Raw genomic sequence first — 122263 nt, forward strand, 5'->3', positions numbered from 1 at the left:
TCCCAGTTGTTTTGAGGCATCTCGCACAAATTGGCAATATCATTCAGTTGTCAGTGCAAGTCGATGCAATTTTTAGAGTGTAAAAAAAGTTCACTGTTTACATAAAAGCAATCTCGAATCGGTCCCACTTTTTTGCTTGAAGTTACTATCCCCTGCATGCAGTCAATGCTTCCACCAGCACCGTCACGTAAAATGCCAAACGAATGATTTATTTAGTTTTATTCATGGTGTCGCCACCTACAACAATTTTAAATTGCAATGCCCTCTTTCAAATTAGCATGCCTAGAATCAGTTCTAAATTTTGAAAAAATCAGTGAGAATCATTGAATTCAATTATTTAAATGCTTAAACCCCGTAGTCCGACCCTTATTCAACAATAATAATAAATAGAACAATTCTCTCAACTAGTCGCGAATGATTTTCACTCCGAAATTTGGAGCGAAAAGATATGTTGGCATAAAAAGTACAGTAAGTTACTTATAATGCGATATGCTGAGGCACCACTCATTATCGCATTGGAGTCGATTTTGACCAATAATTGGACATTCGCGACTGGTGGCGACTTTCAATGTAGGGCCATAATTTGGGCCTCGAACTCAAAGTTTACAAAAATGTCCAACTAGAGGTAAAAATGTCTAATTAAACGTGTTGCATCACAGATATGTTCAATTAGCTTAATGTCGATGTAGATGTAAATTACTGTACAACCAAATCAAAACAAAAGCCGAGACACAAAGCCCAGACGAAAACCAAACGAGCCGCCCGTCTCCGTCAATTAGGGCGATTAAGGCCCATTTATACGTTGCTAGTAGCTGACTTGACAATGAGCAGCTACTGACCCGGTGGACTCGCTTGACAATTGGTTGACTCGCCTTGTCCGTTCACATAGTGTGAGCTGCTGGCGAGAAACTAGATACTACGGCACGGGTTTACCTGGGATGCCAGGCGATTTTTCAAATGTCCATCAAATAGTCAGAAACAGCAATCAGGTCCGAATTTGTCAAATGATTGGTCCGAAATCGACTTCTTTATTGGTAGTTTTCATCTTAGGTTTTCAGTTGAATGTATCATTACACAATTTTATAGAGATTACAGAGCAGTGTTGAGAATAACACCTGAACAAGTGGAAAAACTGTTGAATTTAATTGCTCCACAAATACAACGCCAAGATACACTCATGAAGGATGCTGTACCTGCAAGAGTGATAATATAAATGACATTGATATGCCTTTCTTCTGGAATATTGTTCAGATTGTTGTCGATATTTTTTAGAATCTCGAAAGCATCCATAGCTAAGATAATTCCGGAAGTATGTGATGCTTTAAATGATAGTCTAGAAGACTTTTTAAAATTTTATTCACACGCGTCAAAAATTAAAATAATGAATGAAAATGTACTTTTTTAAATCGAATATGTATTCTGTTTCTTAGAACCTTACTTTTTTTCGCAAGTTGTGAGTGAATTTTGAATGAAAATTGTGCCTGATAATGATTCTATATTAGACATTCTCCAGAAAACTATCTCAAAAAGAAAGCGTGCCCCGCCAGCGTGCAAAACAGAATAACAATGATTTCGTTAAGAAACTATGAGGGTTTTATTTGTTTTTCCAATAATTTTCAAGTCTATAAATATCTTCGCATATTTTCAAATATCTTAAAAATAGAGACATTTCTTTACATTTGGCATCCCTGATTCGAACGCTAAATTCTGTTTTTGACGTTTTGAAGCATGCGAGTGCGAGTAAATTCAAAAAACTTTGAAGTAGCTCGCACGCCGGATCACACATGACAATAACTGGCATGATGTGTTCACACGGTGTGAGTAGCTGCACTGCAGTAACTGACTAGACCGACTCGTATGCTTGCTCGCACCGTCTGAACCCGGCTTTAAGCCGGCGTGCGAGCTACTTCAAAGTTTTTTGAATTTACTCGCACTTGCATGCTTCACAACGTCAAAAACAGAATTTAGCGTTCGAATCAGTGATGCCAAATGTAATGAAATGTCTCTATTTTTAAGATATTTGAAAATATGTGAAGATATTTATAGACTTGAAAATTATTGGAAAAACAAATAAAACCCTCATAGTTTCTAAACGAAATAATTGTTATTTCGTTTTGCACGCTGGCGGGGCACGCTTTCTTTTTGAGATAGTTTTCTTGAGAATCTCTAATATAGAATCATTATCAGATCACAACTTACAAAAAAAAGTATTGTTCTAAGAAACAGAATACATATTCGATTTAAAAAAGTACATTTTCATTCATTATTAAAATTTTTGAAGCGTATTTATTGCACCTGCAAATCGACTATCATTTTCATTTCACAAAATAAATAAAATTAAAAAAAAAAATCTTTTAGACTACCATTTATAACATCACATCCTTTCGGAATTATCTGAGCTATGGATGTTTTCGAGATTCTAAAAAATATCGACAACAATCCCAACGATATTCCAAAACAAAGGCACATCAATGTCATTTCTAATTTAACTCTTGCAGGTACAGCATCCCTCATGACTGTATCTTGGCGTTGTATTCGTGGAGCAATTAAATCCAACAGTTTTTTCACTTGTTCAGGTGTTATTATCAACACTGCTCTGTAATCTCGGGGATCCTCATCGTAGAGTTCCTTCAATATTGTATTTGTTGCTCCTTTTCTTTGCATCTAATTCCTGGCCCGAATCCTTTTCTCTTTCTGCTTTTTCGGATAGTACCTTCAGTTCAAAGAAATTCAGCACAAAGTATGTATTTTTAAACACGATCAGCGTTTGTTTTGCTATAAAATTGTGTGATGATACATTCAACTGAAAACCTAAGATGAAAACTGCCAATAAAGAAGTCGATTTTGGACCAATCATTTGACAAATTCGGACCTGATTGCTGTTTCTGACTATTTGATGGACATTTGAAAAGTCGCCTGGCATCCCTGGTAAACCCGTGCCGTAGTATCTAGTTTCTCGCCAGCAGCTCACACTGTGTGAACGGACAAGGCGAGTCAACCAATTGTCAAGCGAGTCCACCGGGTCAGTAGCTGCTCATTGTCAAGTCAGCTACTAGCAACGTATAAATGGGCCTTTACACATTATTCGGTTTCTGCCGGACCGGTTTGAAACCCAAATGGCAAATTTCGACCGTACCAACCTATTTACGGCGCCGTGATGCAGCCGTCTACTGCGACTACAATGTCCGGTGACCGGACAAGCATTAAATGCGATGACAGTAGTATTGTGTCGACGTCTTGTGGAGATACCAGTTTGGGAAAGCAAATGATTCTCTATAAAGGCCCATTTATACGTTGCTAGTAGCTGACTTCACAATGAGCAGCTACTGACCCGGTGAACTCGCTTGACAAATGGTTGACTCGCCTTGTCCGTTCACACAATGTGAGCTGCTGGCAAGAAACTAGATACTATGACACAGGTTTACCAGAGATGCCAGGCGATTCTTCAAATGTCCATCAAATAGTCAGAAACAGCAAACAGATCCGAATTTGTCAGATGATTGATGCGAAATCGACTTCTTTATTGGCAGTTTTCGTCTTAGGTTTTCAGTTGAATTTATCATTACACAATTTTATCGCGAAACACACGCTGGCCGTGTTTAAAAATACTTTGTGCTGATTTTTTTTTAACTGAAGGTACTATCCGGAAAAAGACGAAAGAAAAAAGGATTCGGGCCAGGAATTGGATGCAAAGAAAAGAAGCAACAAATACAATATTGAAGTAACTCTACGATGATGATCCCCGAGAGTACAGAGCCGTGTTGAGAATAACACCGGAAAAAGTGAAAAAACTGTTGGATTTAATTGCTCCACAAATACAACGCAATATACACTCATGAGGAATGCTATACCTACATGAGTGAAACTAGAAATGGTGTGCCTTTCTTCTGGAATATCGTTCAGATTATTGTCGATATTTTTTTAGAATCACGAAAACATCCATAGCTAAAATAGTTCCGAAAGTATGTGGTGCTACAAATGGCAGTCTAAAAGATTTTTCAAAATTTGATTTATTTCGCCTTGACAACAGCTTCGTGTACCAATTTGTGAAATGAAAATGATAGTAAATTTGCAGGAGGAATAAATACGCCTCAAAAACTAAAATCGAATATGTAAAAAAAATCGAATATGTATTCTGTTTCTTAGAACAATACTTTTTTTGCAAGTTGTGAGTGAATTTTGAATGAAAATTGTGCCCGATAATGATTTTATATTTAGAATCCCAAGAAAACTATCTCAAAAAGAAAACGTGTCCCACCAGCGCGCAAAACAAAATAAAATGAGTAAAAAAACTTTTTAAGTTAAACGGTTTATTTGTGATTAAACATAATAATGTACTAAAAGCTAGAAAATAATTAGGCAAGTAGCAGTTAGAAGTTATCACACCTCTCCTTCATTAGTTTAGGGCATTGATAAGACTAAAATAAAATCGTGGGACATATGATGAAGTCACTAATTGTGGATAATGGAAATCCAACGTGCCCCACGATTTCATTTTAGTCTTATCAATGCCCTAGACTAATGAAGGAGAGGTGTGATAACTTCTAACTGCTACTTTCCTAATTATTTTCTAGCTTTTAGTACATTATTATGTTTAATCACGAATAAACAGTTCAACTTAAAAAGTTTTTTTACTCATTTTATTTTCTAGTTTTTAGTACATTATCTGTTTCATTAGAATATTTCTCTACAATAAAGCCATTGTACTGTATTCTATCAGTCAAAAAATTTCATTTGATACCGATATTGAGTGGATTGCAGAAAATACATAGTGTGTTCTCCAAGTCAAGTTCGTTGGTTTGATACACATATCTCAATCAACCTCTTGTTTTGAGATGATATGGAATCAGCTATTTTGTAGCCAAATTGGATTTTTCAAGATAAGCAGTTTTAAAATGACAGCAGAGAAAAAGGTATTTTAGAAATTCGGTCAGTTTCTATTGGTCAAATTTCTATTAATGTGGGACAATCCTACAGACATACGAACAGTTCAAGCTAAATAAAACCGTTTAATAAAGTAATTTGCTATTTTGTGATTACGGCCATCTTGGATTTTAATTTTTCATGATCTACTGTGAACTACTATTCAAGCCCTTTCATTTGAGAGCCATATTAATGGTGTTTTGACATAATATGTAGTCCGCCATTTGGTAGAATTTTGATGGATTTGCATTTTTCATAAATAACCGTGTTCTACTACTTCATTTGATACCCATAATAATAGGGTTTTTAGAAAATATGTAGTCCGCCATTTTGTAGTGGCAGCCATCTTGGATTTACATTTATCATAAATAACTGTATTCTGCTAGTCAGTCCCTTCCATTTGATACCCATATTAATGAAGTTATGAGGAAATATGTAGTCCGCCATTTTGTAGTGGCAGCCATCTTGGATTTGCATTTTTCTTAAATAACCGTATTCTGCTAGTCAAGCCCTTTCATTTGATACCCATATTGATGGGGTTTTGGAAAACCCACATTGATGAGGTTTTGAAGAAGAAAGGGATCCGCCATTTTGTAGCAGCCGCCATCTTGGATTTTCAAGATCATGAAATACGCAGTTTTGTAATGACTACAGATGTGTGTTTAATGTGAGTATTGGTTGATCTTCCTGTCTAACAACCATTTGGAGATATGCTTGTGCTAAATCCAGTTTAGAAAATTTCTCGCCACCGGCCATGTTGGCGAATAATTCATCTATGGTCGGTAAAGGATGTTCGTCCACTAACAGATTCTTGTTAACGGTCAGCTTGAAATCCCCACACAGACGCACCTTGTTGGCGGACTTCATCACAGGCACTATCGGAGTCGCCCATTCACTGTGGTTAACTTTCAACAAGATCCCCTTTTCCACCATCCGATTGATTTCGTTTTCCACAACATCTTGAATAGAAAAAGGTATTGAACGAGATTTCAAAAATACAGGTTTGCTATTCGGTTTCAGGGTTAGCGAAGCTTGAACTTTGGTGATCTCTCCAATAGAATCATCGAAAACTGAAGGGAACTCTTCGAGTACATTTCTCACCGTTCCGGATAACGGTGTACGCAGCGTTATTTTGTTGACACTAGAAAGATAGTTTTTCATGACATCGTTCCAATTGAACTGCAACGCACGCATCCACTCCCGCCCCAGCAACGGTTGCCTTTTCGAATCGACCACGAACAATCGCAAGACTTGTATTTTCCCGTTACACGCCACATCTACATCAATGGTACCGAAAACCTTTATTTTACTGCCGCAGTAACTACGCAATTCAACTTTTGTCTCATTAAGCGTAATGTCGTTAAACCATTTTACTCTGTCAGCAAGCCCAATCAAGGAAACTGGTGAACCACTGTCTACCTCAAATTTCATCAATACGTCGTTCACTTTAAGTTTCAAAAATATTTTCGAAAGAGGTTCTGCTCTAGAATCATCAAGTTTACCAACATCAACTACACATATTTCATCAATCTCTTCTTCTGAGTCTGACTCATTACCCTCCTCAACCAAATTTGTCTTATATTTGTATTGCTTACTCGAATTAATATTGTTTTTAATGTTGTGGCCCGGAAAGCTGAGACACACCCTTTGCAAATGACCGATTTTCTTACAGTGATTACAAACTGAGTTCTTATGTGAACATGCATTAGCCAGATGCGCTTCACTACCACACCTGTAACACTTAGGGTTAGTAGTATTAGTTACTTTAAAAAAAATACAAAAAAAATAAAAGAAAATACACAGTGTGTTCTCCAAGTCAAGTTCGTTGGTTTGATACACATATCTCAATCAACCTCTTGTTTTGAGATGATATGGAATCAGCTATTTTGTAGCCAAATTGGATTTTTCAAGATAAGCAGTTTTAAAATGACAGCAGAGAAAAAGGTATTTTAGAAATTCGGTCAGTTTCTATTGGTCAAATTTCTATTAATGTGGGACAATCCTACAGACATACGAACAGCTCAAGCTAAATAAAACCGTTTAATAAAGTAATTTGCTATTTTGTGATTACGGCCATCTTGGATTTTAATTTTTCATGATCTACTGTGAACTACTATTCAAGCCCTTTCATTTGAGAGCCATATTAATGGTGTTTTGACATAATATGTAGTCCGCCATTTGGTAGAATTTAGATGGATTTGCATTTCTCATAAATAACCGTGTTCTACTACTTCATTTGATACCCATAATAATAGGGTTTTTAGAAAATATGTAGTCCGCCATTTTGTAGTGGCAGCCATCTTGGATTTACATTTATCATAAATAACTTTATTCTGCTAGTCAGTCCCTTCCATTTGATACCCATATTAATGAAGTTATGAGGAAATATGTAGTCCGCCATTTTGTAGTGGCAGCCATCTTGGATTTGCATTTTTCTTAAATAACCGTATTCTGCTAGTCAAGCCCTTTCATTTGATACCCATATTGATGGGGTTTTGGAAAACCCACATTGATGAGGTTTTGAAGAAGAAAGGAGTCCGCCATTTTGTAGCAGCCGCCATCTTGGATTTTCAAGATCATGAAATACGCAGTTTTGTAATGACTACAGAGATAAAGGTGTGTTCCAAATTTCTGATCAATCGGTCAACAGGAAGGGGGTCAAATTTCTATTAATGTGGGTCAGCGCTACAGACAAACATGTCACAAACATACAAACAGATTACTGGGCAAGCTAAATAAAACCGTTTAATAACAACGATTCCGCTTAGAAACTATGAGGGTTTTATTTGTTTTACAATAATTTTCAAGTCTATAAATATCTTCGCTTATTTTCAAATATCTTAAAAATGTCTCTATGTAAAGAAAATGTAAAGATTTGGCATCTCTGATTCGAGCGCTAAATTCTGTTTTTGACGTTTTGAGGGATGCGAGTGTGAGTAAATTCAAAAAACTTTGAAGTAGCTCGCACGCCGGATTACACATGACACTAATTGGCATGATGTGTTCACACGGTGTGAGTAGCTGTACTGCAGTAACTGACTAGACCTACTCGTACGCTTACTCGCACCGTCTGAACCCGACTTTAGCTCCAAATTTCGGAGTGAAAATCATTCGCGACTAGTTGAGAGAATTATTCTATTTATTATTATTGTTGAATATGGGTCCGACTACGGGGTTTAAGCATTTAAATAATTGAATTCAATAATTCTCATTGAATTTTCCAAAATTCGAAACTGATTTTAGGCATGCTGATTTGAAAGAGTGCATTGCAATTCAAAATTGTTGTAGGTGGCGACACCATGAATAAAATTAATTGAATCATTCGTTTGGCATTTGACGTGACGGTGCTGGTGGAAGCATTGACTGCATGTGTGAACTGGTGGAGACGTTGAACAAACGTAGACGTTCTTCTCCGTAAAGGCCCATTTATACGTTGCTAGTAGCTGACTTGACAATGAGCAGCTACTGACCCGGTGGACTCGCTTGACAATTGGTTGACTCGCCTTGTCCGTTCACACAGTGTGAGCTGCTGGCGAGAAACTAGATACTACGGCACGGGTTTACCAGGGATGCCAGGCGACTTTTCAAATGTCCATCAAATAGTCAGAAACAGCAATCAGGTCCGAATTTGTCAAATGATTGGTCCAAAATCGACTTCTTTATTGGCAGTTTTCATCTTAGGTTTTCAGTTGAATGTATCATCACACAATTTTATAGCAAAACAAACGCTGATCGTGTTTAAAAATACATACTTTGTGCTGAATTTCTTTGAACTGAAGGTACTATCCGAAAAAGCAGAAAGAGAAAAGGATTCGGGCCAGGAATTAGATGCAAAGAAAAGGAGCAACAAATACAATATTGAAGGAACTCTACGATGAGGATCCCCGAGATTACAGAGCAGTGTTGGTAATAACACCTGAACAAGTGAAAAAACTGTTGGATTTAATTGCTCCACGAATACAACGCCAAGATACAGTCATGAGGGATGCTGTACCTGCAAGAGTTAAATTAGAAATGACATTGATGTGCCTTTGTTTTGGAATATCGTTGGGATTGTTGTCGATATTTTTTAGAATCTCGAAAACATCCATAGCTCAGATAATTCCGAAAGGATGTGATGTTATAAATGGTAGTCTAAAAGATTTTTTTTTTTAATTTTATTTATTTTGTGAAATGAAAATGATAGTCGATTTGCAGGTGCAATAGATACGCTTCAAAAATTTTAATAATGAATGAAAATGTACTTTTTTAAATCGAATATGTATTCTGTTTCTTAGAACAATACTTTTTTTTGTAAGTTGTGATCTGATAATGATTCTATATTAGAGATTCTCAAGAAAACTATCTCAAAAAGAAAGCGTGCCCCGCCAGCGTGCAAAACGAAATAACAATTATTTCGTTTAGAAACTATGAGGGTTTTATTTGTTTTTCCAATAATTTTCAAGTCTATAAATATCTTCACATATTTTCAAATATCTTAAAAATAGAGACATTTCATTACATTTGGCATCACTGATTCGAACGCTAAATTCTGTTTTTGACGTTGTGAAGCATGCAAGTGCGAGTAAATTCAAAAAACTTTGAAGTAGCTCGCACGCCGGATCACACATGACAATAACTGGCATGATGTGTTCACACGGTGTGAGTAGCTGCACTGCAGTAACTGACTAGACCGACTCGTATGCTTACTCGCACCGTCTGAACCCGGCTTAAGATTATCAGACCTTAACACAGTTTCGAATTGTTCAAACTTTGAATGAAAATTTTTACTTCATATTATGTGATTGTTCAAAACACGTAATACTGACTCTTAATTAATCATTTTTGTATAATTTTGCTGATATTTTCACCAAGACTCATCATTATTATATGAAATTATTATCAAACACAATTCTTGCTTAAGAACTTTTCACAACTTGCAAAAGAATGCGTTACTCTATTACACAAAAGACATATTTCTTAAGAAAAATTTAATTTTCATTAATAATTTTTATTTTATGTGTTAATTGCACCTGAAAATTTATTTTTACTATCACTTCCCAAAAGCGTAGCACGAAGCCCAATGCCATCAACGCGCATTGACAGATGTTTGTCATGTCTGTTAGTATTGGTGCGATTCATGCAATTTTTCGTCCCATGTATTAGCATGTGTGTGCTATTGACGTTTGTTTGTTGATTTTGAAATCATTCCATAAGCTGCAAATGATATGGATGCCGAAAATTTTATTTCGCTACTGTGGAACAAGTGAAGTGATGTAAATTTCTGCTCAAAGCGAACCAATGGTCACATGCGCACGAGGTTTCATGAAGTGTTTTGCCATGGATTGTGTTCAACGGTGGGTAGTGTTATTATTCATAATTCATTAATTAACTTTTGTTTTTGTTTTACTTACAGAAAATTTCCCTCATTTGAAATCGATACTGAACAAGTTTTAGGATGTCAACCAAATTTTCAACTGTTTCATCAAGGGGCAGATTTCAAGAAACTTCATCCAGCTGAATGTGAAGGTGAGTTTTTGTTAATTTGAACACACCAAAATCTTCTAATATTCTTATTCGGTATTTCATACAGTTCAACCTGACCCGGAACGTGATCGACGAAGAGGTGGTTAAGGCTCGGCTCGAGGAATTCAAGACCAAACTGTCCGATTAGTGCTTGGTGATCGAGATGTTTCCCTGCCCGACTCTGTCAGAACGCAATCACCCAGCTATCGGTCATTCTTCGCCCAGGATCCGCTGTGCGTTGATGCAAAACGCGCTCAAGAAGCTGCTTCTGCCCCAGGAGTACGTCCTCGAGAAATTACGGCTGAGTGCGTTTCTGGACGAGGATCTGCAGAAGCAGCAATTAGATAGTGTTTGAAAGAAAAGTATGATGTAATTTTAATCACAAAGCATTATTACTGCAATGCTGAAATTAAAAAAAAACACTCTAGAATGAATGAATAGGCACACATTATCTTGTAGGCAGATTTCAAGATGATCACAGGAAGTGAACAGACAATACACATAAATAAGTAGTGCCCCTAGCTTGTTAGAAATTGTTATTATTATTGCTTCATAAAATTTTACACTTTTATCTAACCGTGTTTCTGGGACTGTTAAAAAATATGTGGCAACGGAGCGTGTGAAATAAATCATGCTGTTTGTGTGTTTAGAAATAAAATAAATTAGTGAGTGGATGAGTACACAGCAACTGGACAAAAGTTAGTTTTTGTAATACTGTTGATGACAGCCATGTTTTTTGTCCAGTAAGTTTTTCATGTTAATTTATCATTGCAAATTTACGTTGCCGTCGTTGTGGGAACTTTTGTAGAACCATATGCGCCTAACATAAACGTGTGCGCTCTGAGAATTACCGAAAAGGTTTGCGAACGTATTTTGAAATGGGGCGGAAAGGTTTATACCTCTGACCGCTCTGATCGCACTTATCGGTAAGTTGAACTTATCGGTAAGAACACCGTCCTGATGTGCGCGTAATGTCTGCGAGGCCTGCACTCACTTTGGCCGTGCTCATGGCGTGCCACACTTTAACATTCGTCCGTATGTACTCTCAAAGGAACGCAAATTTGAGCAGGTTCGTCGTTGCAACCCCAAAAGGCATATCATGAGAGGGTGAATGCCCTAAGCTGCTCAAAAACAATAGTGGAAATTCAAAAAACACGGGCTCGATCAGCTAGGTGCAGCTATACCAAGAACAAGGTACAGATGCTTGATCTTCGCTCACTCATATGCGATCGGAAAAGATGCGCAAGGGAATTGGGGAATTCACCGCTGCCGATAGCGATCGGGAACATCGCACAGAGATGCGATCAACAAAGCGTAAGCGGAAATTCTGCGGAGCAGATACGTCCGACATCGTCCACCATGGAATCAACAATAAATTAAATATTTTATCGGATGTTTTGCTAAATAAATACAGATTGTAATTTTGTGAAACTGTACATTGTGAATATATGTTTTATATAACTAGTGTTTTCATATGAATATAAGTAGTTCTACCAGAACTGTATTTTGTTTGTTGATGTGATGCCGGGTGTTTCTCCGTTTTGTATTTACTGTCGGCATTGCGTGGATAGCAGTTCGAACTTTTGTTCGCCGACAGCAATTTGCGGAAAAGGATTTCCCCATACAATGTTGGGTGCTGGAAATTGTGGGCTGTCGAATTGAGCCAGCCACCCAACAGCAATCAGTTGTATGTAGCAGAAATATTTGCAGCAATATTTACCTGTCAAACCACTGTATAAACAAATGCATGTATGTGTATGTGAAAGATGTACGGTTTTGTGTAGCGCGAGGTCTCTTTCACATTGTTATCCGGTTATCCGTCCAAACCCAGCGGCGCTTTTTGAAACCGGTCCGGCTGAAACCGGATAATGTGTAATCGCCCTTACGGAGAAGAACGTCTACGTTCCGTCAACGTCTCCACCAATTCACACATGCAGTCAATGCTTCCACCAGCACCGTCACGTCAAATGCCAAACGAATGATTTATTTTATTTTATTCATGGTGTCGCCACCTACAACAATTTTAAATTGCAATGCCCTCTTTCGAATCAGCATGCCTAGAATCAGTTCTAAATTTTGAAAAATTCAATGAGAATCATTGAATTCAATTATTTAAATGCTTAAACTCCGTAGTCCGACCCTTATGCAATAATAATAATAATAAATAGAATAATTCTTTCAGCTAGTCGCGAATGATTTTCACTCCGAAATTTGGAACTAATACCATGGACAGACATACAACTGTACTAGCGCTGTACGTGTACAGCGTTGTACAGGTACCACGATAGCATGACACACATACTTTGGTTGTACATTGTACCGCATGTCAGACTGACAATCAGAAGTTTGAATTTATTGCATTGTATTATCACCAATATTTCAATGAAAAAGGTTTTTATTTAGCGTCTAAGCTATCGAACACAACAAATATGTTTCCAATCTGAGTTATTAACTCAAGAGAAAGTCAATGAAAAGATTGTATACCAAATGTTTTGATTCGTTTTGTTCATGCTACCCACCACTAATCGTCTATGGCGCTGCGCACAGTACAACTGTAGCCATGTACAGCGGTAAAATAGGTCGGTACAGGTACAGCGATTGTACCGAGTTGCTTGCATGGTTCTAGCGCTGTATATGGTGACAGACATACAATTTTCGAAGTACAACGGTAGTACAGCTGTATGTCTGTCATAAGTATAAGAGATATGTTGGCATAAAAAATACAGTAAGTTACTTATAAAGCGATATGCTGAGGCACCACTCATTGTCGCATTGGAGTCGGTTTTGAGCAGTAATTGGACATTTGCGACTGGTGGCGACTTTCATTGTGGGGCCATAATTTGGGCCCCGAACTCAATGTTTACAAAAATGTCCAACTAGAGGTAAAAATGTCTAATTAAACGTGTTGCATCACAGATCCGTTCAATTAGCTTAATGTCGATGTAGATGTAAATTACTGTATAACCAAATCAAAACAAAAGCCGAGACACAAAGCCCAGACGAAAACCAAACGAGCCGTCCGTCTCCGTCAATTATTCTTTTCTACAAACCGTGCCGGTCGTTTTCGTTGAACGTATGCTGACGGGTCGTTACGTTGCTGGTGTATGTGAATGTTTTCATGAGAATTTCATGGTAGAATCATTGACGTATCGTGACGTGACGGGACGTGAACGTGACGTGTATGTTGTATGTGAATCGCACTTTATTCAGTATTCTCTATGTGGATACAGTGCTGATTTAAGACCATTTTTAGTGCTTACTGGTTACCTGGGATGCTCTCTAAAGGTTACCTGGGATGCTCTCTAAAGGTTACCTGGGATGCTCTCTGTCTCTCTCCACATGACAAATTTGATTATGTTTGCTTGATTAGTTCTCGAGTTATATAGATATTTGTGTTTCATTTGTGTGACAGCCTCCCCTTAAAAAGAGGGGAGGAGTGTCGTACCACAATAAAAACATTTCTAGCCCCCTAAAACCTTCATATGCCAAATTTGGCTCCGTTTGCTAACTTAGTTCTCGAGTTATGTAGAAATTTGTGTTTCACTTGTATGGCAGCCTTTTTTCGTTTATGAGATATGATTTTTCAAGTTTTCGTTCAATATTTCTATGCGACTGTATTAAATATAAGCGGCTAGAATCCAATTTATATTTTTTCAACTCATTGGTTCAAACTGATATATCAGTCATCTGAATCGGCCCAGTACTTCAAAAGTTATAAATTTTTGAAAAAAGGCATTTTTGGAGAAAAGAGGAAAAAGTTTATTTTTCTAAAATTAAAATAGGCACCCTAACAAAAACAAATAAAAAAATACAAGCAAAACTACCACTTTTCACGAAAATCTAAGAACCCCTATATTGGCATGGAATGGCTGTATATATATAGATTTTCATGAGGAAAATCGATTTGCATTTACTAGTTGTGTGAAAACTCTCTAAATCGGATAAACCAACATCATTTACCCTATGCAATCGTGTACCTCTTCTAATAGCGGGTTTACATTAGGGAGATCTATAGCTATAGATGGATTTATTCACGTGAAAATAGGTGTAAACGAGTGAGATTAAATATGATACACTTATTCTTATTTTATTGTCGTCAATCTAAATTGTAGACCGATACATTCTTAATACTACTTAAAACTACTTACTTAAAACTAAAAATCTAAAGAGAACTGGCTGGATAATTTATCCGTTTAATTTAAAAGACGATTTTAACATGTTACAGAATCAATTTTTTTTATTTATTTATTTATTTCGTCAAACCAGCGTAGACTAAATATGCTGCCCAAATATTACAGTGAAATTTAACGATATCTTATTCTATTCAGATAGTCTTTGAGCATTGACCTTGACATGGTCACATCAATTGTTTCACTGTGTTCGTTACAGAGGCTCATCATACGATTAATAGGACTATATTTGGCATAATTCGTTCTTCGATAATCTATGTAAAAAATGTTAGGGTTTCTCAGGTTCCTAATCGGTGCGTAAAAATTTAGGTTTCCTAATATTTCTTCTGAGTCCACTCGTTGTGATATGATATCAATGATAAATATAATCATGGCAGAGTTCCGACGTTCTTTTAGGCTTTTAATATTGATTAACATACTTCTTCATATGGAGGTAGATGATATGAAAACCAGCCTAGTTTACGAAGTACAAATAACAAAAATTGTTTTTGTACAGATTCAATTCTGTCTTCGTGTGAAGTTATGTAGGGGGACCATACAATACTACAGTATTCGAGAATTGATCTGACGTATGTAATATACAATGTTTTTATTGTGTACGGATCGTGGAAATGGTAACTAAAGCGTTTAATGAAGCTCAACATATTATTTGCTCTATGGATGATTGTATTATAATGATCCACGAAGGTTAGTTTCGAATCTAAGATCACACCTAAATCTCTTACTCGTTGACATCTACTGATGGGTTGATTATCCAGTATAACACCATTGTTCAATGGTGTTCTTCTTCTTGTAAAAGTAATCAAAGTGCATTTCCTAACATTGAGCTGTAATAAACTCTTAGTGCACCAACTATAAACTATGTCAACTTCATTTTTGAATGTTTGAGAGTCTTCTTCATTCTTTATTTCCATATACAGTTTCATATCATCTGCGTAGATAAGTGGCTTAACACTGTTAGGAAAAACGCAAACGTCATTAACAAATAAAATGAACAAAAGTGGCCCCAAATGAGAGCCTTGAGGAACTCCGGATGTAACAAATATTGGTTTTGAAATTTCCCCATTAAATCTTACCATTTGGGTGCGGTCAGTCAAATATGTTTCTTATTCGAGGTATATATAACTTGAATATATTATTCGAGGTATATATAACTTGAATAAATTCAGCATATGTAAACGCTTGTGAATTTCTCACCAGTGAGAAAGATTAAGATCTGTTAGATTAAGTTAGATCTGATAAAATGTTCTTTACTGACGGTTCATGCATAAACGGGTCCACTGGCTTCGGCATCTTCAATGAAAATTCCAGTGCCTCTTTCAAACTCAAAGATCCTTGTTCCGTGTATGTCGCTGAACTGGGTGCGATATACTACGCACTAGGGATCATTGAAACATTGCCCATCGACCATTATTTTATTTTTTCAGACAGTCTCAGCTCAATAGAGGCAATCCGCTCAATGAAAGTTGATAAACGCTCATCTTATTCCCTAACAAGAATAAGACAAGTGTTTTGGTCGAAAAATTATTCAAGATTACCTTAGCATGGGTTCCCTCTCATTGCTCGATTCCGGGGAATGAGAAAGCGGACTCGCTAGCTAAGGTGGGCGCTTCAGAAGGTACACTTTTTGAAAGGCAAATTGCTTATAATTAATTTTTCCACATTCCTCGTCAGTACACACTCGTTAGTTGGCAGCGCATGTGGAGTGAAGATGAGTTCGGTCGCTGGTTACACACGATTATCCCTAAGGTTTCGACGAAAGCTTGGTTTAAGGGATTGAATGTAGGTCGTGATTTAATTCGCGTGATATCTCGGCTTATGTCCAATCACTACAACCTAAACGCGTATCTCTATCGCACTGGGCTCGCAGCAAACAATCTTTGTGATTGTGGCGATGGCTACCACGACATCGAGCATGTTGTCTGGTCGTGTATCCGGTTCCATGCTGCTCGCTCTCAGCTCTCTAGAGCACTGAGAGCGAAAGGCAGACAATCGGATATCCCCGTCCGGGATATCTTAGGTAGCCGTGATCCTGATCTTCTGCTTCATCTATACCTGTTCCTCAGAAATTCCGATGTCAACGTTTAATGATGTTTCCTTCGTTGTGTCCCTGTTTCATATCCCTGATATCCGATCTATAAACTTTTACTTAGTCGCGGCAATACATACACACACTACTCGTCAGGCTGACGCCATATAAGCCTTAATAAAAATATATATTTAGGATAAAAAAAAGTGTATCGTATTTATTCTCACCCGCTTAGACCTATTTTTACGTGAATAAATCCATCTATAGCTATAGATCTCCCTAATGTAAACCCGCCATAATAGTATTCGTAGAGTGGATGACGTATAAGATCTCCGGCGACGAATTTCAAATTATTCGCTTTTAGGAGGAATGCTAGACTTTCTCCAACCTTCTCGTATATTTTATATCCGATAACAGTTACGGCATTTGACCTTGTTCACGGAAAATTACAAGGAAAATAATATATTGAAACAATCAATAAGCTTGGTATCTTAATCACAATCGTCATGTATTTGCTCTCTCTTTTTGCTGAAATGGGTCTTCACGAAAGTTTCACCTACTAAAATTGGAAATACTAGGCTTGCCTCGGCGTATACTTTTACAGGAGTAGCGTCTTTCTTGATTTTGCCCCAAGAAACCGCCTCATCTGGTCTCGCTCCGCTATCGCTTCCATCAAACTCCGACGCCGTATTTATGAACACTGAGTAATCGGCCCCATTTCTCATCAGATTGGCATTGCATATGTGGTGCTTGATTACACCACCGCCTACGATAATGACCCCTGAGTTAACGGCTTTCACGGCCATGGTATTCAGCCGTCTCAAATCTGAGATTATATCCAACACCAATCCAGGATTTCTGAACGAATGAAAGTACATCATATCTCCGAGGCTTCCATCGGTCAGCGCCGGACTGAATACTGGAATGTTATTCCTTGCCGCCCAATAACAGATCGAACTTTCATCATTGATCTTTTCACCTAACCTTTGAATAACTTTCGACGGTGTCCACAGCGTACCTTTTGTCTTCTGTTCTTCAAGCATTTCATCAAGTATCGGTATAACCCAATTCTCAAATTTGCAATAGTTATCGTTAGGCACTAGTAAATTTCCTATCCGGTTAATGCCTTGTTCTCGGAGCTTTTTACCGTCCAATTCGAACGATCCCACGTATGTTGGAGCCAGACATTTGATCAGATCCTCTTCCACTCCACCGGCTGTGGTAACGATGCAGTCGACTTGTTTGTGCTCCACCAGGAAGCGTAGCGTCTCGCGAACACCTGCCGAAACCATGTTGGATGTGTATCCAAGGAAAATCGTGCAGTTGCTTTTACGTCTGATGAATTCGTCCTCCTCATATTCGTCGCTCTGGTCTTCCGGCAAAGGAATTGCTCGACATTCGATCTATGTGAAACAATATGACAGTAGTTAATAATTTCTAATGATTTTAAAAATGAAATGAATTTCCACACCGGACTTGATGTGGCACAGACGAAGAGAAAAACCAGAGTTGAAATGAGTCTACAATCAGCTTACCATTTTGCGGACTTCTTCAATCGCTTTTCCCAAATTTGTTGCTTGAAATCCGGAAAACAGATAGGATTCAAACAGAGCTTCATAATTTAAACCCCGATTCCAGTCGTAGCCCTGCACAGTTGGGGTGTCTTCAGGTAGTTCGATACTTCCCAGAAGCACTGCTTCTTTCGCTACCGAGGGTTCACTCGGTTTTTCCATAATTATTGACGGAATTTTTGAATAATATTTCATACACTCGAAGAATCGCACTACTCACACGCGCGGTTGTTTACATCTTCAGCAATCTGTCAAAATGTCTCAGGTCAAAATGCTACCCGCTAACTCGCTCTATGTTTGAAAAAACGAACCACGTGAAGTGAAGAGAAATTGGCGATCTAACTAACAAATCTACACCTAGGCGGCGCTGCGGTGAAAGTGATGATGGTTTAAAATTTTGCCATGTGAGCTTATGGAAGCTTTGTAGTTCTTTCCATAAATTACAATGTTATAATCATAAAAGATTATTTGATTGCGATGAGTTTGTAAGAAATTTAATTCTGCGCAATTTTATATACAGTGAAAGCTCTCTATAGCGACTTCGCAAGGGACCGTCGTTATAGAGAATTGTCGCTATAAAAGATTGTCGTTATAGAGAGCTTAGATGTCGCTATAAGGAGAAAAACGCCCAAGCTCTCGCAAAACAATCAAATTATATTAGAAACAAAAGCAATTGGTGGCTAACCATCTTGAAACAAGAAAACATTAAACAATGAATTCAACTCATTCGTCCGATACAAATTTTTATCAAAAGCTGTATCCATATAACAATTGCGCAAACAATACATTCATTTTTGCAAATTTATTCTTTCGCTCTAGAACGGGATTCTTATACAACAATTCTTCGATGAATTTATTTCAATAAGCATTCCCAAATTATTTAAGGTTTTAATTTCTGTTTTTGTAAGTATCCGAAAATTTAAATCAGTTGGGCGTGAACAGATGTTCACCGTTGATGGAACCTTATAATACACAACGTAGACTATTTAGGTATCTACGTAGTCATTGACGTTGACACACACTATGACTGCCGTTCTACGCATAGTTGTCCCATGTTCCAAAATCAACAACTGAGAAAAACGCAATCAAAGTTTTCTCGCATAATTGTCTACCAAAAGCTTTAAGCATTTCAATTTAGCAATACACCGGGGTTTTTATAAGCACTATACTATTGTTCAATGAAATGTGATGAGATCTCCTCACTGAATCAATCAAGCTTGATTACGGGTTTAAAAATTCATGGTGGGAATGTTATGCCTAGAATATCAACATGGGACAATTGAGCTTGATGTTGGTTTTTGATATACTGGGAACAAACAATGATTTTTTTGTGTTTTTTCGAAAGATTATGTTTTTCGTACGTAATAAATTGATAGAAACATCGTTTTATGAAGAAATGAGTGATTTGCAACAATAATATAAATCTCATTGTTATTAGGCATTCGCTAACAAGGTGTACACGTGTTCTATAAAACTTTTTCTTATTTGTTTGAGAATTAGTTCGTTCTTCCCAACCAGAAAAGAGTGCATTAGGCCTGCTGAAAGTGTGACATGAAATTCTTGTACTTGAACCGACTTATTCGATATGGATCTACAAAAAATACATGGTGGGACAGTTATGAATAGAATATCAACATGGGACAATTGAACTTGATGTGGTTTTTTTTTTGAAAAGTTGGAAATAAACTATATGTTTTTTTATGTTTTCCGTAAGATTATGCATAAAAACAACGTTTTATAAACAAAAGTGAAAATCTTCAAAAAGTAACATGGGACAACTATGCGTAGAACGGCAGATGTATGGAGTGAAATTGAAAATAGTCGTAATAGAGAATGTTATGTTTTAGTAAATATAAGCGATAATGTGTCGTTATAGGGAAAGGTCGTTATGGAGATATGTCGCAATAAAGAAACGAGTTTCCATGCGATTCTGAAGGGACCTGTGGACATGTCGTTATAGGGAGATTTGTCGCTATAAAGATTGTCGTTATAAAGAGCTTTGACTGTATAACATGTTATTTATTTACCTCTTTCAGTAGTGAATACTATAAAAATGTTGACAATGGTTGAATTAAAGAAGGAAATTCAAGAGCACAATCAAACACAAGTAGAAAAATGCACGATTCCTGCATGTGAGAACTACCTTGGAAAGCCCGGAAGTAAAATACACGTGATTTGTTTTTGAGTTTTAGATTACATTAGCATCATTTTCTTAGTTCAAAAAACAAAATCCAGATGTCTCACCGATCGTTTACGTTTTGCGTTCTAAGGGTGCTCATACACTGTTTGACCGAAGCCAAATATTTGACTCTTTTTGACAGATAAATTTTGTCCAACGTGTACTGATCAAATATATTCTACACAAAACACGACAAGCAAATATTTAATTATTGGATGCCTAAAATATTTTTTCAGTCTGTTCTTCGAACCTGTCGGTATATGGTTAGGTTACCTTGAATATTTCAGTTGATTTTTTCCATGTTCGGTGTTTGATATTGTTTACTACTGTTGAAAATTGAAGAGTGGCAAACAAAATAGTGTTTGTACAAATATCAAATCAAACCTTATCTGTCAAAAAATATCGAATATTTGACCTCCGGGCAAACAGTGTACGGCCACCTTAACTCAAAAAACAAATCACGTATATTTAACTTCCGGGCTTTCCAAGGTAGTTCTCACATGCAGGAATCGTGCATTTTTCTACTTGTGTTTGATTGTGCTCTCGAATTTCCTTCTTTCCTTCTTTCTCATCAAGCATCCAATCATATAACTTGGCATATTCTAAGTCGAATATATAGTGAGATCCAATCACGGTCATATATAATGTTGATCAAAGTATGCATTGTGTATATTTAAATCGCATAAACAGCGAAAACATCGATTTAATTTATCACCACAAATTAAGCAGCAATTCGATTTAACAATCATCAGATAATACCAGGGACAGACATACAGCTGTACTTGCGTTGTACGTGTACAGCGTTGTACAGGTACCATCGTACCATGACAGACATACTTTGGTCGTACATTGTACCGTATGTCAAACTGACAATCAGATATTTTTCCAATTTCCACCACATATTTCAATGAAAAAGGTTTTTATTTAGTGTCTAAACTATCAAACACAACAAAAAAGTTTCCAATCTGAGTTATTAACTTAAAAGAAAGTCAATGAAAAGAACGTTTATCAAGTGATTTGATTCTGCTTGTTCATGATACCCACCACTAACCGTCTATGGCGCTGCGCACAGTACAACTGTAGCCATGTACAGCGGTAAAACAGGTCGGTACAGGTACAGCGATTGTACCGAGTTGCTTGCATGGTTCTAGCGCTGTACATGGTGACAGACATACAATTTTCGAAGCACAACGCAAGTACAGCTGTATGTCTGTCATAAGTATAACATAACATAAGCATAAGGCGTCGTGCAAAAATTACGTAACGTTAAATTTAAGACAAACCCCGTTCTCCCTGAGAGGAGCATGGACTGATATAAATTGATGTTGATTTACACTACTCCTTGGCTCAATGCGGCAGTTTCTGTTGTTACATGTCAGACCTTTCAAAAGGCCCTGGGATGTTCTTACGTGACGAGCAAACCACTCGGCCTTATATCGTACTATTTCCGTTTCATCGATTTTGGAGTTTGCGAACTTAAGATGTTCCGCTTTGGGGGAATATCCGTCGATCACTAGATTATTCCACAGCAACGAACTGCAACGTACATTGGACCACTGTATGAAACTGCTTCAGCATAACCAATTCTACGATGTTGATGGTATTCACGTAATGCCAGGAAACATATACACTGTAGTAAAAATACATGGCTTTATTGAACTGCAATGGAAATGTATTCAGTTACCAGGGGATGCTTGATCACAATGGGCAACGTAAATACCTTCATTATAATATATTTACAGGTACACACAATAATGGTTGTAATGAATTTAAAGGTAGCATCATAAGGCTAAACTGAAGAACTGTCAACGCTTTAGAAGGGCACATAAAGTTACTATATAGCTAATGCTTAGGATATGGTCAGGACAGGAATTTTTCATTCTAAACAAATTAATTGGGTATGCTTCTATTTAAATTTTAATTTTTTATTCAAACTTTAGTCGTCCAACCATTTGATGGTTCAGCAGATGGTCCTAAACGCTATTGTTTTGTTCTCCCCCAGTGGCTTCTATATCTACATCTTCAACACCTGCATAGATATCTTCAGGTGTTTTTTTCCAAATCTCCAAAGTTTGGTTCCTGGAACATTAGATTTGATGTATTGTTCTTGGCATATATTATTCAAGAAAGTAAGATAAAGTTTTCCGGTGTCCGAATTAATCTGAGTAAATTCAGGTGTTTCAGTTTTTTTTGTTCAATTAAACAATCAATAGCAGAACGTAGTTCGAAAAACAGTAAAATAGGATTTCGGTCGGTTGTGTTGAGGTTGCTTTACTTCCACTAAATTTACTTTAAGGGAGAGGGGGTGGCCGTAATCGCTATGTAATAAACTTCCAATTTTATTACTAACTAAATCAACGCGCTCCTATATGACTAAGCGGCTGACTCCGATTCTGCGACGAAATGCGATATGTTTACTGAGGCAAAATGATAAAGCGCGTATTGTAATGGGCTGAACCGATTAATGTATCTTAAATATCGCGTTAGTCTTCCAGATCATGATTTTGTCGTGGCTGCTAATCATAAGCATATGTCATTGATTTTCGCAGATGCAGAGAAAAAATAGGGAATTTTGGTCATGCTGAAGCAGTTGGATACAGAGGTCCCAAGTACGTTGCAGTTTGTTCAGAAAGGTATTGTTCTTCGAACACATCGGCTCGATTTGAAAAAAAAAAGTTAGCGTGCTCCCTGTATTCGACATTATTCGGTATCAAGGACTATTTAGGCCAGTGCATGTAGGACCAAACGAGGGTTTTAAAAGGTCATAGATAAGACGATTCATCATTTTAATCATTTGAATCTTGATGCTTTTTTGACGTAGGACTACGTCTAACCGGAAGATATAGGGGGTGAAATGGAAATCTAGGCACTGAACAAGTAGGAAAAAATGCAAGATTTGGAACGCTTATAACTCGAGCATTTCTCAATAGATCGCAAAGGTTTTTGCATCAATTGATAGGAAATATATCTACGCATCTATCATAACGAATAACATTTCATTTTTCTTGAGATAAATAATTGAATAATTGTGAAATATCAAGCATTGTCCAAATGCACTATGTGCCCATTTTTGATTGGTCCGTTTTGTGCTCCTCCAATCGAACCGACCAAAACGGGCAACCAGAGCAGCAGCGAAATAGAATGAACCACGATTGGAAAGGAAAAAGAAAAAAATGAACGAAACATTGGTCGCAGTCTCACACATGCGTAATTCTCGAGCCAGCCAGTCAGCTTAAAAATCCCCGCTCCGCTGCCGTAACGATCATCATTCTCGTCCAAACCGTCATTCTATGTGTGGACACCGACTGGACAACATCGTTGCTGGACGGGCTGGACGGCGAGGGATCGAGTGCCTTTCTCAAGGCAAGAGGGCGGAGGTGGTAGCGCTGGAGTAGAATAGAGTAGAGTTTTCAAAGGGGCTTTCTCAAGGCTAGAGACGAATGAACTGCAAAAGTTTAAAGTCTCTATAATACAATACCTTCCTTCCTTCCTTCCGTAACGATCATTCTCATTCAAACCGTACACCACATCGGTTCGCATCACAACACATCAACAAACCAACCCAAGCAGCCATGTCTGGACATGGTAAAGGACGAAAAGTGAAGGGAAAGGCAAAATCCCGCTCGAACCGTGTTGATCTGGAGTTCCCCGCAAGGGTAGCTAGGCCGAGCGCGTTAGTACCAGTGCACCAGTCCACCTAGCCGGCGTTATATAGTTTCGGCCGCCGAAGTGATCGAGTTGGCTGGCAAAGATGCTCGCGACGATAAGAAAACCCGCATTCAGAACAGAACACATTCGGTTCGGTGGACATCAAGACAACAGGCAGTTGCAGCGAGTGGCGAGTGGCAAACGCAATCGCAAAACGGCATCAGGTAGCAGAAGAAAAAAGTTTGTTCTTTATACAAACTGCTTTGGTGGCAAATCCAGAACAAGGCGGCATCGAGGGCATTCGAAATGGTTTTTTTCAAAACCACGAGTACTAAGTTTTCTAAATTGAAACCATTTCATAAAACAAGGCGCTTTTCAGGGCCATTAAACCTTCCAAAAAAGAGTTTAGGAAATACAGTTCAATGCTTTCTAAAACATTATCCAAAATAATAATAAAACACAAATTGATTTTTTCATAATTTGTTTGCCAGGATCTGATGAGTATGTGAATTTGGCAGTTGTTCTGAGCTTATTGATAGTTGGGGACTTTCCTGATTATTCAATTTTCATCAATTCTTAAATTGTTTCCAGATTGAAAGTACAGTAATTTACAATTAGTTCGACATTTAGCTAATTGGACGGACATGTAATGCGACTTATTTAGTTGGACATTTTTGTAAACATAGAGATCCAAATTATGACCCCACATTGAAAGTCGACACTGTACCACTGTCATCGCAAATGTTCAATTACAGGTTAATATCGCCTCCAATCCGACACTGAGTGGCGCTTCGACACGTCGCATTGAATGTAATTTACTGTACAACATGTCACAAAGCTGGATGGGAAGAAATTTTCCAACTGTGAAAGCTGTGGCGAGTGGCAAACGCAATCGCTAAACAGAAAGGTTTAGCTAAACAAGATGGGGATATCGATGATAACAAAACAATAAACTCTTTAGATTGAAGATAATTTTGTGATCCTGAAAAGGACACTTTTTATCCTGCATGTGAATCCAACGAGCGAACAAATCGTAATGAATGTAATTTTTTGCCATCGCTCCCATTTAACGCTCATTCGTTCGTCTCGTTGGACTCGCCCCTCTGGCTGAGTCTGCCGATTTGTCTCTATCCTGTGAGTGTGTACCGCTAGAGTATAAAACACGCGGACCCCAAAAAAATATCTTATTTTCTTTCAAACCGTAAACCCGTGTGGTTGTACGGCATCGGCATCGTGGACGTAACAAAGGAGGACAAGTTAAGGGAAAGGCAAAGTCTCACTCGAGCCGTGCAGGTCTCCAGTTCCCTGTTGGTCGCATTCACTGATTGCTCCGCAAGGGTAACTAGGCCGAACGGATTGGTGCCGGAGCACCAATATACCTAACAGCGATTATAGAGTTTCGGCCGTCGGAGTGCTCGAGTTGGCTTGCAAAGCTGCTCACGACAATCAGAAAACCCGCATCAAGAACAGAGCAGCTTCGGTTCGGCGCTCATCAAGGCAACAATTAGTTTCAGTGAGTGGCAAAGTGTTTCTCCGGCACGTCGCATTAAATGTAATTTACTGAACAACATGTTCAAGCTGGATGGGAAGAAATTTTCCAACTGTGAAAGCTGTGGCGAGTGGCAAACGCAATAGCTAAACAGGAAGGTTTAACCGAACAAGATGGGAATATCGAGTGATAACAAAAACACAACGCCAAAGGTTCTTTTCAGAACCACCAACATGTTCATAAAGAGTAAACAGTAAACTAATCCATTTTTCAGGTAGATAGGTAGGTATTCACGTAGGAGAAGAAAATAAAACAATATATTTACAATATATATTTAACAAAAGCTGTGCCCTTTGTATAGTCCTACGTCACTCCGGTTATGTCCCCGACATTACCCACCCGTCTTTTTTAAAGTTCTCCAAAACGTGGAAGGCTCTTCTTTCCGGTAGTTAGAAGGTTTAATACTTCCTCATGATAATTATGAATCTCACTTGGATGAAAAACTCGAAACAAGGGAAACTGGAACCGAAACATTTTGAGTATGCAGCGGAATCGTTAGAAGATCTGTGGAACAATGTTTTTTTCGAATGACTTTCCTCGTCACGTGAGAACATCCCAGTACTTTGAGCTTGAGCTCGAGCTTGGGTAGTGTTCGTGACTAACTGACCACCCCAAATCATCACAAGAAAGCGAACAGCTGCTCAAAAACAATAGTGGCATACAAACACAGGCAGTTGATCAGCTGGTTCTTGATACGGATGTATCATTACAGGAGAGAAGATTAAAAACATAATCATTGCTCTCTCTCGTACGATCTGGAATTACTCCAAGAATAAGGAGAAAGGAAAATGCAAAACTCACCACAGCCAAAGTCAAGCAAGGCAGTAGCAGCGTAGCGGAGAGTGTGATTCTGCTGAGCACGAGCTGTCTCACTTTGACCACCGCGGAATCAACAACATTTGTAGAAATTATTTTTCGGTTATCGTTTGAAATATAGAGTAAATTTGTAATATTGTGAAATGAAATTATGGATTGTTCTACTTATAACAATCCATAATTTCATTTCACAATATTACAAATTTACTTTATGCCAAATATATTAGGTCGTATGAATAAAAAAAAAATATTTACTTATTCTGTCGTTTCCAAGTAAAGTAAACTTTCCTAGTATTTACTTGAATCCGTGAATCCGTATGAATAAAAGTTTACTTTACTAATTTAATTTTAACGCATGTTCGATTTCGAACATAGTTTTTACTTTGTCAAACATCTGTAAACTGTTTGTTTAGGTTTCGTTTCAAAAGGTTTTTTTTGACAAAGCGTGTATTCGCGATGCCAAAGGAAAAGAGTCGACGTCTGGTGGCGACTTTCAATTAAGGCTGATTTAGACGATGCCAGTCAGCGCTCTAGTTGAAGTATCCAGTGAACAGAGAACAGACACTCGGTTCAAGTTATTTGTACCAGTATCGAACAAGTAATTGGCCTCTAACTGGAACAGAGTGTCTGTTCTCTATTCACTGGATACTTCAACTAGAGCGCTGACTGGCATCGTCTAAATCAGCCTTTAGGGACCATAGTTTGGGTCCCTATCTCGTTAAAGGGTGTGTCACATCAAATTGCATCACGGAAAAAACGCTGTAGAAATTCGCCCAGTAGACCGATCCTTTTGAAAATTTTAGACAGTAAAATAAAAACTATCAAACAACTTTTGGCATTTTCTTTTTATTCATACTTCGAGCCCAATCCCGTATGCTCGCACCTTCCTCTTTACCCCGTCCATAAGGTTCTGCACAACGTCAGGTTGTAGTTTTTTTGAACAGAAATCCATTTTCTCTTGAAGTCTGCCTCCGATTTGACAACTTTTGGGTTCTTCCGGAGGGCCTGCTTCATAATCGCCCAATATTTCTCTATTGGGCGAAGCTCCGGCGCGTTGGGCGGGTTCATTTCCTTTGGCACGAAGGTGACCCCGTTGGCTTCGTACCACTCCAACACGTCCTTTGAATAGTGGCACGAAGCGAGATCCGGCCAGAAGATGGTCGGGCCCTCGTGCTGCTTCAATAGTGGTAGTAAGCGCTTCTGTAGGCACTCCTTAAGGTAAACCTGCCCGTTTACCGTGCCGGTCATCACGAAGGGGACGCTCCGCTTTCCGCAAGAGCAGATCGCTTGCCACACCATGTACTTTTTGGCAAACTTGGATAGTTTCTACTTGCGAATCTCCTCCGGAACGCTGAATTTGTCCTCTGCGGAGTAGAACAACAGGCCCGGCAGCTGACGAAAGTCCGCTTTGACGTAGGTTTCGTCGTCCATTACCAGGCAATGCGGCTTCGTCAGCATTTCGGTGTACAGCTTCGGGGCTCGCGTCTTCCCCACCATGTTTTGCCTTTCGTCGCGGTTAGGAGCCTTCTGAACCTTGTATGTACACAGGCCCTCCCGCTGCTTGGTCCGCTGGACGAATGAACTTGACAAATTCAGCTTATTGGCGACATCCCGGACCGAACTTCTCGGATCACGTCTAAACTGCTTAACTACGCGCTTGTGATCTTTTTCACTGACGGAGCATCCATTTTTGCCGTTCTTCACCTTCCGGTCGATGGTTAGGTTCTCGAAGTATCGTTTTAGTACTCTGCTGACCGTGGATTGGACGATTCCCAGCATCTTACCGATGACCCGATGTGACAACTCCGGATTCTCGAAATGAGTGCACAGGATTAATTCACGACGCTCTTTTTCGTTCAACGACATTTTTCCAAATTTACGAAAAATTGACAGTGAAGCATGGCCAACGTGATCTATACACTCTTTTCTGATTATAAGCGAAAGCTGAAGATATAGTTCCTAAAAATTAAATTTTTACCGCGTTTTTTCCGTGATGCAATTTGATGTGACACACCCTTTAGTGTAATACCTGTCAGACTAGAAGACACGAAGCCAGTTTTCAAATGATAAAATTTGAATGAAAATTTTCGCATCATGTTATTTAATCACTTAAAAACAATTTTTTTCCGTCTTTTATTTAACCCTTTGTCTATACCTTTTCAACATTATTACTGGAACTTTTCATTATAATATAAAGTTGTCTTCAAAACAATTCTCGTACAAGATTTTTTCACCACCTGCAAACAGAAGTGTTTTTAATTTAAACACGCTTTTTTTTACGCTTTCCTAAACTAGTAAACGAACTCAATGCCATCAATGCGGATTGTCAACTTGTTTAACTTCAAGCGCAAGATAGCAGCATTAAACATAAATCGGATATGACAATGAAAGTGTTTTCAGATCCAAAGTATGCTCATGAGCATACTTGATAATTACGAAGTAAATACTTAGTTCTTACTTTTTTTCATACCAAACGTAGTAAAAACTTAATCTCACTGCTTGACTGCTCGAATGAAGTAAAGTAAAGCTGAATTTTGTTTTTATTCATATGGCCTATTGAACTGTTAATCAAACGAAGAACTGTGAATGTCGAATTTAGTCAAATATATAGAAGAGGCGGCCCTGATTAGACCCCCTAAATTCCCTCAATTGAGCACATGAGCGAACGTACTAAATAATTACGAAGTAAACACAGAGGGTCGGATCAGGACCACCACGACTTTTTTCAATTAACGGCATTCCGTTTACTACAAGCAACAGGCAAATTTAATGTATATATTGTTTTAAAGAGCAGACTATAAGCAAACGAAATAGCCTAGTTTTGTAATTTTTCGTCGTCTAAAAGAACATTTAACACATTTTCCGTACTGGTCAAAAATCTATCATTCCCTTTTTTAAGCATTGATAACATTGAACGCCGCTAAAACGCTGGAATAAAGGTAGTTAAAACGGTGGAATAAAGGAAAGGATCAGTTTTATAACACCTTTTATTTGACATTACTGAAAGTTCGGTAGGTGGCACCATTTCCGAGATCCAAGAGGAGTTCGATTCTAGACCACCGGTCGGATTAGAACTACTTTCTCCTATTCTTTAAATTTGAGAGCGTATTTTTGGAATTCTTATGAAAGAGACCCTTTTGTTGAGACGGCGACAAATCTCGATGCTCGTTTCAACCTCGAACTTATGAAAACGAACAGTTATTTTTGTATAAATCAACATCAATTTATACCAGCTTCTTTTCCTCTCAGATTTCATGATAATTCCACTGAAACACAATCGGCAACCAAGAATGACGTATCCGATTGCATCTCTTTCGTATTACATGTACGAGTTTTAACTGCTTGAGAATTATATTTCAGATAGCCGTGCGAGAAATCCCAACGGAACAATTTTCTTAGCCATCACCATCACTCATTTCAAACATTTATATTCTCCTCCCATTGGAAGTCAATTTTATAATTCCTATTTCTACAAATATGGATGTAGAAACGGCGATTCGTAAGATTATAAAAATAATTATAATCCATGGAACATTTTTTGGTTTATTAACTTAGGGAAACTGGTTTATACGGTCCCTATCCACCGCATAAAAAAAGATTTTTTTTCAAATTGTGTAGCGAAAATTATTTTTCATTTTTTAAAGCTACTGTTGAAGTTTAGTACGATTTTCATGCGTTTTTTTCTGTTTCTGTGTGTATTCCTCGCACAATAACAGGCTTGCTTGTATATCGCCTCCACTCTTGCACGTCTATGCTAGTTGGGCGTACCATATAATACATATTATATGGGGTGTGTAATGCTATAATACGTTAGCTATACGATTTATTGTTTGCTGGGTTATTGTTAGATATTTGATGGACTCTATCTTTACTACGCAGATTATCCCCATAGTTTTTAATGGAAATGATGTCGGGAGATTGTGGTGGATTATCAATAACTTTTCGACAATTGTAAAGTAACCATGTGCGAACATCATGTGCGTTGCGCTTTGGATAATTTTTTAAATTTTACTCTTTCTTTCCTATTTTTCTTCAGGATATTTAAATATACATTCTGATCCATTACATCATCGACGAAAAGCAAATTCAACCAAAAAAAGGCTTGTAATGTACTGAGGAAGAACAATTCGAATGACCGAGCACCAAGGAAAAAAACGTTTATCAGCAAAAAAACCAGTAACTCCAATTAGATTTTTTCAAACAGCATGACAACACATCAAACACCTACTGGGAAGATGATTTTTGTAGATCTACGTAGATTTCGTAGTCCAAACTTAACATCTTTGGCTCCTATGGTCGCTGTTTTATATATAGGAAGCCAAACGAAACCAAAAAAATCTGAAAGTATCGTTTAAAAACATGATGGTGGTGGAGTTATGATATAGGGGCTCTTGTTTACTGAAGGCATTGGTAATTAGGTTCTCTTTTTAATTTTTTTTTATTTACATCAAAAACATAAATTTACATATCGAACACCTCAGATCTTCTTATATAAATTTCGATACACTTTTCCGGCCGATACGGTCTTGTTTTGACTTAGGACTACGTGTTTCATTTCTGTACTGGGATGTAAGTTCAATGTTTCGAAAACGCGAGCGTTACGCTTCGAACGTTAACCGATTCCTCATTTGAGTTTTAATAATTCTCTCCCGGCTAAACTATCGGTACGATAAGCACTTGATGCTTGCATTTGTGGTGATTGGGACGTGTTTCCGAGCATGGACGCAAAACCAAGGCTGCTCGTTTCTTTTCTGGACCACCGACAAGTACAAATGAGTTGAACTTGTCATCCTCACACACTAACAAGAAAAACTTTGAGCGTTCTTTCAAAAAACTCATTTATTCATTAAGAATTGATTCAGATGCAACTTCAAACAAATGTTTACCGAGCCAGCGACAGTCTTTCGTCTACATTGCGGTCATATCACAGGTATAATCCACTTCCAGTTTTTTTTTTTTGGTCCAATGTGAGTTTGCATCAGAACTAGATCCATCTATAGGATTAACTGTTCAGTTTACACCTTCGTGCGGGTGGGATCACCATCATCATTATCATATGTTATTTCAGCTGACGATAGATTGTTGAATTAACTGTGAATGTTGACAAGTGTTCAGTAGTATCTACCGATGATTTAAAAGAGCTCTGACTGACCACATGTTAGTTCGAGTTCAACTATCGTGGGTGATTGAGAAGGTTTTAGCACTACAGAACTCATCATATTTTTTTGTTTGTGAGCATTCAGAAAAACAAGCGACGAAAACAGGAACAAAAATGTTTTTTTCGCTGTGCTTTGGATTGTTCTTACTCCATGGAATGTGTAGTGTACAGGCAGCATCAGTTCGTGGGACGAACCAGCTGGCCTCCGTTCAAAGCGGAGATTCCTACGCCAGAATTGAAAACGGTTCGTGCGTTCAAAATTATTATTAATTTTTTTCCAGATTCTTAACTGAGAAAAGAAAGCTAGTACGGTTTACACGAAGTTGTTGGGTGAAATACCAATTATGTTCTGAGTTATCTTGCTTTGACAAATATATCATGCTTTGGAGCACTAACCGAATCATCATCATTCGGAGCAAGGATTCGGTTCGCTGCGTCTAGTTGTCAAAAGCTTAACACTAGAACTACCGACGTTTGATGTATACCTAGTTCTACCGCACAACGGTTTATATTTACATTTATATGTCTACAAAAACATGTTATTCTGGATGAACACATGCCACAAACGTATTTGTTGCATGTATTGCAAGTATACGTCGCTCTGTTTTTGTTGCACAATTGTATTCGGCAAGATTTTCGTTCTTGGGGTTTATAGTTGAGTTTTCTGTAGTACAATCCATTGCTTTGTTTAGTTGTTTTTGGATGAAGCTTGTTCTCTGCAGCACTTATATTCATTGGAAAGTGTTTCTTCCAATTGGCGATCTAAGGTACAAATCTACACCTAGGCGGCGCTGCTGTGAAAGTGATGATGGTTTTAAATTTTGCCATGTGAGCTTATGGAAGGTTTGTAGTTTTTTCCATAAATTACAATGTTATAATCATAAAAGATTATTTGATTGCGATGAGTTTGGAAGAAATTTAATTCTGCGCAATTTTATATATAACATGTTATTTATTTACCTATTAGTGAAAACTATAAAATTTTTGACAATGGTTGAATTAAAGAAGGAAATTCGAGAGCACAATCAAATACAAGTAGAAAAATGCACGATTCCTGCATGTGAGAACTACCTTGGAAAGGCCGGATGTAAAATATACGTGATTTGTTTTCGAGCTTTAGGTTATCTTTGCATCATTTTCTTAGTTCAAAAACAAAATCCAGATGTCTCACCGATCGTTTACGTTTTGCGTTAGATCGCCAATTGAAACAAGAATTGATTCCTGGTTATTTTCCCATCACAAGTCTCTTTAGATAAAATCGACGAATTGATTGCTGCCAAGTCCAAAATATTGTAGAACACTTGCAATGGCCATCTACATCTACCCTGCTTTTACGCTATATTAGCGTGCCATCTGGTCAACTACATCTACTCCAAACTTGGTTTCATTGTAAAACGATACAATTTCAGGTATTTGTTTTCTATTGGAATCTATTTTTATGGATCTATGCTTAGAGCTAAGAAGCAGTACTTTCTTGCGAGGTTTACTTTTATAAATTGTCAGAATAATATTATCTGATTTGTAGAGTTTTGTAGAGTGAAGAGCCATGTTATCTTTCACCACTTTAGCTGTTCCTGAAAATTCTATTCTATTTGATCGCACAGTTCCAACAAGACTTGTTTTTTTTGCGAGTTCCATATTTGTAAAAAAATATCTATAGTGATATTTCTTCCACAGTTCACATAATTGCTTGGTAGATTCAATACTACAAATTCGCTCGATGGTACCCCTGATGGTCTAAGTTCATCTTTACCTAAGTAGGGGAAGCCATTTATAAGATATTAGGCTGTCAAAAAAGTCCTGCGGTATTTTTTTTTGAATTTTCATTTGTTCATAAAATTAGTTACAATCATCTGTTTTAAGGGGGCCTCCGTAGCCACATTGGTTGCGCGTTCGCTTAGTAAGCGATCGATCGTGAGTTCGAAACTCAGGGCCCTCATTGACCATCTTTGTGTTGTTACAGAATAACTACGTCCACGCAACAATCATCAGCGATGGAGATCGATCCACGGTCGAAATATGATCGATTCATCCATACAACTGCTCTGCTCTGCAAGACACATCGGGCTGCTGTTCTATAAATAACTCAACAATGATCAATCAACTGTCTCCGCTGTCCGGTCTAACTGGATAATGGAAGAACAGATAGAAAACTCTTACGCCTAAATGGCTGCTACTGTGTAAATGTGTGTACCATATGGAATGGTATAGAAGGGAATACTCTAACGCCGAAAAATGGCAACTGTGTAATGTGCTAATTATAGATATGATAAATATGTGACATGTACACGATTAAAATTCGGCTCTGTTACAGCTAAAATGTCAATGAGCCTGAAATAAATAAATGGGACAAAAAAAAAATGGCAGGCAATCTGTTTTAAATCAAATATGCGCCGTTTTGTTCGATGACTTGTTCCCAACGAGATGCCAACTTCATAATACCCCTGTTATAGAAGCTCGCTTCCTTATTGGCAAAAAACTCGGATAGCCAATTTTCACAGGCCTCTTTTGTGGCTAACTTCTGACTACCTAGCTCGTTCGCCATGGACAAAAACAGGTGGTAGTCACTTGGTGCAAGGTCCGAACTATACGGCGTGTTACGGACAGCTGAGGCTTATCGCGAATCGAGTTAGAGATCCATAAGATAAGCACTATTTGAGATTATATTTAGAAAAGACCTCCAAGCGAGGTATAGAAACGTTTAGAAAGGACCAATGTAAGGCAATTAAAAGATGTAAGAGCTCAAGTGTTTTGTTAGGCTAGAAAACGCTTGTAGTTCGAAATTATTGCCGGTCATAAATTCAGAATGGACGAATATTTAAATAGCGTCCGGTAAACAATTTAATGCATGCATCATTTAGGATGCATTTTTATTACCCTTTTCCATCCCTAGCTGCGCTCAGCCAGATACACCAGCAGGGTGTAATAAAATAAAAGGATGTTATTTAGAGCGAAGGATGGAAAGGGGAAATCCAAGAATAAGATAGGCGCACCGACGAGGTGCTATAAACTTAAGGTATTTTCTTAGGGTAGTGCAGCCGTCTCAGACTGCACGTTACCATACGCTAGAAGAAGGGACAAGGAAGGTAGATGATCTAAACGAAACCGATATGTTATCGGTTTTCAAGAGAGAGAGAGGAGATGTTCCTCGTCAATCTTAGTTTAAGGAACCATGTATATATTGTGAAACTTTTGAATAAATTTTTTAGTATTGTAACAGAACTCACGCGAAAGCGTTAAAATTTTTCTTTCAATAGAGAAATTTTTCATGGTGGCTCCAGAGAGGAGCAAGTTTTTCCTTTTATTTAAGTACAAAATGTGTTAATTTGCGAACTCTTCTCGGCAGTGGATGCCAGAGGTGATGTTCGTGAAATCTTCTCAGCAGTGAATGCGAGAAGTGTGAATTTGTGAATTCTCAAAGGCAGTGGATGCCTAAAAAGTGCATTTCTTTCGTGAATTTTATCAAAAGGCAGTGGATGCCTAAAAAGTGTATTCGTTTCGCGAATTTTCCTAAGGCAGTGGATGCCTAAAGAGTTTATTATTTTCGCGAATTTTCCTAAGGCAGTGGATGCCTAAAGAGTGCATTATTTTCGCGAACTTTCCTAAGGCAGTGGATGCCTAAAGAGTGTATTATTTTCGCGAACTTTCCTAAGGCAGTGGATGCCTAAAGAGTGTATTCTTTTCGCGAACTTTCCTAAGGCAGTGGATGCCTAAAGAGTGTATTCGTTTCGCGAACTTTACTAAAGCAGTGGATGCTATATACACACATAAATATATGTTAATTCAAGTACCAGAAGGCAGTTATTATAAATATGACCAACTGCCGCAGCAGCACGTGGTCGTGGAGTTAGAAGCAAGAGGTAGCAGCAGTATCCTCGGCACAATCGGAGAGACCATCGCTAGAGATACCAGGAACTGTCAACCAGCGGAACCAGAAGCAAGCGGTGGCATTAGATGCAGCAGCACCAGCATTGGCACTATCAGAAGTGACAAGAACAATCCGAGCCAGAAGGTTTGGACCACTCAAGAACCAGTCGGCACCAGCAGCAGCAGTAGTATCCCAGCACCAGATGAGTTAATCGAAAAACAGGTATAGAATTAATCTATATTAAGAATTATAGGGGTTGCGATAGCAACCATGGGAGTTTTTAAAATAGGGGCCAAGAGAGCAAAGAAATGATAAAGGAATAAATTCGTACGGTCAAGTGAGCCAACATTAAAATATAAACAATAAAATTAGTAGGAATATGGAAAACACATACAAGATGATTACCACTAAATACTTCACACGTAATGTGAAGGGTCACTGTCACCTATGTCACGAGTCTGATGAGGAACAGATGATTTATTGTTGCGAGTGTGAGCGATGGTTCCACTTGAGTTGCACTAATCTAAAGCAAGCCCCTCTAACGGGTGATCGGTGGATCTGTGTCAAATGCACAGATCTAGAATATAATTATTCGAAGAAAGTGCGAATAAGTGACTTAATAGGAATACTCGCTACTAGCATATATCCTAGTGGGTGGGGAAATTATTATAAGGAGGATATGCCAACCAAGCCGCCTCCATTTAGGGTAATTAGTGAATTGCATAGGCGAGTAAATGGCAATTCTGAATCTGAGTTTAGAAACTCAGAGGAATGCCATCAATTAAAAATGCCTCCTCCTTGGAATCCTGATCTAGTTGATTGCAGGAGGAAAGGTAATGATTCAGATGACAAAGTATTTGAATCATCTAAAGTAACCAGATTAATTGCACCTCCTCCGTGGAACCCTAAGTTGGCTAGGTATATGAGGAGGAAAAATGACAATTCATCTGAGTCAGAAGATTCAGATGATGAAGACAAACTTGAAGTGATACAAGTTGAAATGAATGAAAAACTAGGAGATGTTAGTCCTCAGAGCGGTGAAGATGGCTGCTCATTCCCAGTGAGGAAAGAGCCATTTAAAACCATATCAGTCGCAAAACGCGAATCTGATTATGAGAATAGTTTGCCCGCAATAGGCAAAACGGGTATCATCACAGATGTATGGGCTGTGATAGAAGAAAATACGAAAACCTCCACAGAAAGAGGAATTATGGCGGAAAAGAAAAAACCATGCGTGATGCATGAAGTCAGGGCGGATGAGATATCTGCAAATAAAGAAATAGCGGATTCCAATAATGGAAACGCTAAAAATTTTAAGATAGAAAAACTATCTATCAACCTTCAAGATCCAGAATGGGAAAGGCCAGCTACTGGATTAATTAAGAATTCTGTTGCAACACTGATTGTTGAACAGAAAATAAAATACCCAACTGAAAAACGGTTTGAAGAAATAGAACCACCTGTAGCAGTAGAGGAAGTAGTCCTCAGAAATAGAACAAAAATATTAGCAAAATTTTATTTGAAGACGAAAGCCTGGCGTGAAGGTTTTAAAAAATTCCTTAGAAGTGCAAAGTTCATCCCAAAAATTGGGAGCCAATGTAAAACCAAAAGTGTTATCATCAAGATGGATGATTCATCACAAGATGCTAACATACAATTTGAAAACTCAACAAATATAGAGATTTGTGTTATTGAGCCTCCGAGGAAGGTAGCGCCAGAAATAACACCAAAGGAATTGTTTATAAATGAATCTTCATTTCTTCCAAGGAGAAATAATTCCCACAATAGAAAATCATATTCAGTCGATAATTATAGTATTGGAAATCTCGATAAATACTGTACCCCAGATTACCAGTATCCTCGACGTCGTATCAAAAACGACTTCCACTCTGTAACCGCGAGTTACACTATTGTACCATCATTAACGAAATATGATGAATATTCTATTTTGCAAAATTTGTGACATGTTGACAATATTTAGTCATAGGGCAACACATATAAAATAATGCGATCGTTATAGTTAAAAGCCATAGATTCGTATAAAATAGGACTACTTATAACCAAAAAAATTATGGCTCTGAATAACTTTCAAATCTTTAGAAGACTGTTTCCTAAGTATTAGGGGCGTCTATTTACCTGTATGACAACGAGAGCAATACATCTTGAGTTAGCGCAAGATATGAGTTCGGATTCTTTCATTATATGTTTCCGCAATTTGCAAAATTATGGCCCAGATAGGGAAATTATTACCGTAGATCAAAACTATAAACTCTCTAATATAGAGGTTGGAAAGTTTGTTTTTCAACGTTTGTAATATGTTGATATTCTTTATATCTATATAAAGTATAGAAAATCTTAAGCTTGATAAAATATAAAGACGAAAATCTTAAAATGGAAATTTAACAAAACTGTTAACTGAATTAATTAGAAAATATTTTTAGGCAAATGATTTGCTTGAAGTTCAGCAAGTGAGCTGCTGAAAGACTTTAATACAATTTAAGATACAATTGTTTCGTTATAAAATGGACCCAATAAAATGATAACTTGTAAGGTCCAAAATATCAATTAGAGCAAAAAAGAAGAGACTGTCTGGTCAAGCGTCAAGCATTTGGAATGCTCAAAACATTACTCTGATGGGTTAAAAGTATAGCAAGTATTCTGCTGAAAAATATACATTGACCACTAAAGAAAAAATTATGGCGCAGCAAGTGATATGCTGAAGCCAGTTTCTATACGAATGATTGGCTCAAAGCTCAGTAAGTGAATTGCTGAAAGGAGCGATATCAACTGTAAATTAGTTGATGGTAGAAAAAATTAAAAATACAGCTATGAAGAATTTGGAAGACTGATTTGTTAGCAAGTGGATTGCTTAACCTTCAGCAAGTGATTTGCTGAAGGGGTCAAAACCAAAAGTTTCTTTTTTAAGCAAGTGAATTGCTTAAAACTCAGCAAGTGGATTGCTGAGAGTAACAACATCACCAGTAAGTCGGTTGATGAAATACAGCATGTGAGATGCTGAAGAAAGATTTTTTAAACAAGTGGTTTGCGAAGCTCAGCATGTGAGTTGCTGAGAATATGATCAATGCATTATTCAAATGAATATTAAAAGCATAGCTTCCAGTCTTAACTGAGGGAAAGATTGGAGATGGTTAACTATACAATGTAGATGACATTATGAGTTATTTGAATACAAGTAACAGGAAAAAAAATTGAATGAAATTTTTAAATGTATTTCAAAGTATATCACACTATGAGAGCATGAGTTGCATGCATAAAGAAAACGACTTGAAAAAGTTTATGTGAGCTACGATCAGTCGTATTATATGATTAGTCGGAACAGTTACATGAGAACTGAGGCTTTAAAATTGGATTTAGTATTCAGAGACAAACTTTAATGTTAATACTGGCTGAAGGAACGGTAATTGTACTACCAAAAGATTAGCACATTGACTAATTATTTCAAAAGGATGTTTTGAGAAAAACAATATCAGCAATGTAACAAGACAACTAGCAAAGGGATGTTGGATTCAAGATTCCTTTCTTGGCAACGAGATAACTTAGCATTAAAATAGAACGTTGTGTTTGATGAAAGAAAATCTTATAAGAGAAAAGAAAATGTAATTTGCATTTCCTTTAATGGAAAATATTATATAACACTGAACCTCAATGAATAATTTTCCAAAAAGAAACTTGAAGTTAGTTTATATAATTAACGGTTATATCAAATTACTAGTGAGAGCAATTATTCGAAATTTACGAATGTTTACGATTAGTTTGCATAACTGTATGCAGAATAAAAATGAAACAAAAAATACTATTATTAATAAAACAAATAATAAGTTATGTTTTCTAGTATAAACTTGTAAGTGTAAGTGTAAGGAAAAGATAATAATGTGAGTGAAATCAAATCACACAATAAAACACAGAATAAAGCGATACAGCTACAGATGGAAATATGTTCAAGCAAATGTATATGATTTAGAACATGTAGAACGACTATCAAAAATTTAAATTAAAATGTAGAAAAGAATGATAATACTGAAGAATTTGGTAAATCTATGTAGTAGATTTACGGAGTCCGGAATGTTACGGACAGCTGAGGCTTATCGCGAATCGAGTTAGAGATCCATAAGATAAGCACTATTTGAGATTATATTTAGAAAAGACCTCCAAGCGAGGTATAGAAACGTTTAGAAAGGACCAATGTAAGGCAATTAAAAGATGTAAGAGCTCAAGTGTTTTGTTAGGCTAGAAAACGCTTGTAGTTCGAAATTATTGCCGGTCATAAATTCAGAATGGACGAATATTTAAATAGCGTCCGGTAAACAATTTAATGCATGCATCATTTAGGATGCATTTTTATTACCCTTTTCCATCCCTAGCTGCGCTCAGCCAGATACACCAGCAGGGTGTAATAAAATAAAAGGATGTTATTTAGAGCGAAGGATGGAAAGGGGAAATCCAAGAATAAGATAGGCGCACCGACGAGGTGCTATAAACTTAAGGTATTTTCTTAGGGTAGTGCAGCCGTCTCAGACTGCACGTTACCATACGCTAGAAGAAGGGACAAGGAAGGTAGATGATCTAAACGAAACCGATATGTTATCGGTTTTCAAGAGAGAGAGAGGAGATGTTCCTCGTCAATCTTAGTTTAAGGAACCATGTATATATTGTGAAACTTTTGAATAAATTTTTTAGTATTGTAACAGAACTCACGCGAAAGCGTTAAAATTTTTCTTTCAATAGAGAAATTTTTCACGGCGGATGCAAAAGAACCTCCCATCCGAGCTCCCGGAGCTTCTGGCGCTTCACCAAAGAAGTGTGTGGCCTGGCGTTGTCCTGATGGAAGACAATGCGGCCTCTGTTTATCAAAGATGGCCTCTTCTTCATGAGTGCTACCTTCAAGCGGTCCAGTTGTTGGCAGTACAGGTCCGAATTGAGCGTTTGGCCATAGGGAAGCAGCTCATAATAGATTATTCCTTGACAATCCCACCAAACACACAGCAGAACCTTCCTGGCCGTTAATGAGGGCTTGGCCACCGTCTGAGCCGCTTCAGCGGGCTTCGACCACGACCGTTTGCGCTTCACGTTGTCGTAAGTAACCCACTTTTCATCGCCAGTCACCATCCGCTTCAGAAAGGGGTCGATTTTGTTGCGATTCAGCAGCGATTCACATGCGTCGATACGGTAAAATATGTTTTTTTGCGTCAACGTGTGTGGCACCCATACATCGAACTTCTTTGTGAATCCAAGCTTCTTTAGATGGTTAATAACGGTTTGATGACTTATCCCCAGCTCTTGGCCGATGCTACGGCTGCTACTATGCCGGTCTTTCTCGGCTAATTCATCGATTTTGTCGCAATTTTCGACGACAGGTCTTCCGGAGCGTGGCGCATCTTCGACGACCTCTACACCAGAACGAAAACGTTGAAACCATCGTTGTGCGGTGGAAATGGAAACTGTATCGGGTCCATAAACTGCACAAATTTTATTGGCAGCTTGAGATGCATTTTTGCCTTTGTCATAGTAGTACTGTAAAATATGTCGGATTTTCTCTTTATTTTGCTCCATATTCGCGACACAATAACTCACGAACGACTTAACCAAACAAAACACTGTCAAGGACTATATTGTAGCGCACAAAAATACCTTTCCAACAAGCTATAGTATGACTCGATACAATGAATACAACTAGAACTACGCGCTTACAACGACACCTCGCGGAAATACCGCAGGACTTTTTTGACAGCCTAATATTAACTCTTCACGTTTACAGCTAACCAAAATTTGATTCCAAACTTGTCCGATTTATTTGGCATATACTGCAGAAATCTGCATCTTGCCTTTGTAGGAAACAGTTGCTCGTCTATTATTTTATTTTGGTCAGGTTTGTAACAAGCTTGTCTGTTCTCAATAAATGATTTCCACGTTTCAGAAACTAATCCAAATTTATCAGTTTGTAATCGAGCATTCCGTTCGCTTTTTTTTGTCGAAACGAATGAATCTCATGATTTCTGAAAATCGATTTCTGCAAGAAGGTCCCCATTTTTTGGACACAAAAATACACGTTATAACAATGGAATAAAATTCTCATTTTTTAATCTCTTGGTTTTGCAAACTCAAAGAGAAAAGAGTCTGAGTTTTACTCTCAGTTAGACTCCTATTCAACATCATCCTGTGGAGAAGCCTTATTTACTCTTTTATAACAATTTTGTTATCATAGAGTGATCATACTTTCTATATTGTTTACAGTCTAAATTTCCTAAATTGCATGTCTAATTGAATGCAAATACGTATTGATGTCCATCATTCCATGGATGATGCATAGATTGTTATAAACTTTGGAATTGGCAGATTCGTCAATTTGACGGGTCTCGGTGAAAATAGGTATAGGTGGTACTGATTATGGAAGTTAAAGCCGATAAACAGAAATTGAATATGAATAAAAACCTATCCTTACATCTCATGAAAAGTCATCATAAAATGTTAGAACAACACACAAAAATTATATAAAATTTGTGACCATGAAATTTGAAATCCGTCAAATTGACGGTTTCGGTAGTTCTAGTGTTAAAGAGCCATAACAGATTAGTCAGTGTCTAATACAACGTGCGAAGACGTTTCCTAACCTATGCTGCGATACCTTGTATCGAGGGGGGCTACCATTCTTAAGGTTTTTAAAGCGGGCGCTCCGGGTTAACCGCTCTTGTACGTCACCCTAACATAGGGAAACAACCGTTTAAAGACACTATTCTCAGTATTGGTACGATTCAATATATACTCGCGATTGTATACTCGATCTTCACTGAGGTTGCTCGTGCTCTGATTGCCACCAAAAAAATAATACTAGATGGAGTTAGAATTAATTGAACGGATCTCAATTTTGCAATCTGGAATCCGATCGAGTCAAATTCAATCGGATTGTATAAATGTGGCAAACTGGCTTACAATTCAACATTGACGTTATCGACTTTCGTGTTCTCAAATATTAATCTATGGAAAAAAATCATTTATTTTATTTAATCTTAAAGACTTTGAAACATTTAAAACGATCCGATTTAAGTCAAATATGCATCGTTTTTTTTTTGAATAACTTGTTCCGATTTGAAACGGAATTACACTTCTTTAGAGGAAAACTGGTTCATTCGTTATAAACAATTTTCTTCTCAAGACTATCCGAAGACTTTTTCGCCAGAGAAAGTTTCCACTTGTGCACTCGTATGTCCGACTTAACCAATTTGAAAATATTCATTCGTTTTGATCAAATTCTGATTCGAAAGATGCCAGCAATACAACATAAGGAAGGTGTTTTTTTTTCTAGAAACGTTGGATCTATTGAAAAAAGCTATAGTAGTACGTATTAGCTTGTATGAACATTCACTCCAGTATACTATTCTCGAAATATAATTAATTATTGTTCCATTAAATGTAAATGTAAACATTGAACATTCTTTACTTCATCCCAGATCGAGGTGACACGCAAATGTCTGGACAGTTACGGCAAGATAACTGCCGAAACGACACAACGCGTGCCGAACAAAACACCGGGGGAACATTTCCAGAGCTACGCGGAAGTTGATAAGACCGGAAACGCCCTTTCGTCCAGTAGCCAGGGAAACTCGTATAATAACGCGGGTGTTGGTAATGTGAACCCGTTACAGGGATTCGGCAACAACTTTGGAATTCCACAGATCACGTTTCCAGGATGGCCAGACCTTGAAAAATCTCAGAGGCTCTCTATTGACAGTGTAACCGATGAATTTAATTAAATTGAATTTGCACTGTACTGTAAACCTATATTCTCCTCTATATACAATAAACGTGTAATTTCTTTCTCTATTACCGAACCGAGCACACGTGTTTTTATTTTCTCTGCAATTTCCCATACTCTCTAGTGATCTTGGATTCTTATAAAAAAAATTATCATGAAAAAACTTAAAAAATGCGATTTACTATTAGATTTTTTGGTTGGTTTCTCATCGAAAACATGTCAAGGTATTTTTTTTCCTGTGCAAAGAGCCGGAATTCTTGCACCTAAGAGAATATTGCAGGGACTTGAACGAGTAATAATCTGAGATACAACAAAAACTCCTGATTAAGAATTGAAAAACAACATGACGAATTAGGATGATTTCATTTCTACAGCACACAACTCATGATACACTACGCTGGAATTTAAGATACTCAAAATCTGTAATTCCTTAGACATCATCCAAAATGTTGATTATTCTTGATTTGCTCACAACATCCCAGTGCTATTTGTTAATTACTGATTCAAACATTTTATATTAATCATATACAATATACATTCATCAACATTCTCACAAAAACCAATGATACAGTCATTTAAGATAACTTCATCGCTATACTAAACATACTGGGACTTTAATTCAGCTGAACAAATATTTAGCATTCATGGACTTCAAGTTGATTCTCGGTTAGTTGTAGAGGGTGATTCACTCAGATGTATTCAAAAGTAAAAAACAGTAAAAAAAATTTGTGGTTGATTTTACTAAAACTAATATCTTGCGTTACTTTTCAATAGCACATATCTGCTTTGATCGATTCTCTTCATCGAAATTGTCTTCCGCTATGAACTCTGCGAAAAAAGCATTTCTTGATGTTCTCTATGATCTGGATTCCAAAAGAACACGAACACGATATTCGATATCATATTATTGATGATTTCGTTATGCGATTTGACATCGTTAGACTTTTCTTGTGAGGCCACGTCAAAATTCGTGTTCACGCGATCCTCGAATTCTTGAGAATCTCAAAACCAACACTCGCACTCATTGTCGACTCAACATACTTTCGTTAGCATTATTGTGCGGTTAATGTGTGGTTAATGTAAAACTGCGAAATTATTTCATTCAATTCGCTTATTCATCCCCACGGATATTATTTATAAATAATATAAATTATCTAGTAAAATGCTGTGGCGGCCCTGAAAGTCGGTACTTCATTTCGAGCTAAGCTGCTGTTTGAGACATCAACATTTGAGGTATTTAGGTATTAGTGCATCCGTCGTACCCGTCGACCTAAGCCCACCAGATTATCAGGTCAATGCACAATCGTATGAAGAATAGGGTATTCAAATGTAGCCGGGAGGTCATAGACTTCCTTACGGAGTATTTCAGCAGCTTGTCAGATTCGCTCTTTGCTAGGGAGATAGACCAGCTCAAGGTTAGGTGGAGGTACGTTGTAGCAAATGATGGGAAATACGTGCCCTCGGAACAGGTGCAGAATGGTAGGAATAGGACATGAAAAGAAAGAAACAAGAGAGCCTCCTTGGTCAAGAAATAAGCGTCTTGATTAGATGGCTCCTCTTTTTTCAATAATTCATTTTGCGCCTTAATGTATGCAAGACAGCATTACATTACACTGACTATCGAAACTAACCAACACCAGCTTCGGAAGAGAACTACCCGGTACCAATGCATGAAGCAATCCCCATCGACAATGGTGGCCATAGCGTGGCACTGGTATCGAGCCCAGTGAAAGGGAGCAATCTCGGAATAATACCAAGGTCCAGAACAGCAAGAATGTGTGAAGTCATTTCCGTCGATGGCAGGGTGACTTCACATTTTTATTCCTTCCTGCGCCTGGTAGTATGCAATACAGCATTATAGACACATCTAAAGGGTGTGTCACATCAAATTGCATCACGGAAAAAACGCTGTAGAAATTTAATTTTTAGGAATTATATCTTCAGCTTTCGCTTATAATCAGATAAGAGTGTATAGATCACGTTGGCCATGCTTCACTGTCAATTTTTCGTAAATTTGAAAAAATGTCGTCGAACGAAAAAGAGCGTCGTGAATTAATCCTGTGCACTCATTTCGAGAATCCGGAGTTGTCACATCGGGACATCGGTAAGATGCTGGGAATCGTCCAATCTACGGTCAGCAGAGTACTAAAACGATACTTCGAGAACCTAACCATCGACCGGAAAGTGAAGAACGGCAAAAATGGATGCTCCGTCAGTGAAAAAGATCACAAGCGCGTAGTTAAGCAGTTTAGACGTGATCCGAGAAGTTCGGTCCGGGATGTCGCCAATAAGCTGAATTTGTCAAGTTCATTCGTCCAGCGGACCAAGCAGCGGGAGGGCCTGCGTACATACAAGGTTCAGAAGGCTCCTAACCGCGACGAAAGGCAAAACATGGTGGGGAGGGCGCGAGCCCGGAAGCTGTACACCGAAATGCTGACGAAGCCGCATAGCCTGGTAATGGACGACGAAACCTACGTCAAAGCGGACTTTCGTCAGCTGCCGGGCCTGTTGTTCTTCTCCGCAGAGGACAAATTCAGCGTTCCGGAGGAGATTCGCAAGCAGAAACTATCCAAGTTTGCCAAAAAGTACATGGTGTGGCAAGCGATCTGCTCTTGCGGAAAGCGGAGCGCCCCCTTCGTGATGGCCGGCACGGTAAACGGGCAGGTTTACCTTAAGGAGTGCCTACAGAAGCGCTTACTACCACTATTGAAGCAGCACGAGGGCCCGACCATCTTCTGGCCGAATCTCGCTTCGTGCCACTATTCAAAGGACGTGTTGGAGTGGTACGAAGCCAACGGGGTCACCTTCGTGCCAAAGGAAATGAACCCGCCCAACGCGCCGGAGCTTCGCCCAATAGAGAAATATTGGGCGATTATGAAGCAGGCCCTCCGGAAGAACCCAAAAGTTGTCAAATCGGAGGCGGACTTCAAGAGAAAATGGATTTCTGTTCAAAAAAAACTACAACTTGACGTTGTACAGAACCTTATGGACGGGGTAAAGAGGAAGGTGCGAGCATACGGGCTTGGGCTCGAAGTATGAATAAAAAGAAAATGCCAAAAGTTGTTTAATAGTTTTTATTTTACTGTCTAAAATTTTCAAAAGGATCGGTCTACTGGGCGAATTTCTACAGCGTTTTTTCCGTGATGCAATTTGATGTGACACACCCTTTAGGTACGAGAAATATACCAAGGAGATAGTGCTGGTATACCCCAACCGGAGCACCCCCCATTGGATTCGGTGAGTGAGGTTTGCCCGAGCCAACAAGATGTTCCACCTAGCGGTGTAAGTCTAGCAAGCCATTTCGTCAGGGATGGCCATAGTGTACTAGAATAGCTATGCGACGTTGGCGATGCCTTGTTTAACGCTATTGTAGGGAAAGTTGCGAAACAAAATGTCTGAGGAATAGCTTGAAAATCCTATATGAATGATTGGTAATACGATGCCGTACGGGTTGGGTTAAGTTGCTACGCTTTCCATTCACCCGGCATCAAAAACTTTTGCACAATATGTGCGCTACACATACCATATTCCGTTACCGTTCCTTTAACTATTCTTTTGGACTTATTTTGCCGACGGCAAACTTGGCGTTGCTGGTATATGTGAATGTTTGTCAGGGGTTTTTATTGCTCTGGTATGCGAAGAACAACAAAATATGTTGCCTGTTGTATATTGCGTATTGCACTTTGCTAGTTGCTTATTGCTCCGGTGTGCGAGCCGTCTATGAATTGCATGGGAGAATAGTTGACGTAACATGTCGTGAACGTGACATGGATGTTGTATGTGAATCGCACTTATCACTGTCGGTACCCGCTTCTTCTTCTTCTTTGTTTTTAAGAGGCTTTAAACTTTGCAGTTCATTCGCCTCTAAGGTACCCGCTCCCAAAGATATGTATTATATAATGAGAAAATAGTCAGAAATTTTACTAGAAAGTAGTGACATATCGTGAAATGTTTTCTATATTTTCTTATTTTGTAACTGTCAGTTCCATTGATCAACGTTTTTCTAACGAAAAACTCAATGTCAGTCCCGAAGGACCGACACGAGTCTCAACGTGTTAAAGTATTGCAACCATTGGAACAAAACTGATACTGAACTGACCTAGACCCAAAAATTCAAAGAAACCGGAAACACAACTCTTCTCGTGTTTCAAACTTGTATGCATTCTTGTTTGTTTGAACATGCTTACATTTTCCACACATAGAGGGCGCACTGAAAATTGACTGCTAACCTGAGAGAGAGGAGCCAGCTCACGTTTGTTGTGATCACCCTTATGTCAACGCGAACCAGTCACGGGAAGGGGAAGTATTGAAATATGTAGAAAATTTCAACATGAAATTTTTTGGCAAGACATTTTGTGTAAAAATAATTTTGACGTCGGACTACATCTTTCATTTGTATACTGGAATATAAGTTCAAAGCTTCAAAAACGAGAGTGTTACATTGGAGAAACAGGATTTTGAACAATAAAACCGCTTCGCCGATTGAAAGAAATGGTATGATAACCGCTTCATTCGAAATATAAAATGTCTACGCGTTATAAGTGTGTTACTTATTGATCCAAAAACTTGTTTCAATAGCTCAAAAATTGTTTCGAAAGCAAGCAATTGAAATCACAAAAATCTGTATATAAGCAGGTGCCAGCTCGGAAATCCACTCAATTATAATTGTACATCGGTTAGATCATTTTGGAACAGTTACTGCTGCAAAAAAAAATTGCTGCTGTGAAGGAGGCGACCAGTAAGAAGAAAGCTGCTGCTACTGCTGGTGTGGCTGCCCGAAGAAAAAGTCAAACAAATCCTTAAAAAACACTGCATGCAAGCCGAAAACGCCAAAGCCATAGAAATCTGCAGCAGCTTCGAAAAAAAATACCATCGCCACACATAACGCACAACACGAGAGAAAACCAGATAGTGTTTTCAGCAAATCAAATCCAGTTCTTTTCAGAAAGAGTTTATCAAATATTGCGGTCAAATACATTTTTTTTTGTATTTTCTCCGATCAACGCGATCAACGTAATATTACAATGTATCTTGAGAAAGACAATTCATTCCTGCTCGACACTCGCACAAACAATGTTTACTCATCAATGTCACAAACGGGAAGTGGGTGTTGTGAGGGAGGGCAGAGTGAGCGCAACATTTATGTAGACTGATTGGAAGCGACAAATATGTTGTCTATGGGAAATTGTATACAAATTATATCACACATAAAAGGGAGAAAGAATCTTGACCCTTTTAGTTTTTTGGACAAGACTAATTGGTTCACCTTCACTATCGGTCAATTCAATTGGATCTTCAGTGATACTATTGCCTTGATAAGCTACATGCATGTCAAATTTAGAATTTGTATATGAATGGTCCATCAGTGATGGGCAGGAATAGCAGATGGGCAGGAAGGGCAGAGTGAGCGCAACATTTATGTAGACTGATTGGAAGCGACAGATATGTTGTCTATGGGAAATTGTATACAAATTATATCACACATAAAAGGGAGAAAGAATCTTGACCCTTTTAGTTTTTTGGACAAAACTAATTGGTTCACCTTCACTATCGGTCAATTCAATTGGATCTTCAGTGATACTATTGCCTTGATAAGCTACATGCATGTCAAATTTAGAATTTGTATATGAATGGTTCATCAGTGATGGGCAGGAATAGCATGGTAAATATGACGAGAGACTGGTAGGATAATTCTCATCTTCATCCGAATCGTGATCACTACCTGTTAAAAATGCAGACACAGCATCCGTTTTAGTCAACCTATTATTATTTCCATCGGACACAAACAAAATCCCCTTAAAATGCACCAGAGAGAAATCAATGTTAACTCTTTTCATTGGAAGATTAGCACTTATTTAATATATTCCACATACGCTGCATATTCAAATTGCATCATATACAATCATCGCCCACATTGCAAAAATCGATTTATTGAGCTTACAGCAATAGGTCGACCTGGAACCAGTAAAAGAATGAAAGAATTCGCGAAAACTGAATGAACGATCGGAAAAAGTCACAAATGAGCCAAAAACACCCATAAATTCACACAAGATCTCCACCGACAAACAAATCATAAAAATCAGTTTGCTTCTTATTTGTTTTCTTATTGTTTTAGAAATCATCGAAATAATTCGTTAGGACAACTATATCGAAATTATCAAAAATGAAAAAAACTTGTTTAAATGGGCCGATGTTGCTGGCCGCCATGATGTGGGCTTACCTGGTACATCTTTTATTATTTCCTACATGATCAGTGTTCAAATTTTTTACCCCCCATATATTTCTGTTAGACGCAGTCCTACATCAAAAATCAAATCGGGGATAAAAACGCACAAATGTACTCACAAACAAAGGTTCACGTCAAGTTTGAACACTTTTCTCGTAAATGAATGACAACAACTTGCTTGATTGAAATTGTCAGATTGGAATTTTCTTGATGAGAATGCGTAAAAAGAATAAGAAGAAAACAAACTATCTGTCATTCAGCTGGCTCCTCTCTCTCAGCTGCTAAAGGCTCATTTAGACGATGCCAGTCAGCGCTCTAGTTGAAGTATCCAGTGAATAGAGAACAGACACTCTGACACACTCTGTGACACAAGTTAGAGGCCAATTACTTGTTCGATACCGGTATAAGTAACTTGAACAGAGTGTCTGTTCTCTGTTCACTGGACACTGGTTGAAGTATCCAGTGAATAGAGAACAGACACTCTGTTTAAGTTAGAGGCCAATTACTTGTTTGATACTGGTACAAGTAACTTGAACTGTTCAAGTTAGAGGCCAATTACTTGTTCGATACTGGTATAAGTAATTTGAACAGAGTGTCTGTTCTCTGTTCACTGGATACTTCAACTAGAGCGCTGACTGGCATCGTCTAAATCAGCCTTTAACTTGCTTCAACTTGAATGTTTACGTAACAGGGTGACACAAAACAGAAGGTGTCATAATCAGCTGTTTAGAGCGATTCGGCGTCTGTCAGATTTTGCACCGATGTTAGTGTTGTGTATCGCATGTGATGGTAAAAAATAGAATTAGTGCTGAAAATTCGTTCGCTAGTAATCATATTCAATCACTGCACTTAGCAGCACCTGGTAATATGACCCAGAAGGTAATGTTTTCGTGAATGCCGTTTCGTCTCGTGTATATATCGCGTTATATGTTATGTTTGCTGTATTCAGAGTTCTCATTGATGTATCATTAGTTGTGAGTAAACAATTTACATGGAATGCATTTGCATTTGCCATGTATTTGCAGAATAACAGTAAGTTTGGATTGAAACCCGTACCGTTTTTTCGACCATCTTGCCCCAACTTTTTATCAATTTGTACTGTCCTTTGAGTATCCATAAAAATGTAATGATGTGAAAACGCGATTTATTTGAATAAAAGGAAAGCAGTAATTTTGATTGGCGAGGTGCAAAGTGTTCCTAAAAGTCTGATTAATTAAAATAAAATACAGCAGCCTATGTTTTGCAAAACTTTGTTTGACGATACTATGTTGGAATACATCGGAAAATTGAACGCTAGTCTAAGGGAAGCACAACTGTATAAATGGATTGTATTGAAGTCTATTCCTGCAAGAGAATCCATGTAGCCCCAGTGAAAAATTTTCTGTTCAGATAGATGAGTGGACAATACGGATATCCGTGCCAAAAACAAATTGTGAAATGGAAAACAAAGTTCTTGGATGTGAGACACTCGTGAAGCTTATCGATCATGTTTTGTTTTTTGGTAATACCCCATAAGATGGAAGGATCTATGATGAGCAATAGTATAAGTAATAGTAATAGTGATAGTAATAATAATAGTTATAGTATTAGTGATATAATTATTAATTATTAGTAATAACAAGCTACGCCAGAAACATCAGCTGAGTGTATCCTATGGTTTACCTTCCCTACTAACACGTCCCTAAATTCCCGAGACATTTATGAGAGGTCGTAGAGTTCTCTGCATCTCTCTTAAGTAAATGTTGAACTAACATTCCTTCTCTTTTCTTAGTAGTTGTAAGGACATGGCCAAGACAATTCTTAATTGTTGGAGAAAGCATGTCTTCATTTAAGAGATATTAGTAATCATCAGCAACGGATGGAGGCTAGTTTTTAACGTAACAGTTCTGAATTCGTACCACCTACGATATTGCGTAAACGAAAACAACGCTTCTTAATGTTGAAACCATAAAAGCTATGTCGCCAAACAGAACTTTGAACAGGAACGTGACAGATGTTATGGTAAAATCTTCAAAAATCAATCCCTCGTGAATTTCTTTCATCATCCAAATATACTTTCGTAGTAGAGAACGAAGATATCCTCAGAACTGTGATACTATTCGCTTAATCATAAATTTTTCATATGCATGTAGAAACCAGTAGTATGTCTTGTATGTAATGCTTTTAAGTTTGGCTCTAGAAAATTTGGCAATATGGCTCAAGCTGTACCTCTGGTCTTCGCTCAGAATTTCACATCAATTTATCAAAAATCGAATGACAGCTTATGCTATTACAGCTGTTTGATTTACATGTGATTTGATTGGTCTAGGTGAGGTGCCTACGTGCAAGGCAGTATGATAAGTACTATTTATTATACAGTCCTCGTATTAAGTTCAACCGGCAAGGATTTTTCTTTCTTGGCTGTTTATGGATATTATTATTTCTGTTTGAACATGCACTTCTATTGGTTCGGTTTCATTCAGAAAACGCGATTTGTGGATTTATAACTAAGAGTTTATTTCAAACAACTGACTTGATTCCAAGATGTGACTGTTGCGTTTGAGAGTTTATTTTCAACTGACTTAAGTCTATCTATCGCAATAGATATTTCATCTCCTGTTCTCTATTGCTTATCTTCGGCCCTATCGACGATCGTGAAAGCGATCGATCGTTTATGGGCTGATCTTTCGTATCCTAGCTGCTGATGATTGTAGTAATTGCACGGTGGGTTCATGCCAAGCAGAATATCAAAAATTCATTCACTAAGTTGCTATAAAACTTTGGGCTCGGGCTCAAACATAACGAAATTGTATTTGTACGATACTCGTGACTCCAACTGCCGAGGGTTCAACCAACCTATCATTTTGGGTTCGATTTCCGCTCTGACCATTTTTTTTTGGCATAGGACCATGTCTTTGATTTTCATATAGGGGGGTCACTCTACGAAAAATGTTACGATTCATTAAGAGTTTTCTAACGCATATTACTCAAAATCATCATATGCGACATATGTTGTGTTATATACTAGTTATTGGCGATCTAACGTACAAATCTACACCTAGGCGGCGCTGCGGTGAAAGTGATGATGGTTTTAAATTTTGCCATGTGAGCTTATGGAAGGTTTGTAGTTCTTTCCATAAATTACAATGTTAAGGTGGCCGTACACTGTTTGCCCGGAGGTTAAATATTTGTTAGTTTTTGACAGATAAGGTTTGATTTGATATTAGTACAAAAACTATTTTGTTTGCCACTCTTCAATTTTCAACAGTAGTAAACAATATCAAACACCGAACATGGAAAAAATCAACTGAAATATTCAAGGTAACCTAACCATGTACCGACTGGTTCGAAGAACAGACTGAAAAAATATTTTAGGCATCCAATAATTGAATATTTGCTTGTCGTGTTTTGTGTGAAACATATTTGATCAGTACACGTTGACCAAATTTTATCTGTCAAAAAGAGTCAAATATTTGGCTTCGGTCAAACAGTGTATGAGCACCCTTATAATCATAAAAGAATATTTGATTGCGATGAGTTTGTAAGAAATTTAATTCTGCGCTATTTTATATATACGAGGGTCACTATTTATATTTCGGGAATAGGAACAAAAACAAATAGTTAAGCTGCGAATATATTTTTATTGTTTTTCAAAGTACTCGCCACGATGATCGATACACTTTTGCATGCGCTTAAACCAATTTTCAAAGCATTTATTCCAATCGACACGAGTTTTTTTTTTTTGAGCGATTGTCAAATTATGTGGGATCCAACGTGAACATAATTTTCGCACAACTAAGTGTTCATGTAAAATCGCATATATGCTGGTGGAACTAATGCTTAGGGATGCCTCAATCTCACAATAGGTTACATGACGATCTTGCTTAATCATTTCGTGCACAGCATCGATGTTTTCTGGCACTACAGTCGATTTTGGACGACCTTCACGAAACTCGTCGGACAGCGAACTACGACCACGATTGAATTCACTATACCAGCGATACACAGTGGTTTTTGATGGAGCTTCATCGCCAAAAGTCAAATTAAGTTGATTGACGCACTCTTGTTGTGATAATCCACGTCGAAAGTCGTAAAAAATCATCGCACGAAAATGTTCACGATTCAGTTCCATTTTTTTGCCGAGACCAAACTTTGAACTAAATATAAAATAAACAAATAGCGTCCGTATGACAAAATGTTCTGAGTACGTATATCGTCAAAAATGTCAAACTTTACGATGGAACCGTCAGATGGACTCACATGACATCAGTGTTGCCAATTCCCGAAATATAAATAGTGACCCTCGTAACATGTTATTTATTTACCTCTTTCAGTGGTGAAAACTATAAAAATGTTGACAATGGTTGAATTAAAGAAGGAAATTCGAGAGCACAATCAAACACAAGTAGAAAAATGCACGAATCCTGCATGTGAGAACTACCTTGGAAAGCCCGGAAGTAAAATATACGTAATTTGTTTTTTGAGTTTTAGATTACATTAGCATCATTTTCTTAGTTCAAAAAACAAAATCCAGATGTCTCACCGATCGTTTACGTTTTGCGTTAGATCGCCAATATATTAGACAGGAAATTTATCCAGCATTTTTTTGCCTCAAACATGAATAGTGAATAAAAAAAGTTAACAATGGGCCTGATTCTCGAATACACTACGAATACACTTCACGGTGGAAACGAAATGAAACGTATCCGCGATGACAACGGTACGGTGTCGACATCTGGATACGAGATTAGTTTCCCACTAAACATATAATTATAATATCAAATTATCTTCAGATGAAATTTTTGTATGAGATATTATATCACATGAAGAAAACAAAGTTTTCCCCTCACACTGAATACCAGTTTGATACGAAGAAGTTTCTTTTCATTAATGATTTTTTTTTCAAAAGTGCTCATTCTGCCTGAAAACTCAATATTATCTTCGACACTTCACTAACTCGTAAAACGTAGTTCAATGGCGTGCCGTTTATTTCGTTTCCACCGTGAAGTGTAAGAATCAGGCCCAATTTGACGATTAAAATGGGTATGTTTTCTTTCGATCGCACTTACCACTCGCTTATCTACTCGACGTAACGAGCAATCTTTTTGCCTGAATTCGGGCGTTAGCTCACAATGTGAGTTGATGCGTATAATGAATTATTCTCCATTTACCGATAATAGGCATTTATCAGTTATTGTATAATATGTTGCGCAATTAATTCGTGCTCAATTCTCGTTTTTATCGTGTAGGTCTTGCTACTAACAATTTATGAAATTGTGGTCAAGGCTATCATAATTACGAGTATGTTGTTTGGTAATGTAAAAAAATGTTATTAAAGAATTTAACTGGCTGCTGATGTAGAGGTTGGAAAGGGTATGCCCACATATGTAAAATTATGATAGCTTGAGTAGTAGAAATCTTAATACCATGCTCCCTATATATGTCTTCCTAAGAAACTCGCTTCATTTCCTCGAATGCACTTGCCCATTCTCCTTTCCCTTTCCTATACATAACCAGAACTTAGCACCCAATGAGATCAATTGACTACAGCAGCCACACTAACTTCCCAAAAAGCACTCATGACCATAGAATACTCAATATACATCATCTGGCTATAAAGGTATCATAAACAATGTTCCGGACAACGTGGCGACGGAGAAAATGCTATTTTTATCTATAATATATTTTTGTAGTCATAGATTTATTTGACTTAGGCTTATATTTATGGAAATCTTAATTTAGACTTGTGTTTAAAAATGATACATGATGACCCTTTGTCTTCTTCTGCATAATTGAATAAACAGAAGAAAAGGGTTGGCTTTAATGGTATTTTTGTGCACATTTTTGAACAGAATGTGGTTACGGATTCAAACACGTTATCTCATTTAACCGTAAAGGATACAAGTTCATACAGGAAACGGTTTTTTCAGGGCTTTCATTTGATGTATAAAAAGAGAAAAAATTACATATTTTGAACTCTGAAAAAAACTCAATTCAAATTCAATTGCTACACACTTTCAAATGTCGTTGTAAAAAACTCTCGAATAATCGATTTACCAGGAAAGAAATCGATATCCTGGTCACGGCACCAAATTATGTTGTAGCAGGTTCGGATTTGTTAGGAATTTTTCACTAGGTTCGGATAATCGTCTCATCACTTTGGAATTCAAATCGACAATAATGCCTTATTGTGCTCAAGCTCTGTTTCAAAATCTCCTATGCAAGAAGGTATTCAATAAGCTCAATAATATAATTGTTCAATAAAAGCTCCTGCATATGTGTGGTGCGGTACTAGCTTGATGGTGGGTTCGGACCAAAACATAGTGTGAACTGTCACACACAATCACAGTCCTATGTCAAGATCCCGTTCGTTCCTCTAGGCTCAGACCCATAAACTTTTTTGAAGAAAGTTCTTCCGACTGGCACTTGTCCATTCGTACATACAAATACAAATGAAACACAAATTTCTGCATAATTCGAAATTAATTAAGCACACGAAAAAAAATGTGTCATGTGGAGTTTTTTGGGCACATAAAACGTTTCTATGGTGGTTAGACACTCCCCCCTCTCTAAACGCCATACAAATGAGACACAATTTTTTGCATAACACACACACATAACACAAAAACTAATCAAGCGAATGGAGCCAAATTTGGTATGTGGTGATTTTGGAGGACACGAAACGTACCTATGGTGAATGGAGACTCCTCTCCCCTCTCTAAGGGGGGGCTGCCATACATACGAAGCACAAATTTCTGCGTAACTCGAGAACTAATCAAACAAACAGAATAAAATTTGGCATGTGGAGGTTTTAGGGTGCAATAAATGATTCTATGGTGGTTCCATATACCTACCCTCTCTCTACGGGGAAGGGGGCTGCTGCCATACAAATGAAGCATAAACTTCTGCATAACTCGAGAACTCATCAAGCAAATGGAGCCAAATTTGGGATGTGAGGGTTTTTGAGTACGAAAAATGTTCCTATGATGGTATGGCACCCCTCCCTCCTCTGGAATGGAGAGGGGGTCCCATAAAAATATTACACATATTTTAACAAAACTTATTCCGAACATGACAATTGAAAATTTTCGAAAAACTCTGAAGGAATTTGGAAAATTCCATGAACTTATGGATCCAAGAGGCGCTCAATAAGAAAACATGATTGTTTGAAGGTATTGATAACAAAAAATAAATTTTGGGTGGAACGAAGTTTGCCAGGTCAGCTAGTAATGTAAATAAATAAAAATTGAACACCAAATGTGTTGATAAGCTCAAAACCCGAGGAAGGAATAGTCAGATTTGAACCGGCTTTATTTTGTTTTATTCGTCTCTGCCCGTAGATCAATGTTACGAAGAGAAAAATCTGAGAATTCTTGGAAAACTCTGATGGAAAGTTGGAAAATTCCAAAAATGTTATTCCCAAATGTTCTACAATTACACAAACGTTGTTAGTCCATTCGATGTTTATTTTATTTATTTATTTGACTTAACGTCTTCACAACATGACCTGATCCACAATGTTTCAAATCTTCTTGTGTATCGTTCATTGCTTGACGTTTTTGTAGTGCAGCTTGCGAGGCCTGCGATCCCCACTATTTCGTAGGAGGACCATCGTGATACTGCTACTTCGCGTTCCGAGTACCACCAGGACTGGGCATAGGCGCTTATTGCTTCAATAGCTTAGAATCAATTCGCTGATGATGGAATAACACACTCTCATATCTTCTATCTATACACTGACGCAAAAAAAACCAACCCCCGTTTGAAATCAAAGTGTTTTAACATTAAAAGTTTTTTTTAAACTTTTCGGTATTCCAGTTAGTATTACGTGAAAGCAGGTAATAAGTAAACCATTTTGCCATTTCAGTACCGTTAATTTATTTTTTAGAAAAACAAAAAATGGCTTTGTTTCTGAATGGGTATTTTTGGGTATGATATGAAAAAATCCTCTTCATGTTTTATTTAAAAAAATAAAATTTAATGAAATAGTAATTAACAGCCAATATGACTCCCCTTGGCCTCGATAACCAACTGACAACGCTTTGACTTACGCTCCACGAGGTTCCGGATGTGTTTGGGGTCCAGATCGTCCCAAGCCTTCTTAAACGCAGCAAAAAGCTTGTTTGTAACGTCAGTTTTGTCCACCTTGTTGTCCAAAATCTCCCATAAATTCTCAATAGGATTCAAGTCGAGGCTTTGGAGTGGCCACACCATTGGTTCGGTCCGGGGCGATTGGAAGAATGCTGCTGTTACCTTCGCAGTGTGCTTCGAGTCATTATCTTGTTGGAAGGTGTAATTATCCTACAGCCACATTTTCAGCATGGATTCTTGTTCTCTGAAAAATAAACCAACAATACTGAAATAGCAAATAATTATCTACTTTTACGTAGTACTTTTACGTAGTATGGAATACCGAAAAGTTTGAAAAAACCTTTTAATTTTGGAATGTTTTGCGAAAAAAATTGGTTGGTAAGCGCAAAACTTGGGAAAGGAATCGTCCGATATGAAACGCTTTTATTTTGTTGTATCCGCTTCTGCCCGTAGATCGATGTTGTGAGATTTTTTTTTCGAAATTTCTGAAATCAGGGAGAATAACGTGCTTTAAAAATAATAATTATGAATGAAAATTTACATTTCTATATCAATTATTTTTTTCGTAAATGCAATTTATACAAAGCTCTTGCTCCCGAAACGCGGGAAAAATTGAGCACGAAGAAACAGTTGAATAGGTGCTGAAACTTGATCATACTAATAAACACTTGACTTCCGACCACGAAATCATCTCTTCCATGAATTGCTTATTAATGTGTTTTGCTGTTCATACGGTTTATTGATGATGATCCGCGATCCAAACAGTACCCACATTCGTGGCGTTTTCCGTGTCAGTGCTTCGAAACGTGCTCATCTTCATTTCGTGTCTGTTGCGCGATATTTCTTCTTTTCATCCCACAGCGAACAATATTTTGAAACATCAGATCCACCAGAAGTAGTTGTGGCAGCATACCCCCGAAGCGCGTTTGATTGCATAATGGGTATGTTACAGGACGGCCGTTTTTTTTTCTTCAATTTTCTCGGCAGTGGCATAAACCATTTTGAATGATGACCCAAATGTTTGAGAAGGTAAAATCAATAATAGTGTATAAAAGGCAATAAAGAGGTAAATACCAAATCACACAAATGAAACAACGGTTGTTTGGGGATGCTACGTGCGACCTTTTACACATTTCGACTGGCCAATGTGCGTGACTTGCGCACGCTCATTGATCTTTCGGTAATACCGAACCATCAGCGTTTGCTGACCGAAGCAGCTCATCATTCATTATATCATCGCGAAAAAGCGAAACCCAGAAAAAGGTAAAATGCAAAATAAACAGAACTCTCCTAATACAAGTTTGTCTACTATCGCCATGGAATGTTATTAGCGAATGCATAATCCACCGGAAATTCATTGATGAATTCGAAAAGTTTCCTGCCACGTTCGGGTCAATGAATAACCGCGCAACCCCGGCCGACCTCGTTGAATTGCTAAATCGTTGTCATCATCATCAGAGGTTTGCGAAAATATACAATTGGTGAAACGTGGGAAAGATGAGAGATCGTCCGGTTTGGCTTAGTCCGAAAAATGCAACAAATAGCGTCAAAAATTTGAATGAAACGATGGTCAAATCATTGAATCATTGGATGTTTGACATAATAGAGTTGTATATTGAACCTTTATTTGCAGCACTTTTCCCAAATGCAGAGTACTCCGAGTTCTTCTCGTTTATGCTTCGCGCACTTGCAGGACAGCGTATGTTTCAACTCCTCAAGTCCTTGGTAAATTTATAACAGACTCAATCCTCACCGGCAGTACATCTCCAACCTTCATGCTTATTGTGCAATTCGCTACCACATGTTCAACGTTGTCGAATTCTACATTCATAGAAGGAGAACCCTATTACGATTAGATCATCCTGCCAGCATGTAATTAGTTTTATTCGGATCAATCAAAAGTCAATTGGTTTTGCTTCGTGTATTAGTCGGGTAAAGACTACCTTGAAAATTGTAGGACACGCATAGGACCACGATTAGGGATACCATCTGGTCGGAGTTAAAAATCAGGACACCTATCACAGCTACTAAAGGGTGTGTCACATCAAATTGCATCACGGAAAAAACGCTGTAGAAATTCGCCCAGTAGACCGATCCTTTTGAAAATTTTAGACAGTAAAATAAAAACTATTAAACAACTTTTGGCATTTTCTTTTATTCATACTTCGAGCCCAAGCCCGTATGCTCGCACCTTCCTCCTTACCCCGTCCATAAGGTTCTGTACAACGTCAGGTTGTAGTTTTTTTTGAACAGAAATCCATTTTCTCTTGAAGTCCGCCTCCGATTTGACAACTTTTGGGTTCTTCTGGAAGGCCTGCTTCATAATCGCCCAATATTTCTCTATTGGGCGAAGCTCCGGCGCGTTGGGCGGGTTCATTTCCTTTGGCACGAAGGTGACCCCGTTGGCTTCGTACCACTCCAACACGTCCTTTGAATAGTGGCACGAAGCGAGATCCGGCCAGAAGATGGTCGGGCCCTCGTGCTGCTTCAATAGTGGTAGTAAGCGCTTCTGTAGGCACTCCTTAAGGTAAACCCGCCCGTTTACCGTGCCGGTCATCACGAAGGGGGCGCTCTGCTTTCCGCAAGAGCAGATCACTTGCCACACCATGTACTTTTTGGCAAACATATATAATCGAGTCAAAAAAAAATTTTGTGTTATTGTTTTTTTTTTGCATGTATTTTATGTTTTTTGAATATTAAAGAGGAATTTGGGTTTTGATTCAACCCCTTAGAGTCAGAAAACACCTTTCTCACATGAAAAAAAATAAATTTATCCGGATTCTTTCAGAAGGTGATAGACGATCATATTAAATGAAAAAAAAACCTTCTACGCATATGTTCGAATTTCAACAATGACAGAGTTATAGAACTTTTTTTTTTGTTTCGGACTCTTTTGCCTCAAACTAGCTCTACATTACAAAGTACGCTACAGAAGATGATTTTGTTGCGTTCATTTGAAAGATGAGAAAATTTAGTACAGGATATAGTAGTGGAACATCTAAATAAGTGGATTTGAATAACATTTTGGAATGTGAAAAACATAAAAGTTAATTATGTTTAATGTGTTATTATTAATTTCATCCTAAAAAATTATATTAAACTAGATTGTTTTTATCAATTAAATTGAAGCTTTTTAACCGTTCTACAATTTGTTCTTTGACACCGAACTTCTATCGTTCTTAATTTGGCTGCAATATCGATATAAACAATTCTTGGTGAAAATTCAATCAAAATCTTCAAAAATTACGATTTTTACCCCACTGTACATGTAATAGCCACTTAAATTACACTTTAACGTTGAAAGGTTACATTTCTTCTTGAAATAAGTCATATTTGAAATATAAAAAAAAATCCAAACTGTAAATAATCGAGTCCAAAATTGTATATAATCGAATCACATATAATCGAGTCTGCATATAATCGAGTCTGTATATAATCGAGTCCGACCTGTATTCGTTAACAAATAAGAAACATCGATTGCTTTGCAATTTGAATCTGACCTGTAGTTAATACAAATTCCCCCACCTCGACTGTACCGTCGATCATATCTCGAAAGTTGGTAACCATCCATGGCAATTCTGCTATCATTGATACTCTTATTTATTCAGGTTTCAGACAAGCAAATTATAACAATTTTAATACGTCACACATCAAGTGATTTCACTACTCTGCTGAGCATTCTAGCGCCCTATGTTATGCAAGTACACCACGAGTGAGACTCGATGTTATACGGGAAAGGGTTGATAAAGCGTTAATGACCAGCTGTTCGAAAAATCAAACAAATCCTTTGTTGATTTCTAAAGGCTGGCAATATCAATTTATAGAGGTTATCATACTATGAAAACTTGAAAAAATTAAAAAAAATTATGCCAATGCAATGATACTGGGCTATGTCAGGGAATTCACATATCAACAGTGGAAAAAAATACAATATCCTAGAGGCGAATGAACTGAAAAGTTTAAAGCCTCTATAATTCATCACGTTCGTTCGTTCATACTATCCATGAACAAACGTTCACTTTGACAGATAAATGAGGCGTTACTAATAAGACATTGAAGCGTTACTAACAAATATTATTAGTCCGAAAAGGGGGTCTTCGTAGCCTGAGACTAAGGTTGGGAGTACGCACGAAAATTTGATTGTACGATAACTGACAAAGAGAAACAAACAATTTTGTTCGATAGAAGCTGACGAATTCGAACTAAGTAAGGGGGAAACAATGTAACCACACCAATACAACTCAATGTGGTTGTTTACTTTCACTATTGCATACGATTCGTACGACCACTTTTCTGCATCCAGTGTCACCGCCGCCTAATTGGTTGCGTGTCCGCTACTAAGTGAACAATCATGAGCTTATAACTCAGGGCCCTCAACTGACCATCTTTGTGTGTTATTCTAGCTACTACGTCCATGCATCAATCATCATGTGATGATTGTCTCTCACTCCACATACGATCTGCTGCATCGGTAATTGATGCTATTTAGAACGGGCCTGATCACGAACATCACTTCACGGTGAAAACGGAAGGAAATGCATACAAATCGCATACAATTCTTTTCGTTTTCACCGTGAAGTGACGTTCGTAATCAGGCCCAACATAACAATGGAAGCCTCATATCAACAGTCCCGCTGTGTCCAACTGTGAACATTCAAACAATAGGAATATTCTTACGTCGAAAGATGCAGACAAGACATGTGAATCGATAAAATAGAAATACTCTTACGCCTAAATGGCTACTATTCAATATACAACATGAGAAAATTGTACACGATAAATTCGGCTCTGTTACAGCTGAATTGCTAGATGAGCCTAATAATAAAAATAAACAGATGGGATATAAAAATAATATGTTTAGTCCGATATATGATTATTATGCAACGCAGCTTCTAGACCTGTAACTAATATTATTAGGCTGATTATGCAACAGGATTCATAGCGGTGGATTTGCAATATTGATACATACAACCAAAAGTTTTGGAAATTGCAGCAAATATAGCAACCTGTAACTTTAATGATGGTATACAGGGCGTTTTGGAGATAATGGGAAAACTTAAACTTGAAATTGGACCGGAGTGCAACAATTTCTGCGGGAAATAGACAGTTTTATGTTCCAGGGATTACAGACTGAAAATACGATAAACGGAAACGAAATAAATATAATATATGAAATAGTTTATCCTAGATTCTTCACTATATTTCCTGACATCGTACGTGGGTTTTTTTTCCCATGTTTTGAAAAATGAAATTTTGGTGAATGTTTTTGTCTAGATTTTTTAGGCAAAAACGTATTTTTTACAAAAAAATTTCGCAATTTAGTTAAAACTGAATATTTTGGAAAAATCCTACGTACGATGACAGGAAATATATCCATGATCACGTGAAATAAGTGGTTGAAATCAGTCCACTAGAAAAACTTGTAGAACTCCCACCACTTTAGAAGGGTTAGGGTGCAAGGGTTCAACAAACCAGTTGAAGCTACTCAGAGGACAGTCCCATTGACACCAATTAAGTTTTTGTTTGTTGGATAATATATACCTAATGAAACTGTGGGATTAGATTAATCATATGGCGGGTTTACACTAGGGAGATCTATAGCTATAGATGGATTTATTCACCTGAAAATAGGTGTAAACGGATGAGAATAAATATGATACACTTATTCGAGGTATATATAACTTGAATAAATTCAGCATATGTAAACGCTTGTGAATTTCTCACTGGTGAGAAATCACTAAAGTTGGATGCAGTTCTACTTCAGGTGAATAAAAACACCGAAAATATGAATATATTCATTATAGAAGTTCAGGCTAGTGTAAACGGTTGATGCGATTTCTATAAATCTCATCATATTTCTTCACATGAATATATCACTAGTCTAAATCCACCCATAGTAATTTATTATATCGTTGGAAAAAATCGCGAGAATCTTATACTTCTTAGGGTGTTCATAATGCACTACCCCCTTAAGGAAGAAAATCAGGCAAAAAGACATCGAAGGCAAAAAAGAGGCTTCTGTGGCGTATTGTGATTGGCTATGATGTACTACAACAATCCCAAACGCTAAAATGGAGGTCAAAAGGTAACGCTCTACACTTGGTTACATCCGCGACCCATCACGTTCAGCGAAACCGTTTCTACCGATGTCTAGAAAACAAATTGAATATATTGTTGAATAATTGTTTCCAAAAAAGCGCTCGATCATACACTGGATAATAAATTATCGAGGATACAAAAACTCAGAAAATCTTTCTCATCTAGTATACTAGCGTCACGTCTACCAAACATAGTGTCTACGAAATATCACATATTCAAATCACAGCTTGAATGGAACACACATCCGAATGTTAGAAAAGTCCGAGAATGGATGAATGTATTACTTGCTTCGAAACCGGCGTCGATACGGTATCTCCCAGTAGCCAGAAAAATGGAAAAAAGGTGTAGAAAATGTTGAAGAATTCATTTATTGGAATAACTTTTTTTGTTATAAATGATTTCTATCAGCCTTATTCGCACGGAGACCAAGGATCTAATAACACAGTGCATCAACCTCAGGACAGGTAGTCAAAATGAAGTTTTAAACTATGTGTTTTAATATTTGTTGATTTCATCATTCAAAGTAGCTTCCAATGTCGTCAAAACTGTATTTCTAATTATGCCTTAATTTTTGGGAAAAGCGAAAAGTCACAGATTACCGAAACCGAAGAATACGGGGAATGATTTAGACGCGATTTCATGCCAAAAATTATCGCACGAACAGTTACTTGTAACCGGTGCTTCATGGTGTAGAAGAGCCCAATTTTGGGTCGAATTCTGCTGGGATTGGTTAATGGGTCCTATTACAGAAATCGAGTCGATAAGAAATTTGCTCGTTATCCTATTTTGCTATCATAGATACCGAGCAAGTCGGCAGCATCGACCGAGTGAAAGCTAGCGATGCAACTGTCACACTTTTTCGCGTTGTTTGATTTGCTTGTTGCATATCTTCAGAGAATTATTTTATTTTGATTTGCGTCCCTGATATTTTCCTTTGGGAATGATTTCAGGAACACTTAAATATATGCAATTGCAACACATGAAATTCGAGCTCGTTAAGAAACTATCTCGATTTACAAAATACGAAATTTTGCTCGGTGTGATAGACTTTTCAATTCGATTTATATAATAGGGCCGATGGTGATGAGACCTCCTCTAATTTGAGAATAGATTTTTCTTCTAGAAATTAATATTTCAATTCATTAGACAACCTGATCAGTAATACTGTGTTGCTGCAATATAGCCTCAAGAGGAATTTTCAAATGTGAAGTGTTTTCATGCCAGTCTAAAATAAATCATTTCTAATTTTCTAATATTCATTCGATTACTTCGAAATGGAAAAATCAGGTCCGTAAACAAAGAGACATTGTGAGTCAACTTTGCCCAAGCTGGAGCCAAATGTTGGGGAACGTTTTGTCTTCATACATACCCGTTAAATAGCATCATCCAATGATTCGCCATGAATCCACCAGTGTAATCCCTTGAATATTAACCATCGTCTAAATATTGATGCCACTGGTCGAGTTTGATGACGAAGACTCGCAAAAAAAAGTAAATAACACTTCGACTAAACAACATTTAACTTTTCGTTCCTCTGTTCTTCTGCTTTTTCACTATAATATCTTCCAGAGAGTCAAGCGACGCTGTGATCAGTAGTGGATGTGCATTCGAGTTTGGTGGACGTGTCTCTAAGCAACAGCAGCAGCGGCAGCATCAGCCGTAACAACACAATTCGTGCTTCTTTCATTTCGCACGATCCTGCCCAAATTTTTCTACACTCTACTTTTGCCACCGCCACGGAAATAACGGATGGAAGATAGGGGAACGAAAACAAGAAAACGAATAAGTGTACTGAAAAAAAGCCCAGTGATAAAAACAGAAAGTGAGATTTAGTAAGCATAAAAAAATCACGATATCCCACACAGTGTTCCAGTGTTGTTGTTGTTGTTGCCTAGAAGAAGTTGTGCATTTTTATCGCAAATCGTCAGCATCGTGGTGTAAAGTGTAAACAGGTTCAATTGTACCGACGGAATTGTGTACACACACCCAACAATGGTCATCTCTAAGATTTGCTGCATCGGAGCGGGATACGTAGGGGGTCCCACGTGCAGCGTGATGGCACTCAAGTGTCCCGACATCAAGATCACTGTCGTTGACCGAAGTGCGGAGCGCATCGCTCAATGGAATTCCGACAAGTTACCTATTTATGAGGTAAGCCATATTTTTTATCGGTTTTCTCTGCTTTAAGATTAGCGCATTCGGTGGATACGATTGTGGATTCTTATTTTTATTTCACCATATGTATTGTGCATTTTCGATAAGGTATTTCCTAAATTTGATTTTAGTGTCAACGGTTTCCTAGATTAATATGTTGAACGTATTTTACTACTCTGATATCAACTTTTAACTGTTGTGAAAGATTATTCCATTCTTATGATGTTGACCTAAATTTTCAAACCAGTGTTGGGCCACATCTGGAGAGCGGGGGTTTATCTATTTTTTTTTTGTTTCTCCCAGTTACGATGAGTTCATGGAAGGATATTTAATATCATTTGAATAATAAAAACACATCCCTTAATAATAAGCTTGTGCGGGAAACATCATCTACAACAACGGAAATGGTTCATTCTCAGATGTGAAATCTAACGACGAACATACGAAATGCTAACGAGTATTGTTTTTATCGGTTCTGCAACAAAAGATAGAAACACTATCGATTTACTGCCAACAATCTCAATGTTTGGAGACTTCTCTTATTCATCTATGTATACTGTTCTTGTGTAGCCGGACAACTCCGGTTTTCCCTTTTGTGTGGGTCGTTATCTTCCCGTATTAAACATTCTTGTTTCAATGGCTCGGGGCGTTCGGTAAGCGTAATATATGATGCGTATGTAGGAGAAGTGGGGGCATAGTGGTCACCCTAAGGAATATGCCCATTTCCAGCGTCCACAATTCTCGTTTTTCGAAGAATATTATAGTTCAACTCATTGTTGTTCAAGATAGCAAACGGATTTTACTATAAAAATTCAAAATAGTACATAGTGAAAAATCGAACATTTTTTTCTTGCTCGGAGATAAAGTGATCACTTAGTGGGTGTAAAGTAGTCACTCGCACATATCAAGCTAAATGGAGTAAATTTATGCGTTTTTTAGTCCAATTTTTTCTAATCATATTTGATATAGTAGGCATGTATGAAACAAGCCTGGCCTGTTCACCTAGAACCTCAATTTCAATTTTCTTATGCATACAAAAACGTAGTAAGAAACACAAACGTTCCGCAAAATTAGGTTTGGTTTAGTTCTTCTTCTTCTTAAATGGCGTTAACGTTCCCTGTGGAACTTTTGCCGTCTCAACGTATTCATTAACTAGCGTCGTTCATTAATACTTGGTTGAGATTTCTATGCCGAATAACACGCCTTGAATGTGCTCTAGAGTAGCAAGCTCTAGAATACGCGTGACCACAGTGCAAGCCGGAAGAATTTTCTTTGACGAAAAATCCCCCAACCAGAACGGGAATCGAACCCGAACACCCGGCATGATAGTGTGGGACGCTAACCACTCGGCCACGGGTGCACAGGTTTGGTTTAGTTGGAGTAGCATATTTTTCCAGTGTCAAAGCCACGAAAGGAACCTCTTTAAGAGCAGAATGTGATGAGGTATTTCAGTTTTACTAAACAGAACACTGTAAGTTGTTATCCACCTATGACCACTTTGCCCCCAAACATCAAAGTAATTTCTATGTTAATTAATCGTTGAGATTAAACAAAATATCTCCTGGAATATGTGATATGTGTGTAACTGATGATTTGTCCAACATATCAGATTTAATAAACTAAATTTCACGAGAAATTCCTTAGATACCATGCACACAGTACTACGGCCGAATGGCTATCGAGAGAGCAATTTCTATTTTTATTTATATTTTGACATGCGACAGCTCTACTGAAGTAGAGATTGACTCAAAAGTCATGAAATTCTTCAAACATAAGGTTACTATCAATACGGCATCTATAGTCAATTATTACACTACCAAACAAGCAGGTGACCACTTTGCCCCCCATGACCAATTTGATCCCACTTTCCCTATAGTAAGTTCATGCATTGGGGATATCAGATATCAGAGCGTACATAAAAATGAAAACTGAATGTGAAATGGAAGCCGGTTCAAGTGTGATTCACATACAACATACACGTCACGTTCACGTCCCATCACGTCACGATACGTCAATGATTCTACCATGCAATTCCCATGAAAACATTCACATACACCAGCAACGTAACGACCCGTCAGCATACGTTCGACGAAAACGACCGGCAGGATTTGTAGAAAAGAATAATTGACGGAGACGGACGGCTCGTTTGGTTTTTGTCTGGGCTTTGTGTCTCGGCTTTTGTTTTGATTTGGTTGTACAGTAATTTACATCTAAATCGACATTAAGCTAATTTAACCGATCTGTGATGCAACACGTTTAATTAGACATTTTTACCTCTAATTAGACATTTTTGTAAATATTGATATTCCACATTGAAAGTCGCCACCAGTCACGAAAGTCCAATTACTGGTCAAAATCGACTCCAATGCGACACTGAGTGGTGCCTCAGCATATTGCATTATAAGTAACTTACTGTACTTTTTATGCCAACATATCTCTCAGCTCCAAATTTCGGAGTGAAAATCATTCGCGACTAGTTGAGAGAATTATTCTATTTATTATTATTGTTGAATAAGGGTCGGACTACGGGGTTTAAGCATTTAAATAATAGAATTCAATGATTCTCATTGAATTTTCCAAAATTCGAAACTGATTTTAGGCATGCTGATTTGAAAGAGTGCATTGCAATTCAAAATTGTTGTAGGTGGCGACACCATGAATAAAATTAATTGAATCATTCGTTTGGCATTTGACATGACGGTGCTGGTGGAAGCATTGACTGCATGTGTGAATTGGTGGAGACGTTGACGGAACGTAGACGTTCTTCTCCGTAACGTGCTATGTGAATCGCACATAAATGTGTTATGCAGTGTTCTTGATAGAATAAGAGTATGCCGCTATCGTTAAATGGCAAAATTCGTTTACAATAGAATCTTACAATATGGTTATATTCATAATATTCCCAGAATGTATTCCCTTGATTCCTTTTTCCAGTGAGTGGCCGGGCGTTTTCGTCAAAAAGAAATACTTTGCTGCAAGCACTAACAGATCGTACGATAGTACGAACTTAGTTTTCATGCAACAATACCATCAGTTCTCAATCTTCTTCGAATTTTACGGCTGTCTCGAGCATGGTTTGTCATTGACGTTGAAATCATAACTTTTGGTCTAAGCATTAGTGTCGTTTCAAAACTGACAATATCAATATTTATATAGCAAATATCCATTAGATTTCGCATATCATGAACTGATATGTACAATGAAAATTTTTATATATATAAAATATATTTAAAATGTTTTATAAAATACTAGCTGACCCGGAAACTTCACCCCGCCCGGAATGGATTTTTTGTTATGAATACTTACAAACATTCACGTTTCTTAACAAGCGAACGTTCAACCTTCCAATTGACTCTTTACAATTTCCTTTTACTATAAATTTCCTAGTACTTCTACCAAAACTCGTCATTATAATACTCTCGTATAATATTCACAATTTTCGTTCAAGATTCTTCAATCACTTGCAAAAACCCGTTTCTCCGTTACCTGGAATACATGTTTGATATAAAAATATAATAAAATAAAGACAGCTCAAATCGGACGATTCCTTTCTTGAGTTTTGTGCTTACCAACACATTGGGCCTTCCATTTTTATTTGTATAGACATCAGACATCAAATGGACTAACAACGCTTATAACGATTTAATTGTAGAGCATATGGGAATTCAATTTTCCGAATTTTCTCGTTTTCCTTCAGTGTTGGGGGCCCCTCATCTCCTTCCAGAGAAGGAAGGGGTGCCATAGCATCATTGGAATATTTATTGTGCTGTAAAATCCTGTGTAGCGTCGAACCACCATAGGAACATTTATCGCACCCTAAATTTGCCAAATTTGGTTCCATTTACTTGATCAGTTCTCGAGTTATGGAAACTCCCCCCTTTGAGGGGTGTCGAATCAGTATAGAAACATTTCATACGCCCTAAAACTCCCACATGCTAAATTTGGATCCGTTTGCTTGATTAGTTTTCGAATAATGCAACAACTCCCCTCTTTTGAGAAAGGGGAGGATAGCCGAGCCATATTTAAAACATTTTGTGTCCCCTGAAACTCCACATGCCAAATTCGGTTCCGTTTATCTGATTAGTTCTTGAGTTATGCAGACATTTGTGTTTCATTTGTAAGTCCCCCCTTAGAGAGAGGAAGCAGCGTCGAACCACCATAGAAACGTTCCGTGCCCCCTAAAACATACACATGCGAAATTTGGGTGGATTCGACTTATTAGTTTTTGAGTTGTGCAGAAATTTGTGTTTCATTTGTATGGCTATGGAAAATTTTAAAAATCGAAAAAAAATTTCGATGCCAAATGAAATTATTAGCAAAATTGAAATTTGCTTTTCGATGTCAAATGAATTAAAAATGCACAAAACGTCGAGATCTGGTGTTATATCGGAATTTTTTTCTTGATATTTTGGGACTTTTTGGAGACAAAGAAGAGCTCGAGGAAACTGTAGGAAAATATGTTAACAAAATGTGATTGCGTTGTTAGGGAAGACGATACATACAACCAGACAGTTTTCGATCAAATCTCTGGGCAGAAATTTTATACCTCGGTTGACCGGAAGAATGTAAAATCAAGAAGTGATCGAAATTCCCGAGAATGTTACTTGTATGGTAAACAATCTGCAGTTGTTGACTGAAAAACGATACTTTCGTTACTTCTGGGAGCATGAACCAGTAAACTTACCAAAGCTGACGGAAGAGATCACTGCGTTCTGGAACAGCATGATGTGCCTGATTGCATATGCTAGACTTGGCAAGCTGCAACTACTTCGATTTCAATAAACAGTGGTACAGCGAAAATTGCGTTACAGGGGTTCCCAAGGAAATTATTCAGGCCAATACTCCAGAACTCAGTCCAATTGATGAATTGTGCGGAAATGGAATTTAGCAAAACGATAGATCGTGAACGAAGAAAAAATCGAGGAATGACCTCAGCAATGGTCAAAGAGAATACAAGATTTTCGTGACCGGATTTTTACGTGTACTTATAAAGGGTTAATTAGTGCTTATATAGGCTACAATAGTAATCTCTATTTGTATTTCTTCTGTTTATTCAAAAAAGAAACAAATCATCAATACAATCGTTGTTTGGCAGAGAAAATATATGGGGTAAATTATTTTGGTTTGTCCGATTTTTGACGCATCTAGTAAATGCAAATTGATTTTTCTTAATGAAAATCACATATAATGAAGACGAGTTTAGGTTTGTTGGAAAGCCCCAAGTCTGTAGTCGCTAGTAATACCCTAAGGCGTTCAAATTATCCAAATTTTTGTGTTTTTTTTAACTATTTTCTTCGAAGCTAAATTATGATCATGGTTTGTCCGAAAAATGATTATGATTTGTTCGGTTTTAGAAATCACTATTTTTTAATGAATAAATTCGAATTTTCAAGTAGATGTTGCATTTCTGATTGCTTTAGTTTACTGTCATTATATTGATCCATGATTGGATCCATGATCCAAGCTTTTTTTAGAACATTGCCTTTTCTTGGGCATTTCAAAGATGAACATCACTCAACACAGAGAAACTTTATGGACCTGATTCTCGAATACACTTCACGGTGGAAACGAAATAAACGGCACCCCATTGAACTACGTTTTACGAGTTAGTGAAGTGTCGAAGATAATAATGAGTTTTCAGGCAGATTGAACACTTTTCAAATAACAAATCATTAATGAAAATTAACTTCTTCGTATCAAACTGGTATTTAATGTGAGTGGAAAACATTGTTTTCTTCATGTGATATAATAATCTCATACAAAAATTTCATCTGAAGATAATTTGATATTATAATGATAAGTTTAGTGGGAAACTAATCTCGTATCCAGATGTCGACACCGTACCGTTGTCATCGCGGATACGTTTCATTCCGTTTCCACCGTGAAGTGTATTCGAAGTGTATTCGAGAATCAGGCCCTATTTCTGCTACACACGAATAACAATATAAACAAACTGCAGCGCGTCAAGCGGCTGCTATAGTAATAATGTGGACAAACCAACATCAGCGCGCGCATTGAACAAATCATGATCAGAATTGAGGACGTCGAGATTACATGATTTAGATGTATACATCTGATCTGATGTGCAAGCATAATGAAAAGATCTGAATAGGTACTGAATAGGTACTAAAATAATCATCTGATGGTTGATTAAAAGTTAGCCCAAATGACGGGCGCATTGACACCAATAGAAGGTGGACTTTATAAACCTTTAAAACAGGTGGATCCGTAAAAATACCATTTAAAACTACTGTAAATCATGACTATTTGACTAATGACTATTTTATTTATATGTTAGAAATATTGGAATAACTAATTTGACACAGGTGCGCTGAACTAGAGCGTTCAAAAAAGTTGACAAACCATGATCATATTTTCGACTGGACAAACCAACATCATTTACCCTACATTTCATTATCTTATGTTAAAATTTCGATTTTTTTTTTATATATTTGGATCAACGGAATGAGAAGTACAAGTAATGTGGAAATCAGATCAGACTCGAATCAGAGTAGTCCGGAACATCTACTTGACCATTTGCAGTCAGACTTGCGATACCATAAACACCTGTATTAGCAATAGCATTAAGAATTATTCTATTCTATTGCTTATAAACACTAAATCAGGGGTTTTCGACCTTTTTTGTTCCATTCCCCCCTTTACGAAAGTTAATCCCAGTGCATCCCCTCTATCAGTATTTTGTAAGAAAGTCTGTATGCTCAGTAAAATGATAAAATACAGACGGTTTTCGTGTTATATTCGCAACAAATCTCATTTTATGGTTGTATCTGATTACAAAAAAGGTATATGAAGAAGGTATGGCACCTGAACTGCGCCTGAACGAGTTCCGCCAAAGACTAATTCTTGAGAGCGTTGTCGAAAAGCACACCTCATGTCATCTTGGATATCTACTCTGTTATGATTTTTCCATCAGCAGCATTATAAGAAAACCAAATAAATACACTGAAGTCGCTTTTTACGCGGTTTTTTTATACGCGGTTTTATTTTACGCGGCTTTTTTTACGCGGTTTTTGGAATTTACGCGGTTTATTTTTACGCGGATTTCGGAATTTACGCGGATTTTGAAATGTACGCGGTTTTTTTACGCAGCACGTATCAACCGCCAACAAATTCAAAGTGCTTATTGGTGTGACTTTTCACGAAATAACTTGGTATTGTATCACTGATTAGTAGCTGAGAAATATAAGAAGATACAGATATCATGACAACAGCATATAAAAAAAAAAAGTTAATCAATTGTTAGAACATGGGTTGCATTTTTAATTAATAATTCACTGTTTGTTAAATTTTTATTCTGATTTTGAAATTTACCCGGTTTATTTTTACGCGGATTTTGGAATTTACGCGGTTTTTGGAATTTACGCGGTTTTTGTTTACGCGGCACGTATCTCCCGCGTAAAAAGCGACTCCAGTGTACTACGTAAAAGACAATAACACTCTCAACGCTTATTCCGCATATCAGGTTGATGAGTTTGTTCTGAAATCGGTCCAAAACTTTCGTCACTGCCAGTCGGAAGGGATTTCAAACTTGTCAATTCGGAAGGGATTCCAAACTTTGTCCAAATCGGCGTTCTTTGATTTAAGAAAACATATGTTTCAAGTTTAACTTGTTGTAAAAAATCTAGCAAATGCTGTACAATTTACTTTTTAATGGTCTTCTGTACTGTTTATTCGTCTGTTCCAACATCATTCACTGAAGAAAGTATTTCAAACATTGTGAAATTATTCAATTGAATATTTCATTTCAAATTTGAAAATGTTTACGGAGGATCGCAAATTTTACCATATATATATATATATATATATATATATATATATATATATAAATATATATATATATATATATATATATATATATATATATATATATATACGTTACACCACAACCGACCGACCAAGGCGTCCCAGAAGTCAAGACGTCAGCAAAAGCCCAGCCGAGACCCATAGCAACAGACAGAGGCGTCAAAGTTACACCGCGCGTGTAAACCAACATTTGCCGACGCCGCGGAAATCAATCGAACGACGCGAACAAAGGTTCGATCAGGTTCGAACCACCGACGGAAATAATGAGATCAGCAGATGTAGTCTATTTAAGCCTTGTAATACGATTATAGAATTTAGTCTTGAGCGTAGCCGAGTTGAATACGGGCATAAAGGTTTATGAACCGAATGTAAAGTGTTATAAACGAATAAAAAGGGTAATTAGAAATTAAATAAAAGTTTTTTTTAAACCGCGAGTTAAGTCACGGCATAATTGGCGCAGTCATTGGCCAAGTGGTACAACGAAGTGAGTAGTGTTTATAGAGCGGATATCTGGAAGCACCGCCACCGAGTTAAAGAGGAGAAGTTTACATCTACTGAAGAAACCAAACGAACAAGCGAGAGGACCCCCTGAGCGAAAATCAAGGACTCGCTGCCGTTAGGAAAACTAATCCCGCCACCTGGAACGAACGATCTACGAGGAAACCGATTCAACCTACCCAGACTCCAGGAGATGAAAGCAGTAATCTTCCTGTAAGTAAACACGAACAATTATCTAAACCTAACACAACAAAATACTAATTCAGAAGTGCGAGCCCCCACCAGTGGTAAGCGGACACTTGATATATCACAAAGTGAATAACTAATTCATTAACAAGTGAAGTGTAGAACAACACATTTTCTCGCGCGTATAAAGTACGTAAGATTTTTTTTTAAAAAAAAAAAAAAAAAAAGAACAAACTCTTTTGAAAAAACAAATTTATTAAAATGGCCGAGCGGGAGCAAATGATTTCTCCGGAACTTCTGGCCCCGGAATTGGATGATCATGCACCAATTCCGCAACAAGAAATAACAATTCAAGGGTTACTCCAACACATAAGGAGCCTAACTCACAATCAGAACGAACTGATTGGGCAATTGAGAACACTTAAAGCAAAAGCGGAGGATCCGTTTATGCAGTTTAGAACTCCGGATCCTATTAAGAATTTACCAACATTCTCCGGAAACAAACGGGAAACAAACGCATGGCTTGAAGACGCCGAAAACACCCTGCATCTTTTTGAAAGATACAGAGATGATCCGGTCTACAGCCAATTGGTCAGAGCGGTAAAGAATAAAATCGTGGGAGAGGCCAAAGAAATTTTGATTGCTGCCGGCAACCCGAACAGTTGGGCAGAAATCAAAGAAATTATTCTAAATTCATACGGCGATAGGAGAGATTTGACATCTCATATTCAATCGTTGTTTTATATAAACCAAGGAAAAAAATCCATCACTGAATACTACAACCGAATCAAAACCATAGACACTGCTATTAAATCCACAGCAGCGACAATGGATGATTATAACAACTCTACAAGAGCAATAAATAATCTAGTGAGCCTTATGACTCTCACTAGATTCATAGATGGGCTCACAGAGGAATTGTCTATGCACGTGCGAAGCTACAGACCTAAAAGTCTGGAGGAAGCGTATGCAATCACCATACAATATGCCAACGCTGCATATAGGCAGAAGTTAAACCAAAAACCATCTGACACAAATAAAAATATCAGATCCAACAATAGTAACGGTTCACATAATTCGAAACCGTCTCCCAACCCCAATAGTAATGGCAATCACTTTAACGCGAAGCCATCCACCTCAAATTCTAACAATAACTTGCATAATCAAAAACCATACGGGTCTGCGAAATTCAAAGCTAGAGCTCCACCGCCAGATGACGATGTCTCGATGAGGACAGCGAAATCGCGGGCAGAGGTTAACAGCCACGAAACAGCAGAACACAGCAAAAATCATCAAACAGAACCTGACACTTCGGAACAGCTGGACGAATCCGTCCTCGATTCGGAAGATGACGATTATTTCGTCAACGATGAACTAAATTTTCACGTGGCCGAGGCGCTACAAAAAGAAAAATAATGAACGATAATAACTTTATTCCCTACATCACCATTGCAACATCCAAAGGCGAGATGAAATTTTTGATCGACACAGGAGCGAACAAAAATTACATATCACCCGAGCATGTAAACATAGAAAACTGCAAAACAGAACCGATTTCAAAAGTAACCAACATTAAGGGAACCTTTACAATCGATAAATCCGCTTCCTTCGACCCATTTCTTATAAATAAAAAACTGAAATTTTTCATTTTCAAATTTCATAAATTTTTCGATGGACTCATCGGATACGAGTCATTGAGAAATTTAAATGCTAAAATCGACGTCAGTAAAAATACATTGAGGATCGGGAGAAAAACTTTCGCAATGAAAAAGAGATTTCCCGAGAAACATAAAATCAATTTAAATGAACAAGAATATCAGTTCATAAAATTGAAAACCAAGAAAAATGGAGATTTTCTTATAGAGGAAGAAAAGCCTCACGGAAAATTTTCTATCTTGCCAGGCCTCTACAGAAGTGCTAATAACACAGCCTTTGTAGCAGTGCAAAATTATACAAAAAAATCGATGGAAATCAATTCGAACGAGATCAAGCTTTGCAATGACTTGGATACAGAGGTTGACCCATTCGAGCTGACAGAGCTACCGAAAAAGGTTGACTCTGAAAATTACACCATAAGAGACGATCATATGAATGAGGAGGAGAAATATACCCTCAGGAAATTGATCAGGAAATACAACGACGTTTTATATGTGGAAAGTGATAAGTTATCATTCACCCATAAAATTAAACATAAAATACGCACCGTGGACAGTATTCCGATACACTCCAAATCGTATAAGTACCCCTACGTGTACGAAAGCGAGGTGCAGGAGCAAGTTAAAAAGATGCTGAAAGACGGAATCATAAAAGAGTCAATCTCGCCTTACACGTCACCTGTGTGGGTGGTTCCTAAAAAGTCCGATGCATCTGGACGAAAAAAATTCCGTTTAGTGATCGATTACCGAAAACTAAACGAGAAAACAATTAATGACAAATACCCTATACCAGAAATTACGGATATTCTGGATAAATTAGGAAAGGCGAAATATTTTTCAACAATCGATTTAGTTTCTGGCTTCCACCAAATTCAATTAGCGGAGGAAGATACAGAAAAAACTGCTTTTTCCGTAAACGGTGGCAAATATGAGTTTACTCGTATGCCATTTGGCTTGAAGAATGCCCCAGCGACTTTTCAAAGAGTCATGGATTGCATTCTGAGAGATTTAGTAGGAGTATGTTGTTTCGTCTATATGGACGATATCATCATCTTCTCCAGCTCGCTTCAAGAGCACTTGAAAAATTTGTCGCAAGTCTTCGCAAAATTGAAAGAAGCAAGACTAAAAATTCAGCTGGACAAATGCGAGTTCTTTAGGAAAGAAACGCAATTTTTAGGTCATACAGTCTCTGAAGAGGGAGTACGACCAAACAGCGACAAAATTGATGCAATAAGGCAATGGCCAATACCTAAAAGCGAAAAAGAAGTGAGACAATTCCTAGGAATGCTTGGCTACTACAGGCGATTTATTAAGGATTTCGCAAAAATTGTAAAGCCGTTAACAGCACTTCTCCGAAAGGATATTGAATTCGAAATTACACCAGAAGTAGTAACATGCTTCGAAAAGTGTAAGCAACTTCTGACGATCGACCCGGTATTAATTTACCCTGATTTTAGCAAAGAATTTTCACTAACAACGGATGCGAGTGACCACGCTATTGGTGCAGCGTTGTCACAAGGGCCAGCAGGTAACGACCGACCCATCGCATACGCCTCACGTACTTTGAATAAAACGGAAGAACGATATTCCACTACCGAAAAGGAGTTTCTCGCGATAGTATGGGCAGTGAAACATTTCAGACCATACCTCTATGGTAGAAAGTTTAAAATGTTCACCGACCACCAACCACTAACATTTTCTTTCACGAACGCTAACCACAGAATAATTAGAGGAAAGCTGGCTTTAGAGGAATTCGATTACGAACTAATCTACAAACCGGGAAAACAAAACGTTGTCGCCGACGCGCTATCGCGCGTAAACATAGAAAAACACCTGAACGCACACTCGCAATCATCGCTTTCCCTAAATGTTGAACCTTCTGAGCGAGGAAACGAACCTTCAGACGACGAAAGTGACGGAACGACAGTACACTCAGCGGATACGAGTGATGACTACTTTATTCGGTATACTGAGAGACCTATCAACGTTTTTCGGACACAAGTCATATTCAAAATAGGAAATGTAGAACTTGCAGCCTACGAACAAATTTTTCCAAAATATCACAGACACACAATAGTAAAAAGAACATACACCGAAGAAGACATAGTTGAAACGTTGAAACGGACCCTGAATCCGAAGGGTTTGAGTTGTATAAAAGTACCTATCTCATTAGCACAACTAGTGCAGGAGACGTATAAAAAACATTTTTCCTCAAATATTATTTACAAAGTATTTATTTCAGAGACCATGTTGGAGGACATCAGAATGGAAGTCGAGCAAGACGAGATCATAAGAAGAATTCACCAATACGGACACAGAGGAATCAAAGAAAACCGGAACCAGATTCTACAAACACACTTTTTCCCGCAACTCGATCGAAAGGTCAAAATTTATGTCGATTCCTGTGATATTTGCAAAAAAGCCAAATATGACAGAAATCCACCCAAACTAATTAGAAAAAGCACATTTGGACAGAAACCTTTCGACAGAGTCCACATTGACATTTTCTTCCTAAAAGGTCAAAAGTGGCTCACCATAGTTGATTCATTTTCAAAATTTGCAAACGCGATTCCATTAAGCACAAGAACAATAGTTGATATCAAAACCGCAATAACCGAACACATTCGAAATTTTGGAAGACCTCAAACTATAGTGAGTGACCAAGAGCCATCTTTCAGGTCCATAGACTTTATGGGATTCCTAAATGATCTCAATATAGAGATACACCTCGCAAGTGGATCCAATTCAAATGGTATCGTGGAACGTTTCCACTCCACTTTAATTGAAACCTTCCGCACAAACAAAGCAAAATTTAAAGATTTAACATTAAACGAGCAAGTAAATATCGCCATCGACATTTACAATAATAGTTTCCACTCAGTAATAAAAACCCAACCGCGAAATTTGATTTTTAATAACTCTGGATCTACGAATATGGAAGAAATATCTGAAAAATCTAAAAACCTGCAATCTGCAGTTAAAATCGAACTAAATAGACGAAAAGATAAATACGAACAACAAAATATGAATAACGAAAAACCTGAAGATCTTCAACCAGGCGAAATTAAATACATAAAAAACTCTCAACGTTTAACAAAGGACAAAGATCCGTTTAAAATAACAACGATTAAACACAACAACGAACTAACATTTGAAGACGTCAATAATATTAAAATCCACAAAAATAGAATAAAGAAATAACCGATAAATCAATTATTTAACTCTCGTTGCAGATTTTCATGCATCGTCATAATAAATTGCACAAAACTTAAAGATCTATCTCACAACAATGGTATAATTGCCATAAAATTAAAACAAGTCAGGATTAGGATAGGATTCGAGAGAATTATCCAAAAGATTAATATCCACTCTATCGAACATAATATCAATTACATTGAAAAAATCGCAGGAAATATTAAAGTTATAGACCACTTAAGAAGTACTTTAGATTTCAAAATACAAAACTCAAAAGGTAAATTGATGAGCTTGTATTCCCACAGAAGTAAAAGAGCATTAGTAAACGCATTAGGAACAGCAATAAAATTAATAGCAGGAAACCCTGATAATGACGATTTAGAAATTATAAACCATAGTTTGGGAACTTTAGAGAAACAGGAAAATTTACTATCGAAATCTATATCAAGACAAATAATCATTAACGAAAAAATACAAAACAAAATTAATAACATAACAGACGTACTCAAAAAGATCAATAAACAGATTGTGGAACAGAGGAACAATTCTTTGGTAACCAGAGCAGATTTGGAATATATCAACATGATTGTAAACCTTGACTCTATAATTCAGATTCTCGGAAATATTGAAGAACAAATCGAGTTTGCTAAACTCAACATTTTAAACAGAAATTTATTTTCATTTGAAGAGAAGAAGTACATTTTCAACAGACTCAATGCTCAAAAGCTAAAGCTAGACTATTTAGATCAAATATTCCAGTACAGCTCAGGAAGCGTTATTGTAAGCCAAGGTGAAATTATAATACTGGTGAAAATACCCATCCTCGGGGACAACGAGTTCGACCTGATCAACATTCAGACGCTCAACATAAACAGTACACGAATCAGCACAGACGTAAAACTGGTGGCAAAGCATGGAGACATCATTTACAGACAAAGCGAACTTTGCGACATTTGCGAAGCTACAACCCTTCTCGAAGATGATTGCATCTATAACCTTCTGAATCACCAAACACCAAAATGTATCATAAAACCCGTCAGACAACCCATCCGTGTCGAAGAAATTAAGAAAGGAGTCATACTTGTTGACACAAACAAAAATGTATTGATCTCTGATTCATGCAACAATTCCAGACTGATCAACACCCCGACAATCATCGAAACAAACAACTGTACAATCAAAGTGATGAACATCACCTTCAATAACCAAGTAACTTTTGGAAATAGTGAAGAATACCTTCTCCCAATATACGGAAATAAGTTGATACAATTAAACTATACAGAGGAGAATAATGAAATCAACCACCTCAAATTGGAAAACCTTAACAGTCTGCAGGACATAAAGTTAGACCTGCATCGTTCAAAAAGGACAACAACCATCGGAGGAGGAGTCCTCCTCATGCTAATCATTATCTGTTCTTTTACCATTTATATCATCGACAGAAGATTCAAAGCGAAGGAAAGAGCAACTCTGGAAATTCGAAGCCATGTTGGAACCACCACGGAACTTAAACAAACCATTGGAAAAGGAGAATTTGGACCATTACCGAGTCTCGTCCTTTTCGAAAGATCGTCCGAGGACGGACGAGAATCTAAGGGGGGAGGCGTTACACCACAACCGACCGACCAAGGCGTCCCAGAAGTCAAGACGTCAGCAAAAGCCCAGCCGAGACCCATAGCAACAGACAGAGGCGTCAAAGTTACACCGCGCGTGTAAACCAACATTTGCCGACGCCGCGGAAATCAATCGAACGACGCGAACAAAGGTTCGATCAGGTTCGAACCACCGACGGAAATAATGAGATCAGCAGATGTAGTCTATTTAAGCCTTGTAATACGATTATAGAATTTAGTCTTGAGCGTAGCCGAGTTGAATACGGGCATAAAGGTTTATGAACCGAATGTAAAGTGTTATAAACGAATAAAAAGGGTAATTAGAAATTAAATAAAAGTTTTTTTAAACCGCGAGTTAAGTCACGGCATAATTTATATATATATATATAAATATATATATATATATATATATATATATATATATATATATATATGAAATATATATAATTTTTTTTTCACAGGCCTCTTTTGTGGCTAACTTCTGACTACCTAGCTCGTTCGCCATGGACAAAAACAGGTGGTAGTCACTTGGTGCAAGGTCCGGACTATACGGCGGATGCAAAAGAACCTCCCATCCGAGCTCCCGGAGCTTCTGGCGCATCACCAAAGAAGTGTGTGGCCTGGCGTTGTCCTGATGGAAGACAATGCGGCCTCTATTTATCAAAGATGGCCTCTTCTTCATAAGTGCTACCTTCAAGCGGTCCAGTTGTTGGCAGTACAGGTCCGAATTGAACGTTTGACCATAGGGAAGCAGCTCATAGAAGATTATTCCTTGACAATCCCACAAAACACACAGCAGAACCTTCCTGGTCGTTAATGAGGGCTTGGCCACCGTCTGAGCCGCTTCAGCGGGCTTCGACCACAACCGTTTGCGCTTCATGTTGTCGTAAGTGACCCACTTTTCATCGCCAGTCACCATCCGCTTCAGAAACGGGTCGATTTTGTTGCGATTCAGCAGCGATTCACATGCGTCGATACGGTCAAAGATGTTTTTTTGCGTCAACGTGTGTGGCACCCATACATCGAGCTTCTTTGTGAATCCAAGCTTCTTCAAATGGTTAATAACGGTTTGATGACTTATCCCCAGCTCTTGGCCGATGCTACGGCTGCTACTATGCCGGTCTTTCTCGGCTAATTCAGCGATTTTGTCGCAATTTTCGACGACAGGCCTTCCGGAGCGTGGCGCATCTTCGACGACCTCTACACCAGAACGAAAACGTTGAAACCATCGTTGTGCGGTGGAAATGGAAACTGTATCGGATCCATAAACTGCACAAATTTTATTGGCAGCTTGAGATGCATTTTTGCCTTTGTCATAGTAGTACTGTAAAATATGTCGGATTTTCTCTTTATTTTGCTCCATATTTCCGACACTATAACTCACGAACGACTTAACCAAACAAAACACTGTCAAGGACTATATTATAGAACTACGCGCTTACAACGACACCTCGCGGAAATACCGCAGGACTTTTTTGACAGCCTAATATAAGATACTAGCTGTCACCTGCCACGCTTTGCTGTGGCACATTGTGGTTGCATGGTTGAGTTGAATTTTCTATTTTTTTTATGTTGTAACAACATGTTGTAACGTCAGTTCTCTTCAAGAGTGCACAACATTCAGCTCGCGCAGTCCGAAGACATCGGTCGCAAATTTGTTCGCGTCTATTATAGAGTGGAGATTATACCGTTATCAGTTCGTGGCTGGTGAAGTTATTTCGCCCTAACGGGGTTCTCTTTATTGCGCGAGTGAGGAGAGCAGCAATCACTACCAGCGTGAGGAAGAAGTCCTCCACGGCGGACGCGGTGCGTGTGCCGTATCATCGCTGTGTGTGCTTTAGCATCGTCATCGATTCCATCATCGTGTTTTGGTGCGATATACCGTTGCATCTGTGCCGAGCGATTGCCACGCGGTTCGATTGGGACACCGTTTCAATTCATTCGCATTGGTGTGCGATTTGGGTATAATATATATTAGGTTTAGAAATACAAAAAAAAATAAAAATTATATTATTTTATAACTGCCGTAATGGCAGAATGTCATGTTGACATGGAGATTGAAACTACTGTTTCCTCCTCACTAGCTACAACGGGGGCTGGGAAGTCGCTTAAACGCGTTCCCCCCTCAGAAGATGTCTCTTCAGAGAAAGAGGTAATCTACCTTAACAAGCCCCCCTCAAGAAAATTGGCAAACTTTTCCTCCTCGCCCCCTCAATCTCCCGCTCCCGCTTCCGCTCTACTACCGAACTTGCCTCCCAGCCCTACTGATCCCGCTCCCGTTCAACAATCGACCTCGTCCTCCCCCTCAGTTGTTTCCTCTCCTCGTGTCAAGGTCTATCCAGACGATGCACTTGGAGCTGGTCCATGGGTTGTTTTTTTCCGGCCTAAACCAAAAGGAAAGTCAATTAATGTCATTCAGGTTTCGAAAGATCTGGCAAGATTATATTCCTCCGTGGTCGAAATCTCTAAGGTTAGACCGAACAAACTGCGTGTTGTCGTGAGTGATCGGAAACACGCGAATGCAATTGTGATCGACGAGAGATTCTCCCTAGAGTATCGCGTCTACGTGCCCTCCCATGACGTAGAAATCTCGGGGGTGGTAACTGAAACTGGTCTGACGTGCGAAATGATAAAAGAAGGAGTTGGTAAATTTAAAAGACTCCCGTTGGTGGGTGTTAAAATTTTGGACAGCCGCCAACTAGGAAAAGTATCCCAGGAAGAGGGAAAAACTAAATTCACGCCGTCAGACTCGTTTCGAGTAACTTTTGCTGGTTCCGCTCTACCTGACTACGTCATGGTGGGCAAATTGAGATTGCCTGTGCGACTCTTCGTGCCAAAGCCCATGACTTGCCAAAAATGCAAGTCAGTTGGTCACACTTCAGATTATTGTGCCAACAAGGAGCGCTGTGCCACTTGCGGAGAGCAACATGAGGGGAAATCCTGCAGTGCGACTGAGCATAAATGTCCATATTGCGGGGGATCCCCACACGAGCTCTCAGTGTGTGAAACTTACAAGAGTCGCTGGGAGAAACAGAAGCGCTCTTTGAAGGAACGCTCGAAACGCACTTTTGCGGATATTTTAAAGGGCGCTTCTCCACGGGCCCAACAACAACAACCAATCAACACACAAAATGTCTTCGCCACGTTGCCCGTTGACGAAATAGAAGCGGACACAGCTAACGGGGGCACACCGTTCATTTTCCAAGGGAAACCCCGGCGCAAAAATGTGACCACTCCCAAAGTTCAAGGACAAGCCCCTCCGGTGATACCCCCTGTTAGCATGCCTAAAAAATCGAGTGCAGCGGACAAGCAAAATCAGGTTCCTCCTGGATTCCGTGGGAATAATTCACCTTCGAATGGCCCAGCACTCGAGGGGACATCAAAAACCCCAACTGTCCCTGTTTTTCCGTCCAGTTCAACTTCCCAATCGGGATTTATAAAGTTGTCTGACCTTTTGGACCAAATCTTCAAGTGTTTTAATGTTTCCGACTCCATCAGAACCATTGTCACCGCAATGCTTCCAGTACTAAAGACAATTTTGCAGCAATTGATGCAAACATGGCCCCTCCTTGCAATGATTATCTCTCTTGATGTCTAATTTAAATAGAGAGGTCGGAGCCATCACTGTTTTACAGTGGAATTGTCGTAGTTTTATCCCTAAATTGGATACATTCAAATTTTTAATTCATAACTTCAATTGTGATGTTTTTGCTCTGTCCGAAACTTGGCTTTCTTCGCGAGATGATCTCTCTTTCCACGATTTTAATATTATACGCTTGGACCGTGATGACAGATACGGAGGGGTGCTATTGGGTATCAATAAGTGCCACTCATTTTTTCGAATTGACCTTCCACCTATTGGAGGGATCGAAGCTGTTGCTTGTCATGCAAACATCAGAGGCAAAGACCTCTGTATTGTCAGCTTGTATTGGCCTCCGAGAGCTGCGGTTAGCCGCAATCAACTTGTTGACATGTGCTCACTCCTTCCTGAGCCACGATTGATCTTGGGAGACTTCAACTCTCACGGAACTGCCTGGGGGGAACAGTACGACGACAATCGTTCATTGTTGATATATGACCTTTGTAACAGCTTCAATATGACCGTTTTGAACACTGGGGAAACAACACGTGTACCTAAACCTCCTGCTAACCCAAGTGCTCTTGACCTCTCGCTTTGCTCGAATTCACTATCGTTAGATTGCAAGTGGAATGTAATCCAGGACCCCAACGGTAGTGATCACTTGCCAATCAAAATTTCCATCACCACTGGGTCGAATTCTTCTGAATCTATAAATTTGGCATATGACCTCACAAGACACATTGACTGGAAAAAATATGCGGACGCGATTACTCTAGCCATCAATTCCAGAGATGGTTTACCTCCATTGGAGGAGTATAACTTCCTTTCTCGTTTGATATATGACAGCGCGGTTCGCGCTCAAACGAAACCCATCCCAGGTTCCACTATTCGTCGAAGGCCTCCCAATCCATGGTGGGATAGCCAATGTTCCAAGCTTTATCAGGATAAATCGAATGCATTTAAAGCTTTTCGGAAACGTGGAACCATTGAGAATTTTCAAACGTATTTGGACCTTGAAAATCAATTTAAAAACTTGATCAAAGGGAAAAAACGTGCTTATTGGCGAAATTTCGTGGGAGGTTTGTCACGAGAAACGTCAATGAAAAAATTATGGAAAGTGGCTCGAAACATGAGAAATCGCTCTTCATCGAATGAAAGCGAAGAATATTCACATCGATGGATTTTTAATTTTGCACGGAAGGTTTGTCCTGATTCCGCTCCTGTGCAAAAAATTGTTCGAGATATACCACAAGATAGGTGCGATCTTGATTCCGAGTTTTCGATGGTAGAATTCTCTCTTGCTCTCCTTTCTTGTAACAATTCTGCTCCAGGAACGGATAGAATTAAGTTCAACTTATTAAAAAACCTCCCTGATGTGGCGAAACATCGCTTGTTGAATTTATTCAATCGGTTTCTGGAGCATAATAATGTTCCAGATGATTGGAGACAAGTGCGAATTATAGCTATTCAAAAACCCGGAAAACCCGCGTCCGACTTCAATTCGTACCGCCCAATAGCAATGCTGTCTTGTATACGGAAATTGTTGGAGAAAATAATCTTGTTTCGCCTTGATCAATGGGTTGAAACGAATGGCCTCCTCTCAGATACACAATATGGGTTCCGCAGGGGCAAGGGGACGAATGATTGTCTTGCGTTGCTTTCTTCAGAAATTCAAATGGCTTACGCCGAAAAAAAACAAATGGCTTCAGTATTCTTGGACATAAAGGGGGCCTTTGATTCAGTTTCAATAGAGGTTTTGTCAGACAAATTACACTCTCGGGGTCTGCCGCCTCTGTTGAATAATATGTTATATAACTTGCTTTGTGAGAAACAGTTGAATTTTTCTCACGGGGATTCGACAGTAAATCGGGTCTCCTACATGGGCCTCCCCCAGGGCTCATGTTTAAGCCCCCTTTTGTACAACTTCTATGTAAACGACATCGACAATTGTCTTACACAAAATTGCAGCCTAAGACAACTTGCAGATGATGGAGTGGTGTCTGTCGTAGGATCAAACGAATCCGACCTGCAAGGTCCCTTACAAGATACTTTGAACAATTTTTCAACCTGGGCCATTGGGCTAGGGATCGAATTCTCCACGGAGAAAACAGAGATGGTGATTTTTTCTAGGAAGCATAGACCAGCAAAACCAAAGCTTCAACTTTTGGGTAAACCGATCACTCATGCTATGTCATTCAAGTATCTTGGGGTTTGGTTCGACTCCAAATGTACTTGGGGGGCCCATATTAGGTATCTGAGTAAAAAATGCCAACAAAGAATAAACTTTCTCCGTACAATTACCGGCACCTGGTGGGGAGCCCATCCCGAAGATCTTATAATGTTGTATCGAACAACTATTCTCTCAGTGATGGAGTATGGCAGTTTCTGTTTTCAATCAGCTGCCAAAACACATCTCATTAAACTCGAGCGAATTCAGTATCTTTGTCTCCGTATTGCGTTGGGATGTATGCCCTCAACGCATACCATGAGTCTCGAGGTTTTGGCAGGCGTACTCCCACTAAAAGATCGCTTCAATTTATTATCTCTTCGGTTCCTCATCCGGTGTAAGTTTATGAACCCATTGGTGATCGGAAATTTTGAGCAGCTTACCGAGCTAAATTTTCATTCAGGAGTCATGAGCTCATATCATGAATTCATCTCCATGCAGGTTGATCCTTCTTCGTATACTCCCAACCGTGTTTGTTTTCCTGACTACATCAATTCCTCTGTACATTTTGATCTGTTCATGAAGGAGAAAATCCATGGAATTCCAGATTATCATCGATCGGGGATCGTTCCTACGATCTTCAATGCTAAGTATGGGCGTGTCAATTGTGATAATATGTACTTTACTGATGGGTCCTCTATGAATGAGTCCACAGGATTTGGAGTGTTCAACGAAATTTTTAGCACCTCCCACAGTCTTCAGAATCCTTGCTCTGTGTATATTGCTGAATTGGCAGCGATACACTGGGCGCTGGACAGCGTCGCCTCACGACCTGTTGAACACTATTACATTGTAACGGATAGTCTTAGCTCTGTCGAAGCTATCCGTTCAGTGAGGCCGGAAAAGCACTCGCCGTACTTCCTTGAGAGAATACGAGAAAATTTGAGTGCTTTAACCAGACGCTGTTATGTCATTACCTTTGTCTGGGTCCCTTCACATTGCTCAATTCCGGGTAACGAGAGGGCTGACTCATTGGCAAAGGTAGGTGCAATTGAAGGCGATATTTATCAGCGTCAAATCGCTTTCAATGAATTTTATTCTTTAGTCCGTAAAAATACCATCGCTAACTGGCAACGTAAATGGAACGAAGATGAATTGGGCCGGTGGTTTCACTCGATTATCCCTAAGGTTAGCCTCAAACCATGGTTCAAAAGTCTGGACTTGAGTCGGGACTTTATTCGCACCTTCTCCCGACTCATGTCCAATCACTGTTCGTTAGACGCGCTACTCTTTCGTTTTAATCTTGCCGATGGCAATATCTGTGCTTGTGGCCAAGGTTACCACGACATCGAACACGTTGTTTGGTCGTGCGAGGAGTATCTTGTTGCCAGATCGAATTTAGAAAACTCTCTTCGGGCTAGAGGAAGGCAGCCCAATGTGCCGGTGAGAGATGTGTTGGCTCGGTTAGACCTTGATTACATGTCCCAAATGGTTCCCGGAATAAATCGCCACAGAAAACGACTGCAACAGAAACCACCGCTTATAAAATGTGTAGTAGGCTATAAATATTGTGGCGCGGTATTGTATTTCAAAACAAGAATTAACCGGGCAAACGTATCGCCCCAGGCAAACGTAACGCCCCGGGCAGACGTATACCGTCCGACGCTCGCTAGAGCTCGGTCGGACATTGCTAAAGGATCGTATCCTATGTTTCAAACTAACCGGGCAATCAGTGGATCCCAGGTTTGCGTGCGAGACACCGCCGCTTCCGACGGCGGGTCGGCGGTGGACTCGGATTGCGTCATCTTGGCGGCATGGGCCGCCTCGATTCCTTATCCTCGCCAAATGGGGACTTCGTCCCCATTACATTGTCCTCAGAATAAATTTCGAAAAACGAGAACAAGAGAATAAATTTATAATAGAAATGTGAGGCACATGATGTTTTTCCCGCGCCAAATATTTCTAGCCTACTACACTTTTTCTAAGCGGTTGTTTCTGTTGCAGTTGTTTACTGTGGCGATTTATTCCGGTCACCGTCCCAAATATATGTCTTCCTAAAAGCTATCGATCTTCGTGTGTGATTGTCCTTATATCCTTATATTCTCCTTTTCCTTTTCCTTCGCGAGAAATCAAATCCCTTCTTACTAACAATAGAATAAGGTGAAATGTAAATACATGTTAGATATAAGATAGGCTTAAGAATTGAGTATGATGAATGTGAGTGCGAATGTGAGTGTGAACATTGTCAACATATCCTTATATCCCATCCTTTTCCTGAAACAAAATGTCACCCTTCTAAACTCGAGCAAGCCGCGAGTAATCGGTTCTCTACTTCATTAACATTAGCATTAATAAAAAATGTTTATATATACTTGTAACTATACAGATAGGAGTTTGGCTCCTTTAAACTTATGTAACTGAGCCTGTAAAAATAAACGATTTAATAAAAAAAAAAAAAAACATGTTGTAACGTGTTTTTAACGCGCACACAAACGAACAGATATTTTATATATATATATATATATATATATATATATATATATATATATATATATATATATATATATATATATATATATATATATATATATATATATATATATATATATATATATATATATGTATATATATACATATATATATATATATATATATATATATATATATATATATATATGTATATATATATATATATATATAGAGAGAGAGAGAGAGAGAGAGAGAGAGAGATGGAGATAGATTAAATCACTTCGAAACACAATTTCAGTTCATGATTTTATCAAACACGTGGAAAAAAGATGTTTCCTTCACATAGAACACATATTCATCATTCACTGAACAGTCGATTTGCATTAGAAGCTTTTTATGCCGTAACAACGTAACAACACTCCTCGAAGTGAATTGTATATTGTGTACATCTTTGAGCTCAATCGGTTGCGTACTTTTCGAGTTTTTGACGCGTACACAAACGAACAGAACATTTATATATATATATATATATATATATATATATATATATATATATATATATATATATATATATATATATATATATATATATATATATATATATATATATATATATATATATATATATATATATATATATATATATATATATATATATATAGAGAGAGAGAGAGAGAGAGAGAGAGATTACTGTTCCGATCTGTTTTAGGTCAAAAATACGAATCTAAATATTATGAAAATGTCGCGATTGTAAAAAGGGGTTGACCCATTATCTTTTTATTAAAATTTCGATTTCATTACACTCGTGCATCAAATCACAGCCAAACTGTGACTGTTTGGTGGATAGTCACATGAACAACCAATGAGTCTATGTCTATCCGCGACAGAGGATTCAACCCGTAATGTGTGGCACAAGAGACAATTGCGCTCTCCTACTATGCTACGTCCATCGCAGGAGATTCACACCTCCGTAACCATATCATACTGGTGTGTTCCACGAGGCGACCAGACGTCGCGCCACCCCATTCACATTCATTCAAAAGTACAGATGATCTATTATGCGAGCAATTTTCGCTGTGCACATAATATCTAGCCCATCCGGTCAAGGTTGACTCAAATTGGTTGTCTCGATGGCATGCGGTGGATTTTCACAGTTATACTCGTCAATATGTGTACAGTATGTGAGGCAATGACCGCGGGAACCGCGAATTCGAATTTTTAAGAGTGTCATTTTCAGCACTTGTGAAATGTTTCCCCTGATTCGAATGACGATTTACGGAATGAGCATGAAATAGGATGAATGTGTACTTCCAATTTGTAAGCTAAAACGCGTGCTCTCGTTTCGTAAAACTGGTTGAATTGGTTCGGTGACATACTTGTGGTTCAGTTTTGCGTTCTGCATATCATCGATAATAAATAGTGGTTCACAGCCGATTGGAGAACTGCTGTACATTTTGAATACGTCAATTATCTACCGTTTTTCAGCCTGCCTATTTATTTGAAAATTTGAAATATTTATTTAGAAGACATATGTATATCAGTCAGAATAGATGGTTAGTACAATCAAAATATCCAAACCGTCGATTTTCAATTTATCTGAATGCCAGTATTGCAATTAATTGTCCGATGATAGACATTTATACTGCATTGTTGATCTGCGAAAACCTATGCGGAAACATAACAAAAAAAAATCGCTGAATCATTCAAATGTGATGAATTTTGGTAGATGAGTTACCATCTAAATGCTACCCGGAAATAAATCGAGGAACTATCATGGAATTTCAGCATGGTATCACTTGAGAAATGCCAGTTGCGATATTTTCACACAGATGTTAACGCTCGCATTCTGAACATTTGTCATTGATAGTGCAACTTTACTACTTAATAGCCGCTAAATTATTCAGACACATCAAAATAACCATTTGTTAAGTTTTTTTTCCTCTATGTCACCGATATTACGGAAGAATTAATGGCATCATTTTTTTGTGTTGACAAAACTACAAATATTTTGCGTCAGCGGGAAGTAGTTTGGAAGATGCAAATTATTTCCGTTCGCTTGCAGCTGAAAGACACTGTAAGATTGCGCATAAAAAATTGATAAAATAATCCATACCCTGCAGACGGTTATCGAATGTTTCGAACGTGAGCTGACATCACGTACCTACCGTGCGTACCAATGAAATCAAGGTGAAGCAAAGTACCGCGAAGAGTGACACAATGCAAGTGTATATTTACGGACTGTTCATAAACACAATAACTAAACGATCAAAGCATAGGCAAATCGTTTCAACCCTGTTCAAGTGTAGTTAGTTCACGACCAAGGTCGTGAATTTGTAGGTTAACAATCGTTTACCTTTGCTATTCGTTTCCCCTCTTTTCCCTTTCCTCGTTCACTTCTATAATTGGGACAAATTCACTGTAATGAGCATCGTGCGATCATTGATACTTAGCGTTGCAGCTGGCATCGAAGTGCAGGTTCGTCTGAAGGTCCATTGCACCGGCGTCTGTTGGAATGAATCTGTGTAGTGAACTGTATAAGTCTATTACATACACTTTTTTCCTTTTTCGCTTACTCATGTAGCTTCATTCTGCAGGTTGTGACTTCATGGATAATCATATGGAATTCCAGGCTATGATGGAAGATACAGTCAATCGCAAAATTGAGAGTACACATGCTACTTGACGATACTTTCCATTTATTTGCTACTATATTTGCTACACTTGCAAATTCTTCTAATGCATATTAATTACTCACACATTCAACTAGCTATATGCGCAATAACATTTCGCGAATTTGTTTTGAAAGATGAAAAAATCTAAAGGCATTGCAAAATTGATTAAATTACCAAAACAAACAAACCTTGTAAGTAAGATCATTGTCAATTAGAGTACTTTTTTCGTCAATGTGTAATGTGTAATATGCTTGGGCAAGGTAGGTTTTTGTTTTTTATTGATGTTTGAAAAAGTTTTTATTAAAACGGCATGTAAGAGGAAAGAAAAAGATATTGTTACACGTAAAATGCTAACAAGTAAGACTTGTCGAAGGAAGTCATTGCGGTAAATAACAGCTGTATCGGAAGAACCCACTCTACAATGAAGAAAATCATAAACAAGTGAAAATACGAAGGAGCCATGGAACATCTCCCGGTTACAGGACACAAACGGACCCTGTATTCCGATGATAAACGGGTAATCATGCGAACATTTCGAAAAAACTCTGAAACAAATGTTTCTAAATTGATTACCGAAGTAGCCGACAACATTGAAACACCTGTCAGCGCAAACTACATCCGGAGAGTAGCATATAGAAACAATAAGAGAGATCGTGTTGCTCGTAAAAAGTCTAAGGAGAATATGGAAACATTACTACAGTTTGCCCATCATGCCTTAGCATATGTTAACAGACCTACTGGAACAAGATCTTTTGTACGGATGATACGAAAACCAATCGCTTTGAATCGGATGGAAGACAGATACTGAAACCAGGATCGATGCTCCAGATACAGCATTTGTTTCCCACAGTAAAACACGGCGACGACATTCAGCTGATGTATGGTACAATAGCCGCTCCTGGAACTGGGAAATCAAGAACAGTCTGGAGAATAAAAATCCAGGCATCAAAGCGGAACTTAAAATTGCGATTAAGAAGATCTGGGAGAGCAGTCCATCTACAGTGACCAGAAATCTTGCCTCGTCGCTTGCAAGCAGTGCTGGACGCCTAAGAGGGCCATACCAAATACTAGTGAATTGATTTTTGTTATCTGTCAACATTTCTGAGCTGATTTCCATTCTCTATCTTTTTAAGAAAAACTTGAACTGTACATTCAATTTGGCCACGTCTGAATTGAAGATTTTATGTTTATTTCTTAACATGAAGTTGAAATGTGACAATTTCAATATTTTTCTTACCACTACATGAGAGTAAAAACGATCGATTTTACTATGAATAGTATAAGTCCCTTTTAATTATTTATTTTCCAACCCCGAAAATCTAATCCAAGCAAATGGAAAAATGGATTTCTGTCTGTCTGATTTTTATGAATTGGGAAATTACTGAACCGATCGGCGTGAAAATTTGTATGTAGGGGTTTTCGGAGCCGGGGAAGGTTCCTATGATGGTTCGAGACCCCTCCCAATCTCTAAGTGGTGGGTCTTTGCATAGCTCAAGAACTAATCAAGCAAATGGAACCAATTTTGGCATATTGAAGTTTTAGGGAGCAATAAATGTTCATATGATGTTTCTACACTTCTCTCTCCTCTCCTCTCTCTTGTTTTCAGACTTCGTTCAATATTCCTATGCGGCTAGGCTAGATCAATGCGACTTGAACCCAATTATTTTGCATGTGTAATTTTATTTTTAATGAAGACTAGCTCATTGGCTTCAATTTGATTTGTCGATTGTCTGAATTTTTGGAAAAAAGGAAAAAAAAGATTTTTGGACCATCGGGTAATTTTGAAAAATCATAATTTGAAAACGTTAAAAATGAAATCTCTGATTTTTGGATAAGTTGCGTGAAAAAAACCTCTGCTTTCAATAAACAACTTTAAAATATAAAATATATAATAACAAATACAATAAATAATTAGAGACATGAAATCCATTTTCTGCAAGTGCAATATTTCTCCAAAAAGAACAATCTATTTTCTCTAATTTGATATGTCGATCATCTGAATCGGTTTAGTAATTCAAAAATAACGAAAAGCTCACGAACCAATCGACCGATCGCTGTCGAATTATGACACGGATCCATTGAAAGATGGTGCTTTGTGATAGTCAAGAAGATTTTTGCAAGAGGCGCCATCTAGACGTCAACCTTATGAACTTTTCAGCCAAACTGTTAGATGATCAATCAATGGATAGTTCTGCGATTGGATCCATGAACTTTCGCTTAGTAAAAAAACGTGAATGTTTAAAAATATTGATGAAAAAATCCATTTTGGGCAGAGGCGGGTCAGATGAGATATAAAAATATAAAAACACGTTTTATGTAATTTGCTGTTCAAGAGACCAAAATACTCTAGTTATTTAAGTTGAAATATCTAGTTATTTAACTTATTTATCGGTGAAAACACTCCGGAGATGATGGAATTATTCGATACGTGACCCATCGAAGCGTTTGCATTTGGTCCGCTCTTTTGAAAATTAAATCGTACACGAAGGGGTTAATATACAAATAGAATATTGGAGCAGAAACAGACTAAAAATTTATCAAAGTAAATTGTTCATAAGAAAAAGGTGTAAAATTTTTTAACAATCAAAAGTTGTGGTTACAAAAAACAAAATATGTTCTATGAGTCAATTAACCATTTGCGGTCGTATGACTGTTCTCGGTCGCCACAGCAAGGAGCCGTACTAATATTATTTTTTATGCAACCATATATTAGTTTACACTTTTTCTGAACAAATCTTAATCGGTCTGATTCTACGCGGCGTGTGATGTGAGATGACAATTGTCACGTATGTCACGCGATTCCAGCAGGCGTATGCCGTGAGAAATCTCACTTGAATGAACTCTCACCGTATTCCCGCTCTCAAATCTACGTGACGATTGTCACATGAATTGGGATTTCTAGGTGACAATCGTCGATATGTCTTGAGGTGGCGACAGCGCATGAAAACTTATCAAAAATGGAAAGTAAGCATCGTTTCTGGTCGTAAATAACCCAATAGTAATGGTATTGTATCATTATATTCCATTTATATTTAATTTTTACAATGCGTGTGACGAATTGCAAGCAGTTTGTATTTCTTGTAAAAGCGGTAATGAGTATCTCTCGATCGGGCGAATGAGCACTCCGGAAATCTTTCCATTATATGAAATGAATTTATTTTTTCTACAATATATTCATGGGTGTTATGTTTAATCTATCTAGTAGCGAGCCATGAACACCGAACTACATATCCATTCCAGAAGCCGTGGTAAACATCGGAGCCGGAGCCGGAGCAACAATTAAACACTGAATACGCAGGGAGCAGCAGCAATCACGATCAAAACAAACGAAAGCGTAAAACACTGCAGGATGCAAACAACCATTTCCGTCTGCTTGTTGGGCGAACTAAATCCTAAACAAATGATCTGATCTCTCTGAGCGAAATAAATAAAATTCTGGGATGCCAGGTGCTTTTTTCTCCAATTTATGCGATGAAAATCTGAAATATCTGTAAATATGTACTAGCGTCTGAAAAACTGGCCAGTTTCGTTCATCATTTGAAACCAATAATGTTTTGTCACTATTTTAAACAGCCTAAAGCAGGAATAACAGGTTGTGACAAAAGTTAAATGTTTACAAATTCGTAGACATATGTGCGAATGTGGCATATCTTTGGCATGATTTAGCAACTAGCAGAATGAATACCTTGTCACTTGCTGTTCATCGTCTCACATACATAAAATGAACCTCTCACGGCATCCGATACGATTGTAGGAATATAGTGAGGAGAGTTGCGTGATGGTGATGTGACAATTGTCATCTCACCTCACACGCCGCGTAGAATCAGGCCGAATGTCTCGTGAACCTGTTCACGAATCAATGCGGAGCTCTTATGAATAGAAGATTATTAAAAACAAAACAGCATATTATTAACCTGGAAACATAAGAGAATAATCACACTAAAACATTTGAATAAAAAACCCTATTTACTAAATAGTTATCTAAAGTTTACAGAAAAATATTTTCTTTATTTTTCTAATCTTACATGTTATGCTTCACTGCTGTTTCAAGGAAAAATATTGCACTCAAATTTATTACGACCGCAAAGGGTTAATATGTGTAGGCAAATAAATATGTAAAACAAAATTTATGTTTAACGGTTTCATTGTGATTAAACGTAATAATAATACAGGCTTGCCATTTTGTAGCGGCGACCTTTTTGGATTAATATTGATCATAATGTAGAGTGTTCTCCAAGTCAAGGCTATTCATTTGATACACATATCCCAATCTATTTTTTTTAGAATATGACTGATATCATAGTCATTTTGTAGCGGCAGACAAACTGGATTTTTCATATTATGGAATACACATAACATAAATGAAGGTGTGTACTAAATTAAAAAGCAAATAATCAAAAGGAAGAAAATCTGTCATTTGATTCCTATATGCTGGAGTGTAAAAATGAAAAAAAATTCATGAATAACTGCTAGTCAAGCCCTTTCATTTGATACCCATATTGTCACCAATACAATAATATAGTAAATCTCAGATGCATAAGGAGCACACATTTCTATTTGCTTTTTCATATTAATCCTTGAAACATATTTAAATTTTTGGAAACACATCTTTCATTTGATAAAACAAATTTACACATATTTACAAAAAAAAAATATGATCTGGCATATTTTCAACGAACCACAGAAAATGACGCGAACAAAAAAATGAACGAAAATGTTGTCAACCTCAAACAGCGGCAACTCGACATGCTAGGTTGCTTCCTACAGGTTGAGTCAACCTTGTCAACTGGTTGCCCCGTGTGCGGACTCCCATTTGATTTTACATGTTTTCAACCTTCGTCAAGTTGAAGTCGGTTTTCAGTTGACCCGTGCGCGGACGGCCTAACACACAACCTAAAAAATTTTAATCAAAGAATAAAATGTTGGAAATTATTTATGTTTTTATTAGAAAATATCAAGTAAATTATTGAAAAAAAAATTGAAATTTAAAATTCTTTTTTCTTGAAAAAATGTTTCTTCTGAAATTCTGAAAAAATAGATATGAATAACAATTTCAAACAAGTCACCCATACAACGGTAGATGGGCACTTTTACAGGGAAGAAGTTTCTCGAACACCTTTCCCCTGTTTCTCGATAACCTTTCCCCTGTAAAAGTGCCCATCTTCCGATGTATGGACGACTTGTTGGAGAATGTGGGCTATTCATATGATTTTTTGGAAAATTAAAAAAAAAAAAAATACGTTTTTGAGAAAAATTAATTCTAATTTTTAAAATAATTTTTTTCAGGTAAATTTTTTTTTCAAAAGAATTTTGGAATTTCGGGAAAGTTTAAACAATTTCTCACATTTCATCCTTTGACCAGAGTTTTGTAGGTATTATAGTTTTTGAGTTATAATTTTTCGTAAAAAACCAAGAAAAAAAATTTGGCCCTTTTAAAAAAGTAGTATTTTTTCTTGAATATTTCAAGTGTGCAAAGTTGTTTAAAAGACCCATGTGTTTACACCCACATTGTTTCGCTGCAATCTGAGATGATGCTGCCAACGGCGTCGAGTTGACATGAAATTCGTCTCATAAGTTTATATTTGAAACTTTCAAGATACTGCATAAGTTGTGTTACACGATCCAACTTGTTATAAGAATGAATACTATTTTAGTATGAAGTATTATTTGGGAACTTGTTGTAATGATAAAGTTTTCTTACTTGTATTTTATATGAACTAAATACAGATAATAGCTAAATTCTTTCAAGCTATGGGGGTCGATGTACCACTTCATTCTGTGAAAAATTTCTCTATTGAAAGAAAAATTTTAACGCTTTCGCGTGAGTTCTGTTACAATACTAAAAAATTTATTCAAAAGTTTCACAATATATACATGGTTCCTTAAACTAAGATTGACGAGGAACATCTCCTCTCTCTCTCTTGAAAACCGATAACATATCGGTTTCGTTTAGATCATCTACCTTCCTTGTCCCTTCTTCTAGCGTATGGTAACGTGCAGTCTGAGACGGCTGCACTACCCTAAGAAAATACCTTAAGTTTATAGCACCTCGTCGGTGCGCCTATCTTATTCTTGGATTTCCCCTTTCCATCCTTCGCTCTAAATAACATCCTTTTATTTTATTACACCCTGCTGGTGTATCTGGCTGAGCGCAGCTAGGGATGGAAAAGGGTAATAAAAATGCATCCTAAATGATGCATGCATTAAATTGTTTACCGGACGCTATTTAAATATTCGTCCATTCTGCACTTATGACCGGCAATAATTTCGAACTACAAGCGTTTTCTAGCCTAACAAAACACTTGAGCTCTTACATCTTTTAATTGCCTTACATTGGTCCTTTCTAAACGTTTCTATACCTCGCTTGGAGGTCTTTTCTAAATATAATCTCAAATAGTGCTTATCTTATGGATCTCTAACTCGATTCGCGATAAGCCTCAGCTGTCCGTAACATTCCGGACTCCGTAAATCTACTACATAGATTTACCAAATTCTTCAGTATTATCATTCTTTTCTACATTTTAATTTAAATTTTTGATAGTCGTTCTACATGTTCTAAATCATATACATTTGCTTGAACATATTTCCATCTGTAGCTGTATCGCTTTATTCTGTGTTTTATTGTGTGATTTGATTTCACTCACATTATTATCTTTTCCTTACACTTACACTTACAAGTTTATACTAGAAAACATAACTTATTATTTGTTTTATTAATAATAGTATTTTTTGTTTCATTTTTATTCTGCATACAGTTATGCAAACTAATCGTAAACATTCGTAAATTTCGAATAATTGCTCTCACTAGTAATTTGATATAACCGTTAATTATATAAACTAACTTCAAGTTTCTTTTTGGAAAATTATTCATTGAGGTTCAGTGTTATATAATATTTTCCATTAAAGGAAATGCAAATTACATTTTCTTTTCTCTTATAAGATTTTCTTTCATCAAACACAACGTTCTATTTTAATGCTAAGTTATCTCGTTGCCAAGAAAGGAATCTTGAATCCAACATCCCTTTGCTAGTTGTCTTGTTACATTGCTGATATTGTTTTTCTCAAAACATCCTTTTGAAATAATTAGTCAATGTGCTAATCTTTTGGTAGTACAATTACCGTTCCTTCAGCAAGTATTAACATTAAAGTTTGTCTCTGAATACTAAATCCAATTTTAAAGCCTCAGTTCTCATGTAACTGTTCCGACTAATCATATAATACGACTGATCGTAGCTCACATAAACTTTTTCAAGTCGTTTTCTTTATGCATGCAACTCATGCTCTCATAGTGTGATATACTTTGAAATACATTTAAAAATTTCATTCAATTTTTTTTTTCCTGTTACTTGTATTCAAATAACTCATAATGTCATCTACATTGTATAGTTAACCATCTCCAATCTTTCCCTCAGTTAAGACTGGAAGCTATGCTTTTAATATTCATTTGAATAATGCATTGATCATATTCTCAGCAACTCACATGCTGAGCTTCGCAAACCACTTGTTTAAAAAATCTTTCTTCAGCATCTCACATGCTGTATTTCATCAACCGACTTACTGGTGATGTTGTTACTCTCAGCAATCCACTTGCTGAGTTTTAAGCAATTCACTTGCTTAAAAAAGAAACTTTTGGTTTTGACCCCTTCAGCAAATCACTTGCTGAAGGTTAAGCAATCCACTTGCTAACAAATCAGTCTTCCAAATTCTTTACAATAGCTGTATTTTTAATTTTTTCTACCATCAACTAATTTACAGTTGATATCGCTCCTTTCAGCAATTCACTTACTGAGCTTTGAGCCAATCATTCGTATAGAAACTGGCTTCAGCATATCACTTGCTGCGCCATAATTTTTTCTTTAGTGGTCAATGTATATTTTTCAGCAGAATACTTGCTATACTTTTAACCCATCAGAGTAATGTTTTGAGCATTCCAAATGCTTGACGCTTGACCAGACAGTCTCTTCTTTTTTGCTCTAATTGATATTTTGGACCTTACAAGTTATCATTTTATTGGGTCCATTTTATAACGAAACAATTGTATCTTAAATTGTATTAAAGTCTTTCAGCAGCTCACTTGCTGAACTTCAAGCAAATCATTTGCCTAAAAATATTTTCTAATTAATTCAGTTAACAGTTTTGTTAAATTTCCATTTTAAGATTTTCGTCTTTATATTTTATCAAGCTTAAGATTTTCTATACTTTATATAGATATAAAGAATATCAACATATTACAAACGTTGAAAAACAAACTTTCCAACCTCTATATTAGAGAGTTTATAGTTTTGATCTACGGTAATAATTTCCCTATCTGGGCCATAATTTTGCAAATTGCGGAAACATATAATGAAAGAATCCGAACTCATATCTTGCGCTAACTCAAGATGTATTGCTCTCGTTGTCATACAGGTAAATAGACGCCCCTAATACTTAGGAAACAGTCTTCTAAAGATTTGAAAGTTATTCAGAGCCATAATTTTTTTGGTTATAAGTAGTCCTATTTTATACGAATCTATGGCTTTTAACTATAACGATCGCATTATTTTATATGTGTTGCCCTATGACTAAATATTGTCAACATGTCACAAATTTTGCAAAATAGAATATTCATCATATTTCGTTAATGATGGTACAATAGTGTAACTCGCGGTTACAGAGTGGAAGTCGTTTTTGATACGACGTCGAGGATACTGGTAATCTGGGGTACAGTATTTATCGAGATTTCCAATACTATAATTATCGACTGAATATGATTTTCTATTGTGGGAATTATTTCTCCTTGGAAGAAATGAAGATTCATTTATAAACAATTCCTTTGGTGTTATTTCTGGCGCTACCTTCCTCGGAGGCTCAATAACACAAATCTCTATATTTGTTGAGTTTTCAAATTGTATGTTAGCATCTTGTGATGAATCATCCATCTTGATGATAACACTTTTGGTTTTACATTGGCTCCCAATTTTTGGGATGAACTTTGCACTTCTAAGGAATTTTTTAAAACCTTCACGCCAGGCTTTCGTCTTCAAATAAAATTTTGCTAATATTTTTGTTCTATTTCTGAGGACTACTTCCTCTACTGCTACAGGTGGTTCTATTTCTTCAAACCGTTTTTCAGTTGGGTATTTTATTTTCTGTTCAACAATCAGTGTTGCAACAGAATTCTTAATTAATCCAGTAGCTGGCCTTTCCCATTCTGGATCTTGAAGGTTGATAGATAGTTTTTCTATCTTAAAATTTTTAGCGTTTCCATTATTGGAATCCGCTATTTCTTTATTTGCAGATATCTCATCCGCCCTGACTTCATGCATCACGCATGGTTTTTTCTTTTCCGCCATAATTCCTCTTTCTGTGGAGGTTTTCGTATTTTCTTCTATCACAGCCCATACATCTGTGATGATACCCGTTTTGCCTATTGCGGGCAAACTATTCTCATAATCAGATTCGCGTTTTGCGACTGATATGGTTTTAAATGGCTCTTTCCTCACTGGGAATGAGCAGCCATCTTCACCGCTCTGAGGACTAACATCTCCTAGTTTTTCATTCATTTCAACTTGTATCACTTCAAGTTTGTCTTCATCATCTGAATCTTCTGACTCAGATGAATTGTCATTTTTCCTCCTCATATACCTAGCCAACTTAGGGTTCCACGGAGGAGGTGCAATTAATCTGGTTACTTTAGATGATTCAAATACTTTGTCATCTGAATCATTACCTTTCCTCCTGCAATCAACTAGATCAGGATTCCAAGGAGGAGGCATTTTTAATTGATGGCATTCCTCTGAGTTTCTAAACTCAGATTCAGAATTGCCATTTACTCGCCTATGCAATTCACTAATTACCCTAAATGGAGGCGGCTTGGTTGGCATATCCTCCTTATAATAATTTCCCCACCCACTAGGATATATGCTAGTAGCGAGTATTCCTATTAAGTCACTTATTCGCACTTTCTTCGAATAATTATATTCTAGATCTGTGCATTTGACACAGATCCACCGATCACCCGTTAGAGGGGCTTGCTTTAGATTAGTGCAACTCAAGTGGAACCATCGCTCACACTCGCAACAATAAATCATCTGTTCCTCATCAGACTCGTGACATAGGTGACAGTGACCCTTCACATTACGTGTGAAGTATTTAGTGGTAATCATCTTGTATGTGTTTTCCATATTCCTACTAATTTTATTGTTTATATTTTAATGTTGGCTCACTTGACCGTACGAATTTATTCCTTTATCATTTCTTTGCTCTCTTGGCCCCTATTTTAAAAACTCCCATGGTTGCTATCGCAACCCCTATAATTCTTAATATAGATTAATTCTATACCTGTTTTTCGATTAACTCATCTGGTGCTGGGATACTACTGCTGCTGCTGGTGCCGACTGGTTCTTGAGTGGTCCAAACCTTCTGGCTCGGATTGTTCTTGTCACTTCTGATAGTGCCAATGCTGGTGCTGCTGCATCTAATGCCACCGCTTGCTTCTGGTTCCGCTGGTTGACAGTTCCTGGTATCTCTAGCGATGGTCTCTCCGATTGTGCCGAGGATACTGCTGCTACCTCTTGCTTCTAACTCCACGACCACGTGCTGCTGCGGCAGTTGGTCATATTTATAATAACTGCCTTCTGGTACTTGAATTAACATATATTTATGTGTGTATATAGCATCCACTGCTTTAGTAAAGTTCGCGAAACGAATACACTCTTTAGGCATCCACTGCCTTAGGAAAGTTCGCGAAAAGAATACACTCTTTAGGCATCCACTGCCTTAGGAAAGTTCGCGAAAAGAATACACTCTTTAGGCATCCACTGCCTTAGGAAAGTTCGCGAAAATAATACACTCTTTAGGCATCCACTGCCTTAGGAAAGTTCGCGAAAATAATACACTCTTTAGGCATCCACTGCCTTAGGAAAGTTCGCGAAAATAATACACTCTTTAGGCATCCACTGCCTTAGGAAAGTTCGCGAAAATAATACACTCTTTAGGCATCCACTGCCTTAGGAAAGTTCGCGAAAATAATACACTCTTTAGGCATCCACTGCCTTAGGAAAGTTCGCGAAAATAATACACTCTTTAGGCATCCACTGCCTTAGGAAAATTCGCGAAAATAATAAACTCTTTAGGCATCCACTGCCTTAGGAAAATTCGCGAAACGAATACACTTTTTAGGCATCCACTGCCTTTTGATAAAATTCACGAAAGAAATGCACTTTTTAGGCATCCACTGCCTTTGAGAATTCACAAATTCACACTTCTCGCATTCACTGCTGAGAAGATTTCACGAACATCACCTCTGGCATCCACTGCCGAGAAGAGTTCGCAAATTAACACATTTTGTACTTAAATAAAAGGAAAAACTTGCTCCTCTCTGGAGCCACCATGAAAAATTTCTCTATTGAAAGAAAAATTTTAACGCTTTCGCGTGAGTTCTGTTACAATACTAAAAAATTTATTCAAAAGTTTCACAATATATACATGGTTCCTTAAACTAAGATTGACGAGGAACATCTCCTCTCTCTCTCTTGAAAACCGATAACATATCGGTTTCGTTTAGATCATCTACCTTCCTTGTCCCTTCTTCTAGCGTATGGTAACGTGCAGTCTGAGACGGCTGCACTACCCTAAGAAAATACCTTAAGTTTATAGCACCTCGTCGGTGCGCCTATCTTATTCTTGGATTTCCCCTTTCCATCCTTCGCTCTAAATAACATCCTTTTATTTTATTACACCCTGCTGGTGTATCTGGCTGAGCGCAGCTAGGGATGGAAAAGGGTAATAAAAATGCATCCTAAATGATGCATGCATTAAATTGTTTACCGGACGCTATTTAAATATTCGTCCATTCTGCACTTATGACCGGCAATAATTTCGAACTACAAGCGTTTTCTAGCCTAACAAAACACTTGAGCTCTTACATCTTTTAATTGCCTTACATTGGTCCTTTCTAAACGTTTCTATACCTCGCTTGGAGGTCTTTTCTAAATATAATCTCAAATAGTGCTTATCTTATGGATCTCTAACTCGATTCGCGATAAGCCTCAGCTGTCCGTAACATTCTGAAAAAAGGATACTCTACACGCTTGTGAAATTTTAGTCATCAATAAAAATAGAAACCAAAAAAAGAAAACAAAATACAAAAAATAAAATAAATGAGTTTTATTTCGTCAACTAAATTGAATTTATTATATAAAAATCAGAAAAATACTAGAATATGAAAAATAAATCAGGACACTCCAAAAGTATCTCAAAATAAGAACATGTCCTGTTAAGTCAGGACAGATGGGATATCCCTAGCTCTGGAATCTCTGCTCTTGCTCTTTATAGATCAGGTTGTTTTTCATACATACGAATAGGGTAAATGATCTTGGTTTGTCCGATTTAGGGTGTTTTCACGCAACTAGTAAATGCAAATCGATTTTTCTTCATGAAAATCACATATAATCAATACGAGTTTGGGTTTGTTGGAAAACCCCAAGTGTCTAGTTGCTAATACTACCATAAAGCGTTGAAATTATCCAAATTTTTATATTGTTCAATGATTTTCCTCAAAGAGAAATTATGATCATGGTTTGTCGCGTTTTAGAAATCACCATTTTTGAATGAAAAAATCGAATTTTCAAGTAAATGTTGCATTTCTCATTGCTTGAGTTTACTGTCATCATATTGATTTTCTGGGGCGCGCTGCAGGATACAATAAACAAACTGCGCGCTGCAGTTTGTTTATTGTGTCCTTCGCGCATAGCAGAAATAAAGTTTATCTGTGTTGAGTATGTTGAGAGTGACAATTTCAAAATGCCCAAGAAAAGTCAAAATTCTGAAGAAAGCCTAAATTATGAATGGATCAATATGATGACAGTAAACTCAAGCAATGATAAATGCAACATCTACTTGAGAATTCGAATGTTTTCATTCAAAAATGATGACTTTTAGAACCGGACAAACCATGATAATTTTTTGGACAAACAATGATCAGAGGTGGTCAAACCATGATCATAATTTCTCTTTGAGGAAAATCGTTGAAAAACATAAAAATTTGAATAATTTCAACGCCTTATGGTAGTATTAGCAACTAGAAACTTGGGACTTTTCAACAAACCCAAACTCGTTTTGATTATATATGATTTTCACGAAGAAAAATCGATTTGCATTTACTAGTTGCGTGAAAACACCCTAGATCGGACAAACCAAAATCATTTACCCTACTATGAAACTACTGTAAATCATGAAAAAGACAATTTTAATTATATACTTTGAAACATTTGAATACCTGATTTGACATAGGTACGTGAACAAACCATGATCATATTTTCGACTGGACAAGCCAAAATCATTTACCTTACTAATGCCGCGTTTGTTTAATCCCTTAACATACGGTTGAATTTCTAATAGAACAGACCAAATCCAGTCGTTGGTCGTTGATCGGTCGGTCGATCATGATATACGAGTGCGCCACGGGTAAATTTTGATATTACAGTTTTAGGCAGTTTCGATTCACCGCAATTAAATATTGTAGACTAAAGGGTTAATCATGAGACAGGACATAATGGGCCTGATCACGAACGTCACTTCACGGTGAAAACGATATAAATTGTATGCAATTTATATGGGCTTCATATCGTTTTCACCGTGAAGTGGCGTTCGTGATCAGGCCCAATATCTCACATATTAGAAGCAATTGCACGCGTAACAAACTGCAACAATACACAGTTTCCTCCTCTTTTCATTCCAGCCTGGCCTAGACGAAGTGGTGAAACAGTGTCGCAATCGGAATCTGTTTTTCTCGACCGACATTGAGACGGCAATCCAGGAAGCGGAGCTGATCTTCATCTCAGTGAACACACCGACCAAGACATACGGAAACGGCCGAGGGCGTGCCGCAGACCTCAAGTATGTCGAGGGATGCGCCCGTATGATTGCTGACATGGCTCAGAACAGCAAAATTGTGGTTGAAAAGAGTACAGTGCCGGTCCGCGCGGCCGAAAGCATTATGCACATTCTGAAGGCTAATCACAAACCAGGTATTCTTATTTGTAACTTAATATCATAGTATCTTTTTAACGGTACTTGCTTCGTAGGGGTGAAGTACGACATCCTATCGAACCCAGAATTCCTTGCCGAAGGAACCGCCATTGAGGATCTAATGATGCCAGATAGAGTGCTCATTGGGGGCGAAGAGACACCACACGGCAAAGCAGCAATCGAGAAACTCTCCTGGGTGTACGAACATTGGATTCCGAAGAAAAATATCCTCACTACCAACACCTGGAGTTCCGAGTTGTCCAAACTGGCGGCGAATGCTTTTCTAGCACAACGGATATCTTCCATAAATTCACTGTCAGCAGTTTGTGAAGCTACGGGAGCGGATGTCTCTGAAGTGGCCCGAGCGGTTGGCCTTGACTCGAGGATCGGTCCCAAGTTTCTGCAAGCTTCCGTTGGCTTTGGCGGCAGTTGCTTTCAGAAAGATATCCTCAATCTCGTCTACATCTGTGAAGGACTCAATCTACCGGAGGTGGCTGCCTACTGGCAGCAGGTCATCGATATGAACGAATACCAGAAGAATCGGTTCTCCCAGAAGATTATCGAGTGTCTGTTCAACACGGTCACCGACAAGCGGATATCAATTCTGGGATTCGCCTTCAAGAAGAACACTGGGGACACACGCGAGACACCGGCCATTACGGTGTGTAAAACCTTGCTCGACGAAGGCGCCCAGCTGAATATTTACGATCCCAAAGTGGAACCCGAGCAGATCATTGCCGACCTGACGCATCCAAAGTTGACGGAGAGTCCCGAACACGTGAAGAAGGCGGTGCAAATTTTCTCCGATCCCTACGATGCGGTTAGGGGGACTCACGCGATAGTCATCTGTACGGAGTGGGATGAATTTATTGTAAGTACAGCAGACCATGCACATTTTCGCTTTGAGTGAGGTTTACTGACGTGTTATGAGACGAGTTTATGGGGTTTGCGCAGGAAAATGTAAGTTGCACGAGGTGATGGGACGGAACATTGCACTTTTAGAAAATGGACGCCTTTCTGGTTTGCAAAAATAATTCTACGGCATTGTAAAGTTTGAGCACTCATATTTACTCATATAGTATTACTGATACCTTCCTGCAGTGATCGAAGCTGCTATATACGACCTGGTGGATAATCAAGGAATGAACTCCTGTCATACATATCGCGATGCGCGCTTCTATTGAAAAGACGTATCCACTATCCACCACAGGTCAATGGGAATGAGTTGAATCGACTACGAGTACGAATCAACCTTCTCGCAGTTTGAACTATAGCCATGCGAATCCTCCCATTGCTTTCTCTGATGACCACAAGGATCCGACCTTGCTCCCATTTGTTCCTAATCGACTTATTGACGATCACTACCAAGTCACCTGCGGCTACCGGTTTTACGTCCCCAAACCATTTCGTGCGTTTGTTCAAGGTCGGCAGATATTCTCGCAGCCAACTTCTCCAGAACGTATTCAGGTGTAGTTGAATTTGATGAAAGCACACTTGCAAGATTGCTGTAGAGTCATCCGCTTCTGCATGCTGGCGAACTCCTCTCGAACTTCCCAGTAAAAATGATTCGGAGCAATTATATCGGGCTATCAAAAAAGTCCTGCGGTATTTCCGCGAGGTGTCGTTGTAAGCGCGTAGTTCTAGTTGTATTCATTGTATCGAGTCATACTATAGCTTGTTGGAAAGGTATTTTTGCGCTATAATATAGTCCTTGACAGTGTTTTGTTTGGTTAAGTCGTTCGTGAGTTCTAGTGTCGCAAATATGGAGCAAAATAAAGAGATAATCCGACATATTTTACAGTACTACTATGACAAAGGCAAAAATGCATCTCAAGCTGCCAATAAAATTTGTGGAGTTTATGGACCCGATACAGTGTCCATTTCCACCGCACAACGATGGTTTTAACGTTTTCGTTCTGGTGTAGAGGTCGTCGAAGATGCGCCACGCTCCGGAAGACCTGTCGTCGAAAATTGCGACTAAATCGCTGAATTAGCCGAGTAGTAGTAGCAGCCGTAGCATCGGCCAAGAGCTGGGGATAAGTCATCAAACCGTTATTAACCATTTGAAGAAGCTTGGATTCACAAAGAAGCTCGATGTATGGGTGCCACACACATTGACGCAAAAAAACATCTTTGACCGTATCGACGCATGTGAATCGCTGCTGAATCGCAACAACATCGACCCGTTTCTGAAGCGGATGGTGACTGGCGATGAAAAGTGGGTCACTTACGACAACGTGAAGCGCAAACGGTCGTGATCGAAGCCCGCTGAAGCGGCTCAGACGGTGGCCAAGCCCTCATTAACGGCCAGGAAGGTTCTGCTGTGTGTTTGGTGAGATTGTCAAGGAATAATCTATTATGAGCTGCTTCCCTGCTAACGCTCAATTCGGACCTGTACTGCCAACAACTGGACCGCTTGAAGGTAGCACTCATGAAGAAGAGGCCATCTTTGATAAACAGAGGCCGCATTGTCTTCCATCAGGACAACGCCAGGCCACACCCTTCTTTGGTGACGCGCCAGAAGCTCCGGGAGCTCGGATGGGAGGTTCTTTTGCATCCGCCGTATAGTCCGGATCTTGCACCAAGTGACTACCACCTGTTTTTGTCCATGGCGAACGAACTAGGTAGTCAGAAGTTAGCCACAAAAGAGGCCTGTGAAAATTGGTTATCCGAGTTTTTTGCCAATAAGGAAGCGAGCTTCTATAACAGGGGTATTATGAAGTTGGCATCTCGTTGGGAACAAGTCATCGAACAAAACGGCGCATATTTGCCTTAAAACAGATGATTGTAACAAATTTTATGAACAAATGAAAATTCAAAAAAAATACCGCAGGACTTTTTTGACAGCCTAATATTACAGGTATAACCCACACTTTTTTTTGGTTTGGTGGGAAAATTTGCAGATTTGAAGAATAACATCCTTCAACAATTGGAAGGTCAGATGTTAGTTTTCATGAAGTCCCATTCGCAGGCTATCGACCGTTCCAACCATGTCAGGATCAAACAAAGGAGTTCAGGTTTTTATCAGAAATCAAAACAAAAAAGGCGTACCCATAGGGTTTGTAGACAACTCTTTGGGCTTATGAGGACAACATGATTCTAGAGGCGAATGAACTGCAAAGTTTAAAGCCTCTTAAAAACAAAGAAACAAACAAACATGATTCTGCTAAGAATCTAAAATGTGTGATATTTTTAGGGCCGTTTAATTTGTTTACTCGTTTTTCTCAGTGCCAACTGATCGTTGAGAAATGTTTGTGATCCACACAGGTGGGTTGTTAACAGATTGTAGAAAACTCGATGAAGTGCTCATTATAATGCTGTGAAACCATGTATGGGCTAATCACAGCCACAGGAGAATTGTGCGACTCAAATACTGGATCATGTGCATGATCCCTCCTGCCAGAGGCATATGATTTAATATTTCTGTGTTATCTTTACTTCTAATGCGTTTTACTACATGAGGTAGATCTGGCACAGAATATTTGCAAACCAAAGGACCATCTCTTAGTAACGTTGTGATCAGATTCAATGCACTGGTATTTTTTCTCGCTGTTGAAAGGAACAGTCTAGTCGAACTAGCCATTGAGGTTTTTTTGAAATCTACCGATTAAAAATTTACTACTGAAAGTAGAATTTCTCATAAGATGAAGAAATTAGGCAAAATACCTTCCTAATTTCTTAATCGAAATACAAAAGAGATGTTTTCACTTAGCGGCCATAAAAACATGTTTCATTAGCTCAAAACTGCTTCGAAAGCAAACTATTTAAATCATTATAACTAGCTTCATAAAAATTCATTTCAGTTTTCTGTCATTGATGCATGATGCGTCGTCTGGCCATTTTCTTGTCCGTTTCTCTTTTGCTGGCGCGATGAACGGACATGCAAAATCGTTTGTTTGTGAATGCACCCAAGGGGTAAAATATGATTTCGCACACATATGGGCAGTTAACTAGGTGTTCTCGTGATGATTTTTCATATCACGGGAAATATATTTCGGATGTGCGGAGGATTGAATAAGGTTGTCTTGAGGATTTGAGTATCGAACGTCAAAAAGAGATCAAAAGTGAAAGAATATTATTTCGTATATATTTTAAAAGATCGCAAGACAATTCCAAGGGAAAACAAAATATCCATTCATCCATTTATTGAGAATCGATTTAGATGCGAATTAAAAACTAATGATAACTAAGCCAACGATAGTCCAGCGCCAACCTTGCGATTATATCACAGATATAACCCACTCCTAGTTTTTTCGTTTTAGGTGGGAAAAGCTGCAGATTTGAATAACGACATCTTTCAACAACTGAATGGTCAGGGTTTAGCTTTCATGAAGTCCCGTTCGCAGGTTATCAAACCATGTCAGGATCAAATTAAGGAGTTCAGGTTTTGTTGAGAAATCAAAACAAAAAAGCAGAATTCATAAGATTTGTAGACAACTCTTTAGACTTATGAGGACAACATGATTTCGCTAAGAATCTACAGATTGTAACATTTTTAGAACTGTTCAATCTGTTTACACGTTTTTCGCAGTTTCAGCTGATCGCTGAGAAATGTTTCTGAGCCACATAGGTATGTTGTTAGAAGATTGTCGCAAACTCGATGGAGTGCTCATCATAATGCTGTGAAACCATTTTATGAGCTGATCACAGCCACTGGAGTATTATGCAACTCAAATAGTGGATCAAGTGCACGGTCCCTCCTATCAGAATTTTATGATTGAATAATTCTGTGTTATCTGTACTTCTGATGCGTTGTACTACATGAAGTCGATCTAGCGCAGAATATTTTCAAACCAAAGAACCATATCTGACTAACGTTGTGATCAGGATTACAAGAACGGTCTAAAATCGTCTAAAGAAGCCGAAAATTTTAAAACAATCCAAGCTCGACACATGTTATGAGAGTCTCACAACGAACTAAAAAAGTCGGTTTGACAAACTGGGAACTACGGAGTTTCGGAAAGGCAGCTTTTGCTAGAGATACAAAGACTCCGTAGACGTTTGATGGCCACTGAAATTAATTCTAATGATGTCAATAATGAGATTGCATTGGGTGTGAAGAATCCAAGATCGGGTCCAAATTTTACAGTGAATTTGAAACTATTTCTAACCGTGAACGATTCTGTGGCATGTTGTGGAGAGGCTTATCAGAGTTGAAATTAATTAAAAATTTGCGGTCAACGATGGATCAGACACGTTTAATGTGTTGAGCCCCGTACCGTTATTGCTGCACATTCCATCGAGCCCGCAACAAGAGAGCGAAAGCGCACGGGAAGCACTTATACAATATCAATGACGGTCTCAGCTCCCAAAGATATTTATTTCATAAGATTCGTTTGGATCACATTTCAACATCCACAAATAAACCATATTTTATTCATATTTTAATTTTTTGTAACTCAGTTCCAGTGACCAACGCGTGAAAACTTTGTGATTTCTTATTCGTCCTATCTAATACTATAATGAATATGTTTCTTGTTTAGATAAGTTTGATTTTTCATTTGAAAACAAAAACTAAATATTATGAGGGGTTACACCCTAGTAACCCCCGGTGTCACCCAGTCACGCTACGCCACTGATTCGGAGTCAATGCTTCTCTTTCCTCAGACGGGATGGGGAAATATGTTAGTGGACGACTGTTTACGATTCTTAAGCTTCTACTATCTATGCATCGGCGTCTCGTCGTTCAGCTTCTCGTGACTGTTTACTTCCATAGTAAAACGGCTGCTGTTCGATCTGGTTCTGCATCAGTCGGCTCGCTTCTCGAAAATTGGTCCCGTTATCCGAAAATATCGTTGCTGATAAACCACGTCGGACACGAACCTACGAATGGCCTTGACGCATGATCTGGTGCTGAGGCTATGCATTACCTCGGCGTGAACAGCACGGATTGTGAGGCAGATGCATAATCCATCGTTTCGTATTGCTCCTGCCAATCTTGACCAGTGGTAGTTCGAAGAGATCCAGGCCCGTTTGCGTGATTGGGCTTACGCTTCTAAAGGGTGTGTCACATCAAATTGCATCACGGAAAAAACGCAGTAGAAAATTAATTTTTAGGAATTATATCTTCAGCTCTCGCTTATAATCAGATAAGAGTGTATAGATCACGTTGGCCATGCTTCACTGTCAATTTTTCGTAAATTTGGAAAAATGTCGTCGAACGAAAAAGAGCGTCGTGAATTAATCCTGCGCACTCATTTCGAGAATTCGGAGTTGTCATATCGGGACATCGGTAAGATGCTGGGAATCGTCCGATCCACGGTCAGCAGAGTACTAAAACGATACTTCGAGAACCTAACCATCGACCGGAAGGTGAAGAACGGCAAAAATGGATGCTCCGTCAGTGAAAAAGATCACAAGCGCATAGTTAAGCAGTTTAGACGTGATCCGAGAAGTTCGGTCCGGGATGTCGCCAATAAGCTGAATTTGTCAAGTTCATTCGTCCAGCGGACCAAGCAACGGGAGGGCCTGCGTACATACAAGGTTCAGAAGGCTCCTAACCGCGACGAAAGGCAAAACATGGTGGGGAAGACGCGAGCCCGGAAGCTGTACACCGAAATGCTGACGAAGCCGCATTGCCTGGTAATGGACGACGAAACCTACGTCAAAGCGGACTTTCGTCAGCTGCCGGGCCTGTTGTTCTTCTCCGCAGAGGACAAATTCAGCGTTCCGGAGGAGATTCGCAAGCAGAAACTATCCAAGTTTGCCAAAAAGTACATGGTGTGGCAAGCGATCTGCTCTTGCGGAAAGCGGAGCGCCCCCTTCGTGATGACCGGCACGGTAAACGGGCAGGTTTACCTTAAGGAGTGCCTACAGAAGCGCTTACTACCACTATTGAAGCAGCACGAGGGCCCGACCATCTTCTGGCCGGATCTCGCTTCGTGCCACTATTCACAGGACGTGTTGGAGTTGTACGAAGCCAACGGGGTCACCTTCGTGCCAAAGGAAATGAACCCGCCCAACGCGCCGGAGCTTCGCCCAATAGAGAAATATTGGGCGATTATGAAGCAGTCCCTCCAGAAGAACCCAAAAGTTGTCAAATCGGAGGCGGACTTCAAGAGAAAATGGATTTCTGTTAAAAAAAAACTACAACCTGACGTTGTACAGAACCTTATGGACGGGGTAAAGAGGAAGGTGCGAGCATACGGGCTTAGGCTCGAAGTATGAATAAAAAGAAAATGCCAAATATTGTTTAATAGTTTTTATTTTACTGTCTAAAATTTTCAAAAGGATCGGTCTACTGGGCGAATTTCTACAGCGTTTTTTCCGTGATGCAATTTGATGTGACACACCTTTTATTCACATTCGGAGCAGTTGTGATACGCCCATCCATTATCACAATCCCAAATTCATCCAACATGGGAGTTAACTTATACTATCTGCTCGATTTCTCCAATTGTATTTGCCGTGCTGGTGGACTCTGTTGGTTGCGTGTCTGCAGCACCATTTTTTCCGAGAAGCTCTGCCACTGTGTCAATCTAAACAACATTCGTTTTCCTTCTAGCAGCTTCTCCGATCTCAATTGTCCTACGAAAACCGCTTCTCCTTTAGTCCTGCGCCTTCGGTTGGCGAGGCAACGATGGACGTATGCGGCTGACCTTATCAACCTGGGTAGTCGAGAAAATCGTTCTAAATCAGACAGCATTCCGGGTACGGACACCCTGTTATGGCCCTCTGGCGAGGCCACTCCGACTCTGAATTTTTCAGGAATCCGGGTCTCTTGAACCAAACACGAGATACATCTTCACAACAACCTCTTTCATACTTGGTTGCCAAATCCGCAGGATCATATTTCGATGGCACCCAATGCCATTCACGGATGTCGCCAAAAACCAGCCGCGACCCGGATTGGGTCAGACGAGATCCCGTTGTGCAAGTTTCTGCACGCAAAGGCCTCGCAGGTTGACTAGTCCATCCGGATTCCCTTGCGTCTCGGAACCCTCCAGAGTTTATCGTGTTTGAGGCGATCGAAAGCTTTCTCATAATGGATGTACTGCATCCAGTCGGCCGGAAATGTTGCGGTTTCCCAGACATTTACGAATAAATTATGCAAGATTTCTGCGGATAGTTATTGTCAGCCACAGCAGCACCTTCTTGGGGAACTTGGTGTGTGAAATAAACTTGACTTCGTAGCGCACTTCCTTCGTGGGGAAGAAAAATACGAAGTGCCCTGCCAGTCGTTACCATCTAGGGTGAGACAGGTCTCGTCGTCCATCACAACCGCCACGTCACGATTCGCCGGGAAAACCGTCTTGACCATCTTATTCAGCCGCTGCCGCTGCGTCATTGCCTGCAGGTCCGAGATCAGTGGACGAGACCAGACCAGTCGCTTCCTGACATGTATGTCTATGTTCGCCAAGTACTTTTTCGCTGTTTGACCGGTTGTATCGACCTCCCGGCCAAGCGCACGCAGCGATGTAGTCATTTTTTCCTCGATCTTCCTCTTCAGCATTCTTTGGAGCTTCTTGTAGCTCAGGGTCGTCGGCCGTCCGGAACCGGGCTTTCTTTCGATGCTCTGATTGTTGTCCAATAGTGCCAAGATGTTATAGATGCCGGAACGGGCGTATCTGTCGTGCACAAAGTGTCCTCTTTCAACGCGGCGTGGTGCCGTTCCTTGAACGCGCACATTTTCGAACGTAGTAGCTTCACTGTTTTCGTAATCCCGGTTAGAGTTCGTCTAATAGAGCTGTCAATTTTTTTCTGCTGACTCATGGGTTACTATGGTTGATGCTGCATGGGTAGTTTCGTCAATGCTTGTGAAGCTAATTCCATGAAAATCGGCAATTTTTGTCCATTTTTTTAAAGTAAACGTTAAGCTGTTGTTGAAAATGCTGCTTCACTAGCGTCGACAAGATATGCAACTGGAGATTTTCATAATACTGGTTATTCGCATTCTCGAAATAACAACGAGAAATTCGAATCTTACGGATAGTTTGGAACAATTCCGCCTCTGTGGCACGATGAGTATATCCTTTCTTCTGATATTCCAGAAGCTGGCGTCGGAGATTCTAGTGTAATTTGGGATCTCTCTCCATCCTCTTGTTCATCTGCAACCAACGGAGGGTCATGAAGTAACTATCCGGGAACTTAATATGGTCGAACTTGTCTTGTTGCGAACTGATTTCAGACCCTCACGGTTGTTTCTTCCAAGCGATATTGACATCCTCGTTTCGCTGATGGTTAGCTTCAGAAGCATCTTCTTTGGGTACTTGGTGTGGGAGATGTACTTCACATCGGAACTTACCTCCTTCGTGGGGGACGTAAAGTAGCTGGTTCCCTGTTAGTCCTTGCGATCCAGCGTGTAATACGTCTCGTCGTACATGACAATTTCACTCTCCATCATATTCAGCCGTTGTTTCACAGCTTGCTGTTCCGACACGGCCGGTCTTGATTTACGTTTCCGCATGATAATGTCCATCCCAGCTAGGTATTTTTCCACTGTATAGCCCGTTGCTCCGATTTCCCCCCCAGAAGACCGGAACGATTTAGAAACCGTTCCCTCCATCTTCTGCTTTAGCTTCAGCTGCAGTGCAAGATCGCTTAACACCGTCGGACTACCGGAACCAGGCTTCCGTTTATTGCTCTCATTCTTCTCCAGAAGTGTAAGGATATTATAGACACCGAAATTTGGAAATTGGAAACATGGATTTAGCGGGTTTTCTCAAACAAACGATTACATATTTGAAACCCCAATTGAAGAACTAACATTTCTGAAATTGTGTTGGACTTTCCAACCGCCAAGAAGCCAATTTTGATAAAAGTGGCGTTTATGTGGTTTCTCAAACAAACGATTCAATTAGGGACTGTTCCCCATCTCTTCAGGTTTGAAACTGTTGAAAATTTTATTGATTATTAATTTTTGAATCGTTCAGACTATACCGCATTGCTTCTCGTTTCAAAAACATGTTTTGCATAGCTTTTTGATTTCTGGAATATGGTAACCACATTCGAAATGTATATGTCAGTAAACCACACAACCGAATAATTTGTTTCTCTATTCCGCTTTGATGGCCCTCTTACGCGCAGCAACTCATTCTTTTCCAGAGCTTGAACTACGAACGTATTTACCAGTCGATGATGAAGCCGGCTTACATCTTTGACGGGCGCAAAATTCTGCACCACGAGAAACTTCAACAAATCGGCTTCCACGTGCAGACCATTGGCAAGAAGCTGAATCGCAATATCCTGACCCGGTCCTGGGGTAGCGTTCCGCAGCTCTAAGGAGAATGCTCCAACCATGACAACGGTAAATATTTATATTACTCTCGATCTCGCTGTATGTTTATCGGTAACATAAGAACAGTAACGGTGTGTCGAGAAAAGGGTTTAGGTATTATGAGAAATCCGAGATAAGTTATCAACGCGAAACGAAGTATTAGAAGCGATCAAAACGCATCACATCTTGTCCAGTTTGCAGTAGTCATCCGCAGTATATAAGTTCCGCTAGAACCTGCTCCGAAGGTGCTCCGTGTTGCACCAGCAAAAGTATTTAATTGAAATATTGTTCACTGCTTCGATGTAATAAACCGTCTGTTTGTTTCGGTTAGTCTTAATGGCCTTTTGGAGCTCAACTGGCTTTATTGCAATATATGTGTAAAAATTGGCACAATTTTCGTAAAGTTTATATAATCATAGGCCCAGCAAATGTGGAGTCTACAACTCCTCATTTATTAGAGTTAAAACAGGACGTAAACATAACTCGCCTTTAATAAACAATGTCACTATTCGTTTGGTGCTCAAATTTATCAACTAAAACACCCGAAATTCCCAACCATCAAAACATTTATTTTCAACCGCAGTGAAAACAAAGAAAAATCTTCTAAAATCCCTTTCTCTTTACAACTAACCGGAACCACAACCATGCGGTGAATCCGGACAGACTGAACCACGTGAGGATGTAGGACAGATGCTCGTTGCGAAGTGTTACCCGTGTTTGACCGCCCACTGGGCCCATGGGAACCGTTGCCGAAGCGGTGGCGTCCAGAAAGTACGGTTCGGTGTCGCAAATTTGTGCCATTTTCGGCACGTCCCGGTACATAAATATAGCGCCTCGTTGCTGGGGTGTGAACTGTGGTCTATGTTCGGGCAGCCGCACGACACCTTCGAGTTCTACAATTCCTTTGACTTGTCCTTCCGGACGGGTGGTAGGATCCAGGAACCGTTTCGGAACCCATCCGCGATTCACGAGAATTTTATCCCTAAAAGCGATATAATGTAATTAGTACTGCGCTTTAGCCTTGGTAATTGGCTTAGATGTCGATGCAGAATGAAGACATATTCACACATTGAAATCACACACTTTCTTTCGGGCTTTAAATACAATTGCCATTATTGGATATTTTTCTCTATAACTTGGAAGATTCATTCAGAGGAATTGCCACAGTGTATTTTACGGTTTCCTGTTGGGAAAGTACATCGTTTTTTGGCGCACACAGTTTCAGTTTCTTTTTAATAAATGAAGTGCTGTTTGCCGATTTGGGGAACCGCGGGTAATACGGACAGTGGAGATAATATGGACAGGTGGTTTATTTGTATAGTTATATTTTGAATTCTGTAATTTCTGTTAATGAAAACACTTTCTACAAGTTATTCCATAATATTTAAGCCACCCTATGGAACTGAATAATAATCAAAAGTGGAAAAGGGAAACAAAAACCGAAAATCATACATGATTCCGCGTGTGGATGTAATTTTTGATATCAAAATACAATTCGCTTAACGTTTGCCCGAATGCTACTTTTACCCGAAAGTAACATTTACGCAAATGCGACGTTTGCCCGAATGCAACATTTACCCAAGTGTACTATTTACGCTTCAGTCATTTGGTTGGGAAGTTCTTTCATATGCGGCTTACTCACTAGTCTTGACTCCCTTCGATTATCATCTATTTGCATCGATGGAAAAAACTTTGAATAAAGTAGAGTTCTTCATTTTCATGCAATAAACGTGTGTTGCTGTTAAATGATTGAGAAATATTTCGAAATTGTTCAGTCATAGTGAACCAAATCTTTAAAAATGCTTTATTCAGAGTGAACCATGAACGTATGGGCAGCTAAATAACTGCCTTTTTCTAAGAACAATATTGATCAAAACAATTAGATGCTTTGAAAATTGCAGAGCACTAAGCTTCATGTTCGTTTTTCTCGATATCATAAAAATGTCACATGGTCCGGTCTGATTTAACACCGACCAACTAATCTTCCCTTTTTTGCGTTCCGACTCGCAAAATTCAAATCAACGGGTTCACATGCCTAAATAATCTTTATCGAATCGATAAATGTTCTTGGAACTAACCAAACGATACGCAACCAAGCCGAGCTCAGCATCAGCGGTATAACTGGATACTCTACTTACTCTCTTCCCTCCAGCTTGAAGGGTGTTATCACCAGATAACCGATTGATGACTCCTTCTGCGAAAACAGTCCACCGGATGTTCGAGAATCTCCATCCGTTATCAAAGCACGGGGTCCCAAATGCAACTCCTGGTCGTGAATGAACTCCCCTCTAACAGTCACGTTCTGATATTCCATTTTATCTAGCTCCGATAGGCTGCAATAGGCGAGCAATATATGTACTGAATCACTCGCACTATGATAGAGCTAACATACTCATCAGGAATTGCAACCACACCTTGATGCATTTTCAACTCCAGCGTTCGAATAAGATCCTCCTTCCATCGCTTGCGTTGGACCTGCCAGCAGCCTAGCCCAAAAGTTGTTGCTGGAACTACCTTCGAATTGAAACGATTAATTCGTCACTGTTGAATGGAAACATCCTAACACGTTTACCAGCAATATCCAACCAAATGGTGTAATAGGCTGGTTGGTATCGCATCGAGCCCTGACCGGCGGCTCCACTCGAATTCTTTTTTGGAACACGAATCGGCGGGAGTTGGCTTGAACTTGATTTGACCAACATGCACGTAATGCATCGCGGCTGATTAATTTGAACATTTTTTGAGAAAATAAGATACTATTTTATTTATCGGTCGTTGGTTTCATAACACAAACAAAAACAGATGATTGAAAGCTGAGAGTTGAAAATTTACTATTGTTTTGTTTGAAGCGTTTGAAGAATCTGCTCTAAATTTGACATCCACACAAACGAGGGGATGCTAAAAGGTTGGCATATGTTATTGACGAATTTACGTTGGATTAACAACCAGATGGCGCAGCGAGTAAAAAGAGGATGTTTTATTTTTTTGGTATGAAATTCGTTCAAATTTTCTAGAAAAATCTGAATTTATCTTCAAATTTCCCGGTTTCATGTATTCTTTCCACGCTGAAAAGGTTAGAAAATCATCATTTTACAATGTGCTATGTGTATTACGAGGAATGGCTTGTTATAAGTATTGTAACTTTAATTTTTTTCAACTAAGTAAACGATGAATAGAGTGTTTTGCACTAAAAATACTGCAAATTCTTCTCGTATCGGCCCCTACATAATTAATGATATCAGCCAATTTGATATAATATCGATTTCATCGCAATTATCCTTAACCGGTATGCATTATCAAACATAAAATTTTCGAAGATTATGACTTTGGTCAAATCGCGTGTTCAAACCATGCTAAATATACAAAACTCCATTTTTCTTACCATATACTGACATTCAATAGCTGAAATGAATTTAAATTGAAATAAAATGAATAATCACCACCGAATCTTGATTTTCAGTACGTAAAATAAACACCAGAGAAGAGAAGTGGAACTTGAGAGAAAAAAGTGGCAACGATTTGTGGCAAGAAAATGTAAACAGTGAAAAAATTGACAGATGGTTTACGCTCTAAAAATTGAACATATTGTTAAGATGTCTCTACGAGGGTGGGATACATCATATATAAGGTGGGAGGTTCGTATATAATGTTAGCATCATCATGATAAACACGGCGAATGGGATATAAATTATGAACTGAAAATTGAATAAAATATACATATACACGCTGAAACGCTGTGGACAAATATTATAATGCATTTTTATCGGCTTATGTATAATGCATTATCAAAATAAACCTATATGTATTGTAATCATAACTTGCTGTTCTATTCATAACAACATTTATGGTCGTATTCCACCAATGATGACAAATGTGTAATTTACGAATAAAGCTTCGCCATAGAAACTAAACATTGAAAAAAAAATTAAAATGTGGTAAGAGCATCAGTTGAAATATTTTAATGCATTCTCATCGGAATAAATTGAATGATACAATAATTATACGATTAAATAATGTATGTACGCTTAAAAAACAACTTCAAAATATGATTTCTGAATAAATTTCTTTTTTTTTTCAGTTTCGAACACACCCCGTAAAAAGCCATTTTTTAAAATACATTCTGTTGGTATTGTATCTAGAATTTACAAGGTAATGAAACGTTAACGTCAATTAGTTTTTAGTAAACAGCTTTTTAACTGCCGGGGAAATTAACACCAAACTATATACTATATAAGTTAAACACGGAACCACCCTAGCGGACCCAACCGCTATCGGAACCACTCCAACATCACCCAGGGAGTCTAACGGCGGAACAGCATGGTCAGCGATATCGGACACGCGTGTACTGCCAGCGAGATTTACTGGAACCAGCAAGAATGCAGCCGCGGTATTTGACACCGCCAACGTGCCATCGTTGTCTGGTGCTATGTAATCAGTTTTGGCAGGGCAGTTAGGCTTCGGAAATAATAAAGATCATTATTACAGTTTAGACCTTCAATCAGTGCGGTTTGAATTGATCCGTTCTCCTTCTATAGTATTTAGTTAGTTTTTTTAAAAACCCTTCCAAACTTATGTAAAACTTATCTTATATATTCCATGCCAATTATTGTTCGTAATTGTTCTTTATAGTTTTCATTCAAGGGCGCTACATTTTTTTATATTTTTTCTCGAAAGCTGAGGATTTCTTAGACAACATATCCAAAAATGTGTCCTTCTTCGTTTTTAAATTATGATTTTTCAAATTTAACCGATGGTTCAAAAATAGTTCGACATAGTTAATTCAAGTCAATAATTTCACACTTGCAAAAAAATTTTTTTTTATTTATAAGAAAACAGATACAATTATTAATCACGAAAACAAAATTATTTTTTTTCGCAAGTGCAATATTTTTCCAAAAAATTCTAGGCTTTAATTTGATATATCTATCATCTGAATCGCTCTAGCAGTTCAAATGTTATGAATTTTTGAGAATAGGAAAAAGGGGAAGAAATTAATATTCCGAACTATCGGTTAACTTTAAAAAATTATAACTCAAAAAAGAAAAAAAGAACATATCTAATTTTGAGTTAAAAATCCTCAGTTTTCAAGAAAAAATATAGAAAAATATAGCGCCGTTGGTCCCGAAACCATGTAAACTATATAAAAACGGATACAATCAAGAATTACAAGAAAAAAAATTCAAATTTCTTGCAAGTTTGACATTTTGACGTAGGACTACGTCTTTCATTTCTATACCGGGGTGTAAAATCAAAGTTTCGAAAACGAAAGCGTTACGACGGAGACCGAGATTTTGAACATTAATAGCTCCTAAACAACTAAACGAAATGGTATGATAAACACTTCATTCGAAAGATAAAATGTCTACGCGTTATATACTTGTTACTTTTTGATCCAAAAACTTGTTTCAATAGTCTTAAAATTGCTTTCAAAACAGGCTATTGAAATCACCAATCGGTATATAAGCGAGAGCCGCTCGAAAATCCACTCAGTGATAATTGAACAGCGATTGGAGCATGTTGTCGCTGTTGTGGTGAAGCTCTTCGTTTATCATCAAAGCGTGGATGAACGGTGTCACCAAGAGCCTGTTTGTGCACCTTAGGCCAGAAGGGAATCCATCAGGAGGAGAGTGATGCCACAAACGGTTCCCCGAGAAGAGTTCAGAGCAGCCGCCACACACACACACATACACGCGCGGAACTCTTCGTTTGGATGCCATTCAGCATCGAGAAAATTCCGGAAAGATTCAATCGTTGCTGAAAAATAATCTGCCAGTTCCCCTGGGAATTGAAAAATACATTCATGAGAATGAGTTTATTTTAATGTTTTCTAACCATATAACACAGCGACCAAATATTTTTCAATCAAGTGCTATTAACAGGTGGTTATCGAGATAGCATTAACCACTGGTAAGCTTCGAGTATCGAGGAAAATCTGGAAAGAACTAATCGTTGCTGAAAAATGCTTCCCAGTTCCCAAGGGAATTGAAAAATACATTGATGCGAAAGAGTTTATTCTAATGTTTTCTATCCACATAACACTGCAACCTAATATATTTGGTTTTGTGATTTTTCAATCAAGTGCAATTAGCAGGAGAGCTTCTGGAGATTATTCTTCCCCATCAGTTGGATATTTTCGTATCCAATATTGGAAGCGCGCGCAACGGAAAATGTTTCTCGTCGCGAAAATTATATAATTTTTAATCGATTATTGCTCAGTCGCCGAAAGTTTCAAACTCAGAGAGTTCATTCGCCTCTAGTTTGCCTTCCAAATTGCCATCGTAAACCACACCTTCTTTCGATTCAATCACGGACAAAAAGCATACTTAAGCGATATTCTGGTGGTGAAACGCATTCATTTTTCGTGAGGACATCGATCGTAATTGAACGATCTGGACAGCGAGGGATCGAGGGATCGAGGGATT

General features: G+C 38.2%; 4 protein-coding genes and 2 long non-coding RNA genes across 10 annotated transcripts; 4 read left to right on the forward strand and 2 right to left on the reverse strand.

The window, feature by feature from the left end:
- The first annotated feature begins 10104 nt into the window (after positions 1 to 10104).
- Positions 10105 to 11575, forward strand: LOC129770802 (uncharacterized). Its single transcript, XR_008742197.1, has 3 exons — positions 10105 to 10259; positions 10319 to 10431; positions 10496 to 11575. It is a non-coding gene; the product is annotated as an uncharacterized LOC129770802 (long non-coding RNA).
- Positions 11576 to 17129: 5554 nt separating this feature from the next.
- LOC129767619 (probable deoxyhypusine synthase) lies at positions 17130 to 18461 on the reverse strand. Its single transcript, XM_055768683.1, has 2 exons — positions 18183 to 18461; positions 17130 to 18050 (listed from the first exon to the last, which is right to left on the reverse strand). Exons 1-2 carry the CDS (start codon positions 18411 to 18413, stop codon positions 17139 to 17141), a joined length of 1143 nt encoding a protein of 380 aa, XP_055624658.1. The 5' UTR covers positions 18414 to 18461; the 3' UTR covers positions 17130 to 17138.
- Positions 18462 to 31583: 13122 nt separating this feature from the next.
- Positions 31584 to 43280, forward strand: LOC129770547 (uncharacterized). The gene is made up of 2 exons (XM_055773447.1): positions 31584 to 31812; positions 42903 to 43280. The coding sequence occupies exons 1-2, from the start codon at positions 31720 to 31722 to the stop codon at positions 43203 to 43205; spliced, it is 396 nt and encodes a 131-aa protein (XP_055629422.1). The 5' UTR covers positions 31584 to 31719; the 3' UTR covers positions 43206 to 43280.
- A 6897-nt stretch (positions 43281 to 50177) lies between these two features.
- On the forward strand, positions 50178 to 116357 carry LOC129765260 (UDP-glucose 6-dehydrogenase). 5 transcript variants are annotated; one of them, XM_055765373.1, is made up of 5 exons: positions 50178 to 50312; positions 65172 to 65753; positions 105336 to 105624; positions 105682 to 106496; positions 115670 to 116356. In XM_055765373.1, the coding sequence occupies exons 2-5, from the start codon at positions 65595 to 65597 to the stop codon at positions 115844 to 115846; spliced, it is 1440 nt and encodes a 479-aa protein (XP_055621348.1). In that variant the 5' UTR covers positions 50178 to 50312; positions 65172 to 65594; the 3' UTR covers positions 115847 to 116356. The 5 variants fall into 5 exon arrangements, with proteins under 5 accessions (XP_055621348.1, XP_055621350.1, XP_055621349.1 ...); XM_055765374.1 differs by having other exon boundaries at positions 50281 to 50407; XM_055765372.1 differs by lacking the exon at positions 50178 to 50312 and adding an exon at positions 50328 to 50465.
- Positions 115670 to 118863, reverse strand: LOC129765261 (SURF1-like protein). Its single transcript, XM_055765377.1, has 4 exons — positions 118414 to 118863; positions 118234 to 118355; positions 117980 to 118174; positions 115670 to 116823 (listed from the first exon to the last, which is right to left on the reverse strand). The coding sequence occupies exons 1-4, from the start codon at positions 118576 to 118578 to the stop codon at positions 116445 to 116447; spliced, it is 861 nt and encodes a 286-aa protein (XP_055621352.1). The 5' UTR covers positions 118579 to 118863; the 3' UTR covers positions 115670 to 116444.
- On the forward strand, positions 117027 to 120176 carry LOC129765262 (uncharacterized). Its single transcript, XR_008741411.1, has 3 exons — positions 117027 to 117145; positions 119920 to 119990; positions 120077 to 120176. It is a non-coding gene; the product is annotated as an uncharacterized LOC129765262 (long non-coding RNA).
- The last annotated feature ends 2087 nt before the right edge of the window (positions 120177 to 122263 follow it).

This window comes from Toxorhynchites rutilus, chromosome 2, assembly GCF_029784135.1.
Source record: "Toxorhynchites rutilus septentrionalis strain SRP chromosome 2, ASM2978413v1, whole genome shotgun sequence".
Taxonomy (NCBI): Eukaryota; Metazoa; Arthropoda; class Insecta; order Diptera; family Culicidae; genus Toxorhynchites; species Toxorhynchites rutilus.

Coding starts and splice junctions, on each gene's coding strand:
- LOC129765261 (XM_055765377.1), bottom strand. CDS start 118,578: ATGTTCAAATTAATCAGCCGCGATGCATTACGTGCATGTTGGTCAAAT. Junction 118,356..118,413: donor CATTTGGTTGGATATTGCTG/GTAAACGTGTTA, acceptor TTCAATTCGAAG/GTAGTTCCAGCAACAACTTT. Junction 118,175..118,233: donor GTGGTTGCAATTCCTGATGA/GTATGTTAGCTC, acceptor CGCCTATTGCAG/CCTATCGGAGCTAGATAAAA.
- LOC129767619 (XM_055768683.1), bottom strand. CDS start 18,413: ATGAAATATTATTCAAAAATTCCGTCAATAATTATGGAAAAACCGAGT. Junction 18,051..18,182: donor TTGAAGAAGTCCGCAAAATG/GTAAGCTGATTG, acceptor TGTTTCACATAG/ATCGAATGTCGAGCAATTCC.
- LOC129765260 (XM_055765373.1), top strand. CDS start 65,595: ATGGTCATCTCTAAGATTTGCTGCATCGGAGCGGGATACGTAGGGGGT. Junction 65,754..105,335: donor ACAAGTTACCTATTTATGAG/GTAAGCCATATT, acceptor TTTTCATTCCAG/CCTGGCCTAGACGAAGTGGT. Junction 106,497..115,669: donor CGGAGTGGGATGAATTTATT/GTAAGTACAGCA, acceptor ATTCTTTTCCAG/AGCTTGAACTACGAACGTAT.
- LOC129770547 (XM_055773447.1), top strand. CDS start 31,720: ATGGAATGTGTAGTGTACAGGCAGCATCAGTTCGTGGGACGAACCAGC. Junction 31,813..42,902: donor CTACGCCAGAATTGAAAACG/GTTCGTGCGTTC, acceptor ACTTCATCCCAG/ATCGAGGTGACACGCAAATG.